Genomic DNA, 144179 nt, shown 5'->3' on the forward strand with positions numbered 1-144179 from the left:
CTCAGAGGGTCTTCTGAGAGGCTGTGGAGACACGGGTTAGGCAGGGAGGGTAGTGACTGGCACAAAGCAGCCAGGGACCTGTTGACCCCAAGCTGGGTCTCCTCCTCCGGGAGGGAGGAGAGGAGGCCTGCAAAGGCCGCTTCCTAGAAAGGCCCGCCCAGGCTTCCTCCTCTGCTTGGCCCTTCCTGAAAGCCATTGTCACACTGGGAGGACCTAGCCAGCCAGCCTCGCAGGGAGGCATTTCCGGGAGGCACAGCGCAGGCAGCCTGGCAGGGCGGGGCCCACTGATGGAGGAAGTGCTTGTTGAGGAGTGGCACGTCGCCCAGGACTATGCCAAGTGCCCTGCTGGGCATGGGGGTGGGACTGTGCCACCACACTGGACCCAAATCAGACCTTGAAGGCTTAGAGCAGAAGTAGGGGCATTCTTTCCTGCCTTGATTCCCACCAGTGAGGACAGTTTTTCTTACTTCTTATGCATCTTCTTAGGGCTCTGTGTTGAGGAAAAAAAAACTGCATTCACTCATTCATTCATTCATTCATTCACCCATTCATTCACTCATCTGCCTGTTGGAGACAGAGTGAGGAAAAGAGAGCAGGGAGTGAGGGCCACAAACATCCTTGCTCTGACTGTCGACAGCAGACACACTAAGTGCAGCATACACACAGTAGGGATAAGAGGTGCCTGGAGATGGGTAGGACAGAAGCAGACAGCTCCCTGGGAGGAGCATTCAGGTTGGAGAAAGAGGAGGGACAGCACCCAGCTAGCAAACGTGAGCTCCTTGCTGGATTTCTCTCTTAGCACTGTGTCCCTGCCCCGTAGCCCCACCCCACCCGTCATGGGGGCGTAGCCATATCTCAGTTCCGGCGGCCCCCATGGTCGTATCCACTTTGGGATATCTACTGACATCCACATTACTCGAACCCAAGTTATGTCTCGGATCTCGGTCCCCTTCGGCCTTCAGTTTAACCCAGGGCTCCAGGGGGTCCTGGCTTTAGACCCAGGCTCCTCCCACTTGTGTCCACCCAATAGTCTCCCTCTTCCTCTGAGAGTCTCTACCACCTTGCGCGTTCTCTGTGGAGCCTTCATCCACTTGCCCTGACCACTCTAACTCTATCTACTGCTTATACGACGCTTGGTGCAGAAATCCACGGGCCGGTGTCTGGCCATACTACAGTTCTATTTTGACGCATTGGCAGGTCCCTTCCCCTCAAGAGTCCTCAGTAGCCAGCACCTGGTACAGAGTAGGTCTCAATAATGAAATGCAGAATGATCAACAGTGCTTGCTTGACTTCTCTGGTGGCAGAGAGGGCTTTAGAAACCATCAACAGACAACCTCTACCATGCTTCTAGCTATTTAACAGACTGTATTCACAGCTGTGGGCTCCTCGGGTACAGATTTCCTGTGGGCAAGAGGCTGGTATGGGAGAAAAAGTCTCATTTTTATTATAGAAAAATGGCTGGCTCAAGAGGCATTGTGTCTAAGAGAATAGAAGCAGACACCCCTCTCCCTGACTCCACCCCTGCCCTGGGTGCCAGTCTGGTCTGGCCACACAACTCCTGGAAACTCTGGTCATCAATGGGCTTCCTCTCCCTCCCCTAGGGACCTGAGCACTCCTGGGGCTGTGGCGCCTCTGCAACAGAGGCCAGGATCTTATAAACATGTGCTGGGCTGGCTGCTTGGTCACCCCTAGGCTCCCAAGGTCAGCGGGTGGGCTTGAAGGTCCTCACTCTGCCCGTGTCTCCTGATTCCTGTCCGCACAGTCCTGACCCAGGTCCCTGTCATGTCACCTGGATGGAATAGAATGTCTCTGATTCATGGCTTAGAGTGAATTTCTGAAGCTTCTTTTCCAGGTCATCTCTTTACGCAGAAACCTGCAAGGGCTTGCCCAAAGGCCTGGGAATTCAGATTCTCAGGAGACCAACTCTAACTCCTCTGGATATACGTCTCCCTGAAACCCTTCACCAGTCTCTTCCCGGCAATGGCCCAGTTCTGAGAGCTTTACCCATGCAAAGGATTTCCCACGCTCACTCATGTAGCTGTCTGCTCCTGGCAATCCCTGGCCTGCTCAGACAGTCCAGATTCAACCATCTCCCACATACATGTCTCATGCTTGTTCACAGTAGTGGTGATTTAATAACCAGTCATCCTCAAAGCGTTAACAGGCCCAGCAGTTCTCGAATATGGCTTTGTTGCTGAACTTGTCTCAGTTTTTCATCTATAAAGTAAGTAAGGCCCTACCTCACCCTGTATCACACTGATGATCACACTGTATCATCTTCCGCGTGCATGGCAGGAGACAGAGACGGGCCTTACTCCAGACCCTCAGCATTGCTTCAGATCCGTTTCTCGGAAGAGTGTCCTGGGAACTTGTAGCCTCCACATGTGTGTTTGCTCTCAGGAAAGAGAACATTGTAAAGGTGCCCGGGAGGAAGCTCATCACCACCATTAAACCCTAACAGGAGGATGTCAGTTGGTGGAGCCGTTTCCGGAGCCATCTCTTTGCCTTCTTCTGGGTATTCCTGTCAACTCCAGATTAGGGGACAGACAGAATAGAAAGAAACCATTTCCCAAGACAAAACCTTAACCACTCACTCTTCCAGGTCAAGAAAACCTCACCTCCTGGATAGTCATCTTGAGAAGAAAACTTAGATGTGAGCTATCAGGTGGAGAGATGCGGCTGTCACTCTGACTGGGTTAGCCGGGCTTCTCCTGACATCCTGACATCCTCTCAGAGGGCGGGAAGAGAGGCTGTCAGCCTCCAGTGAAGGACAGCGAGGTCCTTCACTGTCACTGGATACAGTGCAGTGGGTGTGGGGTTTACAGTAATGGAAGTGGGTGAGGGACAGACAGAAAGGGAGCCAGGGATAGACCTACGTTTCTTGAGCAGCATGATGATGCTAGGCACATCTCTCTCTATTACCCCATTTTATTGACCCAGGAATCCTGGGAACAGTTCTACTAGCAACCTTCCCTCACATGCAAGTTTGCCTTGGTTTTTTTTTTTTTTTTATCTTGGAAGTTCTGGCTACAAAGTTGTCAGCATTCACTATAGGCATGGGACATGAAAATCATAGAAACCACGTGTGAAATAAAGAACACGTCTAGTTCCCAAGGTCACGGCCCAACATGGGAGCTCTCCAGTGTGCCCGGTACTTTCTCTCTCTCTCTCTCTCTCTCTCTCTCTCTCTCTCTCTCTCTCTCTCTCTGTGTGTGTGTGTGTGTGTGTGTGTGTATTCCAAGTTTTGGCATTCATTTTAAGCATATGTAATGCCACATTGTCACATTGTGTGTAGAATGTTCTGCTTGCTTGGTGACTTTTAGAGCAAAAATATTTTCATGCCATTAAAAATTCTACAAAATGTATCTTTTGTGCCTTCCCAGTGTCCCCTGTAAGTACAGCTATTTTGCAAGCTACTCCCCAGCAGCTGGACAAATGTTTCTCTTCCTCTCCAAGTGATAAATAATATTTTCAATTAGCATCATTGCACCAACAACGTTTGCTTTTTTTTTTTTTTTTTTCTTTCGAGACAGGGTTTCTCTGTGTAGCCCTGGCTGTCCTGGAACTCACTCTGTAGACCAGGCTGGGCTCAAACTCAGAAATCTGCCTGCCTCTGCCTCCCAGAGTGCAGGGATTACAGGCGTGCACTACCACCGCCCGGCTAACTTTTGCTTTTTTAAAAATGGGGTTTTTTATGAAACTTTAAAAACAAAACTGAAGGAGAGATTATTTGAAAATCTTCTGTTTCAAGGCTTCCTAGATCAAATGATTCAGGTTCCCAAAGGCAAAGGAAGATCTGGAGTCAGAAGATCAGGGCTCAGGTGCAGTCCTTCCTAAGCCCGTGCTGTCTCATGTCCCAGATCCCATCTGCCATATAGGACTCAGAGGATATTTCCTCTTACTTATTCCGATTAAATGGGAAAATTGAGGAGAAATAGTTCTGAATGATGTCATCAAAAAGAAGTGATAACTGTCTGGGAACAGAAACGACTCCCCAGATTAGAGCACTGCACAGTCTACCTGTGCTTAAGTAGCACAGGGCAGTCCATGAGTATGGACAGTTTTGCAAAGCTTTTGACAATGGGATCAAGTCAGTCTAACTTTGATTTTTAAATAATTCCATTTCTAATTGTAAAAGTAATGCTTATTTATTGTGGAAAACTTTAGAAAATATGATAGGGTAAACCCCATAGCCTTTCTCAGAGTATTATTATTATTATGGTTTGGGGGTGGCAGTATTTTTGGCTCCCTTCCTCTCTTTTGTTGCGTGTGTCTGTCAGCCTTTCTGTGTGTTTGTGTGAGTGTAGTGTATGTGCACATGTGTGCAGCCACGCATGCGTGAGCAGAAGCCAGGAGACACTCTCCACTGTGCTCTCTTGAGAACAGGTCACTCATGAAACCCACCTGAAGCTAGACTGGTCCTGGCTGGCCTCTTGTTGCCACCCCTTACAGCACAGCAAACACTCTCGCTGACCCACCACCCCAGCCCTCTGTCACCTTTTTATGTCGTCTGTATATCAGTTTAAAAAAAATATAGCTGTCTAAAACTGGGATTTGTGTTGCTTATAATGTCATATCTCTTTTGTTTGCGGGTAGTGTACTATGATCATTTATAAGCCTTAATTTTCCCTAAAAATTGATAGCTACATACTTTCAAGTTAAGCATCATTAACGAAGCATTCTTTTACTCATGACTAATAAGATTTTCATTTCTAAATATTTCCTTTCTTTTTTTAAAGATTTATTTATTATTATATGTAAGTCCACTGTAGCTGTCTTCAGACACACCAGGAGGGGGCGTCAGATCTCACTACAGATGATTGTGAGCCACCATGTGGTTGCTGGGATTTGAACTCAGGACCTTTGGAAGAGCAGTCAGTGCTCTTAACCGCTAAGCCATCTCTCCAGCCCCCTCTAAACATTTCCTATTAATAACTCCATGATGAGCATCTGAACATCTGTAAATACTAACCTTTGACCTCATCTCCGATTACATCCTTCAAACAGATCCTTAAAAGCGAAATTACTAGGTCAAAGTGTATGAGCATTGTTAGAGCACTTGGTACATATTGCCAAACTTTGTTCTCGAAAACATTCCCGGACAAAGGAAGATGGATCCCGACCCTGTCTGATACAAAATATTAAAGACTGAAAACTAGTCTAACGTCTGGGGTTGGGGTGCAGGGGGAGGGGATAATGCCATTAATCCCAGCATTTGGGAAGCAGGAGCAGGCAGACCTTTGTGAGACTAAGGCCAGCCTGGTCTACAGAATGAGTTCTAGGAAAGCCGGGGCTACACAGAGAAACCCTGTTTCAAAAAAACAAAAAACAAAACAAAAAACAAAACAAAAAAAATAGCAACCAAACCAAACCAACCAACCAGGAAAAACTTCTGTAGCATTTAATAAGCAAATGTGCTTGTTTGCCTTTTGTTTCCTGAGGCCACCGATGGTACAATGGGATCAAGGGCCTCAAATAGGTCAAGCCCCAGCTCTAGCACGGGCCACACCCCCACCCAGCTCTCAGCTGCGCTTCAACCTACTTTGTTTGCTTGCTTTTCATTTTCATACCTACTTTGCTAAGCATATTTGAAAAGTGGTTGCTTATTTTTAAAGCTAATTATGTATGTATGCATGTATTTATATGTATGGATATTTGTGTGCATGTATGTCTGTGCACCATTCACATGCTTGTTGCCTGTGGAGGCATGAAGAGGGCATTGGATCTCCTGAGACTAGAGTTACATATGGTTAGGACCCATGATGTAGGCAGTGGGAATCAAACTCAGGTCCTCTAGAAGAGCACCCAGTGTTCCTAACTGCTGAGCCATCTCTCCAACCCCCTAGTTACTTATGTTCCATCTTTGGGAATTATCTATTATAGGACCCTAACTATTTGTTTTTGTCTCAGAATATTCTCATTGTATATGCACATTTTAAGTGTCTCAGTCCTATCTCAATTATATTCATCCTTGAAGACTTTTCTAAATGAAGATCTCTCAAAGAAGAGGAGGAGGAAGAACAAGAAGAAGCAGAGGAGGAAGAGGAGGAGGAGGAGGAGGAGGAGAAATACCCATTTTTGTAGACAAAGAAGTCACAGGTCAATGCAGGAAGTGCCTAGCTGGGATTTGAACTTTTGTATGACTTGTTCCAGAGCTCTTAATTAGAAAACCAAGAAGATGGGCAGACAGAGGCAGAGGGAAGTAAGTAATAGTAGCTTTGGAAGTCTTAACAGTGGAAGCTGAGTGTGCTTGGCGGGTGCACTAAGGGTCCACTGTCGGGTACACTCGTAAGGGAGGAGAAGGTACTCAGGGCTGGAGACGAAGGAGTCAGGAAACTGCCTGGCTTGTGGCCAGCTGTGACTCTTGCTGATCCCTGTCTCGGGGCTCAGGAATGAGTTCCTTACACCCTTTCCCTTCGGTGATCCTTCAGAGGCTCTAGCTGTGTGCCCGAAACCTTTCCAAATCTGCAGCATGCTGGGTAGTGCAAGTTTTGGTTTGCCCTCTTCTCATACTCCCAAAGCTTTGTGAGAGGCCCCTTAGTACTTCCGTACTGCATTAGAGGTGGTCAGAGGTAGCCTCTTCTGTCAGGCCCAGGCTCTACAGATTTCTTTGATCCTCTTTTCTTACCCAGTTGTATTTATTCCTACTTGAAGTTCTACTCATTCTTGCTGAGAGAGAGAGAGACAGACAGACAGACAGACAGACAGACAGACAGACAGACAGACAGGCAGACAGACAGACAGACAGAGACAGACTGAACTGTCCTCAGGTCGGGTACAGAGGCCTTCTGATGAGTCTGGAAAGCTCTTGACCTCTCTGAAGCCCCTTGTCCCCCACTTTCTAGGGTCAGAGAGGCTGGGAGAGACCGAATCAGGAGGAAGAAGAGGCCAATTGTCCTGTCTTCTCCTCTCTTACACCTCTCTCTAGATCTGGCTCTTGGGAGTTTAAACCATGTGGAAGGTACAGATTTGTGGTAGGCAGCGATAGCAGCTTCAGGAGTCTACAGAGGCCACAGAGATGAAGAGAACTGAAGGTCTGCAAACACAGAGGAAAGGCTGACTCAAGACTGAACGGAAACTGGGCTTACAGAACAGAAGGAAGGGGCCAGAAAATGGCGCAGTGCCCAAACAATGCTCGCCATACAAGCCTGATAACCTGAGTTCGATTCCTAGGCCCCACGGTGTAAGGAAAAGCCTGATTCCTGAACGCTGTCCTCTGACCTCTATACATGCACTGTGGCGTACACGCTTCTGCACACACAATAATCTCACACCCCACAACAATAAGCAAATAAAAGTTTAAAATTTAAGGACAGAAAAGAAGCAACAGAAACTTTATAGGATATACATATATATGTATACATATACATATGTATGTATACATATATATGTGTGTATGTATATACATACATACACATATGATTTTTTTAACTGTTGTACTTTGGGGCCTAATAACTTTAAAAGAATTTTCTAAGCAATAATAAGAACAATAGTGGGTTTATACTCATATAAGGCATATACGGCAATTTGGCAACAGTAGACTAGGGGACTGGAGCAGTGAATGGGGATGATATTATTTAGGTTCATGTGTCTGTGTGACATTTGAACACATGCGCACACAGCCTGTGTGAGCCTGGAGGCCGGAGGAGGACGTTGTGTGCCCTGCCCTCTGTGCTCCTCCTCGTCCCTTTGAGACATGGTCTTTCATGTACCTAGAGCCGGTATGACTGCCAGTAAGTCCCAGATACTTCCTGTCCCCACCACTCGCGACCTTGGAGTTACAGGCATGTACAAACATGGCCTTGCCCAGTCTTTTACATGAGTCTTCAAGTTTGTGTAGCAACCACTCCCATCCACTGGGCCATTTCTCCAATCCCTATTTTAGGCTCTTGTATGTGAATTCAAGATAAATACTAATTTAAGGATACACACAGACACATATAATGATTCAAGAACAGAGCTTTAATAATAAGTGAATACAGAAATTAAATATTAAGCAATAGTTGATTCAAAAGAAGGCAAGACAAAGGGTCAAAGAACCAATAAGTAGAAATAAACGAATAAATATACTATTTATTAATTATAATACTATCCCAAGAAATGAGGTGATTTATAAAGTCTTTTTATAATTCCCAGTCCTTTTTTTGTTTTGTTTTGTTTTTTAGAGACAGGGTTTCTCTATATAGCTCTGGCTGTCCTGGAACTCACTCTGTAGACCAGGCTGACCTCGAACTCAGAAATCTGCCTGCCTCTGCCTCCCAGAGTGCTGGGATTACAGGTGTGTGCCACCACCGCCCGGCTCCCAGTCTTGATTTTGGTAGCAATCCCACGTCAGTTCCCAGTGGAGAGGGCCAGTTAGGACAAAAGGGTGATGAGCTAGGTCTGATGATTCCTGGGTCTACAATTGGCCTCCTGGGTAAAGGGAACTGTATTTCGGGGTTCACGGTGGTCATTCAGATTAGAGTATCAAGTTGAGGAGATGATTAGGTACATATCAAATCCAAAAAGATGCTGGTTCTGACAACCTAACCTATAGTGATGTTGCGTTAGAGACAATCAGCTTTAGGAGTAATGGGTAGGTTTGGTTTGTTAGTCAGATCTGAAGGGAGGGAGGAGAGCGAGTTTAGGAGCCTCAGATTGACTAGGGATGGGCTGACACAATAGCACTGTGACATCTTTCACAGAGCCCATCCAGTTTATGTTAGGCATAGCACTTCCTGCTGCTGGCAGCCTCCTTGTCCCAGATCTCTGGCTTAGGTCATGTTGATTCCGTTACTTGGTCTCTCAACACGGTACAATATCCATTTACTCCAAAAGCCACCTCTGCGCCCTTCTCGTCCTAGACCCTGGGATTCAGCATGAACAACGCCATTTCCCTGAGGAGCTGATGATCCCTTGGCTAGAGACTGGCAGCTTACATTCAGCAAATAAATGCTTCCCGAAAGCAAAGCCGTGCAGTGAGAGAGTCTGGCCTGGAAGCCTCGGGCTGGAGGAGCCGGAAGAGGGTGACGGATAAGTAGGGGAAAGGCCAGCCCGGGCAAGGCAGGCTCGAGAAGGGGATTGGTGTAAGACGGAATGGGAGAGCCAGGTGGCCGGGTCAGGTGAGCCCCTGGGATCGCAGCTATCGACAGTGGAAAGCCGTTGGGTGCAGTAAGTAAGCTGGGAAGTGACACACACTCGTAGGAGGTCATGAGACTCTGACGACTCTGGCTGCACTGTGGAGAGCAGCCTGTGGCACTGACAAGAGAGAAACAAATAGAAGAAAACAATGCTCTCAGAGATAAGAGCCCTGGATTCCTCAATGTGCTTTGTGATCTGAGATGCTCAGATTTCATTTAGTCTAATCTACCCTGTGGTTATCTAGTTGTAAAAGGCCACTGGAAATATCTATACTATTTATGTCGTAGAAGCTTGGTGGGAATCAAGAATAGATCCTGATAAAATGTTCAAGAAGTTACTTTTGCAGAACAAAGGGACATACAAGAGCAAAGGCTGTATTTATCTGCACGAACTAGACACTTGGCTAATCCAATTGGCTAACTGGGATCTGGAAGATAGCGTGAGTTAATGTCTACTGTGGACCTTGTGGCTTCTAGGACATCACTTGTCCTGTGGTTGTTTAGCTGATTTGGGTAATGAGGCCAAACTCAATGATGGGACCCCAGGGCCTTCCAGTTCTTCTGCTCTGTCCTCAGACCAGTGATGGCTTTGAATACGGTGTCATTGGTCATCAATGACCTCACTGAAGAAATGAGGATAATTCCCTCTCTCGTCCCTCACCATGGAGGCCTCCCACCTCTAGAACAAGAAACAGGGGCCATATCTGACACCAGGGATTTGCTTCAAACTACCCCACTGCCTCTCTTCTCAGAAGTAGTTAGTGGGGGACTGGATGGGGTAGGATGGGTTATGGGGACATTAGAAGCCCCTCAGGAGGTGTTCAAATGTTACTTGTGTTATGGTTTTTGCGTTCTAATTGTCAGGGGGGTTGAGAAATAAAGCCTGCAGCATGTCAAACAAGGTCAAGTACCTAGTGTTCCTCCAGCTAAGTCACCTGTGCCCAACCCTCAGCCCTGCAGGCCAGATCCAAGTAAATAAATTTGTGTTTAAACACATATACATATATCTACATATACAAAACAACTGGACATTAAAATAATAATGATAATAATAACAACAAGAAGAAAACAGCCACTGACCTGAAGAGCTGGTTTCTGATAGAGAACTTCATTGCAATAATGTAACATTTAAAAAGCAAGAAGCCAGATACATCTTCTGCCAAGAAGACAAAAAAGTATGCTTCAGGTAAGGGTGCAGTTTATTTTTGAGCCAAATCACTGCAGCTTCTCACAGCATCCTTCTGAAGCCTGTTCATTGACAGACAAGGAAATTGGTATTAAGAGAAGCTGGTGGTGTCAGCTCAAATTTCTTTAATTCTAAGTTGGCCCCTAGTCATTGCGATTACTTTTCTAAAGCATCTGCCATACCTTTGTAACTCTTTTTTATGAAGGCCAGTGCTCCCCACAGCCTGGGAACCTCTCAGGCCAGGGGAAATTGAGGACAAACTCCACACTAGGGGCTTATTTGCCATTCTACCCATCAGGAGGCAAAGGAGCAATCAGTCAGCAAATATTGAAGGCTCATGTGTGACAGATCCAGCAGAATGGGGTAGGCATGTATCTGTAAGAGCAGTTCAAGAGTGAAGCCCAGTCATATCTGCCCAAATGGAAGACAATGATGGTCACAGAGGAAGAAGATGGCCAAAGACCGAGGGAGGCGGAGCCAAGGGCTTCCGGGCACAGGCACAGAGGAAAGATGGACAATACCATCGACTCAGTAGCCCAACCTCTTCTCTCCTGGCTCCTGACCCCACTGGAGCTTGGCAGAAGTGCAGGCCTGGGCTGCTGGATATGCTCAACTCAGCAAGCATGTGGGTCAGATCTGTGCAGGGGATTCAGGCTCAAGCCACAAGCCCCTGGTCCACTTCTTCTCTAGAGCTGGTGCTCAGAGAATGACTGAGAGGGGCTAGCGCCTGGGAGAAGACATCTGAGCCAGCAGAATAGGTTTCTTTCTAGGTGAGGAGAGGTCTTGGCAGCAGAGGGTAGTGAGTGGGATACTGCACAGCGCCCTCTAATGGTGGGGCTGGGTGATGCTTCCACTGGGGTGACCAAATGGCTAGTGTCAGGCAGGGAGGGAAGGAGAGATAGCAGAAAAACCTGCTGTTCCTGTCAGGTTAGTCACCCTGCCTACCTCTGTCAATCTCTGTCAACCCTACCTTAAAAATATAACCAGAGGCTTACCATGAAAGAGCAGAAAGAGAAGCCCTTCCCAATACTTCCCAAAATCCTTAATAAAAACTGACATTAAATTATCTTTTTAAAAAAAAAAAAACTAAGTTTGGGGTTTATTTGTCTGAGTCGTGGTTTCTTTTATCCCAGGTTGGCCTCGAAACTGCTAAAGAGTTTTATGGTCTTGTACTTTGGATCCTCCCACCTGTACCTTCCTGTGTTGGGGTCACAAGTGTGCACCCCCCCAGGTGTCACACTGTACTAGAGACTGCACTGAAAGCCTCACAGATTATGGGTCAGCACTCTCTTAACTAAACCACACGCTGAGCCCCCAACTAAGATTTTGTTTTTGTTTATTTATTTGTCTTGGGTTGATGGTTAGTTTGTTTTCAGATAAGACTTTATTTTGTACCCTTTGTTGGCCTGAAAATCACTATGCAGACTAGGCTAGCCTGGAACTCACACAAACCATCTGCCACTACCTCCCAAGCGCTGGGATTAAAGGTCTTCACAGCCATGTCTGGCCCACAAATTAAGTAAGTCTTTACATCGACTGAACTAGTGTAACTTTGGTATATGACACTTACTTCCTCAGTTCCTTCCCAGAGTCCTTTGTCTTCTTCAAACTCTGCCTTTGAAAACTTGTTTGGGGCGTTTAATACATGATCCCACCTAGAGAAGTGAGGGGAGAGGAACCAGGAGGATTGTCATGAATTTGAGACCAGCCTACAGGACAGGATAGAGAGTCTGTCTCAGAAAAGCAAATTATGGTGTAAGAAACATGAGGACAGAGAATCAGCATAGAGCCACGTCAGCGGTCCTCACCTGAGGGACTTACTCCCACAAAAGCTGGCTGAGAACACAATACCTAGCTAGCTGTCCCCCACCCACCCCGTTCTTTGTACACAGAAGCCCGGTGAACTCTGCTGTCTCCCATGGGGAAAGGCCCTGGACAATGCTTCCTTATCTATGTGATCAGCAAGGTTGTAAACTGTGTGCTTAGTTACTGACACCTTTAAACTCCGTAGAAACTTCTGGAGATAAAAAGATATTCACTGGGAAGGAGGAAGAAGGAAAGAATACAAAGAGGGGAGAGGTGGTGTGGGAAAGAAATTCATAGAGAGGGCAGGTCAGGGTCTGTATACCCCAGGTGAGACGTTTGCTGAAAATCTTAGAGGGTTCCAGGATTCCCTGATGTCTCTCCTCCCCGCCCTTGAGCATCCCTCACCATCCTGTACATAATCTCTTGAGCTGGACTTTGGAGATCCTTGGACTTACCTTTGACCCACCTAAGACAATATAGCTAAGTGCCTTGACCTCAGTGAACACTTGGTGGCAGAAACTGGTGCTGTGCTCCGAGTGCTTGGCCTTCAGAAGGTCTAGAACTCACGAGAACTTCCCTCTGGTGTGAACACCTATTGTGCAAAATGCCAGGGGAAAGAGAACAGAAATGGGTTTGTAAAAACCTGTGCTGAACATGAAAGATAGAGTCTCCTCCTGAAGGACATGGGGTTGAGTTCCCGGTTAACCGAGAAAGTTTCTCAGTTAAGAGCTGCAGGCCTTGAGGACAGTTGTACAGCAGCAGGTACCTGTCAAAGCAATGCTCGTACACCGCTTCACTTGTGTGTCCTTGTGGTCACTAACGCATCAGAAACAGATCCAAGTGGGAAAGCTAGAGTGAGTGTCGGCTCTGAAAGGCAACCGTCACGTCCGACTCCGCGTAAGCACACTTGGCTATCTTTGGTCTGGTGCCCACTGGCCTGAATGCCCAGAGCTTTAAACGCTGGAGGCAATAAATATGAAGGACAATAAACAGGAGAGTGCTGAAGGTTTGACTTGCTTCTGGAGGGCTGCTCCTTAGCTTTGAGTCTGAAAGCAAAGACTCGAGTGTCCTCCCCCACCGAGGACGCTCCTCTTCAGTTTCTCTCACTAGGAAACCCTGGTCACCTGTCAAGATCCAGCCAAGGTGCCACCTTTTCTGAAGGCTTCCCCTGGCTTCTCTCTCCCTCTCCTGTGTCTAACCAGCATTTGCCATCCTGAGCCTTCAGAAAGTGTGCTTTTTAACTCTGTCTACACATCTGTCTCCTAGGCAAACTGTGATGTTTAGCAGGTTCAGTTAGATGAAGTTCATCTCTTAGGTGAGTGTCAGCCTCAGTGAGGAGCATGGGCTGAACACTTAGGGGCTGAGATACAAAGAAGAAAAGATGAGATAAATTAGTTAAGCAAAGATTCACACAAATGCAGCCAGACAGGATAGTGCCTCAACAGAATTTGAAGGGAAGATTAGGAATACTGTATTGCGTCTGCACCATCGTTTGATTAGTTTTTAAATGAACTGTGAATTCTTAGTAGGTAAAATTAGCTCAAATCATCGATGGATTTTCCCCAGTATTTTTGCAATTATGACTTTCATTATTCTTTAAAGCCTTGCTATATGAATGTCACTCTGCAATACATAGATGTATGATGAACTCTGGGCTGTCTATCCTGGAGTTAAGTGCTTACAGAGTATTGCCTCTAGGATGATTTTAGGCCAGAAAGCATGACTATCTGAGCAGGAGCCACTTCAATTCAGCCAAAATAGAAATAATAAAGAAGCTAATCTACTATGCTGTAAAATCATCAGGTAACACAGAGCATGCCCTGTTTTCTAAAGGCTTTGAAAAGTCCCACCTCTTACTTTTCTCCCATGGGGACAGGACACTGGGCACATTGGGCTTAACTGGCCTTGGACACCCAGGGTTCATATACCAGAACCTCAGCCTTTTGAGCAGACAAAGAAAAAACAGGGTTTAAAATTTTAAGTATTTACAGACACTGTCTCAGCATTGTGTCCCTGGTTTGTCAAAGGGCAAATACTAGATTTGTGTGGGAGCTTACTTCCTGGTGGGGTACCTGGTGGGTACACATGTGTGAGTGAGGGTGAGTGAGGGTGCGTGAACATGTGATTTTAGGAGTCTGTTGTGTGTGCTTCAGCAGTTGCCCCTGTCCTCAGACACACACACCTCAGAAAGATCCAGTTTCCATGCCCATTGTGACACAGATGCTCCTATACAATCGTGTTATTTGTCACATGCTCGCTTTATGCCAGGTACCCTGCTGGTCATGGAGGATGCCAATATAGATAAGCATCTGACATCTCCATCCCTGCTTCAGCCTGCCCTAGCTTCTCTGAGGTAGGAGAGGGGAGGAGCCAGGAAGGAAGATCTCCCGTTCTTTCTTCCCTCAACCCATTCTGTTTTAGCACAGGTGCAATCTCCCTTGAGTTTGTTTGGCCACAGCAGGTTCTTCTCTCTTCAGTGCCCATGTGCTACCTGTGCATCACCCAGCTTGTCCCTTCCAACCAAAATTCTCATGGTTCCAGAGGAGCCTCTCCTTCAGTTGGCCGGTGTGGTCTTCCCCCAGCTTCTGCCTCCTGTGACGTGTTCACCCATTTCTTCCTAGGACTTCTCGAGTACATTCACGTAGACAGCCTCTCATTGAATATTTCAGGTGAAATTCATCTTGTGGATCCCATGTCTGGTCCTGACTGTCATGTTCATCTCTACACTTCAGGAGAGAAGGGCATACTAGCCCGGCACCCGCCTCCCCAGATGGTGCATGAGAAGTTCATGCACCTCAGGTCCATCATCCTGTCTGCCCTGCCATGGGACAACTCTGTTGGACCAACCCAGCCAGCTTCAGAGCAGCTTTCTTAAGCAGTACTTCTGGACCTTTTAGGGGACTGAATGGCCCTTTCACAGGGGTCACACATCAGTTATTTACATTATAATTTAGAACAGTAGCAAGCTTGCAGTTATAAAGTAGCAGTGCAGATGACTGCTTGGGGTTATGATTGGGGTTACCAGGACATGAGGAGCTAGATTCAGGAAGGCTGAGGAGACTTCTTCCCTAGAGAGTTGAATGAGGCCTTTATTGAGGCGACCTAAAAACTCCACTTCTCCCTCTGTCTGGTTTTATTTCCTCTGTTATGTCACTGAGGTCTCACCTAAGAGCATGTCTTAAGTCAGGCTCCCATGAACTCTCATTTTAGACTCAGATTTTAGTGAATTCTACCTGTTCCGTTGCTGTGATGGAAGCAACTGGAAATCACTTTTAGATGTGGATATAGCCATTTCTTCCTCTGCTTTTTGTACTCCCTGCATCCGTGAGCTATAGGAATATCCACAAACATTCTGTGTGATCTCCCAGAGCCCCAGAAACTAGCCTTAGAGAGAACAGGGAGTGTTCTCCCTTCGTTGGACCATGATGCTGGCAATGCATCCAGGTCATCCAGCTGCGAGTTCTCCTTATGGGAAATCTTAGGCTCCCCGAGATGGACAGTGGCTAGGGAAAACACACAAAACCATTCTCAAAAGCTTCCTTGCATTCTGCACTTTGGAAATGGGGGCAGTTTCCCCCATCGTTGTTTGAGACCTCCATTTCAACAGTGATAGAAAGAGGTCATTTTAACATCTTGGTATACAGGTCAAGGCTACTCCACAGGCTGGGGGGTCATTCTACCCCGTACGCTGTGCCATTCTAGGTCATCACAGCTCCAGGGCTGAGACAGTGGCCCAGCTTCATCAGTTTTAGTGACAACTGTTTCATTTCTGCTCATGCTTTTTTTCAAGGCAGGGCTAGCACTTCTTTCCTAGTGGTCTTTCCTCTCACACAGGTGTTACTTTGTCACCTCTGGTGTCACACTCACCAGCCTGCTGCCTGGCCAGTCCAGGCTGTCCTTTTCTGGGTCCTTGGGAGGGTACCCAGCTGGGATTCCAGATTTGTCTGCTTTTCATCCTCTCTCTACCCACTCCCCATCACCAAATTCTTACACTGCTGTTGTTCAGAGACGCGGAGCATGATTTTATGTTCAACTTTCAGAAAATCTTAGGAGTGCGTTCATCATTGTCCTAGTTTGTCATGATAAGCACCAGGACCAAAAGCAGCTTGGGGGAGGAGAGGGTTTATTTGGATTAGACATTAGCCAGCTCACAGACCTTCCCTGCAGAAAGGCAAGGCAAGAGTTCAATTAAGGCAGGAACCTGGAGGCAGGAGATGAAGCAGAGGCCGTACTGAGATGCTGCTCACTCCTTGCTCCCCAGGGATTATCTTCCCATCTCACCATTTTATACAACTTAGGACCACTTGCTGGGGGATGACACCGCCCACAGTGGGCTGGGCCCTCCCATAATCATTAGTTAAAGAAATGTCCCTAGCGTTTGCCTAAAGGGGACTCTGATGGATTTTCTCAACAGAGCCTCCTTCTTCCCAAATGAATAGCTTATATCAAGTTGATAAAAAACACTAACAAATACAATCATATACATTTACCAATTTAAAAACTATTTGGAGGTAACCAAAAGAATCATTATCACTTAAAAGCTGACTGCTGTTTTCAAGGTTTTAACAGGTAAGCAAATATGCACTGGTAATCTAGGACAGGTACTGTTGTGCAAATGGGCTGGGTGCTCCTGGAGGGAGGGACTTGACTGACGCCTTATGTATTCCCTGGAGTAGCACAGCAAGTGGCTGTGGATCGATGACTCCTTCGTTGGCTAAATGACACAGGGAGAAACACAGCCTCTCACTGCTAAGCCTTATATCTAGATCCGGCAACATAAGCCTCTAGCCTCTAAGTCACTGGCAATCCAGATACGAGGGAATTACAACCAAATGACTCTATCAGGGTCAGACAGTCCAGTGGGGGAGGGGAGACCTGTTTGACCTTTTTCTCAAAATCACATACCCTCTTAAGAAAGATAACAAATCTTGAGTATATAGGCCAAAAGTCATAATGTTTAATAGCATCTATATAGCATGTGTCTATGAGATGACCTCAGGATGTTGGCTAGGAGCCACACACAAGAATATGATTTTTCTGGTACCAGAATTCAGGGTTAGAGAGTGAGGTTAGAAGACAGGTTACAGAATGGGATGGCTTTGTTTGGAATGGAGGTGTGTGTGTGTGTATAGGGATACCTTTTCTTGTTATTGTGACAAGGTAACTGTCCAAAACAACTTAAGACAGGATGGGTTTGGACACAGTTTGAGGGCACAAGCCACCCTGCTGGGGGTAGTATAATGGTGTGAATGACTGTGGTCGCAGAAGAACCAAGCAGCAGCTGGTTACATTGTGTCCACTGCCCTGAGACCCAAGCAGCAACTGGTTACATTGTGTCCAGTGCAGTTAGGAAGCAGAGAGAGGAACACAGGTGTTCCGCTCGCTTCCTCCTTTTCATTCAATCTGGGATGGCAGTGTCTGGAAACACCCTCGGAAACAAGCCCAGAGTTGCGTTTCCAAAGTGATTCTAAATCCAATCAAGTTGATAATGCAGATTAACTCTTGAGGGTGACTCAGAAAGGAGGCGCAATGACCTCTCTCAGATAGCCTTTCCTCTGCTGCCTCTCATGTTCCTAACGATCCCAAATCAAGGAACTGGTCAGGAGGAGACCAGATAGGTGTCACTCGTGACAGACTATCCACAGAACAGTGGCAAGTGCATGTTTAAAATTTCTGAATTCTCTTGCCTCTTCTTGATCCCATTGTGACAAGGACCTGAAGGTTTGCCAAACACTAACGCAACAGCCCAGCTTTCCGTGCTCTCTCTGCTGAGCCCTACTCACTCCAACCTGATTACAAACTATATCCCGGGACATGCCTGTTACTCTGATGGAGACTACGAGTCACCCTTCTCCCACCTTTCTGCTGCATCCCAAGTACAGGCTCTCTGTAGGTCTGGAGGTTAACCCATTACCAAAAAATAGCTCATCCTTCTAATGGCATACACTACAAAGATGGGAGGAGCACTAAAGTCTCAGGCTCACTCACTACCCATCCCCCACCCCCCTTTGAGACCAGGGGTCACTGTGTAGCTCTGGCTGTTCTGAAACCTACTCTGTAGACTAGGATGGCCTGGAACTCAGAGATCTGCCTGCCTCTACCTCTCAGGTTCTGGGATTAAAGGTGTGGGCCAGCAGTGCCTGAGTCTCATCTCTTAGTAAAATAAGGAGGCACACATTCCTCTGATGTCATAGCCTTTGACTCCAAGCAGTGCCTCAGGGAGCCAAGGCACAGGTGGGGAGACTTTGTGGGAGATAAGTGATCTGTGACCCCCTCCCCCTTTAAGCAGCTTGGGAGTTTTAGGTTAGGATGCCTTCTGCTACCCTGTGGACTTAACACAGATGCTTCTAGAGACACGCTTATGAAGTCAGGGTCCTAGCTCCCCCCAGACCACTACCATCTTTATTCAGAGCCACTCCCACCCCCACCCCCTTTAGTTTCCATGGATGCCAAAACCTCACAGACTTCTATGTCTGGTTTACATTCTCAGCTCCTTATAAAGACTGCTGGCCAAGCTTTGGAAGACATCTTAAAAGGACTTTAGGACACCTGGCTCTGCTCTATGCAAGGCTGCATCTAGTCATTCTGGGAATCTTAAAGACACACTTAATTTGTAGGTTAGGAAGAGGGGATACTGCTAACATAGGGAAGGTTGAAGTGTTCCTGAGTGACCTCTTACACCTGCTCCCCCTCCTCCCCCCACAGGATTTCCCTGTATAACCCAGGCTGACTTGGGAATTATTCTGTAGCCCAGGCTGGCCAGTGTTGGGGGATGGTCTTTCGCTCAGTGTATTCAGATGCTGATTTCCATGCCTGGACATCTGGTTGCAGTCCGGACTTGGCTGGCCAAGCATCTCCGGTCTTGATGTTATGCAAAAATTGTTTTCCTTCAGGCCTCAAACTCGGACCTTTGTTGGCCTGTGCCTCTGGAATGCTGGGATTAAGGGTGTGAGCCACTAGGTCTGATCAGAACCCCTACTTTAGCAGTGACTGTGAATTAGAGATTGAATCCAGGGCCTTCACCTTTCCTCTTAAAATAAAAAATCTCCTGGTCTACAGAGTGAGTTCCAGGACAGCCAGGGCTACACAGAGAAACTCTGTCTCGGAAAAAAAAAAAAAAAAAGAAAACCAAAATAAAATAAAATAAAAATCTCTCAAACGACTTTCATAACCTCAAGCCTGTTAAAGTATTCTCTGGGGTTAAAGGTGTCCTCAGTCACCTGCCACGTATTGCTCAGGATTCAGAAGCTCTGGTGAAAAACAATGTTTGGGGCCTCGAAGCTGCTGAAGTGCTTGAGGTTTTTTATTGTCTGGTCTTTTTCTCCCCTCCCTCCAGTCCAATCTCAAGAAAATATATAAGATAAAGCAAATAAAATACGCTTTTATTTTATTATAACGGTGTCTATCAATTTGAATTTCTCATTTAGACAAATAAATGGGTCACCCAGGGTGTCTGGATGTAGAAACACTATACGAAATCACCCACCAGCCTCTTTTAAGAGTGAAAAATTCCGGTCTGGTCTTTGAAATCACCCTAAGGTATTCAACTAACTTCCAAATTCTCAAGCATCCTTTTGTTCAGAGAGCTTTTTCCTTTGACTTTCTCTCTCCCTCTCTCTTTGAGACAGGGTTTCTCTATGTAGCCCTGGCTGTCCTGGAACTCACTCTGTAGACCAAGCTGGCCTCAAACTCAGAAATCCACCTGCCTCTGCCTTCCCAAATTCTGGGATTAAAGGCATGCACTACCACTGTCCGGCTTCCCAAAACTTTCAAGAAGTACCCACCTTCTTGGTGCCTAAACAAATTTAAGATCCGCCCCCGCCCCAGGTCACACAGACACACACGCTGTCTCTGGTTATAATTTTACTAGGAAATTTGGGTTTAAAAATAATTCGGGAAGCACAGACTTTGGATCCCAGGGCAGCCCAATTTGGGGGAACGTGCTTTCTCCGCAGTTCACAGCTATGGAGCCAATTGGCTCTTTCCCCAGCCTTCAAAAATCAATGGCTTCCCTTCTTCCCTCGGGAGAGTTTCCTGCAGGTCACTTGAGTAGGAAATGGCAAAGTGTCTAAGGCAGGGGGTGAGCATCTCACAGGTGGAAAGGCCAAAGAGCTCTCTGCCTGCCTGCCTGCCTATGGGAGAGGAGTCTCATAATCACCACGTCCCGCTGTTGACTGTATCCTTCGATCCCTGGAAGGGCAGATCCAGTGATTTGGGAACACGCTATCAACACACCCCAAGATCACACTCGGGAACTCTCTGGAGAGCCCACGGTGATGCTGATATATTGAGAGAGGGCAGAGGCCCGTGGGAGCTCCAAGGTCCACCTCTCAGGCATGCCTTTAAACCTAACAGCCTACCACAAGTGCCCCAAAAACCATAAACCGGTCGTGGAAAAGACACAGGCAGGAGCAGCCCTAGATCATTTTTGTCCCAGTTTCTCCCACACCTTTCTGCCTCTCCAGACTCAGAAGACAAGGTCAGTTTCGCCAAATAGAGCGCAGACAAGCAGCACTGCGGTAGAGGTCCTGGGAATTATTACCGCCGCCGACCAAGAGAGCCCGGCGGCTGGGTTAGGGACGTATAGCGAGCGCCCGGAAGCGGGGGTGGGTGGCTGGGCTGCAGGCCCTAGCTGCGCGCGCGACCTCCGACCCAGTGCTCCTGCCTCGCTCTTAGGGGGACAGCAAGGCTGAAAGGACGCTGGCGCAAAGGCGTACTCCGAACTTGCGTAGCAGCCCCGCGCTAACTGCGCCTCCATTCGGAGTCCCATATAGTTACTCGCCACTGTCGACCTCAAAAAACAAGTCGCTGATCTGCGGAAGGAGGAGGAAGGGCAGGCGGGCGCCGGAGGAGCACTGCCCGAGAGAAAGGGGCGGGACGGGGACGGGGCAGAGGCTGTGACCGCGCCTCCCTATTGGCCGGGACCGGTGGGAAGCCGGGGCAGGCAGCCAGCGGGCAGGGGCGGAGCTTGCCTGGCGCCCCGCCCCCGACCCGCCCCCGGCCCGCTGTCCCACTCCCGCGCCCCTCGCGCCCTCCCGCGGGCGGGCGGGTCCGAGTTTTTAAAGTGGGCTGGCAGCTGAGGAGGCCGGACATTCGAGAGCGGCCGGTGCACAGCTCGGGAGTCCGCAGCGCTCCGCTCCAGCTCTCCTGAGGCGGCCGTACAATCCTCGGCAGTGTCCTGAGACTGTATGGTCATCTCAGCGGCCGCACTCGCTTGTCCCCGGATTTTTTCCAACTTGCTCTCTTCGAACCACCGTTTTCTTTTTTTGTTGTTGTTGTTGGTTTTGGTGGTTGGTTTTGTTTTGTCAGATCCCAGAAAAGTGACTCCAGTTCGGGGATAAACGGAACTTCAGGTCCCTTGTCGCTGCTCTCTTTTTGGCGTCTTACAACCTCCTCCCACTCCTTTCCCCGGCCCCGCCTCCTCCTGCAGGTTCCTCCCCGTCATCCCTTTCCTCCCTCCTCCTCCGCACCTAGCCTGTCGTCCGCAAACTTCCACCTGATCGTGCGGGACTCTCGGACCTGAGAGCACTGAAGACCTTTCACACCTGCCGGGGCGACAGAGAGCTGCGGAGGGCCACAGCGGAGAGAGCGGCTGCAGCCCCTACGGGGTTAAGGAACCCAGGTGCTCCGGGTCTCGGAGGGCCACGGCGACAATGACAGCTGACAAGGAGAAGAAAAGGTAAGCGGGCGTCAGAGCTGGCGACCGACTTGGTCCCAGGCGTTGGCGGAACTGCGCGTGGCGGGCGCGACCCGGGGCAGTTGCGAGAGGTCTCTGAGGCTGGAGGATCGCTCTTGAGGGGTTTTTGAGTAAGCGAGCGAGCAGGTGCTGCCTTCAGGGCCAGGGAGCTGCGGCGTCGCAGTAGAGTTGCAAACCGGATAGTTCCGAGACCTTGAGACACTGAGAGATGGCCCTGGAGGTCAGGGGTGCTTCCGCGGCGCCTTCCAAAGTCTCTCGTCCCTAGAGCGCCAAGCTTCCCCAGCCAGTGGTTTGAAATGTTTTTGGGCTGATGCCCTCCATTCTTAGGAGCTTCCCCCCAACTTCCATGCTGGAGCAGCAGACACACCTTTCTCATCCTAAGGTCTTTCCGAGCGCGCTTCTATGTGGGCTTTGCACCCCAAACCAGCAGGCAAAGCGCACCTCGGGGGTGCGCCCTGCCCGAGAAGCCGGAACACGGCCAAGGGTCCTGCTTCAGACTGCACCCAAGTTTGTTCAACCCCCTTAACCTTGCCCTGCACCTAGACTCCGGCAGAGAGTGCGGAGTGAGTGACCTGGGTTGCCCTGCGGGGGCAGGCGTTCTTGTGCGCAGAGACGGAGGCACCCGGCCGCCCCGAGTGTCTGATTCTTAAGACAGAAGGGCCACCATGACGGCTTGCCCTCGCGAACCTTTCGGCACTGGGTGAGAGGCAACTCCGGCCAACTCGCGTTGCCCTCGAGCCACCTTCAGTCCGCCCCTCATCTGGTGACCTGACACCCAGCTCTCGGAGCTGAGGTGGGAGCGCACCGTGCGCCGGCGCAAACCTGGCTACATCCTCGCCTCCTGCAAAAGTTTATAGCTGCTCGCCCGGCACTTTGCTCCTGTTTCGATCGGCGCTTGCCGTGGGCTAGAGCTCCCAGCACTGCGCTCCGTGGCGACTTAGCTGGGGTGTCTGGAATCGAACGCGAGACGCGCAGAATGACGCGAGCTGCGGGAGATCCGCAGCCTGGCTGAAAAAGACTGGCGGTGAGGACCCAGCCCCGGGCAGGTTGGCTTTTGTTTGGACTTCCACTTAGGGACTTGAGCCTGGAACTGTATCCTCTGGTCGAAAGCGGCAGCTCCCACCTCAGGGCACCGATAAGGAGTTGATAAACTCCAGCGAATCGCACCCGTCCTGGCCCGGCGCCCGCGCCCAGTGCTGGCAGATCTCTAGAGGGGGAAGGGACTGAGTCTAGTTCTAGATTCCCCATTATCGCCCACGAAAAACAACGCTGAGGTTCTATGTCCTTTTAGGTTAGAGAAGGAGAAGCAAGAGAAAGACTAAGATTCCAGCTCAAGCTGTAAAACCAATCAGAGTGTAATCACAGACAATCAAACCTCGAAGTTGGATGGCAGAGAGCAGCCAGAGGCACTTACTGAACATTTTATTACTGCGGTGCCTATGGGTGACTGTCGCGTTTGCCCTAGATGAGGCCTGACAGTAATCAGTGTGAAGTGTCATCTTGTTCTTAGGTCTATCAATGCTTGGGAGAATCAGGGAACAGTGGGGAAAGTTATTTCCATACCCGGCTTGCAGAGTCTCTTTGCAGAAGGCTGGTAGGGAATATAGTCCGGAGCCATGGAGAATGTTGTGTAATGACACTACAAATTAATTATCCACAACAGCGGTCACTTTAAGAACCAGTGTGACACAGACTGTGAACCTCCGAGGAATCTGCCGCCTGTAGTGCAGTGCCCCAGTGGTAGCCGGGCCTGTGTGTGTGTGTGTGTCCGTGTGTCCACGCATTCGTGTGACCAAAAAACAGGGCAAGCAGTGTGTACGTCCCTCTGTCCAGAGTCCTATGAGTAGTCAGTCGTCCAATGCCTGTTAGGATAATGGTTTTGAGACTCTGGCTGAGTTGGCTGGCTTCTTGGGGGCATCGAGATGTAGTTAAAAGTTGTGAAGCAGGGCTTTGAAAGTTGATGTCCCTTAAATGGCTGCCCAAAGCTTCCCAGAAATCACAGTGAGCAGCAAGGGTTCCCGGGGTTGCTGACCCCACCCACTAGTGGTTCAAGGGCCGTCTCTTCTCCACAGCATAACTGAACATTTGTATTGTTCCTTCTGGAACCAGCCCCACGAGAAGCTAGAAGGCTTGTTTTAGTCCCAGACATCCCTGTGTGTGGATATACTCATTCCTAATAGTCAGGAGCCAGACTTTGAATTGTTGGCTGGTTAGCAGACTGGGGAGCCACAGTGAGTTCTCCTCAACCCAGCAGGATTCTCAATTCTAAGACGACCTAAGTGTGGACGCTCTCAAGTGGGGATTTGTAGAGCAGAGCAATTAAGATAAATGGGAGTGAGGTCTTTGGATGGCGAGGAATCTAACTCCATGCCCAAAGCTAGACTCTGGTCCAAGGACCTTTCAGGAGTGCTTCTGGTCCTTGGTGCCAGGGCAAAGATGGGCAAGGAATCGGACCCTCAGGTTTCCTTACTGTGGCTGGCCTCTTATGGCAATGGATTTAATTGTTCCTCTGTTAAAATGAACCCAAAGTCCATCAGTTTTCCAAGCCGAGGAGACAGTGCTGGATGGCCTTCTTGAATGACGCTTATCTTCTGATTAGTGTTCCTTCAACATTTGACTACAGTTTTCGTGGAATTGCCCAGGACCTAGCCTGGTAGAGAAGTGGTGTATGACACTATCAGCCTAGTATTTAAACTGTATTTCACACGGCTTTCTTAAGAGTTGTTTGTTTGTTTGTTTTGTTTTGTTTTGTTTTTAATGTGGTGTCTTCAGTTTTGCTTTTTTGGTTTTATTTTGTTATTTTTCAGCTTCATTGTGGGGCTTGAAGATTATTTTATAAACAAGCATGGAAACCATAAACATATTTTCTCTTTCTGGATAAGGCCCAGGGAAGGTAAAACGACTCCTCTCCCAATGAGGAAAATTAGTGCTGACAAGAATCAGAAAGTTGGTTTATTACAGTCAGTTAACATGTGGTCAGCAGAACCCCCCAGCCCTGACATGCCTCTAGCCAATGAGGATTTCCAAAGAATTAGTACAGCTCACCACGACCACCACCACCACCACCAGATCCCTGAACCTTTAAGACAGAGATTTGCTTTCCTAGGCAAGAGCCTTGTTCTGAGGCAGGAGAGATGTCAACCAGGCAGTGACGCCTGGTAGTTACCGTAGTTACCAACTTTTGGGAATCTGAATCCATCGGTTGAGTACTTTTCCTTTATTTCAGTTAGTGAAAAACAACAACAACAACAACAAAAACAAACAAAAACCCTAACAAACCCTACTACTCTAGGCATTAAGCAAAACCGATGCAAGGACCCTCCTCAGTTCCTGGATGTAGCCAGTTGCTTTGTGAAGGAGAGAGCATTCCACAGCTACTAGATTGTTGCTTGGCCTGATTAGGCGCTTTCATAGGGATGAAAGCCAGGAGCTGAAAACAGTCTACTTTGTTTACGTTGTAAATCAGCCTCTCTGCCACTGTTTCTCTGCCTCTGTGCTTGTGTGTGCTTTCCTGGCCATGCCCAGTGTTCTAGGGATCTATGCTGTTAAGCGGTTAGAAGTAGAAGGAACCAAGTAGCTAATTCTTGATGCTCTGGTGCTCCAGCGCGCTGTGTTTGAAAGCACCTCCTTCAAGACCGAGGCGTTCCCACTTCTGAGGATAGCTTTTCTATGCAGCGTTTACTTGCTTTAAAAACAGCAACAACACTGCTGGGCAGTGGTAGTGCACACCTTTAATCCCAGCACTTGGGAGGCAGAGGCAGAGGCAGGTGGATTTCTGAGTTGAGGCCAGCCTGGTCTACAGGGTAAGTTCCAGGACAGCCAGGAAACCCTGTCTCCAAAACCAAAACAAACAAACAAACAAACAAACAAAAAACCCCCAGCAACAACAAAGCAAAACACTGTTCTGTCTCAGGATAATAGGCTGCTCTTTGGTTTTATCCTGATGGATTTTTCCTCAGTTTTGAGTCCTAAGGAAGGTTTTGTGGTACATAATCTACCGAGCTTTTTACCGTTTCCTGTTTTCTCCCAGGGCCTCACTATTCTGTCTTGCATACTCCAGAACCGTGCTGGCGAGTCTCATGATGATATCCACACCAAGATACTAACCAGTGAGGCAACAAATGTTTCTGGTCTGGAAAAACAATGCTGAAAGCTAAGAAATGGGAAATCCATTCATTACTTTCAATTGCTTGGTCTGATTTGGGGGGGTCAGGGTGGGGGGAACAGGACCACCTAAGAAACCTTAGGGCTGTCAGCCACACATGGGAGTGTTCTTTTGTAGGGTTAAAATATTTGAAGCCAAAGAAAAGAAATTCTGAGTGGCATTTCAGTTGGTCACTATACACCATTATTAAAATGCTTTGGTGTAACTGAGGAAGCTGGCTCACAGTGTCCCTGAGATGATAAAGGGGAGATGCTGGATACCAGCATAAACTGGGTCTCAGTGTGGTGGCAGAAGTTAGGACTTGGAGATGATGTACGTAAAAACATGGAGGCCTCACGCGACTTCTCCATCACCAACTTTTGACACATGGACCAAATGACTACCAAGTTGAACTGCTTGACTTGTTTTGGGTGGAGAATTTGCAGGGAGGACACTTGTAGGCCTCCACGGTGACAACCAGAGGTTTCTGTTTCCACTGAGACAACAGTGGCCTTGACTGACTCCATGAAGGCTGAGGAGGGAGGGGGGCTTTTTTCCCAGAGTCTTGTAAATGGACTTCCTTCCAGGGTGGGATTCGATCTCCAAAATTCTATAGAGTGTGTGTTTTGTTCTTTTGATTTTTTTTTTATGTTAATCTCAATCTCCCCTCTTCATGAAGAGTGAATCCAGAGCTTTGTACGGGCGCGGAAAGCATGGGTGAGGAAAGCATGCTCACCTCTGAGCTGAGACCAAGCTGAGCTCTCAGCCTTCCTGTGCCAGCGCTGTCCTCAGAACTTTCTGGATTAACTTTGTTAATCCTCGTAACAACCCTGTGAGATAAGCTCTGTTATTATCCCCAGTTCACCGATGGGAACTCAGCTGCAGCACGGTGGCTGCCCGTGTCACAGGCAGTATAGCAGAGCTGAGGCTCTCCCTGGCTCCGTGTCTCCAGAGTCCACACTCTCACCCACTGTTCCATGCCTCCTGGCCTTGCCTAAGAGGCCTATAAAGCATTTAATACCATGTCTGAATGTAGTAAGCATGCTATAAATGATAATTTCTTTTGTTGCTGTGTTTATAATTATTATAATGACTTTCTCATGACTCATGCCTTGTATCAAACCTCACACACAGGCAGGAACTGAAGACCCAAAGGCTATTCCTGAAACTCCTGGAATTTCTTCTTCTTTTTATAGTTAGAACAGGGGATAGTTCTCTACTGCCCCTAGAAGTTCAAAGCTTTCTTCCCACCCTTTGCTGGTGGCAAGACTTCAAGAACTGTTCAGTGTTCGGACTCCATTGTGCAGAGGGACCTGTTAGGAGCTCTTCCTCTGCGGCTTCTGAAGAGCCATCTACACATCAAGATGTACAGGACTTCCTCTGGTTCCTTTGATCTTTTGAAATTGCAAGCATAGGAAGGAAAGAATGGATGGGGGGATAAAAAGTAGTTATGACTGTTGTGATTTTATATATATATTGTATATATATTATTTGCTTGCTTGCTTTTTTTGTTTTTTTGTTTGTTTGTTTGTTTTGTTTTTTGTTTTTTGTTTTCGAGACAGAGACTCTCTGTGTAGCCCTGGCTGTTCTGGAACTCACTCTATAGACCAGGCTGGCCTCCAACTCAGAAATCTGCCTGCCTCTGCCTCCAAATGCTGGAATTAAAGGCATGTGCCACCACTGCCTGGCGTGATCATATTTTTATAGAGCCCTTCCTCTGGTGAGCACCCCAGTTCATATACTAAAAACCTTGAGATCTTCTTGAGTTTCCTTGTCACACACCTTGACTGCATTGAAACATCAGAACTGCTGTGGGTCATGGTATGGATGTGGGGTGGGGCGGGGCAGGGCGGGGCGTGTGTGGATATGCACAGCTAGCAACACTTGCAGTTTTCAAGCAGAGTTTGTGTGCAATTCACTGACATTTTTCTGATCCTCTTAAAGAACAACTGAAAGTGAGACTGAGAGAAATGTGGAGGTCCTTTGAGATCCCCAGAACCAGAAATAAGTGTGGCCAAGACTAGAGTGTTGTGCACTTCTGAGTGGCCTTTCCCTAATAGCGCCCCCCCCACCCCAAGAAAAATACTGGTTTCCTTATGACCTCAGGCTCTTTCCAGAGGCCACCAGTACATCCTCTAAGCTCCTGTGATACAGTGTCACCTACCAGAGAGCACAAGTGGTCTGTATGCCAGATCCTTGGAAGCAGATACTTTCTCACACAGAATGAGATTTCAGAATGAGTGGCTTGTTGGTAAGTAAAGCAAACACCTGAAAACGTGTGTGTGTGTGTGTGTGTGTGTGTGTGTGTGTGTGTGTGATGGCTCTGCACTTCAGAGCACTTTCTGATCTTATAGAAGACCTGGGTTTGGTTCCCAGAACCCATGTGCTCATAACTGCCCCTCAGTCCAGTTCCTGGGGATCTGACACCCACAGCCCACCGCCACTGCAGTCACATGCACTCATGCACACACACACTTAAAAATAATATATATAGACATATATATTTAAAAATTCACATATATGTGTGTATGTATGTGTGTATATCCATGTATACATCTGACATGCTTTTAACTTCACAACATCATGGAAATAGACCTTTAGAACTTTCCTACGTCCCCCAGTGGCTCACTGCATTCACCATTTTAGTGGCAACTTCCAATGTCATAGGTAAGAATCAGATGATTAACATTTTTCATCTGGTTAGACAATATAAACAAACATGTAGACACACACATACACACACACACACACACATCTACCATGCTGCACTATTAGACATGATATTCTAGAGGCGGGCCCTAAAGACCAGTCTACTGCCACTGGCAATTTAAATGTTAATGAGTAGCATTAGTGGCCTCCTTTGGTCTGCCCTTGGTTTGAAGTGCACTGTTAGTTGGCCTCTAACTGGGAAGTCAGTAGTTGCTAAGAGTAAGAGGACGCATAGGCTCCATCTAAGAAAGATAAGAATGCTTTATAAGTCCTTTAAAATACATCAGCTGCAGTACATGGTTGGGACTGGTAATAAGTTAAACCACGATGCTGTGCGTCTAGCCGTGGAGCCTGTCTTTTGATGGCATATCACTGTTAACAAGCACACGCTCCTCTGATCGCTGTGTGAGGTTTTCCTGACTGCCTACCTCCTGTAGTGGTGGGAAAAGACGGTGGGAAACGGAGGGGCTAAACGAACCAAACCACTTCATCTGAAGCAAACCTGGGAGTGGCCGGCCCTATGTGTGGAGAGGCCGCGTCCAGAACACCACTCAGGCTCCTGGTCTTGTGTTGTTTTGTTGGTCTTGTGTTGTGTTGTTTTGTTGGGAGGGGTCATAGGCAGGAACTCAAAGGAGCAACTCAAACTGTAGCACTAACTCCTCTCATTACTAATGAGTAATTACAGCAAATATTTACAGGTCTCCTTCCTACCTTTATGACTTCCTGTTGCTGAAGCACTTTGGAGTGTTGAGAAAGATTGTTCTGGAAAAATACGTCATACATGGTTGCAGGAAAAGAGCGGCTTTAAGCACAACACACACACACACACACAAACAGTTGGTTTTGTTTATGAATTCCACGTGGGAATAAAAAATTACACCTTCAAGAGGCTGAGAATCTTGCTTTTCAAAACAAGGCTTTAAAATTCTCGACTACTGATTTTACAGTAATAATAAGACTGCATGTTTATAAAATACAACTTGGGGTTGAAGCTTGCCATTGCATAAATACCTTTTAAAACACTACAATGTTTTATGAAACTGTGACCCCACAGTGTCTTCTGAATGAAACAAAAAACCTTATTCAAATAAATCAAGATATATAAAATAAGCCATGTGGGCAACTCTCTGAATTCCAGAAGCCCTGATAACGCTTATTTTCTATGTATTTAGGTTTTTTTTTTTTTTTTGGTTGTTTGTTTTTTAAATCAGTCTAGTCAGTGGCTTTCCCGGTCCTCTCCTGTGAGCCACTGTGCCCTGTTTCTCTCTGGTGTGCCCAGCAGTTCCCAGATGCTATTTTAGAATGGCAGCCTTCACTCCAGCCTGGCCGAGGTCGGTGGAGCTAATTTTGGTGTCTAGGGTAAAGGCAGCGAGAAAGCCTGTGCAGAGCCAAAAGGCATTTTTGTCCCAAGCTTACAGCAGTGTGGTGTTACCAGAGGCACTACATTTCACCTTTAGAACCTTTATTTGTATACTTGCACAACAAATGTTTACCTAGATTTTAAGATAAGGGAAATTTGAAGCTCCCATTTCACTGGTGACAAGGGAGCGTCTATAATTGTAACTGTATCACCGCACAGCTGGAGTCTCTTTTATTCTATAGCCAGGATTTAAGGGAATTAATGGTGGGTGTGGTGTCAAAGCCATGGCCCTCCTCAGTTTCTGTTTCTGGCTTTATTACTGCTTCTATGCTTTCTTGGTTCAGTCAATGTGCTCCATCCATTTGGTGAAGGCCTTTTTGGTAGTGTGGGAAGTAGAGGGACTTCAGTGTGCTCTGTGACCCCCACTCCGGAGTCATCTGCTGTTCTAGGGAAACCAGTCACCAGAGCCTGGCTCCGTCACAGTCTTCCTAGGCTCTCAAAACATTACATGGCGCCCATACTGCCCTGTGTCAGGCCCGCAAGTCCCCTTGGAAGTACAGCAGTGGCCAGAGGGTTCTGTGTGGACTTGGGGATTTCTCTGAAGATCCCCCAAGGATTTGCTAAATACTCAGTCTAAAGAACTGGGACTCAAGGGCCTTCCCAAAGGGAAGCTATGAGGCAGATGACTTTGCTGGAAATGTGGGTCCCTACCCTGCCTCATTCAGTCACTCATGGTGGCCCCTGAACTCCTCGCAAGCCTGTTCCTCTGCCACGCAGATATTGTCGTGGTATTCTTCTCTGGTTCTTAGTCCATGCTTCAATGGTTTCTGCACAAATAGCTCACACTGTTTCTACCATGAGCCTAAGCTTTCCGCCTTTAGCAGAATCCCATAATATTTCCCGACACTTCCCTTCCATTTGCTCTTTTATATTTCCTTGTTGTTTAACGGCATTTTATTTGTTCCTGCCTTTCCCCACTCTTGCACGTGAATTGAGAGCAGGGGGTGTCTGATTTTCTGGCCAATAAAACGTGGATCCTTTTCACTTCTCTCTGAAGTCATGGCCCATTAAAAAAAATAAATACAGAATGGGTTTGTTGATATCTCACTTTCTTGGGCTCAGCTGTCTCCATCCACACGATCTCCCTTCACCTGCTTCTGTTTAGAACAAGAAAAGAAAATAACTGGGGGCAAGGCCTGGGCCAGGTGAGCATTATTTGCTATCAAACACTAGGATCAGGCTGGTAGAATGCCAATGCTTCACATCAAGAATGCATAGTAGTCTAGGTAAATTCTCCAGCTTAGCTCCGGAGTTAAATTGCCAGGTGGGAAATTATGCAAATACATACAAGCTCTCCGAAAGGGCCTTCCCTGGGAAACAAACCTCCTTCAGTCGTGTGCATTGTGTAGCCCTGGATCAGTCTGATCTTCGGTCTGAATTTTTAAATTTGCATAGTGAGTTTAAAACTTGCTTTCTATCTCCATTTTAGGTGTTCTGTAGTTGTCTGTAGATGGAATTCAGGAATGTGGGGACCTTAGTTCAGGGAGATGGAAAACACAGGCAGAAACACCGCCTCAGATCAGCTTACCCCATCCTTGAGGCTTGTGGCAATGCCGGCCTTGAGTGTCCATGCTTACAGGTTTACTGATGTGGGGATTGTGCTTCACCAAAAAAAGATCCCCATGAGGCATACGACCTCTGGTCTCTTCAAAGGACTTGTTTAAACCGGTTTGTGGCAGTGTGTGGCCTTGATGTATCCAAGCTGCACCTTTGGGGTGTGGTCATCTTGCTGTGGAGTAAAAACTAGTCTAGAAAAACCATGGAGCCAGGAGCAGAAAATGGATAGGACTCGAGAGCGCTGGGCTGTCTAGAGTTAAAGGGGACTGAGCTGGAGAGGACCAGAGTGGGCAGGACAGGACTGGTGGGTGCTCCTCTCGACCCAGAATCAGTAGCTCTTACATTGGAAGAGATGGCGCCTGGGCCTGGGCTGGAGACTCTGGGGACAGCCCTCTTCTAGCCAGTTTGATGGAATTCTTGGCCTGCCTCTTTGGGGACAATAGGAGCTATTCAGAACAATTTTATTGTCCTCCTCCCACAAACCTAGAGTGTGCACACCTAGGAGTGATTGGCAGAGGCCCTGGTGGCTTCCATGACAATGACCTGAAAGCGCTGAACCCATAGATCTTAGGAAACCGGCTGTCATTCAGTCAGGTGTGGATTTCTTTGTGCCTTGCACAACTACTTGGGAGTGATAGGTGCTGGAGTTCAGGAACCTGAAGGGGGAGGCTTGCTGTTACCCTAAAATGGCCTTGCCCTTCATCCCCCATGGTCTCACTAGGATGGCAAAGCCTTTGTCCCCTTGGGGACTTGATAAGGCCGTTTGTCATATCGTTTCTTGCCATTTCTCTTTAGAGAAGGAGAAGACATCCTTCCAGCACCTAGCGCGTGGAGGGAGTTGGACAACTAAGGCTGAGTCAAATTCTTAGTCTCTGCCGATGGCTCTACACACACCCTCGTCAGAGCACGCTGGCCGAGCCGTTCTCTGACCTTCTCCTTAAAACCCAGATCTGACGTTCTGAGTCTGACCATGCCAGAATAGTGGGGGAAGAAAGAATCATCTTTCGTAGTCACCTGGGCAGAACACAGCCCTTTTCTCTCCACAAGCAGCCGTAACCTTTTCCCTGGAGGAATTTAGAAGCACGAAGGTCACAGTTGGTCAAAGTAGGCCAAGAGTTGGTCAAAGATCCCAAGTCCCTGGACAAGATCCCATGTTAGGGACAGCAGAGGCCAGCAACTGATCCTAGTCACATTAGTTTACCCTGCCCAGTGGAACTTCAAGAGAGGTAACAGCTCCTGAACAGTTTTGTGTTAAACTTTAACCTCAGAATGACAACTGTGATGTCTCAACTGTTAGTTCTGTCCTCAATGGTTGTAGAGTGGAGAAACCGCTGCTCAGTTCTGGTCGGTTGGTTAGGTCAGTGGTTTGCTCAGGTTAAAGCCTGAGCCCAGAGACGGAGCCGTATAGGAATAAGGAGTCAATGGAGCTGTGCAGCACAGTGCAGACTGGTACGTACCCAGGAGCTAACTGAGACCTCGGGCTGGCAGTTCCTTCGGGACGCCTCAGGGAAACGCTAAGAAAAGCCAGAAACCAGACCAGATCTGGCCACACACACTCGGGTCTCTCTGTGCTATAAAAGTGAGTGTAACACCTACATTCCATCGCTTCTTACAGGCACCAGGAAGGGCAGAGAGAGGAAGGTGCCTTGACCAAACATCGGCAAACCTTGGGTGGATGGCGCCATGTCTATGCATTTGTTTTCTTTCCCCAGTGTGATTTTAATGTTTAAAAAGATGTATGTGGGGCTGGAGAGATGGCTCAAAGGTTAAGAGCACTGACTGCTCTTCTGAAGGTCCTGAGTTCAAATCCCAGCAACCACATGATGGCTCACAACCATCTGTAACGAGATCTGACACCCTCTTCTGGAGCATCTGAGGATAAGCTACAGTGTACTTACATATAATAAAAAAAAAAAAAAAAGATGTATGTGTATGCACATGTGTTTGTATGTGACACCTATGTGCAGGTACCTGCAGAGACCAGAAGAGGGTGCTAGATCTCCTTAAGCTAGAATCACAAGTGTGGTTGGGCATGGGTGCTTGGAATTGGGCCTGGGCCCCCTGCTAAGGTGCTCTTAACTGCTAAGTTCCCCACCAGCCTCCGAGTTCCAAATTAAAAGGTCCTTAAAACAAGCAACAATAAACAAACAAAGCCCATCTTTTCTTCTCCTGAACTCATAGCAAGTTCTGCCTGGCCATGGTCAGTGGGGTGCTAGGGCCTGGGCACAGCTCAAGCTGGTGTGGCTGTCTAGCTCGCTCCAGGCTCTGGGGAGATCCAGAGGACGAGAGCTCTCCTGGTGTCCGTGCTCTCCATCCTGAGCCATCTCTTAAGCACATCAGAAACTCCTCTTTTATCTAACTCAATGGGTGCCTTTTAGTTCTGGCCACCTGTAGTTGCTTGTATGGGGACAAGGGTGGTGACTTAACCTTAATTTTCCTGGCATTAGGTCCCCAGGGCCCTTGTTTATTTCAGGGAGTGACAAGCTTTCACCCACTTGAATTCCTTTGCCTCCAAATAGCGTCAGACGACCACAAGCCTTCTGTTTTTTTCACTTTGGTTTTGCCAGATTCTACATGCCGCCAGAGCCACCAGAGCCACCAGAGCCACCAGAGCCACCAGCTCTTGTTTTGTGTCCCTGGCACAGCTGGTCTTCCTATGAAGTTCAAAGCTGCTTTCAGGTGTCTTTGGGAGTCTGGAAGACTGTTTTAGTTTGCTCTCTGGTCTGTGTGACCGAGGATAGAGATCTCGCCTCTTTGTGTCTCCCTTGGGTGCTAGATATATGTGCTGCTCTCTCTGAGTACAAACCAGGGAATGCTTTAATAAGACCACGGTCTAAATGTATATTTAAAAGCTCACTTTGTGAGCATTATCTCAATGGAAAGAACTTTGAAAAGTATAAAGTGCAAACCTGGAAGGCATTGTCATTAACAAGCAGAGCAATATACTCATTAGGTGTGTTATTAACTCTTAAGGTGAGCCGCCTGCAGAGGGAGGAAGCCTTGAGAGGGGCTAACAGGAGACTCTGGGCTCCAGGCTCCTACTGTGTATCCCTCCGCCTGGGCTTTTGGGACCTGTGGATTCTTGCCAGTCATGGCATTGAGTCCATACCCCAAGACTGAGGAACTCTGAAGAAAATCCTGATAAGCACCAGATCCCCACACCCTTCTGTTTGGTTTGTTTCCCCTCACCTGTGGAGAAAGAAGGCTCAGGCCAGTGCTCATGTGAAGGATGACAGTTCCTTCTGTGTAGGACGACAAACAGGGCTGTGTGGGCCATAGCTGCTTGCCTCTACCTTGTTAGGTTATTTTATGCCAAAGAGAGTCAATGACAACCTAGAAACAGATGACTCTTGGAAGAGACCTTGGTCTCCAGGAATGCAGAGGCCTGCCTATGCTATAAGCTGATCAGAAGCCTTAATGGGTCACTCAGCTCTGGCCTCAGACCCATCATCAATTGTAACACGTCTGAACCATTTACCTCTGAGCTCCCTCTTCCCTCAGCCATACCCGGGAGACTGGCCAGCTGACTTCAAGCCTTCAATTTGAGCTTAAATATCACCTCCTTGGGGAAGTCTTCCTTGACGTCTTTTACTTGACCTCTAACCTATTCTGTTTCTTTTCTACCCATTCCCCACATGCAACTTACATGTTTACTTATGTCTGCCATGCCCCTCCCCTGCCAGGGTGAAACTGAAGGTACAGACTCCACATGTGCCTTCCCTGCCACCGAGGGCTCAGCCTCGAGGACGGAGCCTGCACACATTGCTGCTTCTTACACATCCGTCAGGTGGTCTAATTGCTCTGATATTGATTGCTAGGGGCTTTGCATTTCCACGGTTTACAATTGTCCAGTGTTCAGTGTTTTCCTAAAGCTGATTTTGTTTTTGTTTTCTGAGGTGGGGTCTTGCTATGCAGCCCATTCTGGCTTTCTGAGGGCTGGGATTACATGGATGCCGCCATACTTGTTTCTTCCAAAGATGTAAACGCCAAGGAATTGTCACTTTTAGCATATGGCTGAGGCAGCTGAGACACTAGCGTTTACTGGCCATGCCAGGGACTGGTAGCACCTACCTGAGCATGTGCTCCTCCTACCTGAACACGTGCTCCTACCTGAACACGTTCCTAGCCCCAGATTATTTGCAACAATCCACGCTGCCTTTCTTGGCTCCATAGTTTTCTGTTGTGGCGATGTTATTGTTTGTCATATTTGGCAATGTTTACCCCAGAGAAGTAAGGGCCATTGTGTGCTGGTAGCGTCTGGGAATGCGCAGCTGAGTCCCAGGGGAATGACCACTGCTGTTCTTACCACAATTAGAAACTGTCAGACCAGGAGCAGAAGCAGGGTGGGTGCTGCCTTACACTGCTGGTTCTGTGTCTCCTTGGGGTTGGGGTGAGGGTCCTAAGTCCACAGCCCCGCGTGTGTCCTACCCTGACTCTCCCACTCACATTGAAGTGTGGACCTTCTGCAGGGCAATGTGCTGTGCTTAGTGAATTTTCTGAGAAGAGATAGGCATTAGCTGGCTAGATGGCCATCTCTGCCCCAATTATTCCAGTAGATGGGAACCAGAACAGGTACCTCAAAGCTCTGTAGGTTCTAGCTCGACTCTGAAGGGGCTCTCCAGTGGTCTGGCCTCCTGTTTGCAGATGCGGACACGGGAAAGGGCAGTGGGAAGTTGGTAGTTGTTGGCAGGAGTTGGAGGATGTCTCTCTATCTCTTTGTAACTCTTCCTCTCCAAAAAGATATTCCATCCCATCAGGAACTGCTGTTGGGCCTGGCTCAGTCACTGAAGTCAGTGCAGCAGGACGAACACCTGCCCCCCAAAGTCAGCTGAGCTCTGGTATGTGACATGGTAGAAAGTTCCCTAAAGGAGACCATGCCTGCATGGCCCATGATGCGGGCTTCTGGGGTGAGAGCACCAAATTAGGAAACAGGTGTTCTGACGCCATCACTGGACAGGGGTCAGACACTAACTGCCTCTGTCTGGGCCTTCCGCTTTCATGTCTGGCAGGTGACTGTCCTGTGTCTTGCCATTGCACAGATGTAAACTGCCACAGAGGAAGGGCTCATTGCTGCTGTGATCCCTGTGTATGAATGTTTCTGGCATGCTCAGACCTGGCAGCGACATGAACTGATGGACACACATAACATTAAGTTGTTAAATGACGTCATGCTGCACAGGGCGGGAGGGGACTGAGGGGGGAGGGGTGACCGTGCTGCAGGACAGAGGTACGTCACCACGCGAGAGTGTGGGGAGTCACCTTGAACTTGGGCCAAAAAAGCAGAAATATTGGGACTCGTTTATCTGCCTTCTATCAGGTACATCAAGTTCTAGATGGCCACCCACTGGCCAGAGACATGATGTGGACGGCTCTGCTCTACCGCCCTGGGAAGGTTCTCTGCTGGCTTTAGACCCGCTGAGCAAAGTCCGCTTGTTCGCTGGAGTTCACACAGACTCCTTGCCAGGCCTGCCCAGAATCCTGTCTCCTCTGACTTCCTGTGCTCTTGCATAATATTTCCTTGCCTCTTGAATGGCTGGCCCCAGTGCGGGGGCAGCTCACTGGCTCTGCTGGATTGAGAGTGGGATGTAGAGGGAGGATGGGTGATATTTGGATCTAATCCATGGTTGCTCTGGGTCCTGGTGGCAGAGCCCCTCAGACTGTTTGATGGAAGCTTTTAGCAAGAAGGGAGTTAGGAAGTTAACAGGCTGTATGCACACACTCGCTCATGCACACACCCGGCTCTTCTTACATCCAGGGATATCCTCCCCTGCAACATTGTTAAAACGTTTTCTTCTGATCATAAAAATTATGAATTATTCCCCTAAAGCCACTGTATAAGAAGCCTAAAAGTAAAATAGTAATAATAATAATAAAGTGAAAATTGTATCACTGCAAGATAAGTTCTGTTGACACAGTGAATATAGCTTCTCCTATGTCAGACATGCTGGTCCAGGCTACGGGATATCGGCAATATTAACTGTATTGAGTTCTGCTTAGTGATGCGTCTCCATGAGACTTCCAGTCACTGCATGTCCAGGCTCAAAGAGCAAGCGGTAGCCAGCCCAACAATTATTTTCCAACCTGAAAAGTGATGTTTCCCCTGAAGTTCTGGCCAGTATGCTCTGGAGTCCCAGAAATAACTGCAAAATAAAAGGTTATGTGCCCGTGTGAACCTTTCTGCAGGCTTAGACTAATTCACATGATTACACAGGAGGAGGCTGCTTCCATGACTGAGGACTGAGCCTGATCTCACTTTAGGGAAAACCCGGCTATCCATAGGGCTGTGTGTCCCTTAAGCAAGGAGCCCACCAGCTGCTAGAACACATTTTACTTTGGTAGCTCTCCCGTGCACAAGTTCCAAAGACGCTCCGTTTAAATTTCACTTGGCTATCAGCCTCCTGAAAATTTGTAACAGTGTCCATATCTTTAAGGAAGTGACTTTCCTTGTCCGGTGTTGTTAGCATGACATGAGAACTTGGAAATATCCACCGTGATTTTTGAGATACGGGGTTTCTGACTTCCCTCTGAAAACTGTACTTCTTAAAGGGTGGTCATGAGAGTTTGCAGGCCACATGCTGAAAGCCAGCGAGTCTGTAGTAGACAGCACACAGACAGGCATGCTCCTGCGGTGGGGCTGAATGTCTACAGCATCTGCCTGTTTTCCTTGGTTCTCCTTTAAACTGGATTAACCATCCTCTACGTTGGTACTGGGGATAAATAGCACCCAGGGCCTCACAGATTGCTAGAAAGTGTTCTACCAATGAGCCTCATCCTCTGCTCAGTGTGTGTGTAAACATCAGAAACTTGGTTAAATATATGTAACACACAATGTACTTATATATGTCTATATATTATATATCTCCCTCCTAAGGTTTCTGTTTGAGCCTAGACTTAATACTTCCCATTGGGAATTGCCTGTAAGGCTTACTTTTTAGTAAAGAGAAGTTATTGGTTTCCTAAACTCGCTGGCTTAAACTTTTTACTTAAGTCAAAAAAAGCAAGAGAATACCTCTCAGGTTGAATACGTTTATTTTAAAGCTCAAGAATCTTTTAATTTATTTTTTATTTTTTTTATTTTTTGGTTTTTTGGATTTGCTTTTTTCAAGACAGGGTTTCTCTGTGTAGCCCTCTGTGTAGGCTGTCTTGGAACTCACTCTATAGACCAGGCTGGCCTCAAACTCAGAAATCCACCTGCCTCTGCCTCCCAGAGTGCTGGGATTACAGGTGTGTGCCACCACTACCCGGCTAAGAATCTTTTTAAAATAAAAACTTGCTATAGAATTTGGCACCGGTAGACTGCAAGGATTTACCTTGTTTTGATGACAGCTGCCTGCGAACGATCTATTGGAATAATTTGCATAATTACAGTCTCTCATCAGCTTATTCACCCTGCACTCCCTAGTCTAGATTTACTGGCCAGACTGTTATTACATCAAATTCCTTGATGCTGTATTCCTAAGGAATGATGGGACTAAGAGTTAAAGAGAGGAATAAATGATCTTTGTCTGCTTTTCACGGTCTTTGGAACACACTAATTTAGCAAGGGGCTTTGAGACTGTTCTCTTTACTAGGTCAGTACCTGATTTTGCTGGGTTTCTGGCCACACATGTGCTGCCTTTGGGAAGCAGGAAGGGACGAGAAGCCTGAATTGGCAGTCAGAATTATGAAACAGGACTTTGTTAAAATTGATAGGTCTGTACAATGAACGCGCACGCGAGGCAGCTGTTGGCATGGTAACTCCTACGTGGCAAAGTGCACGGAGCCCGCAGATGACTTTAGCAGCACTCCGTGTTAATTTGATAAATGGCTTTTTTAATAGTAGTTTGTGGACTAATGGAAAGGTTGAAGCAAACCCTCATTAATGGAAGGGAGGATGGAGACTTCGAAGCCGCTGGGTGAAGCCGGAGAGTCCCAGCCAAGTCTCCATCTTCAGCTCAGTGTCTCTTTTCATGTGCCTGAAGTGTGGCCAACCAAAGTACGGTAGGACCTGCCTTTAGAGCAGGCATCGGCCTCAATTTCCAGCTTCCGCACAGAGAGGCTTCAGGGTCCTTAATCACCACATTTGCTTTGTGCTGGACGTTAGCGTAGGCCACTGTCAGAAGTTTACACTGTTTCCTTTTTCCTTAGTGGTAATAGGGCGGGGTTATGGTGCCTCACCGGTCTCACATATTTAGCCCTGCTTGGTTGGCTGTGTTTGGGTTGTTTGGGTTGTTTACTCAGAGGGGTTGTTTACTTTTGTTTTTGATTTGTTTGTTGACATAGGGTCTCAGGTAGTCCAGGTTGGCCTTAAGTGCCCTATATATCACTGAGGATGACCTTGTAACTCTGATCCTTCTGCTGCCAACTCCAGGGTGCTGGGGTCAGAGGCCTGAGCCACCTTGCCTAGCTAATGTGGTCTTGGGGATCGAACGCAGAGCTTCTGCATGCCAGATGACACTGTCAATTAGAGGCATCCTCTCCTGGGTTCAGCCATCTTTAACTGTGTGAGAATACATAATCCCACCACACTCTTCAGCCATCACAGCTGTCCACCTCAAGGAGCCTTTCCCCATGATCCCACATGGAAACTGTGTTCCTTAAGCAGAAATTCTGCCTGTACCTGCCCCCGATGACCACACGTGACAATTCCAAGGTACCTCATACAAATGAAAGTGGAAAATATCCTATTATGAAGCAGATGAAACCATCTTAAATTGAAGGCCTTAGAGACTTAAAAACAGCTGTAGGCTGGCTTTAGATAAGTCTTTGTGGTTTAGATAAGCCTTCCTTGGTAGGTAAGTGCGAGCATCCCTCTGCCCAGAGGACAAGCACTGTTGTCTTCTGCTATAGGAGCCTGGGCCCAGTTTCTTTCCTCTCTTCACCCAGACATCTTGCCAAGCACTTGCTTAGGGTTTTGAATCACCATGCTATCTAGTTTTCCTACCTGAAGCAATGTATAAATCTCTCTTCTTCCCCACCCAAGGATGTTAAGTTGGCAGCCTATGTTTAGAACTTATAGTATACCTGCTATGAACCTAAAACAACTTCTAGCTATTTGTAGTGGATGGAACCAGCTCTGCCCATAAATTTCATGTCGCTTCCTTAAAGACTTGCTCAGTGGAACACATATTCAAGTCATACAGGGGTCATCTAGCAGTCTGGGGATGTGATGAAGTACACTGTGTGACAGCATGGTCGTGTGTGCCTATGACCCCAGCGCTGGAAGACAGAAGCAGGCAGATTCTGGGAGTCTACCACTGATTGGCCTAGTGAGAGATACTGCCTCAAAGAATACAGGGAAGAGTTACAGAGAAAGATCAGAGCCCATGTGCGCACACACCACCACACACACATACCACACACACACACACACACACACACACACATACACACACCACACACACACACACAAACACACACACACACACACACACACCAAAACTCCTCTGGATGCTGGATCTCCTCGGAGTTTGTTGTTGCCAAAGCAAAACCTGAGGTTTGTTGCCTCTCCGGCACATCCTCAGGAGACACAGACATTACTGGTACTCAGTGCACGTGTTGAGAACTTGAAGCTCTCTACACTAATGCTGAGAAAATGGGGAACAAGACATAAAGAGGCCAAATGACATGCACCTTAATGACTATGGCTGGCAGAGCTTGAACTGGGCCAGGAGCCTGAAGCTGCTGTTTCTATCTTACCAGAAATGGCAGAAGTGCATGCTCGAGTGTTCCTTTCCGCCATTGCCAGGGTACACGGTATTGACTCTCACAGTCAGTTCAAAGGTGGCCTAGGAAGCCTGCTGCATCATCGGAGCTTGTTGTCCCTATGCTAACCCACAGCGGAGGGTGGCATTTCCAACTGTTCTAGGCCTAGGTAGATCACAGCCGGAGTTCAGCTCTCAGGCAACATGGGACTTAAAAAGTTTAAGACAGATAACACTACTAACGAGGTTTGTTTGGTTGGTTTGGTTTTTACATTTTCATATTTTTCTCCTCCTTAACTTGTGTTCCAAACATTCCATTACTCGGCACCAAGTAGAGTGACAGATATTAAAATGGTGGTCAATAAATACTTGCTAAGAAAAGTAGGCATGGTAGATGCCAAAGGCAGCTGTGTTCAAATATGCCGAGACACTCAGCCCAAGAGCAGGAGACGGAGGAGAGGCCACACCCGGGATTCACACAGCACATTTGCTCTTAAAGTCACCTCCTCTAGGTCCTTAAAAACAAAATGCACATACACAGACATAATTAGAATAAGTCTTAAAAGAAAAATTTAAAACTGCATAAATAGTAGTGGATACTGCTGTTGTTCTGTCCCCAAGATGCTGGCTACATGTCTTCCACAAGGAGAAAATGGAAGCCAAAGCAGGGGTCTGTGTGCATCAGGAGCCTCCTAACCAATAGCTGCAATTCTTCTGGCTTTAGAAATAACCCGCTACCATCTCTCAGGTGCTACCATCTCTCAAGTGCTTTCGCCAACCCACGTGATGCCTAGTCCTCATTACCACAATAACAAATATTTAGTCTGTGACTGTTGTATATACAGGGTGATACACGATGGTCTCTTGTCTCAGTAACTATAAGCAGCTGAAAAGCAAGGGCAGGATGAGGAGGTGTAGCGCAGTGGTGGAGTGTTCCTTAGCATGCACAAGGCCCTGCGCTTGATCCTCAGCATGGGATCAGAGTGAAAGGGGCAAGCACGGGGAAGCAAGCAGGATAGACCATGTTTACGGGGGCGGTAGGGGGTGGCGGGAGCGGTGTGTGCTACTCTGTGTGTCTCTGTCTCTACATCATGTATATAGTACAGCATTATTGTATAGTAAATTATTATACGTGTATATTAAATTATTATACGTGAATATTCACTACATTAAATGTTATCTGTAAATGAGAATTTCAATTTATAAAAAGATAAAGCCGTCGTGTTGGTTGAGGAGGAGAGGTGGCTGTCAATAGGCTGCTGCAGACAAAACAGACACAGACACCCTACTTTGGCTGCAATACACGCTGTGGCAGAGAAGACTGGGGTTAGAGTGAGACGTGGACCTCCTTGGGCAACTTCCAGACGCCATGGGGCTTACATGTCATCTTTGATGTTATAGGTAAAATTGTTTTCAATGCTGGGGATCAAGCAGAAGGCCTCACACGTAGTAAGCAAGGCTTCTTCTGCTGGCCTACACCTGTCCATCCGTGACAATAACTCTTAAAGTCACATACTAAAAACTGCTACATAAGTGGGTATCTGCCTGCAGCTTGTAATAGACTTCACAAGAGGGGCAGAGTCTGTGATTCGGAGCTGTTTTGTTAAATGTCAAGAATATGGACACATAAAACTGGCTAATATTTCTGCTTTTTGCTGCAGATGGGTTGGCCTGGAGCCAAGTTCAGGACCTTCCTGGTCTTACTCCGCCTCACGTAGCTTGGCTATAGTATGCCTTTGACGTAGTGTTGCGTTAAGCAGAGAGGTGCCTTAATAGGTATGTTTAGGAGCTTTTTTAAAAGAAGGAAATGGGGTTTGGGGTGGGCTGAACTTTCCTGATGGAGCAGGAAGATTTTCTATAGTCAGGTCTTTGTAAGAGCCTCCTTCTTACTTAAAATTAAAACCCACTGTGGAAGGCATCCTAAGACCCTATGGACTCAAGGCTCTCTGCTGGACAATGATTCTAGATGCTTAGGTCAGAATCTTAGAGATACAGGTTGTGGAAACCATTCCTGAGTTACATCAGAATACTAATGCCCTTTGGAAGTTTTTAGGTCATTACCTTTGGAAGGGAAGCTATTTTGCTAGTCATTGGAGTTGGGAGGAGGGACATAAAGCAAAAAAATTCTGCTGACGTGGGTGTTTGCTTGGGGCCAAGGGCTGGGAGAGGCACCAGGGGTGTGCTTCCTTTATGGTAAAAGCCCTACTAGCCTCCGTTTAAGAATATCCTGTAGGTAGGTGCAGGAGGGCATGATTCATCTGCACTGTCTTCCTCTTGGTTCAGCAGAGCCCAGCGAGTCAGATCGGTAGAGGTGAGCTCTCTGGCTAGTCACCCTTTCCACTGGTCAGCAGCAAAACTGTGCTCTGGGTACTGATGGTGCCGGGCCGGTGTGGGAGGATGAGTTCCACAAGCCGGTTTCTCTATACTTCCAAGGTGTGCAAAACCCCATCCACTCGGCTATGCAGTCGCACTCCAAGGGAGTCACCCCTGGCTGTCAAACACACGAGCATCTCAGGGGGAAAAGACCTGCAATTCTATTACCATGGATTTTTAGAATTCTCAGTAGATCTTTTTGTTATCAAAACAAACACTGAAAAGGTAGAGACAGAACCCACCAGTGCATACGGTTCTTGAAAGCTACCCCCAACACATCATTTAAATCCTAAAAAGATAATTTCCCATGAAGAGAAACTGATGATTTTTTGCTAGGGGCAAGTAGGCTTAAGATAGGTGCTATTTCGGATGTCTGAGACCTGAGGGATAACCGAGATGGGGAGGAAATGATCCTACACTGGGCTAGTTCCTCCAGACATCCGCCTAGAGAGAGCAGTCTTCTGCCCGTGGTGGATTTGGGACCCTCTGGAATCTTTGTTGTCCACCAGTCAGGAATCAACTTCTTCCTATGGGGAGCAGTGGAGGAGTACACGCATAGCGCCTTTCCTTTTGGTTTCCAGTCCAGGTGTGTATTCTCAAGAGCATCCCGGCTTCCTGGAGCGGCTTCCCTTGAGTGAGGGCTGAGATGAGTCTGCAGGGTGATGAATGGGTTCAGGAGGGAGTGGCTGCATCACCTGCCCGGGGGATGTGCCTCATGTGACCTCATGGTTGTGCAAGAATTGGGCAACATTTGGCCAGGGTGGAGAGGTCTTGGCAAAGGCGGTTTCACTCCTAACAGATTCCTATCTCCTCCGTGGGGGAAAAACAACTATCAGGAGATCTGTCTGTACAGCATTGGAGGACACTGATCGCCTCCTCAGCTGTCAATGGCCTTCTATCTGCTAAGCACCCATGATAGGATCACTGATGAGACCTTAGAAGATTAAAGAAGACAGACATCCCTTTCCTTCCTGTGGCTGCAGTGGAGAAGTCGAGGATGGGTAGAGGCAGGACAACGTGGGAGACCAGCAATGGCAGAACTGGGAGAGATGGTTTAGAGCGTCTGCAGAGGAGTCACAGGGTAGAGTGGTAGGCGTGCAGCTTCAAGTCACGAATCTATCTCTTAGTGAGGTATTTTGATAAAGTACCTATGTGTTTAAAGTGCAAGATGAAAGCCATTGTAGTATTGAACCAGAGGGTAGGGCTTAGTCACCAAGAAGGTTGGTCCTTGTTCCAGACATTGGAGGAAGGACTGAACTGACCTTGGGTGTTTGACTTGCCACTCTTCAGGTCTCAGTTTCTTCATCTGTACAGTAGAGACTAGAGCAGATAAGTGCTAAGGTTTTGTGTGTCCTAAGTGATATGATTCCATGGTTGCATAACTATTAAATGTCTGCTGTATGTTCTAGTACTGTATTTGTCATGTGTGAATAGGGGTCTATTTGTCCCTAAGACTTGTCTTAGTGAGGAAATGTCACTAATGCACAGGAGAACATTCAAGAATTAAAGAACATTAGAAACTGAAAACTTAGCCGGGCATGGTGGCACACGCCTGTAATCCCAGCACCCTGGGAGGCAGAGACAGGTGGATTTCTGAGTTTGAGGCCAGCCTGGTCTACAGGGTGAGTTCCAGGACAGCCAGGGCTACACAGAGAAATCCTGTCTCGAAAAAAAAAGGGGGGGGGGAGGAAAAAAGAAATTGAAAACTTGGAGCATTTTGGCTGGACAGATAGTTCAGCTGCCAAAAGCACTTGACTGCTCTTTCAGAGGACAGGAGTTCAATTCCCAGCACCCACATTGTCGTTCACAGCTGTCTGTAACTCCAATTTCAAGGAACCTGATGCCCTTTTTTGGTCTCTGTGAGCCCCAGGCAGGCATGCGATGCATAAACATATGTGCAGGCCAAAGAGCTACACACAAGACTAAAGTAAGTAAACTAAAAATCTCAAATACGAAGTCATGGATCTGAAGAACATCGGAATAAGAAATTTCATTGTAGACCAGAGTAAGGAGACCTGACAGCAACTGTGCACCTTGTCAGATCTTGGAAACTCTGGTATGAATGAATATTGAAGCTGGAGAAAACAGCCTCCTATTTGGGACTTAGACCAAATTTTGTAAGGAGAGTATAGACTGCAAGTATGACGTGGTCCAAACTGGTTCCCCATATGTTCTTGGATGCTGGTTCCCTCAGAAAAATGAATCTGGCACACAGGAGAATTCACTTTCCAAAGGCTGGGAACATCTGGGGCTCTGCATTGTCAGCTTCAACAGCAGGTAGTGTTCTCAGCCCTGCCTCTAGAGGGCAGCGCACAGGCAATGCCCATCACACAATACCCGTCTCACCCGTAGCTTGGAGAAGAACTTTGAATGACCTTATGCTTCCTGAGCCAGAGTTTTCTAAGATGAATTCTTCCAGTGTCTGAACTTTTACTACATTGTGGGAGGGGAGCGTAAACATATTCCCCTTAAGTGTCTACATCCAGATTTGGAGGAAACTTGGAACCCCTTCGAATTTGTTTCATAATAACCAAAGCATAGTTCCTCAGGGCTCATGCAAATTGGCTGATCGGGCAACAAGGGAATATTCCTAATGGCCAAAGTAGTGGGACAGATGGTAGGGAGTTCAGGTCCTCTCGGTTATAGAACTGGCAAGAGTGACCAAGGTCTTACACAGGTTCTGAAGAATAAGAAGCAGCCATGTTGGGAGATAGATAAGGCCTCAGCCACTTAATAGTTTCCATGCCACCCCCCCCCACACACACACACACTCACTCTCTCTTACACACACACTCTCACACTTTCTCACATACTCTCCCACACTCTGACACAAACATACACTCTTACACACACACGCACACACACAAACACACACGCACACACGCACACACTACTCCCCACCAGCCAGACATCGCAGGTAGCCAGTGCATTTGGATGTGGTACTTTATTCTCAGACAGGAAATCAGATGTCAATGACAGATGAGGTGCATGAACTCTCTGGCCTCGCCCAGACACTGATAATTCCCGCTCATCGGTCAGCAGTCAGAGATGGCCTGGCTCGATAGGGGGTTCATGACACCCTAGCTTCAGATCAGCGATTACAGCTTGCTGCTGAGACTCCTTCCCGTTACAGACCACAGAAATCATGGTGAGCTGTGGCCCATTTCACCTTGTCTAAGGCACAAGGACATGCTACACTTGCCATGAGAACACCCCTTCACACAGCCACCAAAGCAGTGGGCAGGACAGATGGAGTCACACGGTTCAGAGAGGTGACTTGATGCTGAAGCCATGTGCTGGGGACAGATGTCTATCTGCCTTCTAGGAGGCCCCAGTAAGCACTTCTTTCCCAATCCCTTGTCTCATCCCTGTCCCCTCCCCTTTTCGTTCATAAAAAAAGTTATTTTCTTCCAAATAAGCAATTCCAAAATATATGAAATAAATGTTAGTTCTAATGAGCCTCTGGGAAAGTGCTCACCTTTGAACTCGGTCAAGGATTATGGGGAAGAGAAAAAGTCGTAGGAACTTGATAGAGTGTTAGAGCTTCCTGGGTTTTTAAGCTGGGATGTGTATTACATTTCTTTTCCTTAATAAGGACCGTTCCAGAACTCTGTCCTGGATAATTGGGCCATGTCCGAAAGTAGAGACCCAGGATTGGTTACTGACCCTAGTTTAGGGATTATTTCTGGGTGCTAGGCAACAATAGGGTAGGAGGCCCTGTTTCTAGAATGTTCTTTCTTTCCAAGGACTCAGAACCTTTTTTGATGGTCCCTGTGGGGAGTCTGAGACAGGGAGATCTAGGAAGGAACAAGAGGATGTTTACAGGCGGGGACAGCTAAGGAGGAATAACACTGGGGAACTGTCCCACTGAGGAGACAAGCTTACTTTCCCGGAGACATTGCCTCTTCAAGTAACAGAAGTCATTTTCTGGAAGACAGGCTCTCAATCTGGGACACCTCTGCCTGCTTGTGTGGACTCTACACATCTGAATTTCTCCAGCCTCCTCCCCCAGATATGAAGTCTACTTCCAGTCGTTGGCACAACTCATCCCTAGGATGACTGGAAAGCAGCCACGGCTGTGTAAGGACAGCTCTAGCAAGTCCCGATCGGGTCTCCAAGCTTTTATGCCCTGTAGCAGTAACCGACCATTTCCCCTTTCTTTAAACTCTTCCTTCTTTCTTTGATTTAGGCCTTTTCCTCATGCCTAGGTCAGATGAGCTAGCTCTGTGTCTCATCCCTACCACTCTAGAGAGAGGGCCTGGCGTCACCGGTGGGCTCCTCCCAGGAACCAGAGACCTAGAAACACAGAGGACCTCTGCTGAGCTGCAGTTACCACTTCGCGGCGTAGGCTGTTTTCTTCAGTTTTCCTTCCTTTAGTCCTTACATGCCATGTAAGGGCCGCACAGATTTCTTTGCTGGATGCATGATCCTCATGCATGTCCAGCACTCAGGACACTCTAGCTTGTAAATACACTCATCCCGCAAAAGACGGTTTCTTCTCTGGTGGCTTCAAGGTTTGAAGGAGGGGTCTCTAGACTTGGAGGCTTAGCTGTGACCTCAGACTCTCGGTGCTGGCAAGGTTAGGTCTTTGCAACTAATGCAGGCTCAGTGCCCATGGAGATAATCTCCTCTTGAAAGGGTCACACAATCATCTCATTGTTGAAGAATAGGAACGCAAAAACAGAAGGAATCCCATAATAGGGCTGCTGTGGCTCAGCGAGCTGCCCCGCTCCTGGCTGAGGGCACCCTGGGACACCTCAGGTTCAATCCCGACTGTTAGCCTGAAGGTCAGCTTATGTAGGAGCCCACACCTCCAACCTGAGCCTCCCCAGGCCTGACACTGCCCTGTGTTCTGGCCCACTTCTCCTCTTTATTGTTTGAAACTCAAAATACAGAACCCTCCAGCAGCCTTCCCCTTCCACTCTGAGATAGGTACCCCTTTTTGTCCCCATCACTACTGACTTCTGCAGAAGCAGCAGTAGCACCAACACTCAGTGATCAGTAGGCGCCAGGCACAGTTCTGAGCATGTTCCGCGTGCTCCTTCCCCCCCCCCCCCCGAGTGCTCCACGGAGCAGAGACCTGTGATGAAAGCTAAAGCAAGCTGTCCTGGGTGAGAGCGAGCGAGCGAGCGAGCGAGCGAGCGTGCGAGCGCGCGCACGCCCAGGCCCTCGCTCAGGCTGCCAGCTTGTCTGGCTTCCGCATAGAGGCAATGTTCCCACCTAGTAGGTGGGCACTCGTAGACATCAGGAAGTGAAAGCTCACAAATACCTGGTGGGACTTAAATTCCAAAGAGCTGTGCAGCTTACAAAGTCACAGAAGTGCACGGGAACCCTGGCTTTTATCTTAGCAAAGTAAGGGTGATGCTTGTCTGTTGTTAATTTTTTAATTCCGAGAAGAGAGACGGAGCGCGCGAGAGAGTACATCGCAGTGCATGCGTAGAAGCCAGAGGATAACCCAGGGAGCCAGTTTTCTCCTTCTGCCCTGTGGGTCCCAGGGATCAAACCCCTCACGGCTTCAGATTGCAGCAGGTGCCCTCACCTGCCAAGTGATGCTTTATGACTCTGGTTGCTTCGGAACGTTTCTCTCTAGGTGGCATCGTCAGAGCTGTGAGAGTTGCAGGCTGCCACGGGGGAGTGGACAGTGTGTCACATGCTGGTGGCCATTAGGGGCTATTTCAATCAAGCTGAAGCTGCATCTGACATTTTAAAAATAATTAAGGAGAGAGAGCAGCTGAAGTCTTCTGTCCCGGGAGGTTGCTGAGAGGTGTGTGCCGGCGTCCCACCGTCAGCATGGCTGGGAGTGTCTGAGACTAAGTGACAACTCAGAAAAGCCTCCAGGGTCACACAGCCCCTCCACTCAGGTCTGCCCATGCTGGTGGGACACAGCACGCTCTGAAGCTGTAGGGTCTTCGCGGGGCCCCGCAGCCTTTCTCTGTGGCTTTCCACACAGTAGGATTAGAGATCCAGCCTGAGGGTTACAGAACTGTGTGCCAGGCAGAGCGGAGCGCACCGGCCGCTACCATCTCCTCCTGATGGTCAAGGCGGGGACTTTTAGTGGCCTAGAAATCTGCCCCTGCTTCAGTATCTCTGGAAGGCGGTTCCGGGTGCTCTGACTGTTTGGCCAGGGGACAGATGGAGCATTGAACCTCTTCACCAGGATCTCACGGGGAGCCAGTGTCCTGTCACCTGTCACCTGTCACCATTAACAGGCACAAAGAGTGTTGCACAGAATAAAGTACCAACTTGTTTTCTTTTCGACTGCTGGGTTGGGTAATGATGTAAAAACGACATTATCCCTAATAAACGTGATTTGCAGAGACCGTTGACAACCCCAGGAGCAGAGACTTGCATTAGCAGGTAAACAGATAAGAGAAACAGCCGGCCCCACCAACTCCTGCCGTGGCACGTGTGTCTAGGTCTGGCATGAATTGAAGGTTGGGGGTGGAGTGTGGGGTTTTAAAGGAGAATTGGGAAGATGGAGAGAATTTGTCTTAAGTGTTGGTCAACCCATAAATCTACTTCCCGGTTCTAAGGTTGTCATTTTACTTGTATACGTGTTTGTTTGGTGTTTTTTCTTTTCTTTTTTTAAGACATTTATTTATTATGTGTAAGTACACTGTACCTGTCTTCAGACACTTTTTCTTCTTGTTTCAGCCCCATTTACTCACTGTAGCTGTCTTCAGACACCCCAGAAGAGGGCATCCTATCTCGTTACAGATGGTTGTGAGTCATCATGTGGTTGAGGGATTTGAACTCACGACCTCCAGAAGAGCAGTCAGTACTCCTAACTGCTGAGCCATCTCTCCAGCCCTTGGTGTTTTTTTGTAAGGGGTGGGGGTGTCCTTGTGGGGTGTGTGGCTTGTCCTAGTTTCTCACCACCATGTTACCTCACCGGAAGAGGCGGGAACCCTGGCCAGACCCTAGCACCCTCCCTGTCAAATGACTGAAGAGGACAGCTACGTCTGTGTCATAAAGTCCGTGGGAGTGCACCGAGTGGCGACTTGTTCGGTTATGTCGAGGAGTTGGGATTGAGGCAGGAACTTCCCCTGCTGGTGAGAGAGTGGCTCCTGTCCGGGCCTGTTCCCCTAGGCCGGTGGGCGCTCACTGGCAGCCGGCTCACTGCCACTGTAGGTGGCAGGCACAGGCAACCACGTCTGTGCTAGAGTATCCTCAGGGTACTTGGATAAATTAGTTGAATCCTTGGGTGTTAAATAACCTGGGTGCGGATACAGTCACCACCGCTATTTCTCTTTACCTTTTTTTTTTTTTTTTTGGCCGGGGAGCACCACAGCATTAGGGCCTCCCACTCCCTGGAGGAGTGTGGCTTGTCTCACCCTCTCACCAGCTGGCTGCATCACATCTGAAAGAGCTACCCGATCCTGTTGTTGCAGGGATGGGGGTGAGGGAGGGCTTGCGGGAGATTATATAATTCATAAGCTTGCCTTTGGCCTGTCACTCAGAGGAGACCCCCAAGATAAGGTACTGAGCAGCCAGTACCTCACAGCTAAGTAGCATAATTAAGTCTCAGTGCTCAGACCAGGGCTGGGTAGAGTGCTGAGAGCCTCTGCAGGGCCGCGGGTTATGCTGGACCTTGGAAGGCCAGAAGTGGGAGGAGCCTCCAGGCGAAAACAAAGCAACTGGGGACCCAGCTGGGTGGTCAGGGGGATGTGGCATTTGGGGACCTGCTATAGCCTGGCTGATACAGGCACTGGAAATCAGATGCGGGCATCCAAGCCTAGTGAGCAAGGCTGGGGCTAGGAGACCTCACAGGGCATACGGAGGGTGCCCCCGCGAGGGCATTCCTGAGCCGCTTCCTGTTGCAGTGAGGGAAACACTGGCACAGTGGCCTGTGAGAAGGGCTCTGGGTCCCTGAGCTGCTCGCTGAGGTCTGAGGACAAGTACATTGGTTTTGATCCATGATAGACAGGTGTGAGGGGCAAAGGGACACAGCTGGAAGACAGCAACAAACATCTGGAAATAAATGAATTATCCATGCAGCCTGTGAAAGGGTATAGCCTGGGTAAGGAGCTGTTTTTCACCCCATGGGTAACGAGAGCTTCAGCAAGAATGCCCTGCTGTGGACCCAGCCCGTGGCAGCCCAGCCATTACTGCCTACTTGAAGCTTTTAACAAAGACATTCATTTCTCGTGCCTTCTGTGTCAAAAGAGAGATTCTCATCTGTACTGTCCAGTGTGGCCAAAGCATGACCAACAGAACGAGCAGGATCCAGCCGGCTGTGGGCTGGGCGGTGTGCCTGCTTGTTACCCCACTCTGCCTTTCCACCTGTACGGCGCTGTCTCCTGACCACTGGCCCCTATTCTTCCCTCAGAGGGATTTGTCTCCTGGCGTCCTGGCTTCCTTTCCTCCATCCGCTCTCCCTTCCAATCACCTCTCCAGTCCTTCTGACTTTACTTCAGCACTCTGGTGTTGACTGGGGAGCAAGCCAACCCTCCAAACGGGACCTCTGTGCAAGCGCCCTGATGTCACAGGAGCCATCTCCACTGGTCACTCTTGCTGAGAGACCACACATGTGAGAAGGGACTCATGTCTGTGGAATGAGCGAGGCAGTAAGCTCCTGCCGGGACAGCCTGACTTCCCAGGTTGTTCAGGGTTACCATCTGAGGGGCAGCCTTCAGCATTTCCCGTGCCTTTGGATGACATCTTTGCAAAGGAATGGAGTAAAACTTCCTAAAAATGCACAGATACTCAATTCTCACAGGATCAAGAAGGGACAAATTTGGGAGAAAACAAGAGCCAAGCACTGTGGCATGAATCAGACCCAGAGAGCCAGGCATGTGACCATGTAAGCAGGCCACACATCAGACTGGAGAGCCAGACGTGACCGTGTAAACCGGCCACACATCAGAGCTCTTGCAACAGAACCAGGAAGATTCTCTCCTTCTGCTCATTCCTTTTCTATTCCATTTTTCTCTTTTTTAGAAACAGGGTCTCATGCTGCCCGGTTAGCCTTGAATTTGCCATGTAATTGAGGATGACCATGCTCCTGACGATTCTGCTGAGTGCCCGGATTACAGGCCTGCATCACCATGCCTGGGTGCAGCTGGGCGGCCATCTTGGCCTTGTACTTTAGGCCAGCACTGTCCCAAGGCGAGCCACCGCCCCACTCTCGGGAATGCAGCAGGAGAACAGAGAGCCTGCAGGGTTCCCCCTCGTCTGTACTGTTTCCAAACAGCACACACAGGCCACGGCTCTGGCACTGAACTGGATTAGAAGAGCCAGTCCTGAGGCACTTTACCTTAGCTTGTGACCAACTGCCAGTCCTGATGAAAAGACCAAACATTTCGTGTTTCTTTTTAAAATTAAAGTGTCTGGAGTAGGGAGAGGATCGACCCTTGTTATTATGAGAAGTTTCCCTTGCGTTTATCCACTTAGGACTGCTCCCTACACCTTTCCTCCTCCTCTTCCTCCTCTTCACTTTCTTCATCCTAATGTGTAACCCTTGTAGGGGACTTTCTGCCCCGTTCTTCTGCACATACCCGGTGCGGCCGCAGAGGCAGCCGGCTCCGTCTTCTCAGGACACAGTGATTATTTTTGGCACTGCGCATACTTTCTCTAATGTTATTATTGCCTCCCCCACCCTTCTGGGTGCCTTTTGAGGAGCACTCAGTTTTTGGCAATTCCACATAAAATCAGAGGGTTAATTTTAGTTCAGTGGTGAAGACAGGGAGAGGGGGGGTGCCTCCTCCTCCTGCCCGGCTACAGCATCCGATGCCCACCCTAGGAGAGATGAGTTTTGCCCATGCCTGCTCATGAGAGCTTCTTGCTTTCCCGGCTCTGTGCTAGCTAGCCATTCATCCACAGCTGGGCCTGGGGCTGAGGGGACTGCTATCCAGAGGTGACGTCGGGGCTGCACCTCAGGGCTGGCATCTTAATGACTTGACTTGGCGGGCTTAGAACAGCCTCATTCAGTCTGAGTTCACTCCCTGTTCAGTTGGCCCTCTCAGCCTCTGGCCATAGAGTTCTCTTGTTCATGCTGCAGGAGGAAATGGAGATTTCCAAGTGGGAAGCAGCCTTCCCAAAGCCTTAACTCTTCCCTGCAGGGAAAAGGAGTCACAGAGAGCAAAAGAAAACCCAAGCGGCCAGCTGCAGTTCCCTGGGAGAGGGGGACAGGGCTGGGGGTGACTGGGGGCTGAGGCCGGAGCCAGCACAGCTGGGATCACTTTCTCCTTCCCGGGGAGGTGGGAAGGAAGGATGTGAAGGACGCATTTAAATTGCCCTACATCAATTAGCAGATATTTTCGTAGTTTGTCCAGAGCCGAGGCTCTGAGAAGAACATGCAAAAGTAGAAAGTGCTATGTCTCTGCTGCCACAGTCCTTAAAGCAGTAGGAACATCGCACAGAAAAGCCGGTAAGATGGGACCTCCTCTGATAATGGCATTAGTAATGTGGGCAGAAGAGCCAGAGGGCACTGGGACCAAGGATGGGACTGGGGGAAACCAGGTTCCGGTAGAGTCAGAAGGGGGGAGGTGACATCAAACAAGCTTAGAGCAGTTTCATAAAGAAATGTACAAACAAATATGACTCTTCCTGGCAGAGGAAAGGGTCTGACTCCTTACATAGTAAGCGCCCTTGGCCAAACATGGCGTGGGGAAGTGGACACACTCCACTGTGTCTTTGGCTTCATGACCTTAAAGGTTCTGGAATTCTTTCTGTTAAAAGTGTGTGAGGTCACAGACCACCAGCAGCAGCAGCTAGGATGGTGCTAGAAATGTAGACCCTCATGCTCTGGCCCATACCTCAACTTAAAGTACACTGGATCAAGTTCTCTAGTGATCTGTGTACACAGTATAGGTGACCATAGGCTAGATCATGTCCCAGGGTTTATTCAGAGGAATGGATCACATGCATGTGTGTATGGGGGGGGGGGAGCGTGCAAGTGCACACACACACACACACACACACACACACTTTATGAGTGTCTTTGTACTAATAACTGTTCCTGGGTTCTTGGTCTAATCATGTGCTGGATTAGAATTCTTAGGAAAGATTTCAAACAGTGAGCAACTTTGAGAATTTACACCACAGAAGTCACCGAGGTGGTTTTTATGTCTTCCTTTGGTACTGCTTGTGCTTTAGAGGAAGGACTCTGAGAGAACCCAGGGTGGGGGCCTTCCCAGAAGAACATGTCTACATGGCGTGAAGAGAAAGGGAGAACAGCATGAGGCTGACTGGGCAGTGTGGAATCTCTGGAGCAATGTGGAGAGGTCAGGACAGGCAGGGCCTGTCAGGACAGTCAGGACCTTCCCAGAGAAAATGGAGGTGGACAGAGGAGCAGAACTGAGGTCGACTGAGAGGAGCTTCTGGAAGGCCGTGGGGAGTGTCAGTGCCTAGAGCTAAATCTTTAGGGCTACTCGAGGCTGGTCAGCTGTTCTCCACACCTCAGAGCCTTGCTTCATGCTAGGAGGTGCATTTCAAACACCGACCAGCCTTTTCTTTCTTCTGCTGTGCAGTTCTGATAGCTCTCTTCACTGTAGGGACAGGCTGCACATGTGCTGTGGTTTGAGCCACATGACAGACTGCGTTGTTGGGCGCTTGTGGGATCTAATAGCAGGAGGCTGAGAGGACACAGGAGCCCCCAGGAAAAGTCCCAGAGCCTCTAGCAACAGCTTAGGCATGGGGCTTATGCCCTGACCAGGGGAAAGGCTCAGAAGAAACAGACCAGGGAGAAAGAAATGCTCACCAGTGACATACATCCATTACACCTGCCAACCACGGCAAGCACGCTGTTCCTGAGTCACTCCATCTTGGCTCAGCCCCTTTGCTTCTCTCTGTCCTCCCTCCCTCCCTCCCTCCTTCCCTCCCTCCCTTTCTCCTTCCCTCCCTCCCTTCCTCCTTCCCTCCCTTCCCATTCCCTCCTTTCTCCCCCTCCCCCACTTTAACTTCTTGTCTTTAGATGTAGATCTCCAAACGAAGGAAAACTTGCCCTTCTCTCTGGCAAGTTTTTGCCCCTTGAAGCAATGGCCCAGAGTAAAAGGTGATCCTGTTGTCCCCTCTCTTGCCACTTCCTAGATCAAGAGAGTGTTTTCAATGGCTTCAAATTCGGTATTCTTACAGGGCTGTGCCCTCCGTGTGCCCAGTTCAGCAAAGCCTTCTGAGCTGCAAGAGGGGCTTGGCATTTGAGGAAGATTGCCAACTACAAGGCAGTGTGGTATGTAGGCTCCATTGACATGGATGTGGGGGCTGCTTCCCCAGGCCACGTGACCTGATTCCATACTCTCTTCATGAGACTTGAGGATTAAGTCAGAGGCAGTAGGGATAGATAAGTGATCCTTATTAAGTGGAAAGTATTGCCTGTGTTATTTGCTAGTTACAGCAGCAGCAGCAGCATTTCAATTTGCTGATGCTAATTAACCCCTTAGCTAAAGTCTTCACAGTGGCAGGAGTCAGGAGGTAAAGGACTTCTGAAGCCAGCAAAGAATAAAACACTTAGACAGACAAATGTCCTCTGCCGCTGGCTGGCTCTTCGTTATGGGCAAACATCTACAAGTCTTCTCTAGACCTGACTGTGAGGAAGAGAGAGCTTATAGTGAGGGAGAGGAGTTGTTGACCTGCATGGTGGTCGTCATCCCAGCACTGGTTCAGAGCAGCCTCTTCAGAGTCTTCAACCTAGATCTAAGGAGAAGACGAAGGCTGAGAGGAGGGCTATCCAGGCATCTTTGGAGCCGAGGTCGGGAGCAGAGCATGCGTGGTTGGTTTTCTTTCCTTCCGTCGACTCCCCTGCCTCGGGAGTGAGGCTACAGATATTGCCACATCTGTTTACTCAGCTGTGGGGTGGCTATGGATGTAGAGATGGCAGGGAGTTGGATACATGTCACATTTATTATAAGAAATAAACTACAGAACAGTACATACACAGTGCATTGTGCATCATGGCACTGTTCACACTAGCTAAGCGTCAGGGTCCCTGACGGAGCAGCAGTGTGGGCGGGGATCGGCAGGTGCATTGGGGTCTCAGTTCACACGGTATGCTGTGACTGGTTTTTAGGAATATGTAGAAATAAATCTGAGCATTATACATAATGTTAAGTAAAAAAAAGTCAAGGGGGAAATCCAGACATTGAGTGAGATCCCATTCTGTAAACATCTGTGTATTTCCCACATTACCCTTACTGAGTATGATTTGGTCCTGTTCTAGGTTGCGAGAGATACACTGTGAAAGCTCTCCTTCCACTTGTTGTGTGCCTAGAGCTGCTTGCCAACAGACTCTCCATGAGTCCTTGAAAATACATCTGAGGAGTTCCTATTTCCTAAGCCTCAGTTTTCCTCATCTCTAAAATAGAAATACTGGCAGCTGTTCCTTCTTGCTGTGATGTGAGATTGACTTTCTTACAAAGTGCCTTATAAGGTGTTGGGTGTGATTCAAATGTAAAGTAGTATTCACTACTAAGTTAGTGTTTACCTATTGCCACAGGCCATCCAGAACACTGAAGCCATAGGCGGGAAACTTTCAAACTGCAGGGTTTTATTGCTGTGTGTGTGTGTGTGTGTGTGTATGTGTGTGCGCACGCGCGCGCGCGCATTTGAAGTCTGAGCAACAAAGATCAAGGTTTGAGCCTGGGTGTTTGCTAAGGATCCACTTTGCCTCACACGGTGGGTCTGGTGGAAGGTGCCAGGGCCCCAACTGGGCCTGCTTTATGAGGGCACTCATCTTACCCAGAGGGCCCCCCTTACTTTGGAGGCAAAGATTTCAACTTTATCTTATATAAAATTCAGACGAGAGCCCTTACTAGAATGAGGCTAACCCAAGGACAGTTTGTCACAGCTACTCCTGTGCATGTCCTGATTTCCCAGCAGGCTGGGGATTCTACATGTCCTAAGGTGATAGAAGGATCTGGGGATCTGGGTCCCCAGATAGGCTGCTCAGTAATTAAATCTGTTACTGTCTTCTGCCAGGCTGCCTGGGGCGGGAGGCTAGTCTGATAAGCATCTCCAGTCAGCCCAAGCAGAATTGACCATTAAAGGGGCAAGTGGGGTGAGCCCCAGACATTACTTACTGTCAGCTCTGAACATAGTCCAGGCTGCTGCTCTGGGGACACTGACCCCCAGAGAGGGTCAGGCAGCTGGGAGCTAAACTCCCCATGAGGGGAGGCTGTGCTGAAAGGCCATTATCAGGACTTTTCCTTGAGATGGGGCGTGAGAGCCTTGCCCTCACTTCAGCCAGTCCCACTCTCCTCCTCTGTTGTTAGCCTCCCCTTCCAGAACAAGACCACAGCCTTCATAAAGCGTCTGTTTGTCCAAGTGCACTGCTGCCCCTCCCCCTCGTCCAGGTCTCAGTTCTTCCTGTGTTCTTAACTCAGTATCTTCCATTTCGACCCATAGCTTTTCCTTCCCTTTGTTAAAGATGCCCCTGACTGACCACTATGGCCTTTGGTCAAATATCAGAATTCTCTCAGAAAGTGAGTCATCACAGACAGCATTGTCTCCATAGACCGAGTTCTTGCTAGCCTTTAGAATTACCCTCTGAGAAATTCTTGTGAGTCGTCTTGTTCTTTTGAGTACCTCCAGTTGTGGCAAAAAATGTATCAGTTGAGAGCACATTTTATTCTTTCCAAGAACTATGAGCTGTCCACAGCCTGGTCTGGTGACTAAAAGGGTGGATAAGTCGGGGAACATACACAGTCAGGGGGTTGGAATGACGTCATTGCCATTAAATGTTGTAACTGATTTTCTTTTGTGGTTACAACATTAATTCCTAAATCACCTTCCAAAATATTAGAGCAGTGGCCACCTCAGCAGAATAAGCCCTAGCCTTCTCCTGAAGTGACTCTTGTAATGGTCATCACCTTTTTGTGATGCTTGGTACAAATCTCTATCCTGTTATTTTGAGCCTTCCCTGTAGCTATAGCATCTATAGAGCAATGGTCCCACCAGCCCTAACATTGTCTGTCAAGCCTATGATAGCGACTTTAAATCTGCATAGCATGATGGCCATGATACCATGTAAGGAGGGGAAGGACATGGTCAGGTCTCAGAAGGATCCGTGGGCTTCCTGCTTTTTGTGATGTATAATAATGAGCCCTGATGTCTGTATCAATAAGAACACAAGTGATTTTGATACAAGCTAACATTGAAAATGGCTGTTGTGCTAAAATGACATCAATAACAATAACCCCAATGTAAACATGGACTAGAAATGGCGTCATCAAGGAAGAGCGCTGTGCCCGGACCCCAGAAGTACCAGCCAGCTTCCTCTTCCTTCTGAATGTTTGAGAAAAGGGGATTGTGTTTCCAACACATCCTTAGTTCCAGATTACATACATGATGCACCTCAAAATCAACAAAAGGGGCCTTTAAAATCTGACAGCTTTGTCCAGGTGTGGTGGTACACAGGCCTTTAAATCCAGCATGGAGGCAAAGTCAGGTGGATCTCTGATTTTGAGGCTAGCCTGGTCTACCAATAAGTTCCAGGATGGCCAGGGCTGTATTACAGAGAAACTCTGTCTCAGAAAGAAGTGACAGCTGAGTAACAATGGCTCTTAGCCCTGGGTATGTAAGAATGGCATTGGGCAGGAGTCTTGATGTCCTCAGATGCATCAAATCTAAAGTCAGGCCGATCCAGGACCCCAGGGTCCACTTTTAAGGCTCTTCCAGTGAACAGCCAAGACCAAGGACCAGAGGCTTGTGCTCTGCTGTGGTCTCATCAGCGAACACAGCTAAGCTTGGGGCCCAGCAACTCTTGATTCTCTCTGGGACCCTGAGTATTTTTCTTCTTCTTTTTTTAAATATTTATATATTTTTTATGTTGGATTTTGTGTTGGATGTTTTGCTGGCCTCTATGACTCTGTACCATGTCCACGCAGCACTCACAAAGGAAGATATCAGATCCTCTGGGACTGGAGTTATAGATGGTTGTGAGCCACCATGTGGGTGCTGGGAATTGAACCCAGGTCCTTCGGAAGAACAGTCTGTGCTCTTAACCACCGAGCCATCTCTAAACTGAAGCTGCTCTCTCTCCCTGCTGTCCGGCAGCTTCCTGTACTCACTGAAGAGCCCACCTCCTTCCCATTTGCATTTGAGCCTTATTTCCTACCTTCACAGTGCCCTGTGATTTAGCATACATTTCGAATGTTGTCACCAAACAAAAGATTGACCCAAGCTGGTTTGGTGAGCCTCACTTGACCTCTCAGCCACTGAGCCTTATATGATAGTAGCAGACGTACAACTTAGATACCTGGTGACTGCAGTCACAGTAAAGGTCGAGTCTGTTGGAGACAGCTGGGCTTGGACACTTGCAGATCAGAAACAAGGCTCTGGACCAAGGGTGGGTCCCTGTGAAGGAATGCCGCTGAGACCCACTGCCACACTTACAGTGACCTGTGCTCTGGCCAAAGCTTGTTTTGCCTGGATGAGTTGTAACGCCTAAGCACCTCATACTCTATGGTTCTGTAGCCTTTGATTCAGCTAGTTAGATCTAAAAGAGTTGAAAAGAGATTATGTATGTGGTGCACATAGATAGCTTTTTATTATCAGCCCTTAAGTAATACAGCATAATAACTACTTATAGTGCCCACGTTCTAGAACACATTGTAAGTAGTCGAGTGATCTCAAGTATATACTCAGATATGTGCAGATTCCACACAAACACTACCCCTCAAGGACTTAAGTGTCTGAGGACTGTCTGGGAGGGGTCCTAAGTCAGCCATAGCTAGTAGTGGACCAGTTGCCCCTGGATCGATCGATCGATTGATGCTTCTGGGCAGTCAGTTCTGTTAGTATGCTACTTAGAGGTGCTTGCTTCCTTTACCTGGGATTAAATTTTTCAGAATCGCTTTTGTTTCCCCTCAGGGAGAGCTACTGTAAATGAATGTGGAGAAGAAACCGCTCCCACCCCTAGGGGCAATGTGGTGGGGAGGACTGTGCAGTGTGGTAGGGAGGACAAGAGTGTGGTAGGGAGGACTCTATAGTGTGGTAGGGAGGACTGTGCAGTGTGGTAGGAAGGACTGTGCAGTGTGGTAGGAAGGACTGTGCAGTGTGGTAGGGAGGATTGTGCAGTGTGGTAGGGAGTGTCCAAGGCTGCTTGATCAGAAAACCTCAGTGTAAGTCAGCTCTACAGCAACAGGGGCTGCCTGCGTCCTGCTTCCTGCTCCCCCCAGTCTGAACTCCAATGCTGGCCTTACTTCTTGGGTCCCAGGATGTCCCTGGGTGCTGATCCAAAGACAGAGCTGTCCAAGCTCCAAGACAGCCAGGACCGCAGTTAGGTGGTGAGTTTGGAACACCGCATGATACAGGCCATCTTGTGGGAACAGGAGAGTTGCCAAGGATGGGAAGAGAAACTTAGGAGAGAAAAGCAATCTAGAGTAAGGAACTACCAAGGCTCTCCGAGTTAAGTATTTAGGGCGTGACATCTTTTTAAAAGAAGCCAGTGGATTTCAATATGTAAATTTTAGGATAAATTCAATAAGGGTAAGTAAAATGTGATCATTGTAGGACCTATCTTGGAAGAAAAGTATTTCAGGAAATGAAACACACATTTGGCTTAGGAAGATGCCCGAATGCAATATGCAGAGCCAGTCAAGATCAGCCCGTAAGCCATCGCCTGGCGCCCTCAGACAGACAGCCTTCTTAGAGAGGAAGGGCAGGTGCCAGGCCAGAGGCCAGATGCAGGTGCTGCTCAGGGCAGCAATGCCCAGCGTAGCCAGACAACGGCCCTTCGATCTGCCTGGATAGTTTTGATTGCCAGAGATCCTTCTGGGGACTCTGCACTCATTTTATCCTGATAAGACATGGAGTCTTCTTCCTACTTGACAGGTGCAGGAACCGGAGCCCAGAGAATGTATTTTCTTCTCCAGATTGAGATGGGCAGATAGCATTATGGTTTCGTACAAGCTCCGGCTTCTGTTATCTGTGCCTCATGTTAATTATTCTTGTTCTTCAGGGTTGCTAATTAAATGATTTCAGTGTTACAGATTTTTGTCTATTTTTCCAAGAGTCAACATTAGACATCTCTGGACTATGTCAAGATTAACTAGGAAATGTAATTAAAATCAAGCTAGTTCAAGAGTGGAACTGGAGGGAAAAAGGGAAACTAAAGGGATTGTACAACTTTTTAAACCAAGGGCCTGCCTTGGGTTCTCAGCCTTCTAAATGTTAGAATGTTGAATCAGCTTCTTTCCTGCTAAGGCAGGGTACTGCTGGTTATGGATAGACACTGTCAAGTGTACTGCCTGGGATGGGAGATGGGGAGGGTAATGTTTTATTACCAGCTCTCCCACTAATTAGATAATTGCTCTGAGCATAGAAGTTAACCTAATTGGGTCTCAGTTTCCAAGTCTCTGGAATGGGGACAGTGGTTGCAAGGATAGAATTAGGCAGGCTGCTCCCTGACTGGAATCCCTCTAAGGGCCTACGTAGCTCCTGACTGTAACACCTTAGGAAAATGGCATGGTATGTTCTGAGCCTCAGTTTTCCTATCTGTAAATTTCACAATGTCTACCGAGCTGTGTCAGTAAGAACAGTATAACGGGGTGATGTGCAGTCGGTGGTGCAGTGGCTGAACACATACTGTGTCAATGAGTGTTAACGCTGCTGGGGGAGCATGGCCAAGCCCAGACCTCTAATGCCAGAGAGAACCCAGACTCTAGCTAGCCTGTTCCCCACAACGCAGCCATGGGGGTGGCGAGTGGGGAGTTGTTCTTGGTGTTGTTGCTAATACACAGCCTGTGATGACTGCCTCACGGATGCATGGCTGCTCTGGATGTCTCCAAGAACGAGGTCAGGGGCTGACCCTGCTGCTGTCAGGAAGTGTGAGGGCTGGTGCTGAGGAGGGGAATTCAGGATCTCCTACCGGATGGATCTCAGGAGCCAGGGCTGGATTCCAGTGCAGCCATTCCTCCTGAGCCCTTAAGGTATCCCACCCTAAGGAGCTCAGGATTGAGTTGCAAAATCCAGGGACCAATGATGGCCCTTAAAGTCTCTAGAAGATGCAAATTCTCCCAAAGGGCAGGTTCGGGGGGCGGGGTGAGATGGGTGGGATAGAGATGAAGAGGTGTGGGATTCCTGAGAGCTGAAAGCCTGCGGGTGGGGGGAGACAAGGAAAACAAAGGGGGGAGGCACAAGAAAACCCAGTGCCCCCTTTCACGATTTCTCACAAGGGTCTGCCTGACCATCAGAGTGTCGCATGGCCCTTCCTGCAGTCTGGTATCCAATGGCTAATCCATCTGGATGACCTGCAAAAGGAGTGTGCTGTCACGTCAGTCCAGGGCCTCTGCCTCAAGTCTGCGTGGGGATGCGAGGCATGCCAACATTCCAGGAATCCCCAAGTAGTGATGTCCGATAATGAGAGGCTCAAAGCCAGAGAGAAGGAAAGCAGCCTCTGGGCTTGGCAGCCTCTGAGGGTAGCGTGAGGGTAAGGTAGCGTGAGCCAGCCTGGAGCTGATTGGACGAAGGCCTTGAAAGCCTCACAGCATACTGAACCTCTACAGAAGCAAATGCCAAATTAGTTTCTTTATTAAACAAGCAATATATGTTATTTATAGAAACACAGGGAAACATAGGTAATCACTTGGTAGACTGGGGAGGGCGAACTCCCTAACCCCATTACACCGCGACTCTTACAGGACACTAGTGGCTAAGAGCCTCGGCTCTGGGGCTGCCCTGCCTGGGACAGGGGTCACCTCTCCACTTATCAGCTGTCACCCACGGGTGAATCGCTTAGCCTCTGTGGGCCTGTTTTCTCATCTGTATATTAGAGATGCTACTCTCACAGCAAGTTGAGAAATTGAAAGATGCTAACACTGTACTGTCTAAAATAGCTGAACTATATCAAACGCTGTAACTGTGGCATTGTGACCACTGTAAAAACATTTACTATTAACTGTATTCCTAGCTGTTTCCCTGTGTATTATACAGGAAGTGTTATGTGTGACCATACGTTTTTGTGAGGACATGGTCGCCCTGTACTGCTGTCTGTCTGTCTTCTCATGGACAGATTGGTAGTTACTGTTAAGCTAATGTTTGCTTATACTGGAATGTGCTCGGTGCTAAAGGTTTCACAATAAATGATCACATTAAGTCCTCATAATGCCTGTAAACTGGGTACCGATGCGGATGCGCATACGCACCTCCGTGGTAGAATCTTACGAGCTAGCAGGCAGATATTCTGACTTTTAGACTTGCCCGTGTTAGTGCTTGATATGGACTTCTTCATGCGAGGATCAGGTTTCTTTAGGATCTCTGGCAAGAGACAGGTTTGGGTGTGAGTGTGTGTTTTCTCTCCCACCCTGCAACAAAGAAGAGTCAGGCTGGTACCTCCGGCCAGCAAGAATGGTACCCACTGCCAGTTACCTTTGGAAGTATACACTTCTGGATTGCAAACTGAGGTGTGTCCGCCTCGTGTTCTCTTGGGCTTTACTGGTGTCTCCAGCCTCTGACCTGCCACCTCTCTCAGATCAGAAACAGGGTCTTAGGGCCAGGACTGGTCTTCATTTTTACCAAGCATATCTGTGACAGCACTGAGTGTGCCACTGACCATAGCTTCTTTACCCTTCTCCTTCCATTGGTACCCTTTGACCTCTGTCCTCAAACTTTGTTCATTAGTTTAATTAAGTCTGTGCTAACCCTACCCATGTGAAGCCCAGTTCTGCCCCCCCCCCCGCAAGAATATAGAAGAAAGCTATTTGAGAAGACACCAACGCGCAAAAGCAGTCAATACCAAAAGGTGTCTCGCTCGTAGCTCCACTAGGCTGAGCCAGATGGGTTCAGTGGGAGAACTGACTTCACCATGAGCGTGCGGGTGAGCGGGTTGCTACCTGGATGGGATGGGATGACAGCCACGCTGGGACTAACCCCTCATTTCTTCATTCAGGAGCAGCTCAGAGCTGAGGAAGGAAAAATCCCGAGATGCCGCAAGGTGCCGGCGCAGCAAGGAGACGGAGGTCTTCTATGAGCTGGCTCATGAGTTACCCCTGCCTCACAGCGTCAGCTCCCACCTGGACAAAGCCTCCATCATGCGCCTGGCCATCAGCTTCCTGCGGACACATAAGCTCCTGTCCTCAGGTAAGGCTTGACTGGTTCTGCCCCAAGCTGGCATCTCCCTAGGCCTGCCTCACTCCCAGACACACATCTACAAATATCCACCCACAAAAAGGCTATCCACACTATGTTGACTCTGTAGGAGGAAGCCTCTTGTCCTTGTCTTCCAGTTACATCTCTAGGTGATGTCCCATGTGATCTTTGGAACCTTGGCTTCCTTGCCTGTAAACTGGAATTAGCCAAGCACACTGCACGTGTGTGTGTGTGTGTGTGTGTGTGTGTGTGTGTGTGTCAGTGGGCGCTATAGGAATGAGTGGAGACTGAGGCTCAGCTGCATTCATTCCTGCTGGGATAGCCCCATGATGGGATAGCCCTGCGACAGATGACAGCCTCGGGCACCCCTCACCCTCTGCCAGCCAATCCATTCTTCTTTCCTTCATATCTCTTTACCAACAGTCTATAAAAAATGTTTTCTTTCCTTTCTCAGAGTTACAGTCCTCAAAAAGCATTTCCTGTTAGGCCCCACCAGGAAGAGGCAGCCTGGGATTTCCACATTCTGATCCTGTGTGCAATGTTGTCAAATGTATCAGTTCTGTAAGGAAACTGGGCAGCACATAGCAGCCAGGCTGGCACTACAGCTGGGCAACGCCTGAGGGCATGAGCAGGGGAGGCAGTCAAGGGGGAGAGATTCGGTGGCTCTTCAGTTTTCCTGAGTGAGCATCACTCTGATGTTCTAGGAGACGACTCCTTTTGCCATCCTGTAACAACATGGCTATTCTGGGAAAGAGCCCCGTGCACAGGGGACCCAGCGTGAGCTGGGGAAGCCAGACAGGCCCGTGCTATTCTGGGCCCTGTGCACAGGAAGGATATATGGGAAAGACCTTCGGGGAGAGAATGACTACTCAGCCCACCCCCAACCCCCTCCCAACCCCCTGACTGGAGGTTAAGCCTGTGCCGCAAGGCTGAGGTGACCACGCTGTCGCAGAATGAGCAGAGAGTGGAGGGAGAAGCAAGGGCAGAGACACTGCACACATAGCAGGGCAACAGTGATCACTCAGATGTGGGGGAAACAGTTGAGGGAAGCTCAGGCTAAGGCAGAGTCCTGAAGAGTCTGACCCAGGCCCCATGCATGCCTTCCTTTTACAGAGGTTTGCCCTCCTGGAGAAATGGGGACTACTGTATGGCGACTTGCAGGATTCTGCAAAGCCTGTCAGGCGATGATGATGATGATGATGGTGATAATGTTGATAAGGGGCAGGGATCCAATGTCCAAGTGAAGCATCTGGAGCCTGACCAGGGCTAGCCAGGAGCAGTGGGTGGACAGGAGGATCTGAGAGCTGTGTCTGTGTCCTGCTGTTGTAGCAGGAACACATTGTCTGTGCTCACCCACACAGAAGCCTGTGTGTCTTCCTCGGTGGGTCGAGGTTGATTTGCAAGAGGGCTTGGCTGGGGTTGGATCTTCTGAGCTAATCTGCCCTCATGTGTCCTGGTGCAACCCCTCCCACACCCCACGTACTACATAAAGCCACAGATAGAGAAGCAGACAGCACACGTCTCAGCTCAGGAGTCTTGAGAACAAGGACCGCCTGCTCTCTAGACAGCCCAAGCACAAGCAGACCAGAGCCCTTGGCACGTCAGCTCTGGGGCCCTCAGTCCTGAAGAAAGAAAAGTTAGAGAATGGTAAACAAGTCTTTGTCATCTGGCCCTGTGGACCTTGAGGAAGTGCTCAGGGGTACAGCCGTGGAAGGAGAAGTGGCTGCGTTCTCCTTTCTGTCGGTTCTCGGGGCTCCTGCCAGATCCTCTCTGGACTGGTTGCAGAGAGCATTTTACAGGACTGAAATGTAAAGCAGACCTTTCCTCCTGCAGCAGCGTGTGCCGTGAGCTCTTGAGAGGCTAGGGAAGGGCTGCGGGGCCTTGCTTGATAACTTCTGCCTCACTTCGTTGAGACATGATCCCTCCTCAACCGAAGCTCACCATTTTAGCTAGGGTGGCCGGCTTCAGACCAGAGGATCTGTGCAGCCACCCTGGGGGTGACGGGTGCACGCGGCCAACCTGGGTCCATGCTGGAGACTCACACACCTTCGTGCGAGGGCAGCAAGTGTCCGTGTGCACTTAGCCACTGCCTAGCGCCTCTTTCTCTTCTCGCTTTAGATAATTGTTTTCAATTTTCACCTCTTGTTTGCATGTGTTTGTGGAGGGGGAGGAAGGAAGGACAACTTTGGGGAGTCGATCATCCCTCCCCACATGGATGGGGTCCAACCCATGCTGTCAGGCCCGCCCGCACAGCAGTCCTTTACACTTGCTGAGCCATCTTCTCAACCCGGAAACGTACGTCTCTATGCCTTTTTTTTAATGTGATGAAAAGTTTAGAGGATCATTGAGCAGATATCCCCCTGCACTTGACTTATTGATGTGGTCCCCATCTCCCTCAGAAGCGTTGTACACAGCTTTCTCTCACTGGGCCTCAGAGCTCATGAAACATTGTTGGATGATGTGAAAGTCTAGCCTGGTGGCACACGCCTTTAATCCTAGCACTTGGGAGGCAGAGGCAGGTGGATTTCTGAGTTCGAGGCCAGCCTGGTCTACAGAGTGAGTTCTAGGACAGCCAGGGCTACACAGAGAAACCCTATCTCGGAAAAAAAAAAAAAAAGGCTGTGCAAGTTATAGCTTAGAAGTAATTCTAATAAAAGAAACAATGTAAGAGAAAAGCCAGAGCAAACCCTAATGTCTTTGGACCCACCTTTTAGCAGTTCCGGTGTTACGACACATATTTTCCCAACTCAAAACAAACTACAGACTCGTTACTTAGGCAAGTCCAGGTTGTATACCTCAGAGTTCAAACGCCTAAAATCCGCCAGGCTTAGCATTAGGAGTGGTTCTTCTTAGCACCACACTGCCTTTGATTTTCACAGTAGGCTGTTCTGTGTGGGAATGTTGGGGAGGAGGCCTCCGCACTGAGAACGCCAGGCTGAGTCCGGGCCACAGTGCCACAGTGGAGATCCATATCACAGGAAACAAACCAAACAATGGCTTTACGATACTCACTTCCACACCGGTCCAGGAGGACAGCAGACATTCTAGCGGGAGCATGAGTGGGAGTGTCACTTGTCTCCAATCCTCTCTCACGAGGACCCCTGTGTTCTGGGGCTTGGAGCGGAGTCGCTTCTGCATTCCAAGAGCTTTACATCGCGGTAAATGTACGGAGTGTGCATTTGCCCAATTCTGATTTGAGGCTTCTCCAGGTTCATACATGGAAAAAAAAAAATCAAATTCTTGTTACTGTAGAGCTGGAGATCAGCACAAATCCTGGTTTCTAGACATAAATGTCAGGTTTATTTTTGATTATTTTGATTTGAATTTGTTTATGTGTGATTCCTGACATTTGCCTAGTGAAGACACACAGTCTGCTCAGGATATGATTCCCAGGACACAGTTTTAAAGCTTTCACCATGACTTATCAGGAAAAGTGGGACAAAGGGGACCGAATTATGGCCACAGATGTGATTTCTGCACTCTCTTATGCCTCGTGGTAAGACCTGTTTTCCCTGGTTTTCAGCCCAATTGTTTTACTGTCCCACTCCCTGGCCCCACCTATACTCAAAATCAAGGCCTTTTCTGTCCTGTTTGGAAGGAGGCCAGGGAGATGATTCATGCCAGGATGTGACTGGCTGAGAGCAGCCAGCAGTCCCTTCAAGAGAGTCTAACCTTGCTTGCAGCATTCTCGGAAAGCAAAGAGTCTGGCCAGTCAGTAGATAGCAACTGACTGTACGCAGTTCCAAATAGCATTTTACGAAGGCTAGCACGGCAAGCAAGGGTGGGGGGAGCAGGTGAGGAAGGAACAAAATAGCACTCTCCAGTACAGGACTTGTGGGGCACAGCAGGATCAGGTGAGATCTATCACTGTGCAAAGTGTGAGCTAGCCCAAGCCTGCCCACAATGTGGCAGAAGGTACAGCTGAAGGTACAGTAGGTGGCCTCTGTATGGCTCTGGGTGGAACTGTTTGCTGTCAGGATGCCTGGAAGGAAGACGTGCACTGTGTTGCCCAGAGGGGAGGCACTGATAGGCCCAGCCTTTGAAAGGAAATACCCTGCAGACATAACTAAGTACCAAGTAGAAGTGAAGTAGAAAGGTTGTATCCCAGTTTGTTTGTTTGTTTGTTTGTTTGTTTGTTGTTGTTGTTGTTGTTGAGACAGGGTTTCTCTGTATAGCCCTGCATGTCCTGGAACTCACTCTGTAGACCAGGCTGGCCTCGAACTCAGAAATCCGCCTGCCTCTGCCTCCCAGAGTGCTGGGATTACAGGTGTGTGTGTGTGCCACCACTGCCCAGCTTGTTGGGAACAGTGTAGCAGTTCTAGAGTTTCTTGAAGATGGAAACGTCTAGAAGAATCATCCGGGTGGAGTAAGAGTGCAGCAGTCTCGCTGCTGGCACAGCCTGGCCTCAAAGACCCAGTTAGAAGCTGCCGGCTCTGCCTACCACCTGCTAGTTCACACGAGGCAAGTGGCTCTACCGTTCTGGAGTGCCACCCAGCATAGGCGGTGCTACCTAAAGGAAGTGAGCAGTGCTCCGGAACCTTCTCAGCTGCGCATATCCTGGCTGTGGGAGCCATCAAAGCCTGTTTACTGGGGCTATTTTTAGCATTAAAGAATCTTGTGCTTCTTCTCAGTGGAGGCGGTTGGTCTTTACCACAGTTCTTTGAGATTCGAACCCCAACAGGTCCTGGGAAGCAAACAGCGGCCTAGATGTAGCGCCTGAGGCAATTAGATGACCCAGCCCAGTACCTCAGCAAGCCCCTGCTTCATTTTGTACCAACGTTGTTATCAGCATCCCCAGGAGGGGCTGAGGCAGTGTAACAGATGTCTTCCCTGGCAGTGTGTTGGTTCTCGAAGGGTGGGCTTGCACCCCTCCTTGAAGTATCCCCAGCTCTCCATGAGACAGGACTGAGTGTGTGCTGGTGAGCCAGTCCCTTTCTCCAGCCCAGGGAAGATGTGGAGGGAAAGCCTAGCGGCTCCAGTGAGTGAGGGTCAGAGGTTTATATGGGGGAGGCCTTGTGTGCACAACAGTTTCCATCAGAGATGTGACAGGAGGCTGGGGGCCCTGGCTGCCTCCCTCTTCTGGGCTGGGAGTGACCTGGCTAAGTTCCTTCAGAGACTCCCAGGAGGACAAGCAGGTGCTACAGGAGCAAATAGTTCCACTGAAGGAAGAGGCCACTCCCGAGCCCGGCTGCTCCAGGGTCACAGGGGTTTGGGGGAGGGGGTGTTGGCTATTGTGACTTCAGTCTCAAGATGTTCCCTGTCTGTGGCCCCAGAGCACCCTTTTCCTCTCTAAAGGGCAGTCCAGTCAACCTGCCGCTGTAGTCAATTTCGCCACCTCCTGGAAGTAAGCGGACTGGACAGTTCAGAAACCCCGCTTGGCTGTGCTAGGCCTGCTAAAAACAGGAAACTTTAAGCAGAACTATTTTCTTCTTTGGGTCTAGTTAACCCAAATAGGTTGTCTTGGGATTACTCCAGATTTTGAAGTCAGTCTTGCCACTGAGATCAAAGGAGCTGAAGAGAAAATAAATTCTCAGTAGGCCTCAGGTTTGGCCTATGTTTGTCTGGAGAACATGGCCACCTCGCAGCGTAACCCAGATGCAGCTGAAACCTTCTCCTTGCCCGAATCCTAGGTCAGGCACCCCTGCCCAGAGTGGCAGTTTTTCCCTACATGGGGGATAGTCCCTGAGCGACGGCTTTGACACTGATGAACGTGGTTTTGGTTTTTGTTTTTTTGATTTTTTTTTTAAAGGAAGAAAAGGCACTTTTCCAGCTCCCCTGAATTAGGCAGGAAGCACGGGAGGGCGTGGAACCTTCCAGCACCACCCTGGGAGGGAAGGGTGCAGCCTCCTTGTATTTGCAAGGTCTTGGGCTCAGTTTAATTTTTCAGCAGGGGGTTCCACATTTTTTACTTTGCACAAAAAACCTCCTAGTTGCATAGCAGTTCGGGCAGGTCCTGGCACAGCCGCCTTCTCTCCCACAAGCCTTGTGTAACGCGGATGCTATAACGCGGATGCCCCGCGAGTGCGCACATTAGCAGCTGCCTCACTCGCCCCTTTAGAGCATGCTCAGTCCAGAAGACCGCTCAGCTACCAGAGAGCATCAGACAGAGACCCTAGGAGGGCATCAGGTGTGGCACCGGTGATAGAAGCGTTAGCTGCTGGAACTAGGTGTCCCATCCCTTTGGTGAACTAAAGGAATGTTACCAGGAGAGCAGTCCCGCTCTCTTCCTCTGCAGAAATGGCAAGCTCTGGGATCCGGACATGTTCCCTGGTTCTTTCCCTGAAAAGTAGCTGGTCCCCAACAGTCCCACTAAAGCACCTTTGTAGGAACATCTATCTACACACTTGGGTCTGTTCTTCTCACACTTATGGGTTCACAGGCAATAAGACAGGAGAATTAAATAAACCCACAGTCTTTGCTTCTTCAAGGGCCTTTGATGTTGCCTAAATAGCCTAAGTGATATCTATCTAATTGTATCTTATACTCCCCAGAAGAGTCTTCATTTGAAAGGCTCCTTTTTGCATCCATGAATATTAACTATCTTAAGTGGCAACCTACTTTCTAAGCCTCTTGTTCTATAAATCAAGCCAGGAATTCTTGGACTTATGCTAGATGAATAGAGACTTTGGTAGTGTTGTTTCTATGTTTGAGACACGGTCACATTATATAGCCCTGGCTAGACTTGAACTCACTATGTAGACCAGGATGGCCTCGGATTCACAGAGACCCACCTGCCTCTGCCTCCTGATAGCTGGGATTAAAGATCTGCTCTAATACACCTGATTAAATCAGATTTTAAAAGCACAAACATTTGACATGAAACAATGAACTAGGAGAGGGTATGGCCTGTGGACTGAGGACAACAGCCAAGAGCACGGCAAGGGCTAAGCCTGAATCGCAGAGGTGTACTCGATAGTCCAGGATATTAGGAGTGCATGGGGTGGGGTAGATCCCCCACCCCCGGGTTCCCCCCAGTATCTGCCTCCTTAGTCTGCCTCTTGTTCCCTCACAGTTTTGTGACTCTAAGTTTCATTCTCTTTAGACTTCTCTGTGTGCTATCCCCAGACTAATGTCCCCAGAGTAGTGCTTTGAGAAGCCACCTCCTGCCCCTTGACTGGAGGAGAAGCTCCGGAGCACGGGGCTTCCTAATTTGCCAGGTCTCTGCTATGGGGGGAGGGGGCGCAGATCTTCTGCCTCCAGATGGGCTCTTCTCTGCCCTGGGAGGAAGCTCGCTCCGCGTGTTCTGCAGTGGTGGCCTGATCCTGTCCAGCTGCCTGACAAACCTCTTTCCATACTAGTGTGAACTCTGTTTCGTGAGTCCTCTCAATCCTGCCTCTTTGAGAGCGTCCTCTCTCCTCTGACCCCCGGGGATTTACTCTCCATACCTTCCTTGGTTCCCCATTCTAACATGTGGGAGTACTTACTTAGCTTTGTGAGGCTGTGAGGTTCCCCATTCTAACATGTGGGAGAACTCGCCCCCTGGGCTCTGAACAATTTGAGACAGTAACGGTGTCTTAGAGGAGCAGATGGAACGGAGCTCACAGTTGTTGACACCATTTTAAGCAGTTTATATACTTGAGCCTTACAGTCCATGAAGATGGAAATCACTCTCCTGGTTTGCTGATGAGGAAACCAGTGCTCAAACAGTTGTTACCTGAAGTCCTAATCAAGTGGGAGGCAGATCTAGGAATAGATACAACATTTGACTCCAAAGCTTGTGAGATGGTTGAACGTGGCCACTGCATTTAGCTCCTGGAGCTTGCTAACGTTCTAGACAGCACAGCCTTTGGAAAAATGGCTTAACTCAGAAGTCTAGCTCTATAAAATGAGAGTACCAATGGTACGTGCCTCATGAGTCATTGTAAAGCCTATGTAGAATGTTTAATGTGGTGTCTGTCTGTGGTTATTGTTCCGCTTATGTTAACAACTAAAATATCTATTGCTGCTGCTATGATGTGTCTAGCATTCTGTCTGTAGACTCTACCCCAGCCCTTCCTATTGGGACAGCAAATTCTGCTACCACGGAAACCACACTATCCCAAAGTCATTGTCAATGTGGCCCAGGTGTTTCATCTAGTGTCCGCTCATCAGGCATGTGGCAAATGCTTAGATGGTTGTCAATATGCCTCTCTCAAAGCCGTCCACCCTGTGCCCTGGAGCCACGCCTGTCCCCTCAGTCATATCTGTTTTAACACGCACGCACTTTGTCCATCTCCTCTCTTTCCAGTCTGCTCTGAAAATGAGTCTGAAGCCGAGGCTGACCAGCAGATGGATAACTTGTACCTGAAAGCCTTGGAAGGCTTCATTGCTGTGGTGACCCAAGACGGTGACATGATCTTTCTGTCGGAAAACATCAGCAAGTTCATGGGACTTACCCAGGTGACACCCTCTGCCTCTTTCAGTAGGAAACAAAATGTCTACACTTGGGGGATAGAAACTAACAAGAAGTCCTAGGTACTGCCTTTCTTGACTCTTCCTTACGCGTTCCCACATGATGATGACAGTCCTTAGGCCACAAAGCCTGAGAAACATGCTTGTGACTCCCCTGACAGGTCTCTTCTAGCTACATTAACTCGGCATCTGTATGAATCAAGTCCCTGTCACCATCAGTACTGCCCTCTGTTTCACCTGTAAGTCCATGGACCCAATATTGGCCGGTGACTATTGATGACCACCCAGTTCATCCCCCTTCCTCTCTCTAGACATGCAGACATTATCCTAGCTTCCCCTTGGAGTGTCTGACTTCATCATTAGGAGTAACAGTGTCTGGTCTTGCTTTTGAAACAGGTAGAACTAACAGGACACAGCATCTTTGACTTCACTCATCCTTGCGACCATGAGGAGATCCGTGAGAACCTGACTCTCAAAAATGGTAAAGTGACCCTCACCTCCCTAAGCCTACACAGATGTCCCAAATGAATCGTGTATAGTACTGGGAAAAAAATGGCATCCATTTGTTCTAGTTGGACAAGCTCTTAGGTGGGTATGCAGCCGGTGAGATGAGACCCAGCACTTAGAATAGCTCCTAATGGCCATCTGTGATGCCTGATGTCACACTACCAGGTCAGGGTGCCATCTCTAGGGCGTTTCATCACCTGAGATCAATCATCTCTGCCAAGTGACACCACCCAAACCAATAGCTTCATCTATGCCAGATTATTTGTGGGAGCTGCTACAGGTGCCTTTTGTCATGCATCAACCACCCAACACATAGGCTTAAGCAATCTCCCACATTTCTGTGGATTCTGTGGGCAGGTCTCTAGCAGATGTGACATCAGCTGGATTGCAGCCATCAGGGGCTGAACTAGGTTGAAGTGATTAAAATGGCTCACCCGGCATGTAGCTGGGACAGTGACCACAGCTCTCGGTCTATGAAGCCTCCTGGTAGCCTTCGTCACATGGAGACTCTAGAGTAGCCATCTTGTTTGACAGCTCAGGGCATTTATCTTCCGTCTCCCTGTAGAGTGCAGCTGCAGAAGCTGACAGACCTTCCTAGGCCTGAGTCCTGAAATACGCATGGCCCCTCAATTCTGCTGGCGAGTCAAGGTCCAAGCCTGCCCTGAGTGTCAGGTCTGTGACCCTTAGGATTACCACTGAAGAGTAGCTATTATGGGAATGTGGAGATTTTCAGAAGAACTAAAACTTCGGGGCTGGAGAACTCAGTGGTTAAGAGTACAGGCTATTCTTCTGGAGGACCTAAGTCGATCTCCCAGGCCCTTTGACTGGTACTGGGTCACAACCGCCTGTAACTCCAGCGTCAGGAGATCCAGGGTCTGCTCCCGAACTCTGCAGACATCCACACAAATGTACTCATAAAAAGATCAGCAGATCTTTCGAAGCCAAGCAAAAGGAGCCATAGCTGCAGGCAGCAGTGGCTTCCAATAACTATCCTCTCCGAAGCTGAGAATCTGCCACTGTCTGGACAGACTGCCCACATCAACACATCTTTTATATCTCTCACCTGTCACGACTGTGGGGTGTGCGCTCATCCAACCTGAATAACGAAGGCCGTGACGCCACACCTGCGAGGCGTTCTCATCGCCATGCTCGCTGCAAAGCTCAGGCTTTGTTGGCTCGCCTCGCCTGTTGGTACAGAGCACTGTAATCCACACGCAGACTTACAAAGCTTTGTAACATAACCGCCTCCCTTTCCAGTGCGGCCCCCACCTCTCTTCTGGATTGCTGCTTCCTATCAACTGGCTTGGTCAACTGGCTCCCAGAGTACATGGCTGGGGACCACGATGAGTTTAGTTGTCTTGCCTGTGGTGCTGAGAAACCCTAGGCTATCTAGGATGATTGGTTCTTGATGGTGAAGGGGCTATCATTGCAGACATGTACCACCACACTTGGCGTTCACGGTGCCTCTCGGTGCCTCTCCTAGAGAACACTGGTCGCTGGGTTCTCTGTCTCAACTCAACTGCAGACCAAAATCTCCGAGTCTTGGTGCTGCTCGAAGTCTTTCTTTTCAAATCCATGGCAAAAGATGAGGCCAAGTGTAGGAGCTTCTTGCTTTTAGGTTCCCTGCCTCCCAGCTGAGTGTCCTTCACGTACCTGAGGAAAACTCAGGTCTTTAGATTCATGAATGGGGATTTGAGATCAAGCAAGCTCAGCTAATCAGCAAGTCCTTGCTGTAGGTATCCGGCTGCATACATTCATAGTCTAAAGGCAAGGGGTCAGTACAGATTCCTGGAAGAAGAAGGGGTCTGGAGACAGACAGGCTGTGGAATGCTTTGATGGTAAGGTGGAAAGCCTCGAACTTTGTCCTGCGAACAGTCAAGGCTGTTGGAGATGGTTAAGCTGAGATGATACCATCTGACGTCAGAATAGGGGGACTCCAGAGATTAGCAGGTCAGGAGCCCACAACAACCCAGATGATTAGTCACAAATGAATCTCTGGCTCCCTCATTCCTAGCTCCTGGGGGCTCACTCAATACAGTAATAACTTACCATACACAAACTCCATCTAATAACTAAGGTTATAAGAAGCACTATAATGGGAGAGACAGTTTATCAAAACAACATTCAAGCTGTCACTTAATGGTTTCTGCAAAAGATGTTTAAGTTCAGTTGAAGGATGCCAGTTCTTTTGCTATGCAGCAGCTCTTTTAGAACAAGTCGGTCAAATCCAGGTTCCTTGGAGGTGTAGGCACAGAGGTTGGCAGCTTCTCTTAGGAAGAGCAGTGTGACTACTTGCTGGAAGGTGCTGGGTTGTGCTGTGAGGCTGGCCCTTTGGAAGCCAAGAATGAAGATCTCTGTGTAGACACAATTTAGACCCCGTTGCCTCCTATTTGCTATTCTGCATAACAAGAAGCAGAAAAACTGGGCAGGCTTTGGAGACTTGTACTGAAGGAAAGAAGCTGCATGTTCTTTGTCTCGGTGATTTACTTAATCCTGAATGAAAGGTGATCTAATTGATCTTTGTCAAGAACTTCTTTAAGATAGACTTGTCCACCCAGCCAGCTCCAGTTAAAAACAAGGTGTGTGTGTGTGTGTGTGTGTGTGTGTGTTCATTCCTCCTTCCCCTCCCTTCCCCTCCCCTCCTAGACACGTGTCACCTTAGGAGAAAACTGATGAGTGGTATATTATCAGAACATAGTCATTCTAGGATTCAGATAGGATATAGGATGCTGAGTTCCTGAGGCAGGCTAGCCGGAGCAGAGAGGAGTGTCCAAGGATGATTCTAACCGGAAGACCTATGTCCCTGGAGCAACCACGGTCACTCTCAAGCCTCCCGCTAGAGAACCCAGGCCTGGCTGGGGAGCGGCTGAGGCCGTAGCCTCACAGCTCTCAGGTGACGAACAGGCACAGTGGGCAGCAAACATGGGGCAGCCCCTGCCTTCCTCAGATCCTCATGGTGATGCAGTTACCTAGGAGCCTCTCCTCAGCCATCCTCTAAGACAGACATCTGGCTTTTGCAAGGGAGCTGCTCTCTCTCTCTCTCCCAATAGCCCCTCCACTGTGAGTCTCCACTGACCCGGCCTTAGCTCATAGCCCCAGGTGGAACTGGCCATCACTGGAAGCTTTGTGAAAAGTTTCCTTAACATATTTCTGCCCTCTAGTTCTGACCACAGTTGAGCCAGGACTCAAGGCACAGAAGCTGAAGGATACCATTAGTATTTAGGCCACGAGGGACTCTGCCCACGGCAGGCTACAAACGCTCAACTACAAACCACTAGGAAACACACATACAAGTTACCCAGAAACATTGTAATTTGGATTAATTTGACTGGTTCCCACACCCTTCCCCACTCAGGCCCCGGGTTTGGGAAGAAGAGCAAAGACATGTCCACCGAGCGTGACTTCTTCATGAGAATGAAGTGCACAGTCACCAACAGAGGCCGGACTGTCAACCTCAAGTCGGCCACCTGGAAGGTAGGAGTAGTCGTGGCGCCTCAAGCGTGAGCTGGGAGCGGGAGGTGCCTGAGGCCTGTCCCTCTACTCAGCAGTCTCCGCCTTGTCTTACTTCTGTGCTTTGACCCCAGGTCTTGCACTGCACCGGGCAAGTGAGAGTCTACAACAACTGCCCCCCTCACAATAGCCTCTGTAGCTACCAGGAGCCCCTGCTGTCCTGCCTCATCATCATGTGTGAGCCGATCCAGCACCCGTCCCACATGGACATCCCCTTGGACAGCAAGACTTTCCTGAGCCGTCACAGCATGGACATGAAGTTCACCTACTGTGATGACAGGTGGGTGTTGGGAATCTGAGGTCCCAGCAAGGACAGGGCGGGTCTCACCTGCGAGCATCTGTGAGCGCGTGTCCCTACAGTGCAGGGACAGGACTAGGACAGTGTGTGGGGTTGCTGGCTGCAAGGTTGTAGAAGGTAGCCTCTTTCCATGTAAAGACTTTAAAATGAAGAGAGCTAGGCTAGACTCTAATCCTCACTTCTGTTTTCTTGGGGCTGGGGGTACAGAAGCAAGAACGATCATGGGCTTGGACTAGAGAGCCTCACCTCTGGCAGAGTCATCTGTGGTCAGTGTAGGCTGCTGTTCTCACCTTCATTAAAGGTGAGACCACAGAGGGTGCACAGGAAGGCATGCTGTGCCGTTGTCAGTACGTGCGGGTGTGTATAGGCCACACCACATGGAGGACGGTGGTGAGAACAGGTTGTGGTCTGCGGCGGCTCATACCAGGGGAGGGAAGCCAGGCATGTGTGCATGTGTGCTTAGCCGGAGTAAGCGGCTCCACCGCGCCTGACGGCTCCGCTCCGCGGACGCCCAGCTCTGCAGTGGCTCACGTCAACTTTGTACTGCTTGACACTCTGAAGTGAACGGTTTGTCTCTGCTGTGTTGAGAGGAGGTCACAGTTGTGAACACACTTGGAAAAGCACGATGTCATAGCACGTGGAGGCTTTGTGTCTCAAGTCATTACCATCCCTGGCCTCCCCAAGGCAAAGAGCTCCCTCCCGAGCGCGAGGCACTAAGCTTGCCTCTGAAGCCCGTGTGAGCCCGAGACAGCTCTAGGTTAGGCTCGGATCCTCCAGCCCGAGTCTGGATGGCTCTGCTGTGTTGGCGCCACTTGTGGCCCCATTTCAGAAGTTATAGAAAAGATCCTTGACATACTCCTGTCTCCTAGTTCTGACCTCAAAAGTTAGGCCACAAGGTAGCGTGTGTTTATGTAATTAGGAAAAATTCTACAAGCTTATAGGGAGAGAAACCTGAACGGCGTTAGTCAGCGCTGATGCCATTCTAGTGTTACCACTGCTGTTATGGTGGGGACTACTGGATGGTCAACACATCCAATCCTGTATCTACAGGAACATTCTGAGCAGAAGAGAGCTCCGAGGTCTGTGCCCTCTGCAGTTTTCAGGGAGACCCTGAAAATCCCAATGCCAGAGCCTTGGCGCCAGCTTTGAGGTGAAATGGTACTTGGGATGCGAACCCCACCACCCAGGAGTCATCAGGGCTGTGGGTGATAGCAGGGAGTTGCTCTGACTAGATCTCAGCTCCACAAGCAAGGAGAACTCTGTCCTCAAATGACCTGCCATCTCTACAGAACAGAAAAGAGATTTTAAAAAGGAACTGGCAGGTGAGGGAACTATCCCCCTAGGAAGGTTAAACTGTTCATTTTCATTCATTATTGTGGTTTACGTGGGTTTCAGGTAAAAGCGCCAGCCTCAGGTTAAGGGCAAAAGGGGAAAGTCACAAGAAATGGGCACCTAAAGGGACAAAGATGCCATGCACACAGAGAGAGAGGTGCCACGTCGACTTCCTGTGACGTAGAGCGTTGTGACTCATCCTGTGCAGGGAGATGCCGCTCGTGATGTCCTAGGACACATTGTGTTTTCAGCACTCTTTCGCCTTTCAAGGACGCTGATTGTATAGCCCATCATGAATTCTGTTCTGCCAGGGAGACAGCGGCAGAGGGATGCAATCCCAGAGTGCCCCATGGAGCACTTAACCGATTAGCAGATTAGTTAGCCAGGGCACAGATAGGACAGTTGATGAAGGGCTATTTTAAGTGTTTAATCCCTTGGTGTTATTTCTCGACTGCTTTGGGTTGGGGGAGGGGCTGGTTCTGTTTTTCATGTGTTGGGATGTGGAGCAGTGTGTGTGTGTGTGTGTGTGTGTGTGTGTGTATAAGAGAGGGAAGGGAGAGAAGGAAAGGCTACACACACACACACACCAGCATGACCTTCTGAGAGATGTGCTCCAACCCCAGCACCTACCTGTGAGAGCCAGTGCAGAGCAGGGCTCCCCCATTTTACCCAGCGAATTATTTGGTTTGGTGACATCTGACATAGGAGGGGGACATCTGACACAAAGAAGACTGTGACCCCTAACAAAAGCAGGCAAGAATCTGAAGAAAGGCAGTTTGAATCCACAATCAAATTTGAGCGAGTTTGATACTTTCCTTTGGTTATGCTTGTGTGTGTGTGTGTGTGTGTGTGTGTGTGTGTGTGTCTGTCTGATCACTTGTTGAACTCAGGTTTCCACAATCAGTAAGTTTGAAGCAGTGGCTGTATGTTGCATGGGTGTGGCTTGATTATTTGATTATTAATTATGAGGCAGTGACTACTTTAAACCCTCCAATAGCTTCTGTCGTTTCTATTTATGTACAGGGCACAGTTATGGCTTAGAGAGTATTGCTTATCTGAAAAGCTTGGAACTAAACTTTTTCTCATTTGTGAGTTGGGGGAAATTTTGTGTAAACTGTCCTAAGTGAATCTAGACCTTCAACGACCAAAATGCTCTAGATTCTGAAACTTTTAAGTGTCATGTTGGCACATTTTGGGCATCAGATTTTCAGACGAAGCGTGCCCAGCCTGCTAGGGTGGACTGCTGTGACTCTGTCAACAGGAGTGGAGCTGCTTGGCCACGTAAAAGAAAAAACTTGCCTTCCTCTCTCTAGCCCCCATCCTCCCAAGTCTGGCCTATGATCTGCAGCAATCCTCCTGCCCCAGCCTCCTGAGTGCTATGGATGCCTTTATTATAAGCATAATTAATGTCCTTCTCTGCTGTGCACTCAAACATAAAAGTTACAGAATGTTTCTTAACATTCGTAGGAACTAATCTGTGAGCTGTTACTTGGGGCACATCTGCCATGTCTTGAAACTTTCATGTCAAAGAGGAAAGAAACAAGTCCTGGTGGCGAAGGGCTTTGGGCTTGGGCTTGGGCTATGAGCATCTTAATGAAACCACGAGGAATTTGTAGTGCAGACCAGAACATGCCATTCATCCGAGAGGAAGACCAAAGCCATTCTCAAATCCTTTAAAAGGGGTGGGTTGTTTAATTCTTATGAGATGCCATCTAGTGGCCAAATAGAATATCTGTGAAGAATGAGGTTTCCTTAGAAAAATCACATGTAATCTCAGTGTGATTTCATGAGTCTTCCCATAACTTTGAAAGATGTATGGAAATTTTGGTAAGCATTTAAAACTAATGAATAAAAACATTTAGCCTTTACAGGCAAAGAGTTTGAGAGCACCATGTTTCATCAAAACAATACAGGACATAGCCAGGAGTTAGGTTGGTAAGTTAGGAAGACTTACGGGGCTGAAGAGATGCTTTTAGCAGTTAAGAGTGAATACTGCTCTTGCAGAGACCCCACCCCATACCCATAATTACAGCTACTTGTAGTTCTACTTACAGGGACTTGAACCTCTGGCCTCTGAGGGGATCTGCACACGCACGTGCATGTGTGCATATATTCATGCATGCACACACACATGGGTTAGCACACACACACATACTTATATCTTTGGGGGAAAATATGTATGGTGGACTCATTCAAAGAACTTAGGAACGGTAAGACGGCTTTAGTGAGAGAAGACTGGAGGATTGTGAACAGAATGTCAGTGAAGACCTGGGCTGGGGAGACGGCTCGGCAAATAGAGGCACCAACTGCCAAGCCCAAGGACGTGAGTTTGACCCCCAGAACCTGTATGGACTGAGCTGATTTGCTGATTTCACAAGTGATCCTCTGACCTACACACACACACACACACACACACACACACACACACACACACACACACTATGGCGAGCACACCCACACAGATAAATGCAGTTTTAAAGAGGAAAGTATAAAGGACCAGAAAGTGTGAGGCAGGCATGTGTGAAGACAGCTATGAAGTATGTCAAGTCTAAGAATAAAACAAATCGGCTTTAAGCAAATTCCATATGTTCTCTGTTGCACATTGGAGATGATTAATAAAGGTTGCTGCTTTCACTAATGGGAGGTATCGTCTTAATTTCAGGGTGAGCTTTTGCAAGGACAGTGCATGTATTTTGGTTTTATTTATAATTGATCCTAAGTGCTTTTGCAAGCCTCTACATTGCCTTTCTCCAGACATCTCAGTTAGGGGTTACCAATGCTTCTTTAGATCCTGAAGTTAGACTCTAATGTGCTCTGTGTCCGTAATATCTGCTCAGCTGACAGTATTCTGGAATCAGCCCTAGCTGTGTTTGAATGCGTAAAAAAAATACTCACATGTTGTCCTGAAACACCTGGTCTGTTGGCAAGGCTCTGCAAATTCTCTGGAGTTTATCTCAGAGTTTACTCGACGTCATGGTTCAAACCAGGAATGAGTCACTTCTCACATTTCTTCTTACTGTTTGGTGTTTTGTCGACGGAAAGGTGGCTGGTGGCATGCAGGACAGGACTGGTGCAGAATGGTGGCCAGGCTGCCTTCCAGTGTATAACTTCACCCGGCAGACAGCACATCTCACAGAGACGGTGGATCTCAGAGAGAGTTATTAGCCACAGAGCAGGTTAATATTGAGGGTGTGCACGCCTGAAGGGCTGGTGCTTCTATTAAAATGATTCGGTCTGGAAGTCTGAGTAGTGAATAATCTAGATCTCATTAAAGAAATGCACTGCCGGCGCTTATAAATGTACAGAAAATAAAAACAAGTGTCGAGGAGTTGCTAAAGCTCGGAAGGAGCGAGCCAGCGAGGGGACACGTTCAGGAGTGATGGCATTCGTGGGAGGGCAAGTAGGTGGCTAAGAGGTGCTCAGTAGGTTCATCTCATGAAGAGTTCAGATGCTTCACCGCGTTGACATGGTAACTCAGCAAAGCCTTGGCCTCTGAAGGGAGCAGCGGTAGAAATGGCACTAGGTAGAGGCTGGGAAGGGTGGTACGTGACTGACTTCCGACTGACTACTCCTGCCTCAGAGGGAACAGCATGCACAGTTCCTTCTAACTGTCATCTAGTCATCCATTCCAATATAACATACCTACCTACTCATGTTTTTGTGTGTTTGTATGTGCATGTATGTGTATATGGGTTCACACCTCATTTTGTGTGTGTTTGTATATGCATGTGTATAGGGGTTCACTTGTCTGCCTTCATGCTTCTGAAGGTCAGAGGTCAACATTGGGTATCTCCCTATTTCATTCTCTACCTTGTTTTTTTTTTTTTTTAGACAGGCTCTTGCAGTCTAAGCCCAGACTGTTTTGGCCCAAGTGGCTGGTTAGCAAGTTCCCAGGATCTGCCTGTTACACCACCACCACCCACTGGCCCCAGCACAGGAGCCATCTTCTGCCGTGCAGCAGGCTTTTACACAGAGGCTGGGGATCCGAACTCAGATCTTCATGCTTGCACAGTGAGCACTGAGCCACCTTTAGAACAGGGAACAGTTGTGGACAGTGACTAACTTGACCCCCGCTCTACCTGCCCATCTCACTCCGCAGGAAAGCCAGAGTCTGGTCTGACTTCAGAACACGGAGACCCTTTTACTGTGACGTTGTCATTTCCCCTCCTTCTTCCTCTCCTGCCGCCTCGTAGCTTTGCTCCTTTCCTCTTTGGTCTACTTTGTCTGCTTGTTATTAAAGAATACACTCTGTCCTCGACTTTGAAATCTGACAAATCTTTTTACATTTCCCCCTTCTCTTGCGGAGTCCCGAGTTGACTTTTAAGTTTACGGTGACCCCTAAATGATTCTTCTTGCAGCGAGTCAAGGCTCTCTAATTAGGAAGAGTGAAGTGGTCCCTCTCCCGATGGAGAGTGCAGATGGCACTCTTATCTGGTCCAGCCCCGGGAAATGAGCAGGGAAGGCCCCAGGGCCATAACAGCAAGTCTATAAACAAGTCCGGTTCCTTAACCTCGCTGTGGCGTCGCTGTGCCTGCGGATGGGGGCAAATGGTCATTAGCTTTAGGTTGGGGCTTCCTGGCTTTGTGAGGTCTGAGAACCCGCATGTTCTACGATTGTGTTTGGGCCGTGTGCATTTCCCAGTTTTTACTGTAGTATGTTTGAAGGAACGAAGAAGGCGACATTAAATATTTATTTTGGCTGACAAGATAAATGAAAGCTGCTAGAGGGAAGATAACTGGCAAGTCTGAAATCTAGGTTTGTTTGTCTTCTGAACATGCCCATTGTGTGCGTTTGAAAGGAAGATACAGTAATTAGATAAAAGCATCCTATTATGAGGTTGCTTATAATATTTACTCGAAGCATTTTGATGGAAAGATCCTAATCATGAAAAGAAATGGAATTTCTTCAGGAAAGACTATCATATCTTCCTAGAAGGCTGGCGGGTTCAGTAGGAAGAGTTTGTAGACAACTCTGCATCTGCTCAGTCTCACTGGCAAATGAGTGACCCTATAAGTGGCCCCGCTGTCACTCTGGTTCTGATTCCCAGGCAGAGTTTGAAGTGCATTTGGCTTGTCAGGAATGCCGTGTGGTAGACATTGCTCCACTGTTCATCCCCCCAGCTTTATGTCAGCTGACGTGCCTTTGGGTGCCAGCCCACGGCATGCCCATGGCCAGTAAGCCTAGAGACCAAGTGGGGACAAACCCTCTTGTGGTGAGGATGGCCAGCTGGCACAAGCGCTCTGCCATCCTCTCACAAGGGACACTTCCACAGGGCTGAATCAGTTGCACTTAAGGTTCGGTCAGTGGACCTAACCTTTGCTTGGCAAAGACTTGGGCCTCCTCCAGCACTGCGGCTACCTCTTCTCTGCTCACATAATAGCAGGTACCCTACAGGAAGGACAGATGGAAGATTATTATGGGCTGCTAGAGGTGCTCCTGTGGGTACACACATGTGCACATACATGTAAACATGTGTGCACTGAGATGGTTAATCATACGTAAGGAAGTAGATTGTGACCGGGTTCCTAGTTGGTGCTGGGTTATACCTTAGGTACAGAGCTCGGTGCTGTCTTCCTTCATTGTGTGGAGGCAAGAGAAGGCCCAGGTGTAAGAGCCAAACGCATCCTTCCTAGGGCCAGGGCACATGGCCTTTAGGCCTCTGCAAGGGAAGAAGGAACTGGAGGGGCCTCTGTGGAGAAAGAGGCCTGAGGTGACCCTGGAAGAGTAACTGACTGCAGATGGTTGGTGGAGAGGACCCCGGGGCAGAGAGCACTCAGCACCTTGCGAGTTAGCTGAGAATCACATTACCTAGAAACAAAGGCTGGATTCTGGGGAGATCTAGAACCTGGGCCATTGGCTCCAGCCCTGAGACAAGTAGCTGACTTGGGAAGGGCTTGGCCTAACAGCCGCATACATGTCACCACTGGATGGAATGGTACAGAAACAGTCACTTGAGCGACCAGAGCTCTTGATTTCCCTCGCCCCTAGCCTCTGTCCAGTGCACACAGAAACAGCTGTGCCCCAGGCAGTGTGCTTCCGAGGAGAGTGATCGCACTGAGCTCCTCCCACCAGTGCTGGCTTGTGGTGAGGTGAGTGTGAGGCACCTAAGATGTCCTGGAACGACAGGTGACACACAGGTGGCCCGTGCAGTGACTCTGGGGCAGGCCTTTGTCCACTCAAATGTCCCCGCCCAGAAAGCCTCTGTGTGTCTTCATGACTCTCTGTACTGGCGTTCCCTGCCCAACTCTCATGAAAACTAGACCGTCTGAAGGAACGTGTCTACGCTTGGCGCCGTTCTCTGGCCTTGTGCTTGTTTACCTACGAGGACTGACCTTACGTTGTTTTCCTCCTTGTCTTACCATCTGGGCCACAGGCTTTCCACTAGACATTCCTCAACCTCAACTGGGATGGGCCTGCGCCACCAGCCAGGAGGCCTCAGCCCTTGTTCCTATTCTGACCTGGGTACCTGTGTGGACATCACGCCAACTCTGCCTCTCCCAGATCTCCACTCATGCAGATGAACTGGGAGGTGGAGCCCTGTGGCCCTTCCTGACCCCAGGACCTCTTAGATAGTAGGCCACGAGTGCAGTGGAGTCCTCTGAGATAGAACTTCAGGAAGGACAGGAAGGGGGTGCGGATCCACAGCTGCAGCCGAGTCTGATGGGGTTTTGCTTGAATAAAGCAACGGTGTGGCCAGGGTATGGACATGACTTGTTCAGCTCAGACTCTGAGCCACTGAGCGCGTGCTGTGCCAAGGCCTTTGCACTTTCCTCCTCACCTGCTGCTTCCTTTCCAATTCAGAATCTTGGAACTGATCGGTTACCACCCCGAGGAGCTACTTGGCCGCTCTGCCTATGAGTTCTACCATGCCCTGGACTCGGAGAACATGACCAAAAGTCACCAGAACTGTGAGTTCTTAGAGTACCTGCTAGATACCCTGTGTCCTTGCAGTCTGCCCTTGAGGATATGGTTAACAAGACAAAGCCTTGGTTACTTCCTTCCAGAGTTACCATCTTGGGTGGCAGATAAGGTAGATACATATTTTCAAGATGGTAAGAGACCCACAGCCTAGACATGCATTTATGCAAATTAAGAAAGACTCTAGAGTCTTCTTAGGCGGTTAACATTCTAAGCAACCCTCAGGGGCAGTCTCGGAGAGCATCTAAAAGTCAATGTGTAGCCAGCTTGGGTCTGACCTAGAACAGCACCTCAACGTAGAAGAGGGGTCTGGGAAGGTTCCCATGAGAGGTGACTTGCACTGGATCAGTTTCAATGGTAGAGAGGATGGGGCTAACCAGAGGAAGAGGTGTGTGTGGGGGGCGGGGCGCTGCCTGTGCAGTACACTGTAAGCACGTGGGAAAGCCAGCACAGCAGAGGGATTCTGGAGCAGAGCTGTTCAGTAGAGCCTCTACCACAGAAACAGTCTGTGTCTTCATAGACCACACACGACCTAGGTCGTACTTGCAACGTGTCTGATGCATTGAGAAATGTCTTTAAGTTTTAAATAATTTAAGTAGCTTTTCTTGGTACACGGCCATCTTATTGGACTGAGTGGTTATGTAGTGTTCCCTTGACCAAGTTTCCAATTTAGTCTTCCCATTTGTGGATGCGCCAGGGTAATTTCTTTGAATACATAAAACCCATCAACATGTAAGAAACTGGACTTGGCCCTCTGAGGACTAGGGATTGGTGGACTTGATCTCTATCCTAAGGAGTCTTTGTTTTGGGGGGAAAAAGGAGCCTGAGTTCCCCGGAAGCTGGGTGACCTTTAACCTTAGCATCGCTCCTAGCATCATGGTAATAAAGACAGCAGGTGAATTAATAATTTCATAAACAAAACTATATTGGGGAAAGAGATTGTCCACGCATGACGCTGGTTCAGACAGGGTTGCTGAGGGCATAGGACAGGAGCCTTCAAATGCTAAAACACTGAGAAGTCGCCTAGCAGCCTTACAGGCAGCATAGGAAACGGAAGTGTGGCTAGTCTGATTCTGCCTGACGCTCCTCTGTGTACAGACAGGACAGCTTGGGCTCAGCCTCACCAACTGTGCAGCAGCTCCACAAGCTGAGTGTGTGTGTGTGTGTGTGAGAGAGAGAGAGAGAGAGAGAGAGAGAGAGAGAGAGAGAGAGAGAGACACACACACACACACAACACACACACACAGAGAGAGAGAGAGAGAGAGGGAGACAGAGACAGACACACACACACACAACACGCACACACACACAGAGAGAGAGAGAGAGAGAGAGAGAGAGAGAGAGGGAGACAGAGACAGAGACAGACAGACACACACAACACACACACACACACAGAGAGAGAGAGAGAGAGAGAGAGAGAGAGAGAGAGAGAGTGAGTGTGTGTTTCCTCCCTGGGATCCTGGGGTCACTAAAACAAAAGTATCCAAAAAGTATCCAAATAGACTACCCAGGGGGGGTGGCAGAGGGAGGTCAGAACACTCCCGGATACACAGACCCAGCCAGAGACTTCAGGGTGTGGTGTCAGCCTTCTCTTGGAGGCCCAGTGCTTTTGTGCTTCCCAAGGGCTTCCCCATGCCCAAGGCCGACTGGTAGAGACACACAGCTGTATTTTGCTAGCTCTGGCCTAGCTCGACGGCCGGGTCTGGCTCCCTTTTGTTCTTAGCCTTCTAAGCCAATGGGCTCGGTCAACACTGCCAAGCAAAGATCTTCATTTTAAGTACCTAGGAATTCTTGGAGGGCGGTATTGTACTTTGTTTCCTAGGTAGGGCTGTTAGCAAGCTCAGTGGGTATGTGGAAGGACCCCCCCCCCCCCACTCCCCAGAGCTCCCTCATTTATAAAAACAGCAAGAAAGCTGGTCCTATTGGTTTGCAGCTGAGTCCTGGGGGAAATAAGTTGGAAAAACTTTTTGGTTGGATATTGTTTTTTCTTAATCCATATATTTAACCCCCCCTCCCCAGCACACTTAAGAATAATACACAGTCCAAATAGAAAGTACAGACTCTGTTCTTCTGGGTTTTGTTTATTTTTTCCCAGTGGAGTTAGGTAAAGCTGCCCTGAGCACAGAGGCCTATATTTAACCAAGAGGCCTGCATCAAGTGAAGCCCAGTCTGCATGGACTGGAAACAAGGTCGTCAGCTGTGAGAGGAGTCTTTCCACCCTATCCCCCTGCAAGTGCAGTTCCATCGTAGATCCCCTGCCAAGGCAGGGGTCTCGGTTCACCCCTTATGTCGCAGTCTGTGTGTGTTTCCCACCAAAATGCTTGGAGAAGCTCAGTCCCCAACCAGATTTAGATAATTGAAAGTCATTATTTCCAAATGGACTAATAATTAACACACTGCTTCTCTTGGAGGGGAGGAGCTGGACTGGTTTCTCTTTGTTGTGCTCTTAGGAAAACAAGATTAAAGGCCATAAAAAGCCTCTCTCTCTCTCCAGAGTGGCAGGCCCCTCACCAAGGCTGGCATTAATGAGATGAATGGAACAGTGGTGTGACTTAGAGGTTACTGATAGAGCAGGCCTCGCCTGCAGTCACCAGAAGTGCAGTTGAGACCTGTGCTCAGTGGACTGCTTCATGAAAAAGACTAAGAACACTGAACGTGGTTTGGACTAAGGGCTGTGTAAAGGAGCTAATTCCAGGCTTGGCCTCCTCATACAAGAATTGCTTCACTGCAGCCAGGTGGCCCCCGTGTCACCCAGAAAGGGACAGCAGAGAAGACAAAGGTTTCTTCTCTAGCCAAAGAGTCCATGATGGGTAACAAAGTGGCCTCAGCCTCTTTTTCTTCTCACTTGTTTCTAACTCAACATAATGTAGTCAGAGAGTGTCCATGGCCCCTGGAATCGAAAGACCGATCATCCAAACACTATTACTGTGACTCTGTGCAATGTGAAGCAACACAGCCTCGTAGCCAGCCTTTCCTTGTGTTAAAGGGCGCTGTCTCTCCTCCCTCCTGCACAGGAATCCATTTAAAAGATCAGATGAAGATAAGACAATCAATCTAGCAAAATAGTTTTGACGACTTCTGACAATAAGAACGTGGTCTTCAGCAGATAATCTAGAAGTTTCATACCTCGTTACAACCCCATCCATGCTAAAGAAAGACATGTTCACACAAAGATTTGGACACAGAGGCCTATTGCAGTTTTATTCACAACTGAAAACTCAAACATCCAGGTGAAGGAATAACCTGGCCGTGCTATACCCACACAAGGAGATACCTCCCTCCCGTGAATCACAGGAACACCGCAACCTCAGGAACATGATGCTTAAGGATAATAAAGCCAGACACACGAGGAAACTCAAGCAATCCTGCTCCTCCTATAGAAGTCTAGAAAGGACAGGAGATGGTACTGGGAAAAGATCAGTGGTCAACTGGAATCAGAAGTCAGAACTAGGGAGGGAGGCGCATGGGCTGTGGGGCAGATGAAGTTTATGGTGCCTTTGCTGTGGTGACGGCCGCTTAGGTGTTTACATTTGTCAAAACTCTGTATATACATTGCACTGTATGCGCTACCTTTCCATGGAAGGTAAATTAAAATCCAGTAAAGGTTGTTGTGGAGAGGCACATGAAGTTGCAAACAGGAATCTAATCGACTCTCAAGCCTGAGACTGTGCAAGTCGGCGGTAACGTTTGGCCAAAGGACAGCTTCGAAGGCTGCACCCAGGAGAAGCAGGACTTTCACATACTCATAGCCCACACTGCTGATGGTTAAGCAAGGCACCGTGACACCGTTCTGCACGGGTGCACTATGTAACGGGCCCTGTGCTAATTGTCACAGGGACTTGAATTTATCTCACAAGGCAGGGGGGGCTCTGCCAAGCACTTGTAATTCTCCATCATTCCCGCTCCTCCCTGCTGCTAGTTAAGATTTTCAAGGGGGTAAGATGTGCCAAGGCAGAAGGATTGTGATCGGCACGACTGTGAACGACTTCTGACAGTCCCTCTACTGTGCAGGACTGATGAGGTGGCCCACAGCTGACTAGTAGACCTGAGGAGACTGTCGGCAGGGAGCAGGGCTGTTCTCTCGTAGATCCCCTGGGGACATTGCCCTAACCAATAACTGGCACAGTAGCTAAGCACTGGGCACTGATAGCTTGTGGAAGAGGAGATTCCCAAACAGTGTTTGTGTCACTGATGAGGCAGGCGAGTCCATTTCACCTGCCGCACAGACAGCAGTATCGTTCTGGACAGTTAGTAATGACAGTGATAGACATTACTATTATTCTCAATACTGCATTTGCAGACAAGGAAACCACACCAGAACTATTCCTTCCCCAAAGTCCCCAAGCCAGCAAGACTTCCTGAGCCATATTGTATTGTCCCTCTCCAGTTCTCTGTGACCTGGGCACTTCTGGGCGGGAGCCCTGAACAATCAGTTCCCTGGGGTGGGGGTGGGGGTGGGGGTGGGGTGGGGAAGTCAGTTGTCAGTTTAGAAGCTAGCAGACATCTCTAAAGTCAGCAGATGTGAGTGAAAAGGAGCTCTGAGAGCTCTTTAACAAAACTGAAAAGTGCATTCAGATACGGGGAAGAATGAGTGTGTGGGACGCCTCTCGGGGGTTTTAGACTGTGAAATATCCTACTTAGAACAACCTAGAAGAAGAAAGAAATTCCAAGCCGGCAGTCTCACTGGGCAGTTGGCAAGTTTAAAGACCTTCCCGTGGTTGAGGAAACCACTGGTCCTGAGTTAACAGAACACGCCATTCCTTACTCTAGCTTAGCAGTGCGGGAGTTTCTCTCAGACTGTCTCTGGCTCCTATGGTAGCAGACCCAACAGATGACCTTGAAAGTTCAAGGGACACAAAGTTTAAAAAAAACTTCAGCTGCATCTTGTGGCACTACTCCAGAGTTGAGTCCCAGTTCTTCAGGAGGCTAAGGCAGAAGAACTGTTTAAGGCCTGCCCAGGCTTTGGAGTGAGTTCGAGGACAGCTTGACCAACTACTGAGACCTTGCACCAAAATAACAGAAAGGGCTGGCACCGGAGCTGTGTGGAAGGCACTTGCCTGGCTCTGTTCTGTCCTCTGAGGTCAGAGAACATGGCGGGACTGCAGCCTGCGGTCCACCCTCCAGATGTGGCATGCCAGCTGCAGGAGGTGAAGGCAGCAGGGTGCTGCTCCCTGGTTGCTTTCAACTGAGCTGACTGGGAGACACTCCGCACTGGGCAGGCAGTCACCCGCCTTCCTTCAGACCTCCTATTCCTATTTCTGAAATGAAGAGTTGGCTGAAGTGATCTGCCCCTCCCCCAGCCCTCCACCCTGGCTCATTCTTCCTGGCTTAGGTGACAATCTGGCTGCTCTGCCCATCCCGATCCCCTGCAGGTGACACTTCCTGTGGGATCAGAGTTGTGTGCTGCACGCTCCTCCCCCACCTCTCTGACCTCTGGCTCCTTTCTTCACTAGTGTGCACCAAGGGGCAGGTGGTGTCCGGCCAGTACCGGATGCTAGCCAAACACGGCGGCTATGTGTGGCTGGAGACCCAGGGGACAGTCATCTACAACCCCCGAAACCTGCAGCCTCAGTGTATCATGTGTGTCAACTATGTCCTGAGGTGAGTCGGGGAGGGAGCAGTCAGCCGCTCGGGACCCTGGGCAATACCTCCACATGCTGGCTGGCTGTGGTGTGGATCCTTCTGACTGGGAGGGTTTTATATTGAGGTCCTAGGAAGAGAGCTCTAGAGCTTTTCTACTTGTTGGGGAGAAGATTGCACACAGTAACATGTGATGCTGCGTGAATGGGAGACAGTGCTCTCCTGGGTAAGCTTCTGTGGGGAGATGTGGATTTTATGCCTTCCTTCCTCCACCCCTGGAAAGACTGAAGGCTGCTATCGGAGGAAACTAACACAGGAATCCAGGACTCTTGTGTACCTCCAGCTCGGGCACCGGTAGCGAACAGCCCACAGATCGCGGTTAATCTCAATTGCTCTGCGTCTGAGGCTCACAGAATTTGATTGTTGGTGTTTCTGCCTCTCTCCTCGGAGAGGTTCAGCTATCAGGCTTCTGACGTGTCTGAGGGAGTCAAAGGCTTTTGCTAAAAGATGCAGATGCTCTGAACAGCTCTCTCGTCCCATCAGTGAGATAGAGAAGAACGACGTGGTGTTCTCCATGGACCAGACGGAATCCCTGTTCAAGCCGCACCTGACAGCCATGAGCAGCATCTTTGACAGCAGTGACGATGTGGGCGTGTCTGAGAAGAGCAACTACCTGTTCACCAAACTGAAGGAGGAGCCCGAGGAGCTGGCCCAGCTGGCCCCCACCCCAGGAGATGCCATTATTTCTCTGGATTTCGGTAGGTACTTCCTAGCCCTGGTTGAACCCACGGAACCCTCTTGGGCCCAGGGACAGTTCTTGTTAGGACAGGCCTCCCTGGTCACAGCTTCCTAAACCACGGGTGCACTCGCTGATGGTCACCTGTTCATGGCCAGGCTCTGCTAGGTACAAAGGAGGCACACACTCGTGGCCACTGCGTTACATGTCCTCATCATTCATGAAGGGTGAAGAGGTAGACAGGGAGAGGTCTCCCTCTTGGGGGGTCCATCCTCTACCTGGACTTAACTCTGTCTGAGTTAAGTGTCAAAGAGCACCCTCTAACTCAGGTGAAAGGCTAAGTCAGAGCAATTCCAGACCCAGCAGCGGAGAGCAGACTGAGGGCCAGGGTGAGGCCCTCAGTGGCTGTCTGCATGTGAATGTCTGCCTGCCTTCCTGGAAGAGAAGTCCTTGTGGTCCAGGCGGAGTGCTAAGCTCCTCCCTGACTCCTTGAACTATCCAGGGAAAGGCCTCTTCCAGTTTGCACCCTCTCCAGCCCAACTCTGACTGCTCCTCTCTGAAATCCCCCTTTGATATGTGCATTTGAGAGGCCACAGGGAAATTGACACTTCCAGAGAATCACAAAGGGCAGTGAGCCCTCTTGCAGGAGATAACCTTGCAACCCTCAGCTCCATGATGGTACTAAGGCAAATGGCCCAATTCTCCTCCGAGAACTTCCTCATCACTGTTCTGGAATGCTCTGCAGGAAGCAACTGCTTCTATCTAGTAAGCTTAGTCTCTGAAAGCCAAATGCTGTTGGAGACTATTCTCTTTATAGGAAGTCCCCATACTGAATCATAGCTCTGGTCCTAGCTAGGCGCCACAGTCCTGAGGGTGTCAACCTTTTGTGAAGTTTCTGGCCTTGTTCCACTCTGGAATGAGCACAGATCTCCTGAATGTTCATCGCGCGTGTCTTGTCTTTACAGGAAGCCAGAGCTTTGATGAATCCTCGGCCTATGGCAAGGCCGTCCTCCCCCCAGGCCAGCCATGGGCGGAAGAGCTGAGGAGCCACGGTGCCCAGAGCGAGGCTGGGAGCCTGCCAGCCTTCACCGTGCCCCAGGCAGGCACCCCCGGGAACACCACACCCAGTGCCACAAGCAGCAGTAGCTGCTCCACGGTGAGCCCCCGCCCTGCAGGAGAATGCACAGGGGAGGTGGGCCCCTCATGCTCCACCACCAGATGACTGGACAGACACCCTGAGAAGTATTGTCTCCCTCAGGTTATTACAGTGCTCCCTCAGGATGGCTCACACACTCCTGACAGACACTAGAGCTGACTGCTGGCTCTTAGCAGCTGTCCTCCACCCCCGTCCATGTCATGACACCTGAAATCACAGTGAGGACCTAGGTCCATCTCCACAAACCAAAGGCTTCAGCCACAGATCCTTGTTGGCCACAGCCTCTATCCAATTTGTGCCTCAAAACATCCTAGGACAAGTGGTTCTCAGCCTGTGTTACACAACCCCTCCCTTTGATGGGGGAAATTGAACAAGCCTTTCACAGGGTCACCTAGATCATCAGAAAACACAGATATTTACATTATGATTCATAACTGTAGCAAAATTACTGCTATGAGTAGAGAGAAAAATAATTTTATGGTTGGGGTCACCACAACATGAGGAACTGAAGGGCCGCAGCATCAGGAGAGTTAAGAACTACTGATGTAGGAAGCGACACAAGCATCTGCTTCGGGCAAGACCCAGGTTCAGAGAGGTTGATGAACTGAGGTACTCCACACAGCTTGTAAAATCGAAGTCCCCTTCACAGATGCTTGGTGGGATGAGGCGGAGTGAGTGCAGAAGCGTGCGTGTCTGTTTTCACTGGACTTCCGGCAGACAGGCCCCGGGTTCTCACTTCTTCTGCTCCTTCCTGCTTTCCAGCCCAGCAGCCCCGAGGACTACTACTCGTCTCTGGAGAATCACTTGAAGATTGAAGTGATTGAGAAGCTCTTTGCCATGGACACGGAGGCGAAGGACCCATGCAGCACCCAGGTGGGCCCTGCGAGGGGAGAGGGCTCCTCTGCGGAGACCCCCACCCAGGCTGCTGCACAAAGCTTCAGGGTCAGGAGGCTTGTGAGAGCCCCTCCTCCTGCCGCTTCTGATGAACTGTCAACCCCATCTCCCTCTTACACAAACAGTGTGTGTGGTGGGGGTGGACGAAGGTGGTGATGACCAGCTCCCCCGGGGCTGTCCTCACACCAAGCTCTCCACCCCAGCCTCCACATTGCTCTTCAGGGTGTGGCCATATCCTATCCTGCGAAACCTCTCGTTGTTTCTGTGCATGTCTTTCTTCTTCTGTGTGTGTGTGTCTGTGATGCTTCTTAACATGAGCCGGCAGACTTGCTTCGGCGCCAGTCTTGGGGACAACTCGGTCTGCAGTGAGGGGTCATCGGCTGGCCGCAGCTGCAGCTTGTGTCTTTGCTTACGAGTGTGTGTTGTGACCATGGGTGTTTCTGAGTATCTGCGGGTGCGAACAGCGGTCCCCTCGCGGGGCCTGTGAGGGGAGATGAAGATTAGTTGCTCTTCATCCCAGGAGCTGAAGTGTAGTAAGAATAGGATGACTAGGACGGAGGCCAGAAGCTTGTCTGGCTGAAGAAGGCCGCGGTGGCAGGAGGAAGCGATAGAAGCAGGAAAAGGTTATTCCCAGCAGAAATGCTTGTTCCTCACTGGTCAGTCTGAGCATTGCCAGCAGAGGCGTTTGAATGGAGAGCTGACAGTTTGAAAAGGCCCCGGCAGGGCGGTGGCTGGGCAGCCACTATCCAACCTTGCTCTGTCTCTCCTCAGACGGACTTCAATGACCTGGACTTGGAAACCCTGGCACCCTACATCCCTATGGATGGCGAGGACTTCCAGCTGAGCCCCATCTGCCCTGAGGAGCCGCTCATGCCAGAGAGCCCCCCGCCCAACCCCCAGCACTGTTTCAGTACCATGACAAGCATCTTCCAGCCGCTAAGCCCGGGGGCCACCCAGAGCCCCTTCTTCCTGGAGAAGTACCCACAGCAGCTGGAAAGCAGGAAGACAGAGCCCGAGCCCTGGCCCGTGCCTTCCATCTTCTTTGATGCCGGTGGCAAAGGGTCCCTGCCCCCATGCTGTGGCCAGGCCAGCACCCCTCTCTCTTCGATGGGGGGCAGATCCAACACTCAGTGGCCCCCAGACCCACCATTACATTTCGGCCCTACAAAGTGGCCTGCGGGCGATCAGAGCGCCGAGTCCCTAGGAGCCCTGCCCCTGGGGCCGCCGCCGGTGGACTCTCCGAGCACTCCGCCTCATGTCTCCATGTTCAAGATGAGGTCAGTGAGAGCTGTCTCGCTGGAGGGCAGTGCTGGTCAGGGAGGGTACACGCACACGCACATGCACACGCACACGTGGAAGCTCTAGAGTCCCACATAGACTTCCTGCTGACCATATCCCCTCGTTGTGTAGGAAGCTGTCCCTTTCCTAGTCCTCCTCTGATATGTGAGCGCCAGGCCCCAGAAGAAAGGAGAAGGGGCTTCTTTAGTGCCCCAACCTGGCGTCTGTCTACCTCTGGGCACAGAGAGCTGTCATGGCATTCCCTCCATAATCCTGTGCTTCCCGTCTGCCCCGGCTCCTAGCCAGAGCCTCTGTGGGATGTGCACAGGCATCAGCAGTTCCCGTCTTCCCAGTAGGCGACGGACGCTCCCAGAAGCTGGTGTCTCTTGTCTATAGTGTATACCTGTTATAGAGCACCCCACATGGTCCTCAATGCCAGATGGGAGGCATTGAGCAGAAATCCTTGGAGAGATTGTCGTCGTCTAGCTGGGCAGCCACCCCTGCGGGCAGGACTGAGGTGGACGGGTGTGTGGAGACAGGGGCAGGTGACTGAACCCTTGAGCATCCTACAGAAGGTGGAGCAGAGCCACAGCTGCTCCAGCCGTTGGCACTCTGCCCTCTGGGTCCATAAACCGTCTCGGTCCTGAGTGTTGGATTCTGGTGAAGACACCAGGCAGCGGGAGGCTGTAGACTGCTCACATCCGCTCTCTTCTCTTGGCAGGTCTGCCAAGGACTTTGGGGCTCGAGGCCCATACATGATGAGTCCAGCCATGATAGCCCTGTCCAACAAGCTGAAGCTAAAGCGTCAGCTGGAGTACGAGGAGCAAGCCTTCCAAGACACGAGTGGGGTGAGCCACGCCCTTACTGTGTGTGATTGAACACCCTGGGTATCTCAGCCTGCTGCACGGGGATGAGGCTAGGGTAGACAGAGCTGCAGACAGCTAATTCTGGTGGTGAGCACTCCCCTGTGCTTGCCCTTGCCTTTGCTGGGTCTGTGTGATACCCACCACACTCCACCCCCAGGGCCCACTTCCTCCAACTACATGTCACATCTACAGGGGGACCCTCCAGGCACCAACAGTTCACATTTGATGTGGAAACGCATGAAGAGCCTCATGGGCGGGACCTGTCCTTTGATGCCTGACAAGACCATCAGCGCGAAGGTGGCCCCAGGTAAGCTGGCCTGGCCCCGGGGGTCTGGCGAAGGGTTGAAGGCTGGGGGTCCGTCCCTGAGTCTTGGTAGAATAGGTTATATCCATGCCATGAACAGGCTCCGGGTTCAGAGGTCTCTATGACTTCTGAAAAAGAAAGCAGGCTGGGGGCTACTCCCTGTCCTAATGACAGCACCACATTTCACTCTCTGGCTTGGATCCTCCAGATGAATTCACCCAAAAATCCATGAGAGGCCTGGGCCAGCCACTGAGACACCTGCCACCTCCCCAGCCACCGTCTACCAGGGGCCCTGGGGAGAACGCCAAGACTGGGTTCCCGCCACAGTGCTATGCCTCCCCTTTCCAGGACTACAGTCCTCCAGGAGCTCCCAAGGTGTCAGGTGAGTGTTCTGCACTCACACCACACAGGGTCTGGCGCACACAGGAGGCAAACACTCGCACAGGGCAGCTCTGCATTTGGACGACAGACCGCCATCAGAGCCTCTGCTCAGGCCTGAGGCAACTGCTTACGGTTCATAGGGCTCTTCCTTCACTAGCACGCTGCAGACCAAGTGTCCTCTCCTTATTCCACGGCCTGCACAGTGGCACCAGGCTCAGGAAGTATTTGACAATGACTCGTTCAAAGAACAAGGAAGGCCTGGAAGGGTACAGGCTCCCTCATTGAGAATCTGAGATGCCTCCGTGAGAGAGAGAGGCCTCCATGAGAGAGGCCTCCGTGAGAGAGAGAGGCCTCCGTGAGAGAGGCCTCCGTGAGAGAGGCCTCGTTGGCTGTTGTCCCTGAGAAGGGGCAGAGCTAGTTTCTTCTGGCCGAGCAGGCTCTGAGTCTAAGGCTCTAATGCCAGCTCAGGGGAAGGAAGCTTCTGGAGAAGGAAATGGCTAGTATGACAAGAGGCCCAGGGCTGTGATGGACTTCCGAGCAAGACAATCTTGCTGCTCTGGAAAGGTGGGCTTGGAAGACTGTCCACCGGGCTCTGGAAGGATTCCTCCAGCCATCAGTCAGGCTACATCTGGGCTCTTGACACCACAAGACCAAGAGGCTCTGTCTTTTTTCAGCTGCTCACTGCCTGAAGTGTGCACACACCACAAGCTTTCTCTGAAAGCTTCACTGACAGGAGGGTAGTCTGGTGATCCAGGAAGTTCAGCTATTTCCACTGAAACACACAAGTGTTCCCACAGACACCTTTGCTCGGCACAATTTGTGGTTTGAGAAAGAAAATTCCAGGGCCTTGTCTACAGTAGTAGAGTTGGGGAAAAATTATAGTTGTGCTCTTTGAATTCCATCTGAGGAATCCCAAAAGCCCCAGGCTTGATATTTCAGTTCTGCTGTTTACCAGCAGGTGGGCTGGCAAGCCTGAGACTTAAAGAGAAAGTTTAAAGAGAGAACCACGCGTCACTCACCCTGGTACACATCTGGTCAGCTGTAGTCAGCAAGTGACAGGTTTCCCCAGCTGTTGAAACCGAAGCAAAACTAATTTCAACTGAGATCATTTCTGCCCATAGACTGAAGGCAGAGGTGAACTTAACAAGGAGCGGGGCATCTGCTGGTAGCCGCAGGCAGCAGGGGGAAGGGTGGACTCCAGAAGGGAGTGGCCACTGGGATCCAGCTCTGTCTCTAAACTGAGAGCCTGCTGCTGCTCCAGCCCCTTGGATCTCAGGCCTGCTGTGGTGTGCTCTCTTGTGACTCCGTCCTCTGAACAGGGAATGGAGCCCCGCGGCCAGAGCGCTGCTGCAGCGGAAGCTGCTGGAGGCCGGAGACACAGTTGTTTGCATGCACGCACGCCCTTCTCCCTGGTCATTCCAGCGGAGCAGGCTCGGTGCCAGTCCACTTCATCGTCTCCTCTCCCTCCTCTCAGGCGCGGCAAGTCGACTGCTGGGGCCGTCGTTCGAGCCTTACCTGTTGCCGGAACTGACCAGATATGACTGTGAGGTGAACGTGCCCGTGCCCGGAAGCTCCACGCTCCTGCAGGGGAGAGACCTTCTCAGAGCTCTGGACCAGGCCACCTGAGCCAGGGCCTCTGGCTGGGCACGCCCCTGCCCCGCCATCTCGGCCTGCAGCTTCACCTCTGTCTGTGTTGCAATTAGGTATCTCTAACACCAGCACACTTCTTACGAGATGTACTCCCCTGGCCCGCGGGCCAGGTCACCAAGCAGTGGCCTTTATCTGACATGCTCACTTTATTATCCATGTTTTAAAAATACATAGTTGTTTTACCTGCTATGTTTTACTGTTGATGAAAGTGTTCTGAAATTTTATAAGATTTCCCCCTCCCTTGAATTACTTCTAATTTATATTCCCCAGAGGTTTCTCTCTCGCACTCATATCCATACTAACAAGTGTGGTAGCTGTGGCCCCTCCTCAAGAAAGCTTTGGCTTCATTCAACTAAAGTGTTCTTGTCCTTGTTGCCAAAGAGAAAAGGATTTTGCTTTCCAAGCTCCATTGTGGATTCTCTCTCTCTCTCTCTCTCTCTCTCTCTCTCTCTCTCTCTCTCTCTCTCACACACACACACACACACACACACACACACACACCCTAATCACCATATTGTAAAATTTAGTGTTTTAAAAGCCAACTCTTTTCTCCGATTTTCATACGACTTAGTATGGGGCAAAAAAAAAAAAGCCGCGTAAAGAGTCCGCTCCAGGGTTGCCTGTGAGGCCCCACGGTGGAGGGCCTAGGCTGTTTGGTGATGATCCCATCTCACCCTGGGGCCAGTGGATTTTGTTTTTAACTGTTATTCAAAAGCAAAACTGAGTTTTGTTTTGTTTTTTTTTTTAAAGAAAAATTTATATCCGGATATAGTGTTTATCGTATATATGGGTACTTTGTAATATCTAAAAGCTTAGAAATGGAATCCTGCTCACAAAAAAATCACTGTTAAGATCTTTTTAGGGCTGTTAATTTTGTTTTCCTCAGTGTTCTGGACACTGTAGACCTGCGCAGTGCTCCCACAGGCCTGACTAACCACCACGGATCTTCTCTCTTTCTCTCTGGTGACATTTCACTTTTGTGATATGGCAGTGGTGTGACAAGCAATCCTGGGAGTGAAGTCATGAAGCCAGCTTCTCTCCTCGTGTTCTGTGTATCGTGTATGTGTGTGCTGTGGCCGCCGCCGTGGGGGCTCTGAAGGCACGTCACAGGCTCTGAGGGCACATCGCGCTCGGCAAGGAAGCTTTCACTTTTTTTTTTTCAGGCGGTATTGCTATCCCTTCAAGTGCACTGAGCTGTGTTGACTGACCGCCAGTCTCTCATGTGGCACATTCAGGCGTTTCCACAGCTACCATGAAATGGTTTTAATGGGAATTCACAAAGCTAGTGAGGATTCACAAATGTAGTGACCCGGTCCTTGAAAATAAACTGGGAGAGGGCGCCAGGTGGAGGGGTAGCAGGTCTGAGCTGAGCGCTGTACACCCTGCCACAGTCACAGCTTGCAGGGCAGATGGCCCCGAGAAGCCATGGTGCAGCGCCCCCTGCTGGCGAGTAGCGGGCCGACCTCCAGGGACAGCCTCTAGCTGAGGTCTCAGTCACAGGAAGTGACATGAACAGGTAGAAAGCACTGAAAACGGTGTTCCAAGAGCACTTTGTAACTCACTGAGGGGGAGGGGAAGCACCTTTTGGGTTTGTGATACCAATCACCAGAAAGTGTGGTTGACTCGGGTACAATAAAACTTTCAACACACTCAAAGCCCACAGGCAAGAGTGCAGCGATCCTAAAGAGACTTGCTGCTCAAACCAAAAGTTAACTTTGAAAGTCAATCTACCTGAGATGACCTAGCATGGTGCTGTCCAAGCCACACATCGGTGCGCAGTGTGGCCTGACGCACACAGCGATGGAACTTGAAGGGTTATTGACATGCAAAGGCTGGTATTTGACTTCCTGTGTTGTTGCCTTAGCATTAAGGGCATTTCTCTTTGCAGTTTTACTAAAAACACTCTGAGAAATATTCCGAGTTTCATATTAACCTTTCCTGTCCATGTAACAACTTCATGACCATTACCGCATTGTCAAATTCCTACTGATGATATTATAACTGTACGGGAGCTTAACTTTATAAGGAAATGTATTTTGACACTGATATCTTATTAAAGTATTCTGATCCTATCCTGCTTGTGCCTCTTGTTTCCTGTGCATTTATTATGGGCTGCGCCAATGGAAAAATAAGGTTCTGACTCAATAGCACACAGAGATGAACTTTGGAGCTGAACTGGACCAGTCTGAGACCACCCCACAGGCAGTCTGATGGAGGAAGGCAGTCTGAGACCACCCCACAGGCAGTCTGATGGAGGAAGACAGTTTGAGACCACCCCACAGGCAGTCTGATGGAGGAAGGCAGTTTGAGACCCCACAGGCAGTCTGATGGAGGAAGGCGTTTGTGTCTGCCAGTCAACTAAGCCCAGAAGCTGTACGCTGACTTATGTATTTCTGCAGCTACTGTGTGACTAGCTAAGGCCCTTTCCCTGCATACTGGGAGAGAAGGGAGGAAACCGGGGTAGGGCAAGAGAAGGGCACCCTGGGTCAAGGTCCGGAAGGGTGCTAGGGTAGAGTCAAGGTCTTCCTAGGTAGAAAAGAAAACGTCTTCAGCCAGAGACAGAACACAGCGGGAGCTCAGTGCTAGGCATGGGCCTGATGGGCCCTTATTCCAGATGTGGCTTCTGTGAAAGCCACGCTTCTGGTGACCAAGCGGGAGGGAGAAGGCCGGCAGCATCTCTATTCTTACAGCCAGCCCTACGTACAGTCAGCCATCCCAACATCCCCTTGTGCACCTGACACCTTGGCTTCACAATCACCTCCTTAGCTCCATCAGCCGAAGCAGTGCTATGCGCAAGCCTAGTGCTGTGCTTCTCACGCTCCTAAGCTGGCTGTGAGATAGAGCTCAGGCTAGGGCCCATTTACATTTTCAAATAGGAAATTCCTGTCCGAGCTGTAGAGCCGGCTCAGTGAATAAGTACTTGCCCTTGTAGAAGACCTGGGTTTCATTTCTCATGCCCCACATGATGGCTCACAACTATCTATAATTCCAGTCCCAGCGGCTCTAATGTCTATTTCTGGTGCCTTCATGGGCACCAGGTGTATATATTGTACATATACATACACGTGATCAAAACATATACCACATAAAGTAGCAAATCTAAAAGGTAATTTTTCAAAAGACCACTCCAGCCAGCGTTAGTTTAACTCTAGGCATTGTGGGTAACTTGCTTCTATTCTTTTCCTCCTGACTTGGTCTCTGGACCTTGAGGTGGAGGGTCTGGACCCGGCCAAGCCCTTCCTCACCTTCATCCACCATCTTGGGCTTCCTGAAAACATCAGCTATCCTTTTCCTAAGTTCTTCTGAGAATGGCACATGTCACCTGGAGGAGAACTCTCCTGGTCTTCAGTGAGTTCAGAGGGGCCTATAATGCTGTCCTTTGGCCTTAACCATACCTAAGCCTCTGGTGACCTTCCAGGCCCTGGTGGAGCGGGGACAGTACCCAATGCCTCTGACTTCAAATTCCAGCAAGCAAGCAAAGGGGAAAGCTAGGACGCCATTGTTCCTGCTGGGTTGGTAGGAATTTGGTCTTCCTTGGAGTGTGTGAGCATAAGACACAGAGCCCTGTCAGCCACTGCTGCTTCATACACTGTATCAAGGTGTCCAGGGAAGACTGGCTCGTCTGTACTCGATCTTATATTGTGGTTTAGGAGCAGGAATGTTCTGGCATGTGGTGCACACAGCAGCAGAATCAGGTCCCTGAATGAAAGTGACAGCTGTTGAGCTTGAGCTCCCCATGACTGTCGGTGTCATGTCAGTGGGGCATGCTATCTCAGCCTCAATCTAGATGGTAGCCTCTGGCGGGAACTCAGACCCCAAGGCTGGAGCACCAGGGGCTCCTCCTCACCCTGTGCAGCTTGGCCGACCCCATGCCATCAAAGCAGGACAGATTGGCCAAATTCTGAACTGTGGTCTAGCTGAAGGTAGGACGTAGACCCATTTCTCTACGACATCTAAGCTTCAACCATCTCCAGCCTTTTTTCTCTTTGCCTGCTCACCCTGTGCTTTTGTGGAAAAGAATGTAGAGTGGGCAGATTAACCTGTTCTTTTTCTCCTGAAGCAGGGATATCCCCAGATCAGCAAGTCAACTCTGGATGCTGAGAGAGGGTTGATCCCTACCCCATTCTAAGTTTTAAACTTCTGGATATCTTAGCAAAGGAGACCAAATCCCAGGAAAACAAAGCCTTTAAGTGACCTACCTGTCATCGCACAGAGATGGAGAGGCCTGGCTGGGAGCAGAACCCAGGCTAGCATCGTAGCAACAGGGAACAATTCCTTTGCCCAGTGCACAGGACCTCCCACACATTGACTATTCCCAGCATGGCCTTCTAGGTCTCCAGCCTCTTCCTGTTCCTTTACAAAGGGTACTTTCTAATTCTCAACCAACCCCCACAGCTTTTCCACCTCCCCACCGTAAAGTTTAAAGCAGGCTTAAGAACAGAGTTTTGCTCGATGGAATGATGTACTTTGGATAGATTAAAAGAGTGAGGGGTAAAAAGCAATCAGGTTACACTACAGAGAAGCCAAGAGTTATGACCTCTTGCGCTTCGCTTCCTCTTCATTAATATCACTACAGTGTAGATGTCAGGATTAATGAGTCAACATCAGTACAGCATTTACAGTTTAACTGTAGGAGTAGGCACTGGCTGCCCTTCCAGAGGATGCAGGTTCTTTCCCCAGCATCCACATGGGCTATCACATCAGATGATCTGATGCCCTCTGCTGGCCTCCATGGGGACAAGGCATGCATATGGTACATATACATACATGCAGGCAAAACACACACATAAAGTAAGTAAATACAATCTTTGAAATATTGGCTATAAAATTTGTTCAGTTTTTAAACTGATTTTTTCTTGCTCTTCACCTTTTAAAAAAAATCTATCCAATTTATCCAAAGCACATGCCATCGAGCAAGACTGTGCCCTTTAGCCTCTCTTAAACCTTTGTGGTGTGTGTGTGTGTGAGAGTGTGTGTGTGTGTGTGTGTGTGTGTGTGTGTGTGTGTGGTGTGGTGTGTGTGTGTGTGTGTGTGTGTGTGTGTGGTTTTTGGGTAGTGGGGAGGGTTTTTATTTTTGGGGGGCTGGTTGGTTTTGGTTTTTTGAGACAGGGTTTCTCTGTGCAGTTCTGGCTGTCCTTGAACTGCTCTGTAGAACAGGTTGTCCTTGAACTCATAGAAATCCTCCTGCCCCCGAGTCCAAAATGCACACCGTTTGCTTTGTCTTGCTTATCTTGAGTTCTGGGACACATGCTCTCAGAGCATCCTTTACTTCAGATCTCTCACTTGGCCTTCTGGCTAGGCAGGTGATGGGCATGGGCAGGAGACCTCAAAGGCAGACGCCATTCTTAGCACCTTATATCCAGTACACATGATCACAACTTATCATGGCTGATGAGAACTGTGATCCCTCAAGTGAGGTTGTGTTTGTCAGCTCTCCCTACTGTAAACTTGCTGGTTTTTCAGGGGGAGTCATGTCGTAGGAAACATTTACATGGTGATGACAGACGCTGGCCTGAGAGTGTGGCTGTGGGAAGTTGAGGACACACAGTGTGACATAGTCATACTGGAAGCGTGGGTCGAGGACCAGTGTCAAGAGAGATGCAAAGATAACGGTCCTACATGGACCATTGTCACAGCCCCTGTGTTTTCAGTAATGGAGAGATAAAGGTTTTATAAGAATCATTGTCACTGGGTGGTGGTGGCACACACCTTTAATCCCAGCACTTGGGAGGCAGAGGCAAGCGGATTTCTGAGTTCAAGGCCAGCCTGGTCTACAGAGTGAGTTCCAGGACAACCAGGGATACACAGAGAAACCCTGTCTCAAAAAACCAAAAAAAGAAAAAAAGGAAAAAAAAGAAAGAAGAAAGAAAGAAAGAAAGAAAGAAAGAAAGAAAGAAAGGAAGGAAGGAAGGAAGGAAGGAAGGAAGGAAGAAACAAAGAAAGAAAGAAAGAAAGAAAGAAAGAAAGAAAGAAAGAAAGAAAGAAAGAAAGAAAGAAAGAAAGAAAGAAAAGAACCATTGTCACAGCCCCTGTGTTTTCAGTGAGTGCTACAGACAAGGCTGTGGGAGGCCTCAGCGGGTGAAGGCACATTTCACCAAGCCTGACAGCCTGAGTCCTATCCTAGAGATCCAGTCCAGTCCTTGGGACCCATGTAGTAAAGGGAAAAAAGTGGGTCCTGCAAGTTGTCCTCTGACCTCCACAAGTGCCCCATGGCATGCATGCCCCTGTTTTCCCAACACACAAAGCAAATAAATAACCTTTTAAGTGAATGTTCCGATAAGAATGCCCATTATGCCGGGTGTGGTAGCACACACCTTTAATCCCAGTCCTTGGGAGGCAGAGGCAGGCAGATCTCTCTGAGATTGAGGCCAGCCTGGCCTATGGAGTGAGTTCCAGGACAGCCAGGGCTACATAGAGAAACTCTGTCTCAAAACCAAACCCAATCAAACCAAAAGTTCCCAAACAAAACAAAAAGAGTGTCCATTCCAGTGGACTGTGAAATCTAAGTCGTGTGATGAACAAAGAAAAATAATTAAGAGGTGATCGTCAATGCAAGCAAAGGGCAGGGTTAGTTGCAAATACTAAGTTCAGATGAACTCTGCACACAAATGTCTAAGGACCATTTTTCATAGTAACCAAGAAACGAAAGCATCCTGGCTTTAAACGAAGCACGCAGATAGATCTAGATCGCTGTGGATCTGGTGTAGCTGTCCAGTGGAACAGACGCACTGTGCACCAAGAGGCTCACCATGGACCCAAGCAACAGGATGGGGATCACAGAGGAGTTAGGCTTGGGGAGAGGAGATGCTCAGAACATCACATCCTCCCTCGTTCTGTTTCTCATGCTCTGAAAAGGCAAAAGAGGAAATGGAGAACACATCTCTGTCAGAGCATAAAGGCAAGGAACAGTTTTAATAGAAAGGGACGCTATTGGAGAGTTCTTTGAAAAACTGAAATTATTCTATATACTCTCTGATGATTGTGAGAATTTAGATGCTTACACACAATGACGATGACAACACAGTAGGAGGGGGGGTTACAATGTGTCATCTTTAAAACAGAGCAAGATCTGAAGTTTCAGAAGTGATTGAAATTAATGGAGAAGGTCTGAGGGAGGCTTGCTCTGGTACAGGGGACAGTAGAGGGCGGAGAGAGAAGAGTCAAGGAAGATAAAGACCAGGGGTGGGTGAGGACTGCTGCTCCGCCTACCGCCAGCGGGGAGGGGGCGGACACCTGATGAGGAAGAGCAGAGCCCTGAGGATGCTCTGCAAAGACCTGGAGAGCGAGAGGAGTGGGAGGGGCCAGCAGATGAGCAGGTCCTGGGTGCAAGGGCCGAGCACTGATTGGTGGCCCAGCAGGCTTGGTCTGTCCTGACTTCTGAGATAGAAACTTGAGGATCTTCATGGTTTTGGTAGTCTCTCAGAGGCTCAGGTCTGGGGCAGACCTCTCCTGGAGCACAGCAGAGAAAGGGCGTCTGACAATTCCTAAGTATCTATGAGAATGCCCACGCCTCCCTCATATTCTACAGCATGCAGGAGCCATCCCGCCCACGCACTCTGAACACATGGGTGTGTGTGTGTTTAACTTTGCTTTCCAGAAGCAAGTACAAGAGTTGCCAGAGCAGTTCCCTTCCTCTCCGTCCTGTCTGGGCTTTTAACCCATACGAGGGGGCCCAGTGTTGGACAAAGAAAAAAGGAGACAGTTGCAGCTGGGAGACCCGGTTGGCTCCAAACAAAAGACGCTTCCCAACCCTCATTAGCCTGGGTGAGGCGAGGGAAGTGAGCGTGAACATTGACGATAGTTAGGGAGCCTCGCGAAGGGCCGAGGCACAGCTCCAACGTTCAAATTCGGGTGGTAGGAAAGTCTCGGCTCGGGGCAGGCTGGCAGCAGCAGGTTTGGGAATGCAAAAATATGTGTGTTCATTCCTGCTGCCTAAATCCCAGGGTGCTGACTGCGTCAGTGAGGGCGGCGTCCATCTGAGCCATTCTGAAGGAAGCCACTCTGGGCTGAGACCGGGTATTGGGGTAGTTATGGGCTCTTTCTACCTAAAAAGGGCGGAGTCCAACGCTATCAGGAGAGTGGGCTCATTTGTTTAATAAGGTAACAATAGCATGCCCCTACATTCCACTAACAAAAAAATAGGCGGAGCAAAAAAGAATTGCTAACCCTACAGTATTACGGATAGCTGGGTAGCCACCCCTACCGTATTGTGTCCCTCTCCAGGCACCATACTTAACAGAGATATAGAACAACAAAAATCAATTCAAAGAAAGATGACCAAAATGTCAAAGGGACTCTCAACTATGTCACTAGATTGAATTAAAGTACATGAGGAAGTGTTTCCAGAGAAATTAAGATTCAAGGAAGCTCAAAGACCACCTTCACTTGGAAAGCGACAGTAAGACTTGGAAAGACACAGTAAATGAGGTTCTTCCAGGTGCACCCAGGATGGACACAGGCCTCCACCTGAGGGGCAGAGCTCTGTCTGTGAGGCCTACCCAAAGCCCCTCACCCCTCAGCTTGGCGTTGGTGTTTTCTCAGTGTGACGAAGAAAGCCCAGGAGAGATGGAAGACCATGACGTCCTGCAGGGATGTGGGGAGGTTACAAACTGCCTTTCAAATCCATGTGGGCTCTTTGTGCAAGCCATGCTGGTCGGAGACGGCCAGGCCTGGGACCTGAGAATGAAGAGAAGGGAGTCGGCTTGCCCCTGAAGTGGGGGCAGAAGAAACTGTGAAAACTGTGTTCACTAGAGAGTTTTAAACTGTTTCCTTTGTTGCTCTTGATTTGGACTGTGTGATTCTTGGAGATACTGTGGAATCCCACCAAAAGCCAGTGACTAAGGCAATAAGTCCCCCAAGTCGAAATGACCCTGAGAGAGAGAGAGAGAGAGAGAGAGAGAGAGAGAGAGAGAGAGAGAGAGAGAGAGCCCTGAGGAGATCCGCCTCACACCTAGTCAGTCCCTCCTCTGGGGGCAGCATACCAGTTCCCTGGGACAAGCACGTGCGTGATACAATGTTTATCTTACACCAAGAGATAATGTGCAGAGAAGGAGCCTTTAGCTCGGCTCCACGTGCCACAGCCCGGTGCCTCCTGAAGATGGACAGGTGACAGAGTCCCTGGGAGAAATCTGATTAGTCACACCTCTCCCTTACCATCGCCCTCAGGGCATGTGGCCTATATTCAGGGGTGGAGCTAGATCTTGACAATAGCATATACCTCTGTGACAAAAAAAATGTCAATATGCCTCAATGGCTTCTCTGCCAAAGGTCTCTACTGGATAGAATTATGGGAGGGACCTCAAGCAAATTCCAAAGGAGAAAAATTCTTCTGAGTAAGCTCACCCCTGTTCTTCAGTCTCAGCCTCTCCCACAGATATGTTGAAAATGGTCTCTATTAAGGACAACCAGAGGACAATTAAGTATAGTGTCACTCCTTAGGATGTAACACCAGAAACGAAAATACTTGTAAAAACCACGGAAATCTAAGGGCTTTCATTTCATTGTCTTTTTAAAAAGCGTCTCCTAGTAATAAAATTTGTTCATTCGCTGGGAGCGAATCTCACAGTTCACCTTGATCTTTGTAAAGAACTACTCCAAAAATAAAATGTATTTGAAATTGATCCCTGTAAAACATATATGCAAAATATGCAAAAAACCTATAAGAAGGCACGCAATGCAAAAGGTATGCAAATGAGTCAGTCAAAGGGAATATTAACTGCTACAGCAGCAATATTAATTCCAAGGGACGGATGTCCATGAGCAAGTGCTGTGAGGCATAGGAGAGACGGCTCTGCCGTCAACAGCACCAGCGGCTCTGGCGAGGACCCAGGTTCAGGACCAGGTGCCCACCCACACACTACCTTGTAATCACTGTAACCCCAGGTCCTGGGAATCTGATGTCTTTTGATTTCTGCAAGCACTAGATACACAGGTGGTGCATATACATACATGTAGATACAATGCACATATTAGAATTAAATAAAGAAACCTGAAAAGCAACAACCATGCAGTTTAAAGTAAAGTAGGTATATACTAAATAATATATACTAAATGATATATACTAAATAATATATACTAAATAATATATACTAAATAATAGCACGAAGATGGAAAGTGGAAATGGAACTAAGCAGGATATAGTCTTTGAATTATCTAGAAAGCAGTAGATATACTAACTGTATTCGGCCTTAATAAGTGATGGGTGTATATTACAATCAGGGTGGTGATCACAGAAGAATTTTAAAGTAATATATGACAAGACAAATAGGAAAATTTAAACTGTATTTTTTAAAAGTTTGTGAGAAAAGAGTAGCAGAGCGAATGGAAGCCAGTGAGGTGCTGGGCTACCCACCAGCAGGTGCTGGACTACCCACCAGCAGGTGCTGGACTACCCACCAGCAGGTGCTGGACTACCCACCAGCAGGTGCTGGGCTACCCACCAGCAGGTGCTGGGCTACCCACCAGCAGGTGCTGGACTACCCACCAGCAGGTGCTGGACTACCCACCAGCAGGTGCTGGACTACCCACCAGCAGGTGCTGGGCTACCCACCAGCAGGTGCTGGACTACCCACCAGCAGATGCTGGGCTACCCACCAGCAGGTGCTGGACTACCCACCAGCAGGTGCTGGGCTACCCACCAGCAGGTACTGGACTACCCACCAGCAGGTACTGGGCTACCCACCAGCAGGTACTGGACTACCCACCAGCAGGTGCTGGGCTACCCACCAGCAGGTGCTGGGCTACCCACCAGCAGGTGCTGGGCTACCCACCAGCAGGTGCTGGGCTACCCACCAGCAGGTACTGGGCTACCCACCAGCAGGTGCTGGGCTACCCACCAGCAGGTGCTGGACTACCCACCAGCAGGTGCTGGGCTACCCACCAGCAGGTGCTGGGCTACCCACCAGCAGGTGCTGGGCTACCCACCAGCAGGTGCTGGACTACCCACCAGCAGGTGCTGGACTACCCACCAGCAGGTGCTGGGCTACCCACCAGCAGGTGCTGGGCTACCCACCAGCAGGTGCTGGGCTACCCACCAGCAGGTGCTGGACTACCCACCAGCAGGTGCTGGGCTACCCACCAGCAGGTACTGGGCTACCCACCAGCAGCTGTGTGAAACAGAAGGGGCCAAGATCAAGTGGCAACATCACACCAAGTTAAGAGAACAAAGAAGAGATCACAGCAGAGGCATGCTTTATAAGATGCAGATGAGAGAAAAGGGCAAAAAGGATGCAGTGACAATGCTAACTGAAGAAAGGAGTAGAGGCTTCCCCAGTGCCTAACAGGAAGGACTGGAGTCTGCCCAGTGCCTAACAGAAAGGCTATAAATCAGAAACCAAAAACCAGGAGAAGGAGCAACTGTTCACAGCAACAACAGGGCCTCAATAGTGAGGAGAATTGTGCTGTGTCTGCCTGTTACTTTTCTTCTATTTGCAGTGGTATGGGATCAATGCAAGGCCTCACACATTCTACACATGCCTTCTCTTAGCAATACTGTATTTATAAATGCCTGGTAAACCTACTAAGAAAAGTAGAAAACCTACAGTCTTACTGGGAGATTTTATCTCATGTCACACCATGACTGGTAAAGCAAGTAGGAAAGACAGGAAGGTCAAAAAAGTATAGATGCCCGTGCAGATGGGGCACTGTTTTCACAGCAGCATCTGGCTAGGGACTGATCCAGAGTATATAAAGGATGCCGGTACACCATCAACTAGAAAGAAAACAACCTAGTTTAAACAGTCGAAAGACCTGAATAGACATTTTTCTAAGGAAAATAGACAAACAACCAATAAACTTAGTCACTATGCATTGTTGTTACCAGGAAATGCAAAGCAAAACCACCATGAGATCCCACTTCACAGACCACTGGAGTGAGTGAATCCTACGTGGACATCAGTGTTGGGGGGTATGACTCGTCTGTGCATCTAAAACTTTCTAGAAACTTTTCTAGACAGAGCTACCATATAACCCGGCAGCTGCACTCCAAGACACAAACCCAAGAGAACTACAACACATGTGTATGAAGAAACTCTGTGTTCAAATGTTTCTTTGTAGTTGCCTTATTCATGAGTCTCCAAAGGGGAAATGACTCAAATAGCCACCGCCTGGCGGATAGACAAAGTACATGCAGTACGCCCATAGCAGGGAAGATCATCAACCATAGAAAGGCAGTGAAGAATTGAAGAATCTTGAAAGATGCTGGGTGGAAGATGCTGAGCAGAAGGCCACAAGCCGCATGACTGCACTTACAGGAAATGTTCAGAATAAGTAAATCCAGAGATAGAACTAAATCTGCAGTTTCCAAGGCCTGACAAAGGGGAAATGCCGATAGTTCTCCTTGGGATTGTGAAATGTTGTGGAGTTAGACATGGGTTCATAATTCTGTTAAACACTGAAAATCACGGAACTGTACACTTTAAAGGGTCTAGACATGTAGATTTTTATCCCCATGAAAATGAAATAATGATATAGTAAGTTAAAGTTCGCTGTGCCGCAGTGCCCAGAGCTGAACCTGTGCCATAGCGCTCCATACTCAAATACTGCCTGGAGAGAGCTGGCCTCCCGGGAGTGAAGACAAGCCTGTGGGCGCAGAAAAGACCACCACGTCTGCTCAGAGGGGCCCGCCTAGCACCCTCAGGACGCAGGCATGAAGGAGCAGCCTGAGACAGGAGCCTTACAGCTTCCTCTGCCCTCTGAGCTGATCCTATGCCACAGAACTCCATACCCAAATACCAGGAGAGAGCTGGCCTCCCAGGAGTGCTGACATACCCGTGAGCACAGATAAGAACACCACTTCTGTTCAAATTCCTGGTCCAAGTGGGACCCTCCCGGAGCCATCAGGACACAGGAATCAAGGAACAGCTGGGGACAGGATCCTTCTGGTTTCCGTCTGCACCCCAGAGCTGACCATGTGCCACAGCTCTCCATACCCAAATTCCTCCCCTGAGAGAACTGGTCTCTCAGGAGCACTGACACACAGACTCTGAGGAGGGACAAGCCACAGTTAGAGATAGCAAAACCAGCTAATACCAGAGATAAACAGATGGTGAGATACAATGGCAAGAACATAAGCAACAGAAAACCAAGGCTGCTTGGCATCATCAGAACGCAGTTCTCCCCCACCACAGCAAGCCCTGGGGACCCCAACACACCAGAACAGCAAGACTCTGATTTAAAGTCACATCTCATGATGATGATAGAGGACTTTAAGAAGGACATAAATAACTCCCTTAAAGAAATACAGGAGAACACAGGTAATCAGGTAGAAGCCCTTAAAGAAAAAACACAAAAACTCCTTAAAGAATTACAGGAAAATACAACCAAACAGGTGAAAGAATTAAACAAAACCATTCAGGATCTAAAAATGGAAGTAAAAACAATAAAGAAATCACAAAGGGAGACAACCCTGGAGATAGAAAAACCTACACAAGAAAACAGGAGTCATTGATGCAAGCATCAATAACAGAATACAAGAGATAGAAGAGAGAATCTCAGGTGCAGAAGATACCATAGAAAACATTGACACAACAATCAAAGAAAATGTAAAATGCAAAAAGCTCCTAATCCAAAACATCCAGGAAATGCAGGACACAATGAGAAGACGAATCCTAAGGATAATAGGTGTAGAAGAGAGCAAAGATTTCCAACATAAAGGGCCAGTGAATATCTTCAACAAAATTATAGAAAAAAAAAACCTTCCCTAACCTAAAGAAAGAGATGCACATAAACATACAAGAAGCCTACAGAACTCCAAATAGACTGGACTAGAAAAGAAATCCCTTCTATCATATAATAGTCAAAACATCAAATGCACAAAACAAAGAATATTAAAAACATCAAATAACATATAAAGGCAGACCTAACAGAATTACACCAGACTTCTCAATAGATACTATGAAAGCTAGAAGATCCTCGGCAGATCTCATACAGACCCTAAGAGAACACAAATGCCGGCCCAGACTACTATATCCAGCAAAACTCTCAATTACCATAGATGTAGAAAACCCAAGATATTCCATGACAAAACCAAATTTACACAATATCTTTCCACAAATTCAGACCTACAAAGGATAATAGATAGAAAACACCAACACAAGGAGGGAAACTACACCCTAGAAAAAGCAAGAAAGTAATCTTTCAACAAACCCAAAAGAAGATACCCACACAGACATAAAAATAACATCAAGGACTGGAGAGATAGCTCAGTGGTTAAGAGCACTGACTGCTCTTCCAAAGGTCTTGAGTTCAATTCCCAGAAACCACATGTTGGCTCACAACCATTTGTAATGGGATCCGGTGCCCTCTTCAAGTGTGTCTGAAGATAGCTATAGTGTACTCATATAAATAAAATAAGTGAATCTTAAAAAAAAATCAAAAATAACAGAGAGCAACATTCATTATTCCTTAATATCTTTAATATCAATGGACTCAATTCCCCAATAAAAAGACATAGACTAACAGATTGGATACATAAACAGGACCCAGCCTTTTGCTGCATATATGAAATGCACATCCATGTCAAAGACAAACACTACCTCAGAGTAAAGGGCTGGAAAATAATTTTCCAAGAAAATTGTCCTAAGAAACAAGCTGGTGTAGTCATTCTAATATTGGACAAAATGGACTTTCAACCAAAAGTTATCAAAAAGTGTAAGGAAGGACACTTCATACTCATCAAAGGAAAACTCTACCAAGAAGAACTCTCAATTCTGAATATCTATGCTCCAAATGAAAGGGCACCCACATTCATAAAAGAAGCTTTACTAAAGCTCAAAGCACACATTGCACCCCACACAATAATAGTGGGGGACTTCAACACCCCACTCTCATCAATGGACAGAACAGGGAAACACAAACTAAACAGAGACACAGTGAAACTAAAAGAAGTTATGGACCAAATGGATTTAACAGATATCTATAGAACTTTCATCCTAAATCAAAAGGATATACTGTCTTCTCAGCATATCATGGTACTGTCTCCAAAACTGACCAAATAATCAGTCACAAAACAGACCTCAACAAATATAAGAAGATTGAAATAATTCCATGCTTCTTATCAGATCACTACAGATTAAGGCTGGTCGTCAATAGCAACAAAACCAACAGAAAGCCCACACAAATGCAGAAGCTGAACAGTGTTCTACTCAATGATACTTGGTCAAGGAAGAAAGAAAGAAAGAAATTAAGCCGGGTGATGGTGGGGCACACCTTTAAGCCCAGCACTTGGGAGGCAGAGGCAGGTGGATTTCTGAGTTTGAGGCTAGCCTGGTCTACAGAGTGAGTTCCAGGACAGCCAGGGCTACACAGAGAAACCCCATCTCGATAAAAACCAAAAAAAAAAAAAAAAAAAAAAAAAAAAAAAAAAAAAAGGAAAAGAAACAAATTAAAGACATTTTAAATTTTAATGAAAATGAAGGTACAACATATCCAAACTTATGGGACACAATGAATGCAGCGCTAAGAGGAAAACTCATAGCTCTGAGTGCTTCCAAAAAGAAACTGTAGAGAGCATACACTAGCAGCTTAATGGCACACCTGAAAGCTCTAGAACAAAAAGAAGCAAATACACCCAAAGGAGTAGACAGCAGGAAATAATCAGACTCAGGGCTGAAATCAACCAAGTAGAAACAAAAAGAACCATACAAAGAATCAACAAAACCAGAAGCTGGTTCTTTGAGAAAATCAATAAGATAGATAGACCCTTAGCCAGACTAACCAGAGGGCATAGAGACAGTATTCAAATTAACAAAATCAGAAATGAAAAGGGTTATATAACAACAGAAAATGAGGAAATTCAAAAAAATCATCAGATCCTACTACAGAAGCTTATACTCAACAAAATTGAAAAATCTGGATGAAATGAATAATTTTCTAGACAGACACCAAGTATCAAAGTTAAATCAGGATCAGATAAACTATTTAAACATAAACCATTTAAACAGTCCAATAACACCTAAAGAAATAGAAGCAGTTATTCAAAGTCTCCCAACCAAAAACAGCCCAGGACCAGATGGTTTTAGTGCAGAATTCTTTCAGACCTTCAAAGAAGACCTAATACCAATACTCTTCAACCTATTCCACAAAATAGAAGCAGAAGGAAAACTACCCAATTTGTTTTATGAAGCCATAGTCACAATGATACCAAAACTTCACAAAGACCCAACAAAGAAAGAAAACTTCAGACCAATTTCCCTTATGAATATTGATGCAAAAATACTCAATAAAATTCCTACAAACTGCTCTTCTCTTTTCCTCCTGCTCCCTTACCCTCTCCCCCCATCCATTCCACCTCCATACTTATGGACAGTCCCCCTCCCCCTCCCCTCCCCCTCTCCCTCTCCCTCCCCCTCTCCCTCTCCCTCTCCCTCTCTCTCTCTCTCTCTCTCTCTCTCTCTCTCTCTGCCTTTCTCTGCCTCTACTTCCCCTTCCCATGCCCTAAATAAACTTTATTCTATACTATAAAATATTCCCACAAACCAAATCCAAGAACACATCAAAACAATCATTCACCACGATCAAGTAGGCTTCACCCTAGGGATGCAGGGATGGTTAAATTTATGGAAACCCATCAATATAATCCAGTACATAAACAAACTCAAAAGAAAAAAAAAACATGAACAGCTCATTAGATACTGAAAAAGCATTTGACAACATTCAACATCCCTTCATATTAAAAGTCTTGGAAAGATCAGGAATTCAAGGCCCATACCTAAACATAGTAAAAGCAATATACAGCAAACCAGTAGCCAACATCAAACTAAATGGAAAGAAAGTTAAAGCAATCCCACTAAGATCAGGGACTAGACAAGGCTTCCCCCTTCCTCCCTATCTATTCAATATAGTACTTGAAGTTTTAGCTAGAGCAATTAGACAACAAAAGAAGGTCAAAGGGATACAAATTGAAAATGAAGAAGTCAAAATATGACTATTTGCAGATGATATATGATAGTATACTTAAGGGACCCCAAAAACTCCATCAGAGAACTCCTACTGATAAACTACTTCAGGAAAAGTGGCCAGATATAAAATTAACTCAAAGAAATCAGTAGCCTTCCTCTACTCAAAGGATAAAAAGGCTGAGAAAGAAATTAGGGAAGCAACACCTTCACAATAGTCACAAACAATATAAAATACCTTGATGTAACTCTAACCAAACAAGTGAAAGATCTAGATGACAAGAACTTTAAATCTCTGAAGAAAGAAATTGAAGAAGACCTCAGAAGATAGAAAGATCGCCCATGCTTGTGGATTGGCAGGATTAATATAGTAAAAGTGTCCATTTTGCTGAAAGCAATCTACAGATTCAATGCAATCCCCATCAAAATTCCAACTAAGTTCATAGAGTTAGGAAGATCAACTCTCAGATTCATTTGGAATAACAAAAAAAAAAAAGGCAGTATAAAGAAAGCTATTCTCAACAATAAAAGAACTTCTTAGGGAATAACCATCCCTGACCTCCTTATACTACAGAGCAATAGTGATAAAAATTGTGTGGTACAGTGATAGGTAGGTAGATCAGTGGAATAGAATTGAAGACCCAGAAATGAACCCACACATCTATGGTCAATTGATCTTTGACAAAGGAGCTTAAACCATCCAGTGGAAAAAAGACAGCATTTTCAACAAATGGTGCTGGTTCAACTGGTGGTCAACATGGAGAAGAATGCAAACTGATCCATTCTTATCTCCCTGTACAACGATCAAGTCCAAGTGGATCAAGGACCACATAAAACCAGATTCACTGAATCTAATAGGAGAGAAAGTGGGGGAAAGTCTCAAACACATGGGCATAGGGGGAAAGTTCCTGAACAGAACACCAATGGTTTATGCTCTAAGATCAAGAATCAACAAATGGGACCTCATAAAATTGCAAAACTTCTGTTAGGCGAAGGACACAGTCAATAGGACAAAACAACAACCAACAGATTTGGAAAAGATCTTTACCAATCTCACATCTGATAGAGGGCTAATTTCCAATATATACAAAGAGCTCAAGAAGTTAGCCTTCAGAGAACCAAATAACCCTATTAAAAAATGGGGAACAGAGCTAAACAGAGAATTCTCAATTGAGGAAACTCGAATGGCTGAGAAGTACCTAAATAAATGTTCAACATCCTTAGTCATCAGGGAAATGCAAATCAAAACAACCCTGAGATTCCACCTCAAACCAGTCAGAATGGCTAAGATCAAAAACTCAGGTGACAGCAGATGCTGGCGAGGATGTGGAGAAAGAGGAACATTCCTCCATTGTTGGTGGCATTGCAAGCTGGTACAACCCCTCTAAAAATCAGTCTGGCAGTTCCTCAGAAAATTGGACATAGAGTACTCTGAGGACCCAGCTTTACCACTCCTGGGCATATACCCAGAAGATGTTCCAACATGTAATAAGGACACATGCTCCACTATGTTCATAGCAGCCATATTTATAAAGCCAGAATCTGGAAACAACCCAGAGGTCCCTCAACAGAGGAATGGATACAGAAAATATGGTACATTTACACGATGAAATACTACTCAGCTATTAAAAATTATGACTTCATGAAATTCACAGGCAAATGGATGGAACTTGAAAATATCCTGAGTGAGGTAACTCAGTGACAGAAAAACACTCATGGTATACACTCATTGATAAGTGGGTATTAGCTCAAAAGTTCAGAATACCCAATATTAAGAGCATATGATGCTCAAGAAGAAGGAAGACCAAAGTGTGGATGCTTCAGGGTTTCTTAGAAGCCCTGTTAACAAAATACTCACAGGAGGAAATATGGAGACAAAGTGTGGAGCAGAGACTGAAGGAAAGGCCATCCAGAGACTTCCCCACCTGAAGATCCATCCCATATACAGTCACCAAACCAGGACACTAATGTGGATGCTGAGTGGTGCTTGCTGATAGGAGCCTGATAAAGCTGTCTCCTGAGAGGCTCTGCCAGAGCCTGACAAATAATACAGAGGCAGATGCTAGCAGCCAACCATTGGACTAAGTGCAGGGGTCCCCCTTGGAGGAGCTGGAGAAAGGACTGAAGGAGCTGAGGGGGTTTGCAGCCCCATGGAGGGAGCAACAGTGTCAACAGGCCAGACTTCCCAGAGTTCCTGGGGACTGGGCACCAACCAAAGGACACACATGGAGCGACCCATGCCGCTGGCCACATATGTTGCAGAGGATGGCCTTGCCGAAAATCGGTGGGAGGAAAGGCCCTTGGGCCTGAGGGTGTTCGATGCCCCAGTGTAGGGGAATGCCAGGGCGGGAAGGCAGGAGTGGGTGGGGGAGCACCCTCTGAAAGGCAGGGGGTACAGGATAGGGGGTTTCCAATGAGGAGACCTGGAAAGGGAAATACATTTGAAATGCAAATAAAGAAAACATCCAATAAAAAAAGAAAAGAAAAGAAAAAAGAAAAATCTTGAGTCAGGGTCTCATGTAGCCCAGGCTGGCCTTGAACTTGGCTGTGTATCTGAATATGACCTTGAAAACACATACGTTAAAGTTCTTAACTAAGAAACAAGAGCACATCGAAATACTCTTTACCCTAGTTTATAAACTAGGCATTTTGGGAGGCAGAAGGTAATTTCCTAAGGCGGCAATAGCAACACTAAGCAAGCTGTAACACATTTCAACGGTTTAAAATGACTCAGAATTTATTTCCTGACCACAGAGAAATGGTGATACAAATCAATAACCACATGTAAGTTTACAAATCACTAAGTATGGACTTGAAAGACCCCATGGATTGTAAGAAAGAAGATAGGGAGGAGAGAGAGAAGCAGGAGACAGGAGCCACTGGGAGCAGGAGAAACACTGAATGGCGGGGTGCTTGCCCAATATGCCTAGGTCCAGTCCTCAGCATCACCTGAGGATGCCTAAGTAAGCTAACAGAGGCACCCTAGGCAAGCCATAGAAAGTCCTCTCAATAGAACAATAAGATTGGTAAGCAGCTAGACAGATTTTTATCAAGAACCAGCACTAGGTAATAACAGAAATTAAAATTAAAGTTAATATAATCAATGTTGTGTTGCTACATTAAGTAAAATAGTCTTTTTGAAAATGATCAAAAGATTTATTTATTTATTTATTTGTGTGTGTGTGTGTGTGTGTGTGTGTGTGTGTATGTATCTAGAAAGAGAGTTTATATGTATACAGTGCCCAGTGAGGCCACAGGGAGTGTCAGATCTCCTGAATCTAGACTTTCCAGAAGGTTGAGTTACCTGCTGTGGTACTGGGAGCTCTGGGAACTGACTTCTGGCCCTCTGCAAGAGCACTACAGACTCTTAGCTGCTGAGCCATCTATCCAGTCCCAGCAAATTTAATTTAAATAAAAGTTTAGCATTAAATTCTTCAAGATATTTGAAAAACATCACTCTACCTCAGACATACTTAGGGAATAAAAAGGAAGACATTCTCTTACGACGTTTAAGAGCCAAACCTTAACACATACAGAGCAAGAAAGATGGCTTATAGACTCAGTCTCACTCATAGCAGTCCATGTTCCATCAACAAACCATCGTCAAATGCAGTAATCCCGAAAGGACAGGTGCTGTAAACAAGCTGGAGTTATCAAAGGGATGCGAAGTTATTTAACACAGACCAATGGATCAGTGTGACTTACTGAATTCAGGGGACAAAAGAAAAATCTTTAGCAACAGACACAGGGGAAACTTAGTGAAACTGAGACCGTTATTTTGTAATTAGAGATGAACTTCTTCAATGCCAAAATTCATATTTAACATTGAAAAAAAAATGAAAAGCTTTCCCAAGAGAAACAAGACAAGGACATTAACCCACGTCACTTCAGCTCTAAATGAGAGAAACCAGAGTCGTTTTCTACCCTGTGATCACACTGAATGCCACAGTTCTGATGCCCGCTGTGAAGGGTTTTCCCCACAGACCAACCAAACAATTCTCCAGAAGACACCGACTCAATTCATTTCTGACACTATCAGCTGGAGATAGCATCACATCCCACCTGTTGAGAACTCAGTCCCACAAGAATGCCTTCACTTCCGACTCCAACGGCAAGTCATAGGTATTACCTCTATTCCTATGAAATCAGAGAGGCTATGGGAAAGTTGATCAATCCCAATCCTGAAGCTCTCTAGGGTCCCCCAGGTGCCAACCACCTTAGCATACAATGGCCTCTTGCCACTCAGAAAATTTCAAGGATTTTAGAAATTGTTAGAAAAGAGGATAAAGATTGAATATACATTTGGTAATGTTTTAGACATTAAATGATATAAGCAATGCTATTAAATAAGAGAAATGTGTGGGATTATAAGTGGGGAAAATATCATCATATAAAACCTATGTGATTGTATACATACAAAATGCAAAGGGACCTGCAGATAAATCACTGTGGTTAATTAGTGAATGTAGCTAAGACAGTGGTTCAAATATGTCACACAAAATTAACTACAGTTTATATATAGCAATGAATAATTTAAAAGCTCCATTTAAATGAGGTTTAATACACTAAATCAATAAAATCAAGAAGGCGATTAAAGACTATACAAGAAAACTAAATAAAGAGCTTCAAAAATATTAAGAAAAACAGAACAATAAAATAAAGAGCTACACCATATTCATGAGCTATTATAGTTTAAAATGTCAGTTATCCTCAAATACAGGCATTAAGTACAATTTTATCCATGTGTATGCATGTGTCTGTGTGTGTGTGTGTGTGTGTGTGTGTGTGTGTGTGTACTCTGAAAAAACTGGTCTGAAGTTTTTGTGGAAATCCAGCAGCAAGTGTCGAAGAGAGAAGTGAGGAAGAGGAGGGTAAACATCCGCTGCTGGGTGTTAGAACTCACCTACGGCTGAGGAAACGGCTCAGTGGGTAAAGTGCTCAGTGTGGAAGCCCAGGACCCAAGTGTGAATTCCCAGAACCATATAAATCCAGATACAGCAGCACATCTCCATGTCGTACCATAGAAGAGTAAACAAAGTCACTGTCTCAAACAAGATGGAAGGCAAGAGGTGACCCCAAGGCTGTCCTCTGACCTCTTCACACAGTGGTGCATACTTAACATATATGCACTCACTGTATACACACACAGACAGACAGACACACACACAGCTACTTAAAATTACAGTAACTTGGACAGTATGGTCTTGTGTAAGGAAAGAAGTGAGTCAGTAGAACAGACCAGGACAGTCTAAAAATTGACCCATTCCTGTGTTGGCACGCTATTTGCCCAGGGCGATGCACAGGGCTATGTGAAAAGAACAGTTTCAATAGAGGTCTATAGAATAGCCTTTCAGAAAACCAACTTGGCCCCTCATTGTATACATAAAACATTCATATTCACAGTGGTGAAAATGTAACAGATACTATTTCTAAAAGATGAACATACTCTGTTCATGCCAAGAAGCAGACGACTCCTTGAGCATGAAAAGATGGCCACAGAGAAAGTGATGACATATGCCTTTACATACAGCAAAGGCTTCACCCAGGATGGGTAAAGAGTTCCTCATCAGTCTGGAGGTTCCTCAGAAAACTGGGCATAATACTATCAGAGGACCCTGCTATACCACTCCTGGGCATATACCCAGAGGATTTCCCAGCATGTAATAAGGACACATGCTCCACTACCTTCATAGCAGCCCTATTTATAATAACCAGAAGCTGGAAAGAACCCAGATGTCCCTCAATTGAGGAATGGATACAGAAAATGTAGTACACACACACACACACACACACACACACACACACACACACACGGAGTACTATTCAGTCATTAAAAACAATAAATTCATGAAATTCTTAGACAAATGGATGGAACTGGAGAATATCATACTAAGTGAGGTAACCCAATCACAAAAAAACACTCATGGTATGCACTCACTGATAAGTGGATATTAGCCTAGAAGCTTGGAATGCCCAAGACACAATTCACATATCAAATAAAGCCCAAGAAGAAGGAAGGAGAGGCCCCTGGTCGTGGAAAGGCTCAGTGCAGCAGTGTAAGGGAATACCAGGACAGGGAAGTGGGAAGGGGTGGATTGGGGAACAGGGGGAGGGAGGAGGGCTTATGGAACTTTCGAGGAGGGGGGATCCAGGAAAGGGGAAATCATTTGAAATGTATATAAAGAATATATTGAATAAAAAAAAAGAACTCCTCAAATCAGCCCATCAAAAATGCTCCACAGGAAAATAAACACTTAAATGTATCAAAAAGTTTATATAGCTGCCAGGCCTAGTGGGGCAACACCTTCAATTCCAGCACTTTGGAAGCAGAGCCATGCAGATCTCTGTGGGTTCAAAGCCAGCCTGGTCTACGTAGTGAGTTCTAGAACACCCAGAACTATATAGCAAGACCATGACTTGAAGAACAGCAATGACAAAAGTTTTATGGACAGTGGAAGCAGAACGTGACGCTAAAACTCAGTAGTCACTGATGGAGTGAGAAGCCACTTGCAGAATGCCTGAAGCTGGCGACGGCCACCAGCACAAGGACTCAGCAGATGTGACCAACTGGTGTTCCCCTTCATCACTGGTAAAAGGATTAATTGGCATGAACACCTAAGTGTTTAATGTATCCTCCTACCACTGTGTGTGTGTGTGTGTGTATCTGTGTGTGTGTGTTTGTGTGTGTGTTTGTGTGTGTGTTTGTGTGTATGTATGGGTGTGTGTGTCTGTGTATGGGTGTGTGTGTGTGTGTGTGTGTGTGTTTGTGTATGTGTATGGGTGTGTGTGTGTGTGTGTTTGTGTGTGTGTGTGTGTGTGTGTGTGTGTGTATGAGCAGGCCCATTCACACATCTCTGGATATCAGAGGTCAGTGTTAGGTATTTCCTTTATCATCTTGGCTTTTTTTTTTTTTGGAAAAGGATTCTCACTGAACCTGAAGCTTACTAATTGGATAAGCTGGCTGGCCCATGAGCGCCTGGGAGTCTCCTGTCTCTTCCTTCCAATGCTAGGATTCCAGGCACATGCTCCCATACCCCGTCTTGTATGTGGATGCTTGGGATTTGAATGTTGGCATATTTTGTAGCTATTTTACTGAGTTCTTATATATATACCACCCTCCCAATTCTTACCCCAACCTAACCACTTCCAACCCACAGCCCCCCTCCCCCGACAACACTAGGTAGGAGAGAAAGGTTAGAGGAAAAGTGGGGCATAGACCTTTTTAGACTACTTCCTGCTGACATGGGGAATGGGCGTCCCAGGAGCAAGTCCAATCTTTGTCATCAGAATACCCAGAAATCTAACAATGTAGCAATAGCAAACCAACACTTCAGCCAACGCAGCAGCAGCAGGGGGACCAGCAGCAGCAGGGACTGGCAACTGGGGGGGGGGGGCAGCAGCAGTCACCCCAGGCCCTCCAGGGCTCCCCCATTGTACCCTCTCCAGAGTCCCCAGGATTAAACTCTCTGCAGCTAGCAAAAGTCATTACCCCATGCCCGCTAGTGTGCAAGGCAAATCATAATCACCTGCTGTGAAGCAGCCTCTTGCCTGGGATTAAAACAAAAATATACTCACATAACTGGGTTTGTTAAGAAACTAAAATTCTCACTACCTTTTCTTTTAGTCAAAAACTGGCTTTTTCTCTAATATTAATAAACTATATGCACTAAGAACAATTATGAGAACTATCAAGTAAGAATTATATTTACAATGTCCAGTCCGTAAGTATTTGACAACCATGGAGAAAGTACTCCACTATCCTGGTGAGTTTTAAAGTTCTGTACCTCAATCACTTTCTTATCATAACTTGCATTTATGTACCTTAAAACATATTTTTCATCCTAAAGCACTTTTTTACATCCTTTACAACTTAAGTTTTTGTCTTTCATCTTTAATAAGGAAAAACTGTAAGACTATAACTATCTAGTCTTCAACCTCATCAGAGATCTGAGAGGGATAAATCTTACCCACACAAATAGGATGTGGAGAGCAAGAGGCTTCCTAAACTATAAAAATGACAGAGACGGCTATCTGTCTGGTCAGTCACCCAAGGTTTCTCTGTCATTGAGATATACATCTTTGTGCTATAGCCCCTCGTCATTTGACAGACTTTTCTATAAGGCAGGAATTTTGAAGGACTGGACTGCCTTCCCTCTGCAAGGCTGGGAAGTTGACTTCCCAGTGCCCTGCTTGTCCACAGGTTGGGCAGCCTGCTGTCAGATGTTCTGGGCAGGCTTTTGCCCAGTAGCCAGCTTTGCCACATTGGAGGCAAACTCCATGTGAAGTACATCGGAGGTGCTGTGAGGAGTCAATGTGTCTCCTTGTCAGAAAATTTTTTTATTATTAAAATACCTTAAATATCACATTCTGGGACTGCCTGAAGTGTGTGAAGACCATTCACCTGTCTCAGTGTGTCACGTGGACGGACTGCTTGTGTGAAGACCATTCACCTGTCTCAGTGTGTCACATGGACGGACTGCTTGTGTGAAGACCACTCACCTGTCTCAGTGTGTCACATGGACGGACTGCTTGTGTGAAGACCACTCACCTGTCTCAGTGTGTTACATGGACGGACTGCTTGTGTGAAGACCATTCACCTGTCTCAGTGTATCACATGGATGGACTGCTTGTGTGAAGACCACTCACCTGTCTCAGTGTATCACATGGATGGACTGCTTGTGTGAAGACCATTCACCTGCCTCAGTGTATCACGTGGACGGACTGCTTGTGTGAAGACCATTCACCTGTCTCAGTGTGTCACATGGACGGACTGCTTGTGTGAAGACCACTCACCTGTCTCAGTGTGTCACATGGACGGACTGCTTGTGTGAAGACCACTCACCTGTCTCAGTGTATCACATGGACGGACTGCTTGTGTGAAGACCATTCACCTGTCTCAGTGTGTCACATGGACGGACTGCTTGTGTGAAGACCATTCAACTGTCTCAGTGTATCACATGGACGGACTGCTTGTGTGAAGACCATTCACCTCTCTCAGTGTGTCACATGGACGGACTGCTTGTGTGAAGACCATTCACCTGTCTCAGTGTGTCACATGGACGGACTGCTTGTGTGAAGACCATTCACCTGTCTCAGTGTGTCACATGGACGAACTGCTTGTGTGAAGACCATTCACCTGTCTCAGTGTATCACGTGGAAGGACTGCTTGTGTGAAGACCATTCACCTGTCTCAGTGTATCACATGGACGGACTGCTTGTGTGAAGACCATTCACCTGTCTCAGTTTATCACATGGACAGACTGCTTGTGTGAAGACAACTCACCTGTCTCAGTGTATCACATGGACGGACTGCTTGTGTGAAGACCATTCACCTGTCTCAGTGTGTCACATGGATGGACTGATTGTGTGAAGACCATTCACCTGTCTCAGTTTATCACATGGACGGACTGCTTGTGTGAAGACCACTCACCTATCTCAGTGTATCAAATGGACAGACTGCTTGTGTGAAGACCATTCACCTGTCTCAGTGTATCACATGGACGGACTGCTTGTGTGAAGACCATTCACCTGTCTCAGTGTATCACATGGATGGACTGCTTGTGTGAATACCACTCACCTGTCTCAGTGTATCACATGGATGGACTGCTTGTGTGAAGACCATTCACCTGTCTCAGTGTATCACATGGACGGACTGCTTGTGTGAAGACCATTCACCTCTCTCAGTGTGTCACATGGACGGACTGCTTGTGTGAAGACCATTCACCTCTCTCAGTGTGTCACATGGACGGACTGCTTGTGTGAAGACCATTCACCTGTCTCAGTGTGTCACATGGACGGACTGCTTGTGTGAAGACCATTCACCTGTCTCAGTGTGTCACATGGACGAACTGCTTGTGTGAAGACCATTCACCTGTCTCAGTGTATCACGTGGACGGACTGCTTGTGTGAAGACCATTCACCTGTCTCAGTGTATCACATGGACGGACTGCTTGTGTGAAGACCATTCACCTGTCTCAGTTTATCACATGGACAGACTGCTTGTGTGAAGACAACTCACCTGTCTCAGTGTATCACATGGACGGACTGCTTGTGTGAAGACCATTCACCTGTCTCAGTGTGTCACATGGATGGACTGATTGTGTGAAGACCATTCACCTGTCTCAGTTTATCACATGGACGGACTGCTTGTGTGAAGACCACTCACCTATCTCAGTGTATCAAATGGACAGACTGCTTGTGTGAAGACCATTCACCTGTCTCAGTGTATCACATGGACGGACTGCTTGTGTGAAGACCATTCACCTGTCTCAGTGTATCACATGGATGGACTGCTTGTGTGAATACCACTCACCTGTCTCAGTGTATCACATGGATGGACTGCTTGTGTGAAGACCATTCACCTGTCTCAGTGTATCACATGGACGGACTGCTTGTGTGAAGACCATTCACCTCTCTCAGTGTGTCACATGGACGGACTGCTTGTGTGAAGACCGTTCACCTGTCTCAGTGTATCACATGGACGGACTGCTTGTGTGAAAACCATTCACCTGTCTCAGTGTGTCACATGGATGGACTGCTTGTGTGAAGACCATTCACCTGTCTCAGTGTGTCACATGGATGGACTGCTTGTGTGAAGACCATTCACCTATCTCAGTGTATCACATGGACAGACTGCTTGTGTGAAGACCATTCACCTGTCTCAGTGTATCACATGGACAGACTGCTTGTGTGAAGACCATTCACCTGTCTCAGTGTATCACATGGACGGACTGCTTGTGTGAAGACCATTCACCTGTCTCAGTTTATCACATGGATGGACTGCTTGTGTGAAGACCACTCACCTGTCTCAGTGTATCACATGGTCGGACTGCTTGTGTGAAGACCATTCACCTGTCTCAGTTTATCACATGGATGGACTGCTTGTGTGAAGACCACTCACCTGTCTCAGTGTATCACATGGTCGGACTGCTTGTGTGAAGACCATTCACCTGTCTCAGTGTATCACATGGATGGACTGATTGTGTGAAGACCATTCACCTGTCTCAGTGTATCACATGGACGGACTGCTTGTGTGAAGACCATTCACCTGTCTCAGTGTGTCACATGGACTAACTGCTTGTGTGAAGACCATTCACCTGTCTCAGTGTATCACATGGTCGGACTGCTTGTGTGAAGACCATTCACCTGTCTCAGTGTATCACATGGACAGACTGCTTGTGTGAAGACCATTCACCTGTCTCAGTGTATCACATGGATGGACTGCTTGTGTGAAGACCATTCACCTGTCTCAGTGTATCACATGGACGGACAGCTTGTGTGAAGACCATTCACCTGTCTCAGTGTATCACATGCATGGACTGCTTGTGTGAAGACCATTCACCTGTCTCAGTGTATCACATGGACGGACAGCTTGTGTGAAGACCATTCACCTGACTCAGTGTATCACATGGATGGACTGCTTGTGTGAAGACCATTCACCTATCTCAGTGTATCACATGGACAGACTGCTTGTGTGAAGACCATTCACCTGTCTCAGTGTATCACATGGACAGACTGCTTGTGTGAAGACCATTCACCTGTCTCAGTGTATCACATGGACAGACTGCTTGTGTGAAGACCATTCACCTCTCTCAGTGTGTCACATGGACGGACTGATTGTGTGAAGACCATTCACCTGTCTCAGTGTATCACATGGACGGACTGCTTGTGTGAAGACCACTCACCTATCTCAGTGTATCACATGGACGGACTGCTTGTGTGAAGACCATTCACCTGTCTCAGTGTATCACATGGACGGACTGCTTGTGTGAAGACTACTCACCTGTCTCAGTGTATCACATGGTCGGACTGCTTGTGTGAAGACCATTCACCTGTCTCAGTGTATCACATGGATGGACTGATTGTGTGAAGACCATTCACCTGTCTCAGTGTATCACATGGATGGACTGCTTGTGTGAAGACCACTTACCTGTCTCAGTGTATCACATGGACGGACTGCTTGTGTGAAGACCATTCACCTGTCTCAGTGTATCACATGGACGGACTGCTTGTGTGAAGACCATTCACCTCTCTCAGTGTATCACATGGACGGACTGCTTGTGTGAAGACCATTCACCTGTCTCAGTGTATCACATGGACGGACTGCTTGTGTGAAGACCATTCACCTGTCTCAGTGTATCACATGGACGGACTGCTTGTGTGAAGACCATTCACCTGTCAGTGTGTCACATAGGCGGACTGATTGTGTGAAGACCATTCACCTGTCTCAGTGTATCACATGGACGGACTGCTTGTGTGAAGACCATTCACCTGTCTCAGTGTGTCACATGGACGGACTGCTTGTGTGAAGACCATTCACCTGTCTCAGTGTGTCACATGGACGGACTGCTTGTGTGAAGACCATTCACCTGTCTCAGTGTGTCACATGGACAGACTGCTTGTGTGAAGACCATTCACCTGTCTCAGTGTGTCACATGGACGGACTGCTTGTGTGAAGACCATTCACCTGTCTCAGTGTGTCACATGGACGGACTGCTTGTGTGAAGACCATTCAACTGTCTCAGTGTATCACATGGACGGACAGCTTGTATGAAGACCATTCACCTGTCTCAGTGTATCACGTGGACGGACTGCTTGTGTGAAGACCACTCACCTCTCTCAGTGTATCACATGGACGGACTGCTTGTGTGAAGACCATTCACCTGTCTCAGTGTATCACATGGACGGACTGCTTGTGTGAAGACCATTCACCTGTCTCAGTGTATCACATGGACGGACTGCTTGTGTGAAGACCATTCACCTGTCAGTGTGTCACATAGGCGGACTGATTGTGTGAAGACCATTCACCTGTCTCAGTGTATCACATGGACGGACTGCTTGTGTGAAGACCATTCACCTGTCTCAGTGTGTCACATGGACGGACTGCTTGTGTGAAGACCATTCACCTGTCTCAGTGTGTCACATGGACGGACTGCTTGTGTGAAGACCATTCACCTGTCTCAGTGTGTCACATGGACAGACTGCTTGTGTGAAGACCATTCACCTGTCTCAGTGTGTCACATGGACGGACTGCTTGTGTGAAGACCATTCACCTGTCTCAGTGTGTCACATGGACGGACTGCTTGTGTGAAGACCATTCAACTGTCTCAGTGTATCACATGGACGGACTGCTTGTGTGAAGACCATTCACCTCTCTCAGTGTGTCATATGGACGGACTGATTGTGTGAAGACCATTCACCTGTCTCAGTGTGTCACATGGACGGACAGCTTGTATGAAGACCATTCACCTGTCTCAGTGTATCACATGGACGGACTGCTTGTGTGAAGACCATTCACCTGTCTCAGTGTATCACATGGACGGACTGCTTGTGTGAAGACCATTCACCTGTCTCAGTGTGTCACATGGACGGACTGCTTGTGTGAAGACCATTCACCTGTCTCAGTGTATCACATGGACGGACTGCTTGTGTGAAGACCATTCCCCTGTCTCAGTGTATCACATGGACGGACAGCTTTTATGAAGACCATTCCCCTGTCTCAGTGTATCACGTGGACGGACTGCTTGTGTGAAGACCATTCACCTGTCTCAGTGTATCACATGGATGGACTGCTTGTGTGAAGACCATTCATCTATCTCAGTGTATCACATGGACGGACAGCTTGTATGAAGACCATTCACCTGTCTCAGTGTATCACGTGGACGGACTGCTTGTGTGAAGACCACTCACCTCTCTCAGTGTATCACATGGACGGACACTGCTTGTGTGAAGACCACTCACCTCTCTCAGTGTATCACATGGACGGACACTGCTTGTGTGAAGACCGTTCACCTGTCTCAGTGTATCACATGGACGGACACTGCTTGTGTGAAGACGGTTCATCTGTCTCATTGTATCACATGGACAGACCTTGCTTGTGTGAAGACCATTCACCTGTCTCAGTGTGTCACATGGACAGAAGCTGCTTGTTTCTGGCTATTTACATTCTGCTTGACTTTTAGAACATATACAGGAGGCTAAATATAGTTTATTTCCACAATTAACTAAACTATTGCCTAACAAAACTACAAGTAGGATTATGTATAGGCAACTAACTACTAATTTGCATTTTTTTTTGAGACAGGGTTTCTCTGTGTAGCCCTGGCTGTCCTGGAACTCACTCTGTAGACCAGGCTGGCCTCGAACTCAGAAATTTGCCTGCCGCTGCCTCCCAAGTACTGGGAATAAAGGTGTGTGCCACTACTTCTAGGCTTGCATTTGTAATTATCCTAAACTGTTACCTTTCAAGCTAACTTTACATTAAATCTTTAAATGAGTTGCTTAAACAAAAGTTGAAATATATATATATATATATATATATACCTTAGGTTGGAACAAAATAACCTTAAATTTCTATCAATATGCAATAATCCATACCAATGTAAAATACCTGAGATTTGTTGTTTTCTTACTCTAAAGGGAGACACAATAATTTACCTGTAATCTTATCATCCTATATTCCCTCTGCTCTTTTTTTTAATAACCTTGTGACTCTTAGGTGCTCTGGTCTGAAATGGCTCCTACCATGAGCTAGGGCCCCAAAGTTACTTCCTAATGGCAAGAGATCTCCTTGTATGTCCCTCCTGGGACTGCACGCATTTGTCCAACAATGCCCCTTACCATAGCATCTGCAAACCCCAGGTAGCCTAGGCATTCTTACTAAGAACCACTGCTACCAGAAATGGTTTGTTCAGTTCTGTGCACAAAGTATGTTGTTGGTGGACAGCATTGTGAATACCATCAAAAGACAATTTAGTCATATTTGTCCTAACTGAAATGACAGACAAACAATAGATAGCTAGATCTGTAGAACTCAGGGATGGATAGGTCAGTAGGAAGGGGTTATTGGACAATGGCAAGTAAGAAAGATGACTTACAGAGGCCATAGCCCATGCTCCTTAGCCAGAAAATATAAAAACCAATTTGTATCAACCTGTATAGGGTTGCTCTGATATATCCATACCAGACATAGGTGTCTAAGAGAATACTCCAGAGTCCCTTAAGCGTGTCATCTCCACAGAAGTGTAGACACAAGGCTGCAGGGAGCCTCTGAGAAGAAAATACATCACAGGTCTTGTTGCTGGGCCCAAGTCACTCTAGATTCTCCATGGCTTCCCTGGCCCTTGTCGTGGGCACCACATGTCCTGTAGTAGATGGGAAAACTCATTACAGAGAAATGAGATAACTCTCACAATGGGCAAAGGGACCACTGCAGAGGAAAATACTCTCATGGGGTCTTATGGACAGTGGTCAGAGAGTCCACTGTGCAGCTCACGCCTGGAAAGAGAGAGATCAATGGCCAAAGGGACCTCACACCAAACTACACTCTTAAGCAAGCTTTATACAATTCCTTAAAGTCTCTAGAAGAGTTTTCTGGAGGCATTTTTATCTCCAGGTGGTTGACTGGCCTCTTTGGATTAATTTTGAAGGAAGGAACAGTGGTATGTCTCTGTTCTTACCAGAAAGCTTCTTGCTATATAGCAATCTACAGTCTCCCTGGCCACTTGGAAAACCGCATCTCCACCCAGGACCAAAGATAAAACTCAGATCCCATTCTTTTGACCAAATATTCATGCAGCAAAGCAGATGTTAAAGAGAAAAGAGGGAGTATCAAACTGGGTTTATGATCACAGTGGTGAATAGCCCTCACTTTTGATAACTAGCCATTAGTATGACGCGTTTACATTTTAAATGGGGACAAATGTCATGCTTCTCCCCTTCACCTGGCGTCTCAAATTCTGAGCAAAGCACAAGTCTTTGCCACACCATTTGGCACTTGAAAAATCAGCATGTTACAAGGACCATGGTGGGTGGGTATTGGATCTGGTTATAAGGAGGGGTCACCCTCAAAGAGCTTTATGCAGTTAACCCCCAACTAACTTCCTTCAGGGCGCTAGGAGGCAGATGCTGGGGACCACGTTGAAATGAAGAGTTTCAGCCCAATCGTGGGTGGTTGCTGTTAGAATCCCTGGATAAGGAGGGCAAAGTAGTTCCTGGTTTATGTTCCTCTTCAGTACTACAGGTATGGCAATCCAGCTCTGAGTTCATGAACTGCTGGGAGCATGGCCACGTATCTGACACAAAGAAGAGGCTCAGTAAGTGGTGGCCTTCCTGTCACATTTTCAGCCCTCCTGCCAGACCTACAGGTGCCTTCTCCATGCTTTGGAAATGCTCCTGTCTTCAAAATGCCTTGCCTGGGTGTGCTTCTTTTATTGTATATATAGAATTTTTGATTATATTTCCAGTGGACAGAACAGCCATGTGCTCAGAGTTTGAATTCTTTATTATTCTTTATGTGAGTTTGGGCCCCTGGTGTGTGGGCAACAGACAACCCACACTGCCCCTGGGGGTGATGGCAGAATCTACATTTGATAGAGGTGAGAAGTAGGTATACCCTGGGTAGAAGATGTGTTTCCAGTAGCTTTTCCATACTCCTCCTTAGTTCCAGTAATGCCACCAGCCCCCACCCTGCTTCCCTTGAATCCATGGACAAAAGACACACACACACACACACACACAGTTGTTCAAGTTCAACTTGCCTTCTTGGCACAATTGCTGGGCACTCCTATCTCCTGCCGGTGAAGTGTGCCCTCTGCTCCTCACCTCCCACCTGCCCTAGACTTTAATTTCTCAGTTACATCTAGTTTCTGCTAAACTCCCCTGACTACCCCTTCCTGTAGGAGCAACCTGTGTGGCCACTCCATTTTGAGATCTCACATGATTGGTCAACTTTTCTCCATCAGAAGCCTGGTGAACTTTGTCTCTCCTTTTCTGCATCTTTCTCTTTTCCTCCAGGGACCTGGAAGTCCCGCCTATTCCTTCTGCCCAGCAATTGGCCCATGGCTTCTTCACTGACATATCAAGAACCAATTGGGGAACAGGACCTTAGCATCAGAACTACCACTACAAAGACAGATAAGGACGAGAGCACTGTGGAAATTTGTCCTTTCTATTACACAGGCCAAGGACCAGAAACATTCTGCAGTCAGAAACTGAACATTCCATCTGCAAGGTCCTAAAAAAGATAATTCTGGGTTTTAAGTCATTTCATTTCCCACAAACTTCCAGGCCTCTAAACAATGAAAGGCCCATTTCCTCAGTCCCTGCCCCCCACATCCACTGTACTATCAAGAGACAAAAAGAGAAGGAAGAGTCATGAACCTAATTGAGAACTTTTCTCTGTCTGGCAAATTTTCTCCTAATTGGCACTTACCTTCTCAGCTCATTTACATATACACAAACCAGAGAGATCCATTTCCTCTGAGACACAGTCTCTTCATCATCAAGCTATATCCAGGTCCCCTCTAGGTCACCAACACCTTTGTTTTGCTTTATAAAAATCTATGTCTTGCTCTCTTTGTTGTCTATGTGTTTCATAACAACCTAAGAATCCAGCAGAGAAAGAAAATATGTAACACTTGTGAGGGAATGGGGTGCAGTATCGTTGGGTGAGTGCTTGTCTAGCATGCAGGAAGCCCAGGGTCAGTCCCTGACACCACATCAGCCAGGTGCAGTGGTGCACACTTGTAATCTCTGCACTTGGAAGAAGGGGGCAGGAGGATCAGAAGTTGACTATCATGCTCATGACACAGCAAGTATGAAGCCATCATAGGATACATGAGACTCTGCAAGAAAAAAATCCAGAAGAGAGACTCAAGACTCAGAGCCATGTTCAGTAAAGGGACCCAACCCTGACAAGCCTCAAATGCACTTACTGGTTTTGGTTCCTCTGGCACTGAGTCAACTGAAACACAGGTTTTCAACCTGTGGGTTGCAACCCTTTGGCAATCCTCTGACTCCAAAAATAATTCTATTATGATTTATAACAGTAACAATTACAGTTATGAAGTAGCAACAAAAATAATTGTGTGACTGGTGGTCATCACAACATGAGGAACTATATTGGGGGGGGGGGGGTCACAGCATTAGGAAGGTTGAGAACCACTGGTCCTCAAGCAAGGTAGCAAGAAACCTTGTTATGTTGTTCCACATAACTTGGAGGGCAAAGGCTAGTGACAGAAAATTTGTTATTTAAAACAGAGCTATCCCGGAGACCTAAGAACTAAGAACACGATGCCATTACAAGTTAAGGAATCTGGATTTAACCTGCCACAGCCTTAAGGTGAAGCACAGCCTAAGAGGCAGTTATGGTGAACAGAAACACCAGATATCAGCAAAACAAAATGTGCTGGTGACAGAGACTCTGCTCAGATAGTGACGTGTGCAGGGAAGGCGCCTGCCTGCAGTGCCTGGGAGCTGATCTCATTGGACAAAGTAACCTGCAGTTTGATAGCCTCCAGTCCTACATGTTGCCAAGTGTCAGTATCTAACTGAGAAGACTGGAAACACTTGGGCAGCACAAAGATTTGGTGTTGTTAGACAATAGGAAATGAGCCCTGTGGCTCCTCAGGGTAAGCTAATTTTTTTCCTGCTTCCTCATAGTCTAAGTACCCTGGAAAAACCACTAATATCCCAAGAGCACCTACCTGCTTTGTGCCTAACCCCAGAGGGCTAAGAAAATCAAGCAATGAATGTCTCCAAATTTGTTTCTCTGCCAAGCACTAGGATTAAAAGCCCTAAGATGCCAGAGGAAATAAATCCAGGAGTCCTCAGACTCCCAATTTAAAACAAACAAATGAGAGAAATACGTTCTTGGCATAATTGACAGGCACACAGCTCTTACTTCTCTAGCCAAATATTGATTTTTCCTTTTAAACTTGAGCTAAAATACTTACTCTTGGGTGAGAAAGACTTGTGGCTATTATCCAAAGGCTGTTCTAGGTCATATACAACAATAAAATTATGACTTTTAAAACAAAAGCTACAAGTTTGAAATAGCTTTGTGAGACCAAAGTTACTTTGACATTTCATAAAATGAATTAATTAGATTAACACCTCATTCCTTTGTGGTGGTGTAGGGGTTTGTTGGTGTTTATCATATTATTTCTATAGACATAACTATGTAATTATAATTAACAGAAGTTATTAATGGTTAGCATTTATAAAAAGCTGACATGAGTAGGCAAGTTGTCAGCTAAATAATTTGTTTTTTTCTTTTTTTTAAAAAACCAGGATATTACTGTTTCTGAATGATCTGGAATTCAATTTGTAGACCATGCTGGCCTTGAACTCACAGAGATCCACCTACCTGTGACTTCCAGTGCTGGGCTTAAGGATGCATCCCACCATGCCTGGCCCTCAACTAAATAATTTACATAGTTTTATTCTTCCTTTATTGTGACCATCCTGCCCTCTTTCCTGCTCAGAACCCAGTGTTGAGGGCCTTGTCTGTAGTAAACCTGCCCTGGATTCTCCTTGGGTGTGGTTGAGGTCTGAGTTGGGAAAGTCTGCCTGGTCCTCCTCTAAGAAGTTCAGCTAGGAAGAGCTGACTTGCATAAAAACTGAGTCCTGTTTTAGATGTGACTTTCAAAGAGCTAAATTTGTTGATAGCACAAAAGACATTCAAAAGGGGACACGGCTGGGTGGTTGGACCCTTCCTATAGAGAGAATAAGTAAGAAGAGACTAGTAGCCAGATGTACTGGCGCACACCTTTAATCCCAGTGCTTGGAAGGGAGAGGCAAGAAGATCTCTGTGAGTTCAAGGCCAGCCTGGTCTTCAGATAGAGTTCCAAGGAGAGTCAGAACTACACAGAGAGACCCTGTCTTGAGAAACAGAAAGTATGCAGAACCTAAAAACAATAAAGCTCATAATCCTGTCTGGAGTTTCAAGTTTTTAAAAATTACATACAAAGAAAGAGGAAAATACAAAATTAGAAATGAACTCAATGAAAACACACATAAAATGCCACAAATGATAAAGTCGGCCAGCAAAACTATTAAGTAATTAACATAACCATGTATACCCAAGAAGGCTGAAGAATGGCCAAGCATGTTAGTTAGGTAGAGATAGCAAAGCGAGACAAGACTTGAGTTAAACTCTAAAAATAAAAACCTCAATGTCCGAAAAGAAACATTAGTCAGGATAAACTTGCTGTGTGACTTCTCACAGGGAGACTGCTTGCATTTATTTATCCCAGACAGCACATTGGCAGACTGAACAATCCCACAGGCACCTGGCTTGGAGAATGACCTGAGAGGGTCATTTACAGGCGATGGGTGAGGGGTGACTCGGATGAGGACGGTGACTCCTGGGTGCTTTACCTCTGCGGATCCTGGTGCCGCGTGCAGGCAGCTGCACCACGCAAGTCTGCTTCGCTCGTCCCTGTCTACTATCACAGCCTCAAGGAAAGACTTTGTGAGTTTTGTTACCCTGGTCTCCCTCTGTCCAAGAGGGAAAACAGCTTTACAAACAAATGATGGCGTAGCAGCAGAAAGTATCGGAAAGGAACCGGAAAGGAGGGGAGGCCCAGGAAGTGCAGGGATTAAAGGGCACGCAGTTGCTGTTAAACTGAAGAATCAAATTTAGTACAGCCTGGTAACCACAGCTGTTGGTCATGTGTTGGGCATCTCAGTTCTGTTAAAACTGATTTTAATAATCTCACTGCACATACATAAGACAATGTGTGTAGGTAACGGACTAGCATGACTCATTTTTCTACAATATATTCATAGATTAGGTCAAAAGAGCACGGCAGAAACACACATACACAAAATAATTATCTGCTTTAGGCTGTCTTAGGTTTATCATACTGTATAAACACCATGAACAAACATGATTTGGGAAGAAAGACTATATTTCATCTTACACCAGGAAGAGAACTAGGGCAGTGTGATGGTTTGTATATGCTCAGCCCAGGGAGTGGTGTTATCAGGAGGTGTGGCCTTGTTGGAGTAGATGTGTTACTGCGGACATTGGCTTTAAGACCCTCAGCTTAGCTGTCTGGGAACCAGTCTTCTAGTGGCCTTCAGATGAAAATACTCCTCCTGCGCCATGCCTGCCTGGACGCTACCATACTCTTACCTTAATGATAATAGACAGAGCCTCTGTACCTGCAAGCCAATTAAATGTTGTCCTTATAAAAGTTGCCTTGGTCATGGTGTCTGTTCACAGCAATGGAATCCTAACTAAGACAGGCAGGAGCTCACAGCAGGAACCTACAGGCAGGAACTAAAGCAGAGAGCATGGAGGATCCTGATTGTTGCTTGCTCTCATGGTTGCCCAGACATTCTTATATAGCCCTGAGTAGCTCCATCAACAATATATTGAGCCCTCAAGCATCAATCATAAATCAAGAAAGTGCTCTAGTGACTTGCCTACAGTCAATGTGATAAAGACTTCTTCTCAGTTGGAGTTCTTCTTCCCAGATGACTCCAGTCCATGTTAGGTAGAAGGACAAAACAAAACAAAAACTAGGGCATAAGCTTATAAAGGACTTTTAAGGCCATGGGAGGAAAGAACGCCAGCAAAAAAAACAAACAGAGCGAATTTATTTGGAAAAAAAAGAGAGAACAAAAATACCTTTTGAAAAACATTCCCAAAATGATACAAACAGTAGTCTACAGACACCAAGTTTCAACAAACCCCAAGCAAAATAAACACCATGAATACAAGGAAAGGTGGGGTTGACCAGAGGACTAGCCCAGCCCAGGCAAGGGGACCACTGTTCAGACCCCTAGCAGACACACAAGTTGGCCTGTGATCCAAGGGCTTGGGGAAGGGGTAATCCCTGAAGTTGGCTGGCTGGACTAGCCAATGGAGTGAGCTCTGGGTTCAAGTGAAGGACCTTGCCTCAGCTTATTAGGTAGAAAGTAATGGAGGAAGACAGCTGACATCGGCTTCTGACCATCAAACACACACACATGCACTCAACACACAGTCACCACACATACACACCAGACACATATACACATACACACAACACACACATGCCATAATCACACACATTCACACATATAAACACACCATCCACACATATAAACACACATACATACACATACATATACACATACCAACAATACCATATATACTCATACATACCACAAATTACACACGCACACACCACACACACTCACCACACATATACACATCATATACATACATACCACACACACACATGCACACCACACACACACTATATACATATACCATTAATACACCACACATACCATACACACCATATACACACACATACACATGTACACACCACACACTATACATATATACCATTCACACACCACATACACCATATACACCATATATACACACATACACATCACACACATATTCACACATACCACAATCATACACATGCTATATATACAACGTACACATGCACACACATACCACATGCATATACACAGACACACAGACACACACACACACCGCATAAAAATTACTTATTTTGCAAATTTTTTTGTCTTTTTCATTTCCCTTCTGTTAAAAATCCTTTCTCACTCTTGAATTGATATTACTGAATGCTTGGACATTTTTCTAGATATTTTGTTGCTACAGTTTAATAAAATTCCATTATGGCCAGAGAACATATTTCATGTGACATAAAACCTCCACAAAATGTTATCTAACCAAATTCAACTGCTTATGTAAAATATTACTCATCAGAATCATGTAGTGTACCCCTGGGTGGATTTAAAAGTGGCTCATTTATGTCCATAAATGGACAAATGCAATCCGCTATGTTAACAAAGTGAAAGCTAAAGATGCAGGTCATCTCAGTGGCGAAGAAAAAGACTTGGACAATATTCTACAATCCTTGATGACCTCAGTTCTCAACAAATCCGGCACAGAAGTGATGCTCCTCCACACAGCTACAAGCCCCAGCTAAGCCTTACACTGAAGGGGAGGGAGTTTAAAGTCAGAGCATACTGTAGGGAGAGACAGGGCAGCAGACCACAACAGGCTGAAGCAAGGGTGTGAACTGCAAGATTCTGAAGGAGGGCTCACAAGCAAAGAAGACAGAAAACCACTAATGAAGTCTGTTTGCCAGGCCGTGGCTGCATCTTATCATGGTGTCTAAGCACTGGAAAGCGCAAAAGAACAGAACTTTGCAGCTGTGGTAGGGATCTAGATCCTGCCTGAAGCTGATAAGGATGTTGTATGAAACTTTGGTGCATTTCCTTAGAAGCAGTCCATGTTATGTGACTAAATCAGTGCACATATGTGAAATCTGTTACCAGGTCAAAGCAGCATCTTGACCATTTCAACTGAAATTACCTCAGTGATGGTTTTCCCAATAAAAAGCTGAGACCTACAAAGACTTGGGAAAAGACATCTAGTAAAGACATTGTCATTACTATCAATCAAATACAAACCTTGTGCAAATCATTGTAACTCTATTTAAAATACAAAAAATATAAAGTTTTCTTTTTGTAGTTTTTTATGTTTTTATCTGTCTCATACATTATATCTCAACCACATTTTCCCCTCTCTCCATTCCTCCCAGCCTCCCTCCCACCTCTCCTCTCCCTGATATCCATTCCTTCTCCATTTCCCTTTAAAAAGAAAAAAAAAAAAAAGAGCAGGCACATTACCATAAGACCAGACATAACCCCTCCTATCAAGGCTGGTCAAGGCAACCCAGCAGGAGGAAAAGAATCCAAGAGCAGGGAAAAGAGTCAGAGACAGCACCACTCCCACCGCAACACCAACCTACACAACCATGATGTGTATGCAAAGAACACATCCCAGACCCATACAAGGTCGGTGATTGTTGGTTCAGTCTCTATGAGCCCTGCTTAGTAATTCTGCAGTTTGTGTTCTCATGGTGTCTTCCACCCCTCTGGCTTCTACAATCCTTCCCCCTCCTCCTCCTCTTCCTCCTCTTTCTCCTCCTCCTCTTCTTCCGGGTTCCCAGAGCTCTACCTAGTATCTGGTTGAGGGTGTCTGCATTTGTTCACCTCAGTTCCTGGATGACCTCTCTCTGACGACAACTGGGGTAGGCACTGACCTTTAAGTATAGCAGAATATAACTAGAAGTCACTTCGCTGACATTTTTGCCAGTTGTATTTGGTTCTAGTCTAGGTCTCTGGGATGCTATCTAGGCAATGTCAGGCATGGCTCCCTCTTATGGAGTGAGCCTCAGGTTAGATCAGTCAGTGGTTGGCCATTCCCACAAGTTCTGCACCACTATTGCCCAAGAACATCTTTCAGGCAAGACAGATTGTAGATTAGAAGTTTTGTGGCTGGGCTCATGGCCCAGTCCCACTGTTGGAAGCCTTTTCTGGGTATTGAAAATGTCTGCTGGCTAAGGCTCTGTATCCTCCATTACTAGAAGTCTTCACTAGGTTCACCCTCATAGATTCCAGGGAGTTTCCACATTGTCCCCTATATCCCCCAGTTCCAGCTGTCATCTCCAGTACTTTTCCTCCCATCCATCCCCAGGCCCCACTCGATCCTTCCGTTCCCATCCCCAGCCACCCCCAGTCCACTCACAGAATCTACTTTATTTCTCCTTCCCTGTGAGATCCATGACCCCACTCCCACCTTGAACCCTCCTTGTTACTTATTATCTCTGGGTCTTTGGTTTGTAACATGGTTATCCTGTACTTAATAGCTAATGTCCACTTACAGCTAATGTAAGTGATTACATACCATGTTCACCTTTCTGGGTCTGGTTTACCTCACTCAGGATGAGTTTTTTTTTCTAGTTCTATCCATTTGAGTGCAAGTTTCATGATGTCATTGTTTTTAAATGCTAAGTAGCCCCCACATTGTGTTGATGTACCACATTTTCTGTATCCATTCTTCAGTTGAGGGACATCTAGGTTGTTTCCAGTTTCTGGCTACTGTGAATAGAGCTGCTATGAACAAAGTTGAGCTGAGCAAGTGTCATTGTGGTAGAATTCATTTGACGAGGTCACAGTCACTCTGATACCGAAACCACAGGAAGATTCAGCGAAGAAAGAGAATTACTGACCAATTCACATCATGAACATAGATATAAAAATAGTCAGCAAAGCACTCACAACCCAGAATAATGTTTTCATTAAGATACTATTGGTTGTTTTCAGCAGCCCACTCCTCCATCAGGAGATTATTGATCCATATGCACAACACTCAGATGTGCCCAATAAAAATAATCTATGATGGTTTAACAACGTTATGTCTTTTCATCTTCTTCTTGTATATATTAATTGTGAAGATAAAATAGATCACATTATTTAACAGTTTTTTAACTTATGACTGCATAAACACATATGTAATCAATTTATATTTTTGTCATAGAATTTGGGATAGACCTCTATAGAAAGAATAAATATTAAAAAATGTTTTTAATATACAAATAAGATTAATAAATTATGGTTGGATTGTTCAAGTAAATGAGAAAGTTCCAAAATGGAGAGAGGAGAAAATGTGGTTGAGATATAATGTATGAGACAGATAAAAACATAAAAAACTACAAAAAGAAAACTTTATATTTTTTGTTTTTTAAATAGAGTTACAATGATTTTGCACAAGGTTTGTATTTGATTGATCCAATATTATGAATGAAAACAGAGGCATCGCTACAGATCCTACAGAGATGACGCGCTCAATCATATATCAGAAGAAATATTTTAAATAAAAAAACAATAATTTTGAAATTGTAAAAATTCCTAGATAAAATTGCTAGGGTAATGGCTCAACAGTTACAAGCATTTGTTCTTTATGCTGGGCACATGTGGTGCACGCCTTTAATTCATGCTAGGCCTTTAATCCCAGCACTTGGAGGCAGATGCAGGAGAGCATCTCTGTGAGTTAGAAGCCAGGCTGGTCTACAGAACAAGTTCAGGACAGTCAGGGCTACACAGAGAAACCTTTCTCAAAAAACCAAACACACACACACACACACACACACACACACACACACATACACACACACACACACACACACACACACACACTTGCTCTTTTGACTTGCTACTTTTACAAAGGATCACAGCCTAATTCCCAACACCTATATCAGGATACTCACAGATGTTTGCAACTCCAGGGATCCAACACTTTCTGATCTCCATGGCCCCTATACATATGCATATTTTCACATGAAGATGCACATATAAATAATTATTAAAATATGTTAAAACTGATAGAAAAATCAAAAATTAAATGCTCATCAAGAAAATTTGTAAATCTTCTAACAAAAAATTTAGGTTCAGATGCTTGCAAGTGAATTACATCCAATATTTAACTAAGATAATTTAGGAATCTCTCACAAATTTTCATAATATCAAAAGAAAAACAAACTTTGAAATAATTTCTAAGATCAACATGTATTTAACATCAAACTGTAACCTAGAGTATTTTAAGAAAGAAAAATTACAAGCCTATGTTACTCACACATGTAGATAAAAATATCCTATACAAGAGGGTGAGTTTATGCACGCACCTAGAAGTCCAGGACCTACACAAGCATGTTTTTCAGTGTTGGGACTGATCTCATGCATGCTAGGCCAGAACTCTGCAACCGAGCCATGTCTCCTGCCTCAAAATAAGGATTTAAGTACATGTGTCTCATATCCTCAGGAATCTCTTGGCTACTAAAATAATGCCTTCTGAGGACTAAGTCTGGAAAAACCAATATTCCTGTGGCCCCAGGTCACCACAGGGCCTACAAAGTCCTAAAGTGGTTGATGTCCCTGAAAGTCCCCATCTCTTAAACCCAAGCCCCCTTCTAGAGAAAGCGCACGTTCAGCTCCAGCACAAGGCTCTGGTGCCCTCCCCTCATATCCTGAACCAGACCACAGATTACTTGAGTATGTGGACTGTAGCTTAAATGTCACATTTCACATACCCAATTAATACCTGCATTATTTAAAGAGTAACCTCAAAACTTTCATAATTCCAGCTCCTAGAATCCTCATTTTTCTTTATTTTTGTGTCTCTTAGGAACAATACAATTAAAAAATGAAAAGTAAGACTTCCAAACAGTATACATTAATTGCCCCAGAATCTGTAGAGGGATGTTTCAAGACTCACAGTGGATGTCTAACCCAGACAGTCCCAAATGCAATGAGATCTTTCTTCTTTCAAAAGAAGCGTTTATGCCCTTTGTTGGCCATATCCAAATAGCTAATATCATTACTCATTCTTCCAGCATTGTTAAATAAAATAAGGATTAATTATAAGCACTGTGATATAGGAATGGTCAAGCTTATAACTGACAAGTGTCCAAGGGGAGGGTAGCCCTTACAGTGTGGATACTCTGGATAAAGAAGCAAATGTTTCCAGTAGGAGAAAAAAACAGGACAAGTGGTTTCATCATGCTCCCTGAAATACCAGGCAACTTAATTAAGGCTTAGGAATTATTTGTTTCTGGAATTTTTCACTTAATACTTTCAGCCCATGGTTGCCGTGAATAACTGGAACCTAAGAAAGGAAAGCTTTGGCGAGGGGAGACTGCTGCTGGGCAGACATTGTTGAGGGTTTAGAACAAGCACTGAAGAAGAGAGAGAACAAGAGAGAGGGAAAACCAACAGGAGTCTCAGGCAAAGCCAATACAGCCTCTTAGCCAGCAGCTCCGTGAGAAATGGGAAATCTGTGAAGAACAGTTTTCCTGGAGTGAAACTCCCACTGTAGGCACTGTACAGCGTGGGGATTACAGGAGAGGCTTCCAGCAGAGCACAGCCAAGAGAAGCTGACTGGAAACCATGGGTATGCTTTTAAATGTCCCAGTAACTACATGTTAGCAGGGAAAGTAATAAAGGCTAATCTTAATAACATACTCTGGCTAACCCAATATATAAAAGGATTATCATTGTAACACATAGTTTAACATCTAAACGATTATTAATGAGTGCAGTGGTTACTCTTACTCTTAGTGGTTACTCTTAATGGGCAGCGTGACTGGGTGTCTTAATGAACAGTCCTGGGCATCTGTGGAGGCTTCTCCAGAGGTGAATAAATCACAGGGGCTTCAGCATCAAAGGCGGATGACTTCAGTAACGGATTCATGTGACAGCATTGTTGGAAGACAATGATGGCAGGAGGTGACACCTACTGGAGGAAGTTAGCGACTAGGGCATGTCCCTGGGGGTTATAGTTTGTCTTAGCCACTCTCCTCCACACTGTGGCCCACTATGACGTCAGCAGACCTCTCCGTCATGTCTTTCCTGCCGTGATGGACATTTCTGAAATCATGAGCTCAAATAATTCCTTCTGGAGTTGTGTCTGTTGAATATCCTCATCACAATGATAAGAGAAATCACTAAGATGATGTATTTTACTGTCCCGTTGGGGAAAAACAGAGAAGCAACTTTAGAGCAAGTGCTCAGATTCAGAAGGCGAAATTTAAGCACCATCGGAAAGTGGAAGGCAGGTCTCTGAGCGAGGTCAGCCTGGTCTACAGATCGAGTTGCAGAATAATGGGTCTGGATAAAACAGTTTGGGCTTGAACGACGGCCATTTTATGGGCACTGAAGGGAGCAGTGCTAGGGTTGCCTTGAGAAGGGTTGGTGGCCTCCAGGCCATTTCGATCACAGTTGTCAATGCTCACATCACAGAATCATCCCCACAATCTCACCCACCCAGCTAAGGCATCAGTGTTTCTAAAAATCATCTCGGGTGTCTTTAAAACCGAAACACTGGTTGGAGAGATGGCTCAGTGCTTAAGAGCACTCACTGACTGCTCTTCTAGAATTCCTGAGTTCAATTCACATGGTGGCTCAAAACCATCTGTAATGAAATCTGACACCCTCTTCTGGTGTGTCTGAAGACAGCTACAGTGTACTCATATATATAAAATAAATAAATCTTAAAAAAAAAAAAAAAAAAGAAACACTGGCAGCCACCCCAGGGCCCTAGTGTCTTAGAACTACTGAGAGGCTCTAGTACATAATTAACATTTGTTCTAATTACAATGGAAATATG

At 47.5% G+C, this 144179-nt stretch overlaps 1 protein-coding gene across 1 annotated transcript; it reads left to right on the forward strand.

The window, feature by feature from the left end:
* Window positions 1-21188: 21188 nt before the first annotated feature.
* On the forward strand, window positions 21189-99679 carry Epas1 (endothelial PAS domain protein 1). The gene is made up of 16 exons (XM_052186513.1): window positions 21189-21790; window positions 64519-64709; window positions 72946-73097; window positions 73506-73590; window positions 76972-77090; window positions 77201-77406; window positions 85558-85664; window positions 91128-91275; window positions 91798-92012; window positions 92956-93146; window positions 93909-94019; window positions 94812-95317; window positions 96040-96166; window positions 96377-96491; window positions 96697-96870; window positions 98344-99679. Exons 1-16 carry the CDS (start codon window positions 21765-21767, stop codon window positions 98493-98495), a joined length of 2625 nt encoding a protein of 874 aa, XP_052042473.1. The 5' UTR covers window positions 21189-21764; the 3' UTR covers window positions 98496-99679.
* The last annotated feature ends 44500 nt before the right edge of the window (window positions 99680-144179 follow it).

Source organism: Apodemus sylvaticus, chromosome 6 (genome assembly GCF_947179515.1).
Source record: "Apodemus sylvaticus chromosome 6, mApoSyl1.1, whole genome shotgun sequence".
NCBI classification, from domain to species: Eukaryota; Metazoa; Chordata; class Mammalia; order Rodentia; family Muridae; genus Apodemus; species Apodemus sylvaticus.

Coding starts and splice junctions, on each gene's coding strand:
- Epas1 (XM_052186513.1), top strand. CDS start 21,765: ATGACAGCTGACAAGGAGAAGAAAAG. Junction 64,710..72,945: donor ACATAAGCTCCTGTCCTCAG/GTAAGGCTTGAC, acceptor CTCTCTTTCCAG/TCTGCTCTGAAAATGAGTCT. Junction 77,407..85,557: donor TTCACCTACTGTGATGACAG/GTGGGTGTTGGG, acceptor TTTCCAATTCAG/AATCTTGGAACTGATCGGTT.